General features: G+C 43.8%; 1 protein-coding gene across 5 annotated transcripts; it reads left to right on the forward strand.

Annotated features, from left to right (window-relative positions):
* The first annotated feature begins 283 nt into the window (after positions 1–283).
* ebf1a (EBF transcription factor 1a) lies at positions 284–75,018 on the forward strand. 5 transcript variants are annotated; one of them, XM_055034254.1, is made up of 17 exons: positions 284–2,019; positions 3,014–3,170; positions 4,445–4,508; positions 5,191–5,246; positions 8,099–8,172; positions 9,518–9,586; positions 43,173–43,254; positions 44,455–44,596; positions 47,847–47,977; positions 49,641–49,767; positions 59,322–59,410; positions 64,049–64,114; positions 65,886–66,048; positions 67,238–67,417; positions 70,638–70,835; positions 71,030–71,098; positions 72,309–75,018. In XM_055034254.1, the coding sequence occupies exons 1-16, from the start codon at positions 1,886–1,888 to the stop codon at positions 71,095–71,097; spliced, it is 1,800 nt and encodes a 599-aa protein (XP_054890229.1). In that variant the 5' UTR covers positions 284–1,885; the 3' UTR covers position 71,098; positions 72,309–75,018. The 5 variants fall into 5 exon arrangements, with proteins under 5 accessions (XP_054890229.1, XP_054890230.1, XP_054890231.1 ...); XM_055034255.1 differs by lacking the exon at positions 71,030–71,098; XM_055034256.1 differs by lacking the exon at positions 67,238–67,417.
* Positions 75,019–102,458: the final 27,440 nt, after the last annotated feature.

Genomic DNA, 102,458 nt, shown 5'->3' on the forward strand with positions numbered 1-102,458 from the left:
AAAGTTTCAACCATTATTCAGAATTACATTTACAAGCAAAATTTTTAATAATTAATTAAAATTTTAATAATAAGAAAAATCATTTTTACAGTGCAACAGCGAGAAATGACGACAGAGAACACACTCTGTCTGCAATCTGATTTTTACTGTGGAGGGAAAAAAAAGATGTCAACCACTAGTTTTACGCTTCTATGAGCATGCAAATATAGTTATTTTTTGGGGGGGTGGGGATTTTGTTCAGCACTTATTTTTTGAACACGGCCTAGCACAGTTTAGCGGGTAATCCTCGTATTTATTCTGGATTTATAGCATGCAGTCCCTCAAGAATTGAAGTGCATCTAGTAAGAGCTCATTTCAAACCAACCGAAGGGAGAAAACAACTAAACTGTGCGCAGCGTTTGGCACGACGGAAACTCTCTTAAGCTCCCTAATCTGCCAGAGTTGACAACTTGGACTGCTCAGCACAGCTTGCTGAAGCTCTAGTGGCAAAATCCAACACTGAGTTTGAAATGTTTCTGGTTTTTTCGCAAAGAACAAGCATGCATGATGTCAGCTTCTCGTCCTGCTCTGATCTGGTGTAACCCGCCACTGAATCTGGGCGCAAGTCTCTCGTTAACGCATGCGCTTCCCTCTCCGTAGAAAACAACGAGAGAGGGGACTTTTTTTTAATTACTTTTTTTTTCTAATACTCAGTTAAACATCTGTCCAATTATTATTATCTTTTGTCTATCCCTATGTGAGCTGAAGTGAAATCGCGGCAGAAAAAAGATGTTCCAACAAGCTCCCCGGGTCTTCTCCTTGCTTCAGACTCAGCGTGGGAGCTGCAGGGAGTAAATTGATGTCCTCCCCGCGAGTTGGCGTTTGATTTTTGTCGTGAACAGCCACATTAATTGCAAAGCGCAGAGGTGCACTCAAAAACACCGCATGCATGCGCACCCGCCAAGGCGCACGCACTAGCCGCGGGAGGGGCGTGCGCGGACGGCGTCGAGATTTAAGTGGCTGGGGCGGGACGTCGCGCCGGAGCGAGGCGGGGACAGGGCGCGCTCCGGTCGGGTTGGTGGACAGCTGATTGTCCGTGTCATTTGCTGGAGCTCGGGAGGGAGAGAGGCGTTCCCAGAGACCACGCCTCCTTCGCCTTACTATAGTTTCTCCTGTCTGGCATCCCAGAGATGGTCCGAAGTGATTCCTCAGGGGAAGCGAAAAGAGCGCAAAAATCACCCCGGCAGGAGCGGGCGCAGCCGAGCGGCGGATATACCCAGGACTGCCTCCTTAATTGCACTAATCTTCCGTTTTATCCATCTGAGCCGGAAGGAGGACTTTTGCTTTGAAAGCGACGGAGCAAAGAGAGAGAAACCTTGTTTCATCGTTCATCTTTGGCCTGTCTGTTGCAAAAACTGACACTTTTTGCTTGTTTCTTCCTCCTTTTTTTTTGTTTGCTTTGTTTTTGTTTTTATCAGCTGTACCTTGATCCGAGGAGGAGAGGCGGCTGGGAGGGGGGGACCGTCGCCGGCTCAGCGCGCACTCTCATCCTGCGCTTCCCCCCTTTCATCGCTCTCACGTCGCTCCTCTTCACAGCTGCTGCCTCCCGTTCTTCCCCGACATGAGGAGCAGCTAACCCTGGATGCTGACAGCTCCCCTTTTTTCTTCCCCACATGTCGCGTCTTTTGTTTACTTTGAGTGGAACGCGCGCCTCTAAACACCGAGTGGAACAGACCCACGCCACTTTGCTCCTGTGACAGCGCTATCAAAGGGAGACGCCGAGAGGCGAGGAGGGGAGGCAGAGAAGAGAGGGAAAAGGAGGATAGAGACAGAGGGGAGAGAGAGAGCGACAAAGAGAGAGAGAGAGAGCGCGAGAAAGAGAGAGAGAGCGAGAAGGTGCGTTTTGATGTTTGGCATCCACGAGAGCATCCAGAGGAGTGGGAGTAGTATGAAAGAGGAGCCCATGGTGGCCGGGATGAACGCGGTTCGGACATGGATGCAGGGCGCCGGAGTGCTGGACGCCAACACAGCCGCCCAGAGGTGAGCCCGAGGCGGACGAGGCGCCGCGCCGCGTTCCGTCGCGCTGGCACCACGGCGGGTGGAGAGAAAAGCGCGTTGTGATACGCGGCGTTTAAAGACGGAGCGGCGGATTCACTTGGGGGCAGAACGCGTCCCCAGAGGACGCAGTGGTGGGATACCCTCAGGTCCCGCTGGCATCTCAAGTTTTTTTTTTTTTTTTTTTTTTTTTTTTGTTGTTTTTTTGTTTATTTTTTTTCTACCTCGGATCCAACTTGTTTCAGACGCATTTCAGAACTGTTTGACAGACTTTCCGACGCGAGGCGTTTAAATGCGGCTTTGGTCCCAAAGTTTTTAGTGTAATCAAAAAAGGAAGAAAGTAAGAAAGAAAGAAAGAAAGAAAGAAAGTAAGAAAGAAAGAAAGAAAGAAAGAAAGAAAGAAAGAAAGAAAGAAAGAAAGAAAGAAAGAAAGAAAGAAAGAAAGAAGAAGTCAGCTGTGGCTTCTCAGTTCGCAGTGATTTACTTATTTACTTATTTATTTTTGCGTTGAGATGCAGCAGCTTTCCTCGCGGGTTTTTCTAAGTTTGCACGCATCGCGAGAATACTATATTTTTGTTTGTTCTCAATCAAAGCCTCGAAGTTTCTCGCGCTTATTTGCAACAGGCCCACATCTGTCTTGTCCAAATTAAGACAATCATAGCACTCGGTGTATTTAACAATTTTTTTCCTCTCTCTTTTTTTTTTTTTTTTTTGCTTGCATTCAAATTTAACATCTCAATTGAATTGTTCGATTTTAATGAACTGATTAAACTAAATTGTGCACTCGTCACCTAATAACTGGAAGTTTGGATACAGACACGGGGGCAAGCAAGTGAATCAGTTAGCGTGATGATTTTCTTTTGAATGTTTTTTTGTTGTTGTTGTTGTTGTTGTACTTTTATTGGACGCATTACTTTTCTCTCTCGTCCGTGTAGCTTTGTGTTATTTTTATTTTTGCTTATTTTGCTTGTGTCCGCAGCGGAGTGGGTCTCGCTCGGGCGCACTTCGAGAAGCAGCCGCCCTCCAACCTCCGCAAGTCCAACTTCTTCCACTTCGTCCTGGCTCTGTACGACAGACAGGGTCAGCCGGTGGAAATAGAGCGGACCACATTTGTCGACTTCGTGGAGAAAGAAAAGGTGAGTTCAGATTTTTTTTTAAATTCTCCCACTCATTAAAAAAAAAAGAGCTTGATTGAAACATAATTGATAACGGACGGAGCGCTGAGGAAATGAACCGAGCGGAACAAGGAAGGACGCGCGCGCGTCTGAGCCACGGATTCCTGACACGCTGTAAATAAAGCTGTTTAGTCAAAGTGATAAATTACCAGACGTGCGTGAACAAAGTCACACAGCAGGGGTCATTTCTCCATTGAAGGTTTCCCTGTTGGGATTTTTAAGTTGTGGCTCACGAGAGCGCCACAGATCTGTTATTGCAGCTGATTGTGGTTTGATAAAATTTGAAGCAATTCATCGTTGTATTTATTTATTTATTTATTTATTTATTTATTTATTTATTGTCCAGGTTGGTGCTCAGTTTCCGCTTCTTGTGGATTCATTTTTTTGTTTGTTTGTTTTCCTCTTACAGCCTGAAGCGTTTTCCAAACTTCAGTGTTTAATCAGTAAATCATCACAATTAGTTTTTAATTGGTGCGTCTGCTACGGGTTTCACCCCGATCACACAATATGTTATTATTATTATTATTATTATTATTATTATTATTATTATTATTATTATTATTATTATTATTATTATTAATTAGCAGGTATTATTAGTGTATTTATGTTATTAATAAGGTCCAAATCTCCTGCTCGTTTAGAGTGACTTTACGGTTACGCCGCGGCCCATGGAGAATAGAGAATAATGTAAATTCTGATTCAAGCACATTTTGAAAAGGAAGAAGGAAAGAAAAAGAAAGAAAGAAAGAAAGAAAGAAAGAAAGAAAGAAAGAAAGAAAGAAAAAAGAAAAAGAAAGAAAGACAGATCACACTTTGGAGCTTTTATAAAAGTTATATCTAAATATATTTTTTCTTTTATTCAAAACACAAAACAACAAAAGAATCGAGCTGTTTTATTTTTTATGTTATATAAACAAACAAATCTGCATGCATTATTAACTTTCCGCCAAAAATCCTATGCTAAACCCGTTTATTTATTTAATTATATGTTTAGTTTTGTTGTTGTTGTTGTTTTTCCAAATCTTGTCAGTGTTTGTTTTTTGGGGAAACGAACTGATTTGATTCTGATCAGAATTTGAGCCTCGCCATTTTTTTTTAAATCTAAAAATAATATCAGGCGGTGCTCCTGCTGTAAGGGTCCCAGGAGGAAGAGGAGGAGGAGGAGGAGGAAGAGGAGGAGGAGGAGAGGGTTTTGCTCTGACCGCCTCTCTCTGTGTTCGCTTCTGTTTTTATAGGAAACGACGGGGGAAAAGACCAACAATGGCATTCATTATAGGCTTCAGCTCCTCTACAGTAACGGTGAGGGTTTTTTTTTTTTTTGTTTGTTGTATCTATATATATATATATATATATATATATATATATATATATATTATATATATATATATATATATATATATATATATAGATATATATATATATATATATATATATATATATATATATATATATATATATATATATATAGATATAGATATAGATATTGAAAGACAGAGAGAGAGAGAGAAGTAAGAAAATCAAAACACAAACTCGTGAAACATTGACAATAAATGTTTTATTTACATTTGTATGTTTTGTGTGGTAAGACTTTTATTTATTTACCTTCATTAATAAATATATTGCTTCCTAATTGTTCATCTATTTAACTCAAATAAAAACGTGCTCTCTATTAATTATGTTGTGTTGCTGTAATAAAATAACAAGCAGGGGTAAAGAAATTATTTAAAAAATAGACAACCCCAAATAATTTTGATTATAACTTTTCTGCTACGGTTATTTTGTATTGTATTTAGAAAATTAACCGTTTGGCTTCAGCCAAACTCGCTGTTCTGAAACTCGAACTGAAAGTTATGAACATCAGTTGGGAGTGTTTTTTTGTTTTGTTTTGTTTTTTTGAAAGAGCAAAGGAAACAGAATGACTATGTCTGAATGGGTCTAACTTTTCCCCATTTAAATCTTTTCTCTCTCTTTCTCTCTGAAGGAATCCGGACAGAGCAGGACTTATATGTTCGGCTCATTGACTCCATGACGAAACAGGTAGGAAGGAAATCCTGCGTCAGGCTTTAGGAAAGAAAGATAAAAAAAAAAAGAAAAAAGCAAAAAAAAAAAAAAAACAACAACAATATAAACAAAATCTATTCTATATGTCCTGCTGATCTGGATGTTTACCTCCCCCTGCCCACACACACACACGCACACACCCACACACACAAACACACACACACACACAAACACACACACACACACACACGCAAACACACACACTTGCCCTGCCTTGCTGCAAAACCTGTGTCTGAGACCCTTAACTTCAGTACAGCCCAGCCGGCTTGATAAACGACCTGTCTTACCTGTGGAACACATTTACAGAGGCCCAGAAAAAGTAGAGGACATGTGTCCTCACACTCCTCTCCACAACAGCCTGCAGGCGAGGATGGTGTGCATGTGCTTATTTTTTAGGAGGTGGTTTATGTATATAAATGTGTGTGCATGCGCGTGTGCGTGCGTGAATATCTGTGCGAGGCGCAGGCATGGTTGTGTGTCAGTGTTGGAGAGAGACAGTGATGCATGCCAGCTCACTCTTTGAGGACCTTGACCCTCATTTCCTCAATGTGAAACAGAACAAACTATCCTGGAGTGTGTTGTTGCGGCCAATGCAATCACACACACACACACACAAAACAAAAAAAAACCAGAATGGTTCACATGTTAGCTGGCGCACTCTGAGGGAATTCTTCGTGGGGCTGAATTAGACGGCGAGGAGTAAAGTAAAGCCCCCTCAACACTGTTTTCATATCAGGTCTTTTGTTTTGCCAATTCCGCCTCTAGTGCCATTAGGCTCGAAGAGAGTTTGTCTTAGAATGAAAAGAGTAGGAGGAGATGATGTGTGTGCATGCATGTTTATCAGCCCTGGTGTGTGTGTGTGTGTGTGTGCATTGGTGGGTGTGGGGGGGGGGTAGTCGTAGGGGTGATCAAGCCCTAGAGAGCATGTTGAGTGGGGTTGGTGGGGTAACCAGACTAGATTTTTGGACGGCGTTCTGCATGGACCAGATGGTGCACTATACTCCAGTCTGGCAGTCCAACTGCTCACTGTACACTGCAAACACACATACGTGCAAGTACCAACACATCGGCAGCACACACACAAGCACACGCGCACACACACACACGCGTACGTGTGCATACAAACAATTTTCCCTCTTACCGTCTCTGTCGGAACACAGCGTTCCTGTTCGGGAGGACTGGATTCCCACGACACATGCGTTTGCCAGATAGACAAACATTTCTACCAAAATGAAAGACACACACATCCCTCTGTTTTTTATTTGGCTTGAAGTCCTGGTTGACTTTTCATCAGCATGCAAAAAAAAAAAAACTCATGAATTCACAATGATCGTTTCTTTTTTTTTTATCACATTCTGTCTTTGCTGTTTAGACAAAGATTATGGTTGGTCCGGTCGCCTTACAGTGTGAATGACCTATTTGCTCTACAAAGAGGAAGAGAAAGGGATATTTTCTTCCATAGTTGCTTTATTAAATTAAAGCTGAGATGGAATGCATCTGGTTCAAGAAAGGAGGCAGACAAGATGTGAAACTTTCAAAGAAAAAGAGATAACATGGGAGGAAATGGAAACGCATGGAGGGAAGCAGGGAACCGACACTGATAGAATAACAATAATACATTAATAAAGGGAAAACTATTCAATCGCACATTTGGCTTCCAATATAAATATACCTACATGGCCATTGGAAACCCTCGTAAAGACAAAATGTATATTAATATTCTACTACAGTAACATAATCTCACACTTAAAATAGAAAAATTAGCATCTTAACCTGAAACAATAATCGTGTCATTAGTGGTGCATCTGCTCATGACGCTTTTCTGAACACAGTTTTCCCAGTAGGACAGTCCCAAATTTCCTCCTCTCACACATGCAGAGAGAGAAGATCTTTGACTTGTTCTCTCTTCACAAATTTTCTAGATCATGTAGGTCTGGGTTCTGAGACGGTCATGAAAGACGTCTGATTTTGTGTCTGGTGAAGCATTTCTGTGTTGATCTGGCCGAATGTCCTGGATCATTCAACTTGCCGAAATAATCAATAATGACCCATTTTCAGTTTTTTTTTTTTTGGGTCTTTTTGACACAAGTCAACAGATTCTTACTTAAAATGCACTCGTATTTTAAATGTTTCATAATCGAATGCCCTCTAAAAAGGCTAACAAGAAACACATCCACCACATTACAGTATAATCGCTTGTAACAGTGCGCATTTGGGGCTTTTCTACTTGCTTATCCTTCTTTTAATGCCAAACTCTCCAAGACGAAACGTCTTTGACCAAATCACACATTTCCAGTTACATTTGCAGCTTCCATTTATATTTGTGATGGTAGGACTAAGGATTGCTCTTGTATAGTTGTCGACATACCAAGTCATCCCATTTTCACAGGCTCGTGGTTCTGAGTGACGTCAGGTCAGACGTGGCAAAACTGAAAGATTATTTAATATTTCAATTTCAATGTATCATTGGGATGTACAAATAACCATTTATAAATATTGTAAATTTATTTCAAAGGAATTGTTTAATTGCCACTGATAATTCTGCTAAGATCATGATTTGTTATCTTATTTAATAAACACGTCCAATTCAAAGGCTGGATTTCTCAAAATCTTTCAGTGTGAGATTGTGCTACTGCAATAAAAAGAATAATTCATTTTAGGGGTTTTTACGCATCTCGGCAAAGATGCCCTTAGATTTGTCCACAGATATTAATCAATGCAACTGATTGATAAACAAATAATGAGCTATGCGGATCTTGCATCCAATATCCACAAAAGTAGGAACTGCAATTTTTTTATTTTGTAATTGTTCCTCTTCTCTCCTTTAGGCGATTGTCTACGAGGGTCAGGATAAAAATCCAGAAATGTGCCGGGTCCTGTTAACCCACGAGATCATGTGCAGGTAAGCCAAACTGAAACCGAGCTCTTTACTGGCATCGCCTCACAACTGAGAGAGAAAAAAAAAAAAGATGACACAAAGCACATGGCTAAATTATGATAGAAATCTTATCATTTGCCTCAAAGTGGGTTGGAGAGAGCTGGGCCCTGGCCTATTTCTGTTTTGCGCGTGCATGCATGTGTGTGGATCCCTCTCATGTTCAGCTAATTAGGACAAGGAAAAGCTCATTACTCAAACCCATCCTCCTCGGGCCCCCGCGTAACACTCGGCAGTTTGCCTCGTCCTGACACCGAGATATGTGCAGACTCAGATTCTGCCGCTGTGCATTCACGCTCGAAAAGTGGTGAGCGCCGCCGATTGAAAAGCGTCACGCAAAAAGCCCCAAAACGAGCGTCCGGCCCGGAAGAGGGAGCGTCTGGTGGCGGAGCGTGTAGCGGCTTCCACGAGGCAATTTGGACCACTTGTTTTCATATGCTGCAGGAAACAGTGGAGATCAGAAATCTGATCTGGCTCTCCAAGCCTGTGGTCCTGAGGGACTGGAGAAAGCATGGAAGGGGGAGCGAGGTGTGGAGGGGGGGGAGGGTCAGCCTCTCAGTTGTCTTCCTCCATCTCCTCCCACACACTCCTCCGAGTGGAAGCACACATGTAGTTAGGCGCAGGTAGACACAGACATGCAGACACTCAGACACAGAGGAATAAAGGTAGACGTGGTGATACTTTTTCTTTCAGGGATGGGGTGGGGGGTTTGACGTTACACTGTTACACTGTGCTGCAGTCAAATGATTCTGAGAGGACTCGTCACATCAGTATGCAGCCCCCTTTTTACCCAGCATGCACTGCTCCCCAGGTCCAGTGGGACCACTCTGTGACCCACTTCTGAGGGAGAGAGAAAGAGCACAAAATGAGAGAGAGAAAGAGAGGGGCGGGATAGAGGGAGGGCGACGAGAGCCGAGGAAAAATAGAGAACATAAGATGCCTGGTTGTGTGATGTCTGACAGAAATGGAGCTAACCTGAGCCCTGGAGGCTAATTCAAGTTTGTATCTAGCCCAACTGCAGCTCACTCCCCCTAAACTTCGCCAAAAATCACTCCGCTGATCCACACAACGAGCCCTGGTCTTACCGCGAAATCCACATCTCATCTCCTTTTTTGAACTCCCCCAAAAGCAGTCTCACGCCCTCTTACTCCCCATTTTCTCTTTCCTGTGCCCACAAATGTCTTCCCATCTCCCCTTAGAGTTGTGTCTATTATTATTTTTTTTGTTCTCTCTGTTGTTTATATCTTACTGACTAACTCCCCCCCTCTCCCTGATCTGCCCTCTCTGTTGTTCTGTTGCCCCTCACCTGCAGTCGGTGCTGTGATAAGAAGAGTTGCGGCAACAGGAACGAAACCCCATCAGACCCCGTCATCATCGACAGGTAAGCAAACCTGGTGACACAACACTGCGGCCCGCGACGGCAAAAGAGCCATGGGAGGAAAAATCCACAGGCTGGAGAACATGTTCCAAAAAGAGCACAGGAATCGAGATTCGAGCAGCTTTTGATGTGTGTTTTCTTCTGTGAGAACGTAAACCTCGCAAGCCTCATAAAGCGGAGGCCACAGGTTGTTGTTTGTTTTTGTGCAGGCGAAAAAAAAAAAAAAGTGTGAAGCAGCTGTAAATTATATTCCAGGGCTCCGAGTGGATGAAGTGCAGGAGCTATCACGCAGCAGTGGAGCTCGGCTTCAAGCGTGGTCAAACAGTGTTTGTGTGGTTGTGCTGGTGACTTAAGTGATGAGCAGTTTGGGTTACAGCTCCAGTCTGGGGGTGAATGCGAGAGCGCGTCTGTTGGCCGGAAATCTTCAGCTGCGTTTTGACAATCAGACACACACACACACACACACAAACTAGCCTTAAGTGTGTGCCTTTCTCCTTCTGCCATAAACTAGCTCTGAGCGATGCTGCGGCTTGTGTGATTTAAAGCCAGTCAGGAAAAAGAAAAGCCCTGCAGATTTACTGTCCAGCCTCTGCTGGAAGTGTGTGTGTGTGTGCAGAGAACTTGTGTGCTTTCAATGTAAGGTGTTTATTTGGAGTTCATGCATGAAGATTAGAAGGGATAGCTCAGGTCTTATGAAATTAGATTGCGTAAGAAAGTTACAGGCAGTCAATATGTTACCTTCAGTAAACAACTCTTGGCATCTACAGATTAGCTTGAGGCTAAGGCTAACAGCAATCACAGCAATGTCAAAAACATCGCAGCACTCGTAAACTTTTAAGCTTTAGTGATGCTTGCATCAGACTGTTATTTGCACAGAAGCTGATACTCATTTACACAGGAACTAGAAGTTGGAGGCAGAGTGAGCGGTGGAAAGAACAAAACATGTAAAAGCACTTCCAGTTAGATGAACTGCCTTATATAAAAGTAAGTCAGTGTTTAAATCCATAAAATGTGTTCTCTGAAACAGTTATAATACTTTTGTCTTTACACAGTTTATGTTTTATATCACACAGTTAATGGACACACACTGGGAGAACTTCAGACTCACTATTGGGGGCATTTAATACGAGTTTGAATTCTTTTCAAACATTCAAAGAGATTTTTTTTTCTTTTTCTTATCTCTGTGCTCTAAAGTATTTCGACTCCTGACACATTCTTTCAGTAGTTATTTTCCTAAACTGTCGAAAACATAAGTCAAATATAGAGAGTGGAAAAATTAATCTCGGCCACCGTAAATGTAGAGGTTAACTTGAGCGTCAAAGCTGAAGATGACAGCTGTTTCATAGTTATCTTTAAGACAATGAAACAACCTTAAACATTTCTAAAACATCACAGTGGTGCATTCGGATGTGTTTTCATTGAATATTTAGAGACGAGCTGCTCATTTTTTGTTGTAGGAGATGGAAGGAGGCAGCGCAACTTCCTATGTGAAACTCTTAATAAGACCAGAATATAACTGTTTTTACCTAAAAGTCTGTGTCAAAGTCTGTGAATTAGCATTCACACATTTGCTATGATTATTTTCCGTGCTGCTTTATGTCTATCATAAATTCACTCTGACCAGAATTACAGTCTGGGTCACAAATTATCTTCCTGAATGAAACAATCCACCTTTTCCCCCATGTATAGTAATAGTATGTGAAGCACATAGAGAGAAAGTTCTTCCAGTAAATGGAGCCATTTCATAGAAGTGTAAATATTTTTGCTTTTCTTTTAAATCTGTCTTTACTTGTTTTGTCATTGAAGAGAAAGTCGGATCAAGAGCATCATAGCATGTCAAATTAATGAGCCTGTTGACGCCGCAGGAAACACTTATTCTGTTCTCCTTACATTTATGATTACAGGCCTCCGAGCTCCATTTGAAGAGTAAATAACCGTCCAGTGATCAAGTCACAACAGTTAGCAGTTTTATACCTCACCAAAAACAAACAAACAACAAAAAAACGCTCCTGTGAACTGCGTCGATGTCCTGGAGTTTGGAGTAGATTTAACTTTATTTTCATCTTAAGCGGTTCATGTGAGCTGCTCTGGCGTTAGCCTCCATGCAGAACAAATATGGATGTGTTAAATAAAGATAGCAGGAAAGATATGTATAATAGAGGTCTGAGTCCCTTCAGGACTGATCTGAAATCACTCCAAAAAGAATCACGGTACGGCGTCCCTGTCCTGTGAGCTGCAACAAGTCTGAGTGTCTACTTTCTGTCTGATTTGAATTTGTCACGTTTGAGTGTGTTTGTCTTTTTCTTTTTTTTGCGAGTGTTAATGAGGCAGTGACCTGTGCTATCTGATGAGCGCAGCTGTCTTGTTCTCGCTGCCGCTCCGTCAGAAGCTACTCTTTACCTGCGTGAGCATATGTGTTTGTGCACAAGTTTCGCACGTTGTTTGCGTGTGTACACGCGTGTGTTTGCGTGTGCGTGTGAACGCCACCCTCGTTCTGCTCCGTTGAAGCGGAAGGCCTCACCTCAGCGCTCCCTGAGACAGCTGCACCCCGCCACGTGGCCCCAGACATACACGCCTCGCCCATCACTCTCTTGTCATTTATTTTTGTATTTCTTTTTTTTGTTTGTTTGTTTTTCACTTTTCTCCGTGAGAATACTTTTTGATTTTTTCCTCGCTTCACTCTCTGTGTTTTCCTCTCCCTTCACGTTGTCGTTTTTTCCGTTCACCCCGACTCAACTTCTGAGCGGCAAGCCGAGAAACGGCTTAGCCACACCGAGCATGTGTTGTGGCGGTATTCCCCTGGCGCCCGATGGCTCAGGTGTGAGGGCAGCGTTAACGAACAACAAATTAGAACAAGGGGAGGCAAAACAACAGCAATATCTCAGCTTTCCTCTCCAGCGAGCACTCTTCTTTCTGGACAGGAAAAATAGGTCAGGTGAGTGCAGAGCTCTTGGAGAGGGCGCCAGTTTTTAATTTATTTATTTTTTAATAATAATTTTTTTAAAAAAGCAGAGACTGAAGGGGATTAAGCGTGAAGGAACGGGGGTTCGGGGAATGATTCGTTTGCTCATTTAGCACCAATACATTCTTGGCAATTGTAATAATCAAGGATTCATAAACAAACAAACAACTGCGAGGCTGAAACTACTGACTCAATTACCATGAGCTCCCCTCCTTCAAATTCATAAAGAAATACCATCAGCAGCCCTTCTCCACCCTTGAAGTTATTTAGTTCGTTAAATAAGGGCTCGTTAGCCCTCTGCTGTTTCGCAGAGATGATTAGATTTTACAGCCCTAATTAGCTGGGCTAGCTCTAACTCTTCTGGAAGAGTAATGGGTGTGATTGCCTAATTAGCTCCCTCTCGTTAAGTCGGGAGAAACAGGCCACTGCAGCAAAACCGCGGGAACGAGGAAAAATAAAGTCAGCTAATGAGAAACTTATTTGATTGTTAGGAGAACAAATGTGGTGCTGTGTGGAATCCACGTCGCTCTGGGTACTGTACATGCTCGCCAGGAGAATCTCTCCTCCTGATGAAAAAGACAGTTTTGTTTGGGCTTTAAGCTTTCATAGGAAAAGTGTATCTGTTTACTGTGTGCTTTGCGGGAAACACTTGTGCGTTTGTAGTGTTTTGCTGGAACTGCGAGCAGCAGGCACATCTGTTCGAAAAGATGAGCGAAACACCTTGAAAAAAAATGTTTAATGGATCCCACATTGAAAAGCTTTCAAAAATCTAATCTTTTGCTTGAGTCTGCCAAGTTATGAAATAGCTTTTTTTTTTTTTTTTAATCACCGGTTACTAGAATCCCTTAGAAAACCTTTAGAAAAATGTAACAGACGTTTCCAGGAACCTCTAATCAGTAATATAGGTTGGTGTTTCTGTGTGGTATCAATATGATGTGACACCGTCCTGAACAGGGACTCAAATTTATATTTTCAGCGCAGACAATAAGGAGGATATAGTAAAGGCTCATTTTTGGAGTACTTTGGAAAAACAGGCATCTTTGCATCTCCATAGTTATGTAGCAACCGGTAACTTTTGGAGGAATTATATACCTTTTATATCAAAAGATATAAAAGTAGATTTTGAAACACTTTACCTGGACATCAGTTTGATTTGTTTTCGTCAGAATGAAGACTGTGCGCGCTTGGTGTGAAACAATGATCAGGGATAGTGGAGGAGGTGTGATGCTGTGGGCCTGTTTTTTTGTCCCGCAAAGGGCCTGGGAACCTTGTTGTGAGAGAGCATAGCGTAAACTCTTTGAAATTCCAGGACATTTTCAATAAAAAATCTGCCCTTGGCAAAAAACTGTAAATGAATCAGACACAGTTCACCAAACGCAATCAATTTTCTCTTTCTTGTCCCCAGATCAAAAATCCTATGAAAAACCAGTCAAAGTGAGCATAAGAGAAGAGCCAGGACTCTGGTCAATATAAGAAAAATAGAGCTCCATCTATTCGCATGCTGCAATGTTGTGAAATATTGTAGAAAACACCATACAATCATACTGGGAATAGTTTTGTTCAGCAGGGTTGTCAATAACATGACTGGTGATTATATCAAAAACAAATGTTTCTTAAGATAAGATTGCTTTCTTTGAAATATAAAGTAAACCACAAATCTTTACCAAATGTGCTGTTACACTTGTGTGCCTTCAGTGAACTTCAGAGACAAGCAGTTCTGGTTGACCTTTCTGAAGTTTTCTTGAACCATACGTCTATAATCAGCACCGTAAAAAAAAAAGAAGACGAAGAAGACAACTCGCGCCATCCCTTATAAATCCAACCAGAGAGGTGGCAAGCTCTTGGAAATTCAGGTAGACTTCCAGCTGACACACCGTGTCCGCTCTTGACACCGGTCAAGGGAAGCAGCTGAAAGGTGAGATGCTGCCGTGCGTCTCGTCCCCCAGGGATGCATGTGTGGTCGGCTGCAGCCTCTAACGGTGGCAGGATATTATGAGGGGAGTCCTTAACCCCTCAAACCTCCGTTTCCTCTCCTCTCCATCACTCCTGGTTAGTGTGGGGGCTAATCATATGCAGGCACTTGCTATGATCAGTCCATCATGTGCCTGGATGGGCCTCAAATCGCAAACACATTTCCCTGCCAGCTCATGCACAACCGGCTCCGTCTCTCTGCAAAGCGTGTGCTAAATGTGCGCTGCCGTTTCATGATCCTGCCTTGAGATTTAATTTTACATCAGTGCAAAGATCAGATGCATTCATTTAAGTTTGTGGTGCTCAACGCAAACTCACAAAGCTTATCTTTGTCAACAGTTTCAGTCACCATCGGTCATTTTTCATCATTAAATGTTTTCAACTGAGCAGTTTAGCATTGCATTGAACGTATATTTGAAGATTGCCCCTTTAAAGTCTAAAGGATTTGTTGATTGACTCCAGGTTACGATAGCATTATCCTGTGTGCAGCACAATCCCATCCCCTGGAAACAGCCGCTTCCACGGAATAAAATCAAGTTAATACATATAGAACATTTCAGCAAACAAAATGCTTTACACCGTAAAACCATGATACAGTCACCAGTTATAAAACAGTACGACTACTAATCAAAGGCAGCTCTAAGGAGCTGGGATTTTAGCGTTTCAGCTGTTTTGCTGTCCTCTGGAAGTTTGATCCAGATTAGAGGAGAACAGAAGCTGAATGCTGCTTCTCGGTGTTTGGTTCTAAATCTGGGTGTTAAGAGTAGACCAGAACCAGAAGACTGAGTGAAACATATGAGGAACGTGGACTCAGATAATACCAGAAATACATGTTTGACAAAATACAGTTTTTAATCAGTGGGTGAATTGCACAGCCTTATTAAAATTTTGAATACACACTTAAAAAAAACAGCACAGATCTCAAAGTGGGAACGACAAGCCACTGTCTGTAAGCTAATGAAAAGCTTCTCAAATCTGTCGAACATCCTCTCTTTGAGGTTATTTCTCTCCCTCCAGCACCATGTGTCCTCTCCTGGCTCCCACCACCTGTGTCCTGTGGCCCTTTCCTGCTCACCCAGCACCCACTGGCCTTCTGCAGGGTGTCCCCCAGGCAGAGGCAAGGGGGTGTGGACAAACTCTGTGACCAAAGATAAGGATTCACTGATTAGCCCAGTGGGCTGCCCGTCTCCGGCGAAAAGGGGTCAACCCAGACAGCGTTTATTGCTGTTTCTGAGCGTGTATGTGTTTGGGTTCAGCACACTCCCCCGGCCCGTCTGTTAATGTTGCCCATTTCCTCACATGCGTGTGTCTGCACTTGGATATCCATATTTGTGTGCTGACAGAGGCCATTTCCCGATGAGTGTGTGTGCTCGCGGTCGTCTTGAGTGAAGAATGTCGGGCAGGAAGTGCTCCTCCCGTGGAGGATGATGTCATGGCCGACTGTTTCCTGTTCTCCGAGCCTGCGAGGCAGGCTTGCTCTCAGCTTCGCGGTGGGAAGTTTTGCACTCGCGACCCGGGTTTTGGCTCGCCTTTCAGATCAGCACCCGACGTGTCTCGAAATTTTGCTGAGTTTCGAACATTTTCCACAGCACCGTGCTCCCAATTTGTCCCAGAATCTCTCCTTTGGGGAACCCGCTTTTTATTGTTTTGGTTGTTTTGTTTGGATGCACTTCCTGGGGTGAGAGGTCATGTGTTGCCTTAGCTGGCTAACGCGCAGTAGTGAATAATGTATGTCATTGACTTTATGTCAGCACTTCTAGCCCCCCAAGCAGAGCCCACCCATGTTTAATTCATCCATCTTGTCTGCGTGCGTGCGTGTGTGTGTGCACACGCAAGAGTCTGTAAGCATGTGTGTATGCACATAAGTCCGCAAACGCATGTGTGTGTGTCATTTAGAGGCCCAGTCTGCACCTGTCCAGCCATTAGCCCCCTTCTCATTTGCATTTGATGCTAATGCGGTTTACTGGCAGCACCATCCGTCCCTTTAGTTTAGTTTCATTTTCAGGACTGTAATACCGAGAAGGTGAGCACACACTGTGAGAGGAGCCGTCCTACATTCTTCGGACCGCAGCTGGCGACATGTGAATACCAGAGTCTTCGTTATTTTCTGTCCCGTTCCTGTTTTGTTTCATGCTCTGCTCCACTTTTCTTCTTTTTTTTGACATGCTGTCTCTGACCACCTATCAGAAGCTTTGACATTTCCCACCAGGACGAAAGGACGCTTGAAACAGTGACATGACTATCCCGGGTTGACACCACGTTGTTGCAGTCTGTTTCCTTTTTTTAACTTGTTTTATTTTCTTTTATCTGGGTTTCCTTCGAAAGCGCCATAAGCCTTCGCCTCTCTTAGGAAGATGTTTGCATCGCTGTTGGTGTGCTAAATTTTTTTCCATATTTTTCTTCATGCAAGAGGTTGTGGGAAGTCGGGGGGCGCGGATGCATTAGATGTTATGGGAGGCTTTGAAAAGGACTGGCCCTGAGCTGGTTGTGATGTTTGTGCAGGGCTCAGGGGCAAGGAGGGAGAGCTGCTGGCTCATCGATATGCAGGCAGAACTCCCCTCCCTCAGGTGCTATAGTTGCCTCGCAAATTTGCCTCTCTCTCTCTCGCTCTCTCTCTCTCACACGCACACTAACACACACACAAGAGCAGCAAAAAATATAGCACATGTCGTGCAAAAATGTTGTGCGCGAACACACACAAACACACGTGCAGATGCACATTGACCCGCAGCTTTCTGCATCTGTTTGGTTGTGTTCTTCTTTTTTTCCTCCCCTTGCGATGGTTCCCTTACCCACCCGGCTGCCCCCACCCCCAAACAGCGCTGGAGGAAAGCGGGTCCCAGGGGGATGGACGGCTGTGCTGATTGACAGCAGTGAGTTTGGAGGTCGAGGAGCCTCCAAAACAGCACAGCTTTTTTTTTTCCTTTTTTTTTTTACCCCCTTCTTCTCATCTGGACCTTCAGCCTTCTCACCCCAAGCATCTAGTTTTCTTTTATTTGCTAAACACGCCACAAAGAATAACCTATAATTTCCAGAGCATGTACCTGGGTTGTGTTTTATTGTTTCTTTTCTATTCCAGTACATTAAATTAACCGAAACAGTCTGTGCTCTGTGGCAAGCTAGGTTCTGGAAATATTTTTTTTTTTCTTTTTAAATTAATGCTTAAGTTTTTGTTGACCCAATAAAGTAAGCAGAGTTAGTTCATACTTTATAGGTGGTTAAGTTAATTCTTTCCAGCTGAATACAGGGAAATGGCAGTTTATTAGGGCATATAAAACATAATTTACAAATGTGGTAGCAGTGAAAACTTCTTCGTTTTTCTGGGTTTTTTTTTGACAAGTGGACATTTTCTTTATTAACCGTAAATGCCAACATCTTAGCTGCATTTGCTCCGCAAAACTGCTTTGTCTTGCAAAGCAGTTTGATTTGAGAGAAGGAATTATTTTCCCATTCCTCTTTAAACCACAGCTCCATTCGAGTCGGAGCATCTATAAACATTAACTTCAGCTCTTGCCACAGTTTCTCAACCATGCAGTGGACCTTTCACACACATGGATATGTTTAGATTCTGATCATTACACGTTAGGATTGTTGTTCTGGTGGAAAGCAAACCTCAGCCCCGGTTTCAAATATTTTGTTGCCTGTATTAGGTTTTTTTCTTCAGGGATTTGCTCCGTATTTAGCTCTGTCCATATTCCCATCAATTCTGAACAGCTTCCCTGTCCCGACTGAAGAAAAGCATCCCCACTGTAGGACGCAGGTGAGCTCAGGGTGATGTGCAGCGATGGCTTCCAGCCACACATAGCAATCCACATGTTTACCGTGTCTCCAAAAATGCCTTGGTGAGATTCTAAACAGGATTGGTGTGGCAAAGTAAAAATGCATTTCTATAGCATTGTACATCACAAAATGCTCCACGAAGGCAGAGCAATAAAACGAGGTACAGATTAAGCCTAAGCCTGTGTGAATAAAACAATTTTTAGTTGTTTCTTGAAAACATTTTCGAGTCTGTGCAGCCTAGAGTTGGAGAGGGTCCCAAATCCTCGGAGCCAATGCCTGGAAAGCATGGCCCTCAAGGGTTTTTAGGAGAGAGGTTCAATCGACAACATCTGGCTCAAAGCCCTCAGAGTAGAAGATGAAGAGAAGATTCAAAAAGGTCCAGAATGTATTTAGGATCCTGGTTGTGGATTGTCTTAAAGGAAGTTCACAGGAGGTCAGTGGAAGGAGGCTAGAAGAAGAGTTGTGTCCGCTCTTCTGTTAGATTTCTTTTCAACATCTTTGCTGATTCGTTCTTCACAGACCGAAGGCGAGGCAAGGAGGTTTTATTCAGACAGGTAAAACAGGTGGGAGTAATTTGTTAACAAATTCTCCCATCTGAGCCGTTGTTCTCCTCAACTCCTCCAGGGCTGTCGTGAGTTTTTTGCTTCTCAGACTGTAGTCGATCCTCACCTTCTTGTGGTTCAGCATCCTCAGATTTTTGGGTTGAACAGAAATCCAAATTATTTCAAATGCTATTTGACATTCTGTTGGCTAGGATCTGTAAAGCACCCAATCCATGAGCTCCATTCAATCAATCTTAGCGCTGATTGATCGTTCCCCCAGAAGGGAAGATAAGGAAGACTGTAGATATAAGCTTCTGTGGTAGTGCTAAGATAGTTCCTCTGCGAGTTTAATGCATGTTAAGGTGTAGGCAGCGTTTTTGGAGGAGTACTCTCAGATTTTAGCTATTGCCTGGTGGCTGATTCCTCACCACTGTAAAAACCAGATGTACATTGTAATGCACTCCTTGATCTGTTACGAGCTGATGGACTGAAGAGTTCTTAAATGGTTCAAAACCTATTTGTAAGCTTCTTCAATACTTTATGTCTTACCTGTCGGATCGTAGAAAAGCCGTGTTTACACTGAAGTGAAACTACACACAAGTAGACTATGGTTCAACTGAATTTTCATTTAAGGGTACCAGAGGGGTAGACAAAGATTTATAATGGTCTACCTTGCTGAAAACACCTGGGCAGATGTCAACGATTGTTGCTATGAGTTTATATAACCAAAGAAGGAAGACATTAGCAAAGCAATATTATTAATGTCTTGAGTTTCATCGCAAATGTTGACCTCAAATAGTGAGTAGTCTGAGCTGGTAGTGTAAAAAAAATCTAATTAATTCTTCCCATTGCAGCAACATGGTTTTATTGAAAATGTTCTGGATGAAGCTGCTGTTTTGGCAATTAAACTGTTTCGTTGCAGTTTTTTTTATAACACATAGAGAGATTGAACGCATTATATTTACACAAATACCAAACAATTCTTTGTGATGTCATGTAGTTTGGGAAAACAATGAATGTGCTACATATTGCACAGATCTAATGTGTTGGATTTTTGCCAGTAAATGCCAACAAAAGACATTAAAGTCTGTGGTTGTAAAGTGACAACAAGTGAAAAACTTTCAAGCTGTCTGCGTTGCACTACAGTGACCCGGCTTCTCGCCTTTGCTCTTCCCGCTGCCTTTGTGTTGGTGTTTGTCCCCCCCCCCAGAATGACGGGGTTAGGCTTGCCAGAGCTGACCAAAATGACTAGTGTTCTACCTCTCAGAGAGCTATTTAGGACTTTTTTTTTAGTGTTGGAGATTACAGGCTTGGGACATAGATGAACAATGGGAGCTTGGAACAAAATGGAGATATATTTACTGTGTGAAAAGGCCTCGTGTGCGACGGCATGTGGTACGGCGAGCGAGGAGAGCGTAACGTTTTCCAGGATTTAGTCCGTGGCTCGCCCCAGAAGATGTGCTCAATTTGCTTTTTAAATGAGGCGTGAAGGGAGTGAGCGTGCCGTGTGATGGTATACATTCAGACGTGCAGGACTGCTTGCGTGAATGTGCGTGTGCGAAAGCACAGGATGCAAGGCTTTGTTGTCTAAGTGCTCGGATGTGTGTGGACAGTCTAGCACACGGCCCACTAAGTGCTCTCTCACAGCCAATGTGCTACATGACTGCTTGTGTTGCTGCTCTTAATTGAATAGACACCCCAGCCCCTCTCGGAGAAGGATACTCAGGCCCTTTCCCTTCATAGCAGGCTGAGACTGTGTGACACCGAGCTGCGTCCCGATGTCAGCCCTCAGCGATGATTCATTGTTTACTGATTATTTCTGCTAAGTGAGAACACAGACCGTATGCTTTATGCCAGCTCCCCTCCTCCCTTCCCCAGCCTGCTGCGTCTCACTTCCTCACCAGCCAGTTTCCAGGACTGCCCCGTTTTTTCTGTCCCGCCGCCTCAGCTTTGTGGCCCAGGATGTGAGTCCAGGTGTCCAGGATGAGCGCTTGTGACCCGCTGGGTTTGAGCGAGATGCACGCTCTGTTGATTGTTTTCCATAAATCTGTCCAGGAAGAATGGATCGCTCGGGCCAGGCACTGTGAGCGGCGCTCTCAGTTTCACATGTCACAATGAAAGGAAAGCCTGGAGGAGCCAGGGAGGGAGAGATGTGTGCTGTGATAGTGGCGGAGGGATTGTGCAACAAAGTTCTGGTGTTTACACGGCCTTGCAAAAGTGTTCACACCACAAGCATTCAGGCACCTCTCAATGGCTGCCGCAGAAGAATCAGGGATTTATCAAACATGAGTCAAAGCAGCACTCCAAGCATAGTTTTGTTTAGAGGATAACATAATATAAAACTCAAACTTTGTGGAGAATGTCCTCTGACATTCTTCACTCAGTCTCACTGGAATTTAGCAATTTTTCAAACAGTGAACAAGCTGGTGAAGGCATTCCCAAAAAGACTCAAAGGTGTTGCAACAAAAGTTGTATCTCAGATGCTGCTGAACACAGAACACTCATTATTTTATGCATTACTTTGATCAGAGCAACACAGAGACACACAGAATAAACAACCATGATCACACACACACACACACACACACACACACCCACACACCACACACACCCACACACACACAAACACACACACACACACACACACACACACACACACACACACCCCACACACGCAAACACACACACACACACACACGTACACACACACACACACACACACCCCTTACCTAAGAACAATTTGGAGAGATCATGTTTTGGGGAGCTGGATAACCTTGGAGAGAACCAGTGCATGCACAGGGAGAAACTCTGTGCAGAGGGAGACCCCAGGCAGGGATTCGAACCCAGGACATTTTTGCTGAAAGGCAACAAAGCAACTTGCTGCCCAACATCTAAACCATCCCTTTATGTGTACCTTTTTTTTAAATGTTTTTCAGGATGATTTACCTTTTTATTTGAAAACATGAAAAGAATACGCTTATGAGCTATTCTGAAAACCATCAACGTCTCAAAGTCCCATCTCATATCTGCTCTCATGTGTGAGTTTTCTGGCATTGAGCTCGACTAATTTGAGCCGTCCTGTTAGGGAGACAAAAAGACTTCTTCAAGGCTGCATCTGTGCGTTAATTAAATGTAAAGCGGACACGTCGGCGCGCAGACAATTATGGTCAACAGCATTGTCTGATCAAAGGAATGACACATCCTTCCATTGCTGCTATATTATTTTTTTTATTCCCATTACTTTTCATTCAGCATGTACAAATGAGACCCAGGCACATGTCACTGTTACACTTCAAAAAGTCAGCGTTGAATTTAAAGGCCCTTTGTTTGTGTTTATGTAACTCATGAGGGGAGACAAAGTAAGGCGTAGGCAATCGACTGAGACACTTTGTTGTTCTGCACAGCTTCACCCCCTGTATGTGTGCGCCGCGAACATTGTTGGTTTGTTTACCGAGTGGCTTGACCTCGCTGGGAGGAATGTTCACTCGTTTCCCTGTCTTTTGTCTCTGATTTTCTTCCTCATCCATGTGTCTCTTTCTTCCTCTTCTTCTTCTGCTTCTTCTTGTCTCCTTCTCTGTCTGCCCTTCTGTCTGTGTCTAGTTTTCTCTTTGGTCCTCCCACTCGAAACTCCAGATTTAACTCTGGAGGTTCTTCTGGTTAATCACACTTGGAATCTTCCCCAGTGTTTGAACGCTACCTCCTCTGCAGCGAGCTCTTCCTCGACAGAGGGAGTCGCGCTAATGATCCCGGTTATTGGCGTCTTCCAGCGGCGGAGCCGCGATTTACATGAGGTGACATTCAGTTCAAACGAGCAGACCTTTGCAACCTTATTTTCTTTCTCTGGAAAACAATTAACCCTGCTGCTAGCTCTCCCTGCAACTTCTTTTTACACCCCCCCTGCTTCGCTGCACCTCTCCCCCCTCTTCTTCTGGTTATTGTCTTTGCACAAACAGGGAAGATTTACTGCCAAAAGAATGAAGGGTGTGTGAAGTTGTTCTGTAGAAAACGAGCCTCTAAGTTCTTCTTTCAGTCAGAGGAGCGTGGGGACGCTTTGTGTGTGGATCCAGCATGGGCGGCTTTCCTAAACTGTGTCAAATTTGTACAAAAATCCAAGAACCCATGCGTATGCATCTCTGCGCTGACCTTGGTAAATTTAGTGTACGCTCTCTTCTGCACACCCCCGCGAATAGACATATAGCCCACCAAGGCACGTTCAGACGCAAAGACAAACTTTACAAGCGGGCCGCTAATGAAGCGCATCTCTCTTCTGTCATGGCGCCCATGTTAGCATGACAAGATGTTTACACACGCAATCACGGCGCCGCCTCTGATGTGGGCCCACGATGAAAGGGAAGACGGAGAGAAGAGGGAGGCGTGACGGCAGGCGTCAGGTGCGGACCGCTTTTCTCTGCTTGACAGTTCTGATGGTATCCCACTGAGAGTCAGAGATAGAGAGGTACCAGGAGAAATACATCCTGGGAGGGAAACACTTTTCTTTTTCCCCCCATCTATGGAGAAATTCTCTTGGCTCAGCCTCAGGGACATTGCTTAGACGAATTATTAAAAGTAAGGCAAGTTTCTGAAGTGGAAGGGAACGAAAACTGGTCCAATTACCTTTAGAAATTCAAAAAAAGTTGGAAATGGAGTCCTTATGTGTGTAATTTGATCTGAGTTATTCTGGAAGGACCAAAATGATGAGAAATTAGCAGACTTGCATACGTGTACAACGCCTTGTGGCAGAACGCTAACGGCTACCTACATTTTTATAATGCCTTGAAAAAGGCATTATAAACATGGTGTTACCAGTAATATGCTGCCAGGATGTTTTTCCTCATCAGGAATACAAAATCTGGTTAAAGTTGAAGGAAAGACAGATGTAACCAAAAATATTTCAAATCTAAAACAAAATCTGTAAAAAAAAAAAAAAAAAAAAAAGCAAAAATATGATACCGAGGCTGAAGCTGGAGATGCACTGAAAGTTCGTCTCATATAGTGTTGTTTTAGATTCCAATAAATTCCAAGTCAAGTTTATTTGGATGGTGCATGTCAGCATAATACAGTAAGGTATTATGAAACAAGCAATACACATAATGTTTTGTTAATATTAACAAAATAATGCCATCACCTAAAACAAATCATCAAGCAAATAGATGTAAAACATATCAATTTAATATGAATCAACTCTAAACAGGTGGAGATTTGGGGCAACTAAACAAACTCAGCGTTTCAGCATCTTTGCAGTTTTCTGGAAGTCTGTTCCAGATTCACAGTCGTGTCCCAACAAAACATTGCCAAGTCAGAGGGCCAGGGCTGCTTTTGCGCGAGGCTGTGCATCCTTGAATCCGGAGGAAAACAATTAGACCTAAACCGCTTCCCCTTGTCCCGCAGTGTAGATTACAAATGAGCAAACCTGGCATTTATCACATTACTACAAACATTTATTAAAGCCGGTTCCCCTCTAAAGCTGCAGAGATAACAGTGGGTAATTGCAGAGACTGGCTCTATTAGTTAAGTATGCCTAATGTCACTGCCTCAGAGCATTAATGGACGCCGTTGTATTATGTTCCTGCGCTCATTACCACCCCACTCCCCTTCAAACGGATACACACAAAATCTCCCACACACCCTCTCCCCACCCTCCTCCTCCATTGACCCTGCAGCAGGAGTCTGTGCCACTCTAATGAGAAATGGAAAACACTACTCGGAGAGCTCCAAGACACACACACACACGCATACAGGAGCATTCATACTCAACGGGAGACATTACAAGGGGACAGAGGGGTACAACACCATAATCACACACGCCCAGGGAAACAATTGTGCCGTTATCCGAGTGATCACATTATAAAAGTTTAATAAACAACAAACGGCCTAATGGTGAATTAGCCCCGCATCTGCCCCGCGTTGTGCCGGGCTATAATTAGTGATTTAACAGAGACAAACAAATGTTTTTCAGCCTGAGCTTTTTCACAGGCAACAGATTTTTTATTTTTTTTTGTCAGAGGTAATTATCTTGTTTGTCCAGAGATTAAAGGAAAGCAATATTTTTTCAATTTATTTATATACATATATTTTTTGTTCACTGACCTGGAGATGTCGAGGAGTCGCACGTCGGACAGTCAGAGCTCTCAAACTCTGTTGGGGGGAGAGGAGTTTGGCTCGAGCGCCGCGTCTGTTTCTCTAAGTGGCTACTTGAGAGGCACATGAAGAGAAGCGGATGGGTGCTTGAGATTGTTGAGGAGGAGGAGAGAGAATATGAAGGAGGGTACAAGTGTCGGGAGACCGGAGGAGGTGATGGGGGAGAAGACGGAGAAGAAGAAGAGATGCAGGGAGAGACGCCGGTGAATGATGTAGGAAAAGATGAGAGGACGGAAGAAGCACTTCCTCTTACTGAGGGACGGCGGCTTTCAAAGTTTTCATAACTTTGAACGTTTTAATGTTTCCACAGCATGATGCTCCCAGCGCCATATTTTGCTCAATGGCTTTCTTCCAACAACATTCAATTTCTTCCTAATATTTCATAAAGGCCAGATTATTAGGGTACATAACTAAACAATGCTGGTTCAGGAGATTCTTCCACCTGAGCTTCGGGTCTCTGTTGCTCTCCAAAGTTGCCAGGGGCCTCTTCACTACTCCTCTGATTAGGGTTCTGATTGCTAGCTGCTTTTCTTTTTAAGAGATTGCAAAATGCTCCTTGAGATGTTCAAAGCTTAGGATACTGTTTTATAACATCGTTCCGTTCACTAATCTTCTCGAACAAATTCCTGAGGCCTTCATAGAATCGCCGCATCAACATTAACCAAAATGTATCAAGATGATAAATCACATTTTTTATGATAAAAAATGTTTTCATGATAACTGATAAACGACACGGTGAGTTTCCAACACTAGCCACAACTACACCGAAACTAAGCTGCACACAGGTGGGGTCCAGCTGACTTCCATACGTATTTAGTTGCACTACATAGACGTGTCAGAGTAAAAACGGGCTGCATAGAAATGCACTCCACACTGTTCAGATTTCATACTTTTAAAAAATTGTAACACGATATTCCGTTCACCCTCCACTTTGCAGCTCTTTTGTGTCGTCTGTCACGTGTCGTTCGAATACATTCCACCAGAGTGACAAAAGCAAACACTTTCCTGTGACACTGCATCGAGAAGTCATGTGTGTTCTTTGTGTGTGTATTTACATGAACGCCTGCGTGGACGGGTTATGTAGAATCGATGGCACTTTATAATTTACAATCACAAGGTCCAGTCGCTTTGTGCAAGGGCCTTCTTCCTCATTCATCAAAATGAAATCAGGACTCTTCTGTGTGAGGTGGCAGGAGGGCAAGAAAACGGCTGGTTGTGTGAGAGAATATGGCTTTGGTCCAGCGTGTGCGTGCGTATGCGTGAGTGCGTGTGTGTGTGTGTGTGTGTGTGTGCATGAGTGGGTGGGGTGAGTGTCAGACGAGGGGGAGGAAGAGGGCATCTGCTGAGGTTGTAGAAAACATCGCTTCCAGCATACACAAATGTGCAAACGCATACCCACCTACCATGTGTGCGTGTGTGTGTGTATTGGTGCATGTCTGCATCTGCGCCAATGTTTTTTGTGTGTGCCCGCATTACACGGGTGTGTGTGTGTGTGTGTGTGTGCCTGAATGTGCATGCTTGCCAGCTGAGTGACAGCTTAGTATTGATCTGTGGGAGGCCCCGGTGTCATTAGACCCAGTATGGACCAGCAGGCACACGTGGAGGTCAGGGCACCGAGTTTGTGTGCGTACGCGTGTGTGTGCGTGTGTGTATGTGTGTAGGACTGAGAAACCAAGTGTTCAGTAGTGACAGGCTCAAGCCTCTGAAGGAAAATCAATGGTGTCATAAGAGGAAGGTTTCCTCCAGCCTTCTTTTCCCTCTTTCTTCCCTCCTCCTCTTTCTCCTCTTCTCATCTTCCTTACGCTCTTCTTCCCTTTTTTTTCCTCCATTTTCCTCATCTGGGAGGTCATCCACAGACCCTCATTTATACGTTTAACACTCCCTTTCTTTTTTTTCTCTCTTTTACACACACTTATGTGGTCACAAATGCAGCTCTCCTGGGTCAGGATAGGGGCGTTGCGCCATGTGAGATGCTTGGATCAATTTGAGGGGTTATCCTGGCCAAAAAACTGAGCCATTAGTGACAGAACTGATCCCGGATCAGCCCTCATTAACTAAAAGGGCACGGGGACTGTTTGTCCAGATGAAAGAAATGACCTCAAACCAGGACCAATTAACTGAGAGGGCAGATACTAGCTGTGCACCGGCGGTGTGCATTGTTTTCTAAAACAAGAAGTTGGACTTGAAACAAATCTGATAAGACTTTGTTTTGTTGCTAGTTTGAGTTATCCTTCAGGTATTTATTGTCAGGGATGAGCACTCTATTCCACACACACTCTCTTACTCTCTCTCTCTCTCACACACACACCCACACACACACACACACACACAGGGCAAGCATCCACCTGTTCTTCTCTCTCCTCTTTCGCCTGAGGGGACGAGTATGGTAGATAACAGTTTGAGTGGGCCTGCTGCAAAACACTAATCAGACCTAACACTGCCTAATTAGCACAGAGTCCACTGATTGGCTTACAGCAATAATTAACACAGGTGAGAATAATTAGCTCCCCATAGACCTGTTTGTGGCTGCGTGTGTTTGGGTATGGGTGTGCGCGTGTGTGTGTGTGAAGGATGTTATTATGCAGTCCTGGTCCCCAGTGAGGCTGAGGAGGCAGAGAGAAGAATCAAACTCATTACTGAAACCAGGCCAACCTGTGTAAGGTGCTCTGCTTTCCCACACCCAAAGAATTAGCCACAGAGTGATGCCCCTCCAGTTTCCCCTTCAACCCCCCAACCCTTTCAGTGTCTTTACTCTTACTCTGTTTTTTTTTTCTCTTCTTCTTCTTCCTCCCCACTCTCACTTTTCACTGTCCTGATGACTGAATGCACAGTTTGTAGTTTGAGGAATAAAAACCGCCTGATGAACCTGGAAAGATAAGATGAGACACGGCGCTTCTCTCCGTCCTCACTCTTTCTCTCTGGTGGTCTCCTTTTCACTTTCATCGCTCACTGCTTCCCCGCCCTCCTCTTAAAATAGCATGGGCAGAATGAATACTATATGCAGTCCTCCTCACATAAAAAAAAATGTAATCTCACTTCTTTCGTGCCATAAAATGGTAAGGGGCATGCAAAAGTATTGGCAGCTGTTGAGCTTCTTCGCATTTTGTCACCGTAATGTGTTGGTTTACCAAAGTGTATTCTGCCCCCTACACTCTGATACCCCTAAATAGGATGTCCAGTGCAACCAGTCGCCCGTTTGTCAGAGTCCACCAATGCGCAATGTAATGCTCTCTCAACAAATCGAATCTTTATAGAAAAGTGGCAAGAAGTATTTACAGGGTAGATGAGTGGCCCTGCATGCTACAAATACTCTGGAATGTCAGAAGACTTTACAACAGGTAGAAGTTCACCTTACAGCAACACAACGACCCTAAACATGTGGTTAGAGCTGCAGCAGAATGGTTAAGACCAATGCATCGTTGTGTGTTAAAATGGAGAATGCAGAAAACTGCTGCAAAACCAAAAGTTATTTTGCAAAGAAAAATAGACACACATTTTGTTTGTTTGAAGGTGGGAAGCTGTTACGGACAAATAAAAAAAAACAATAGCTGTAACTGGAGCAAAAGGAGAAAGCATCAACAGAGCGTCGGCTTTTCCAAGATGTTCCAAACTTTCTAAACTCTGTCCTATTTTCCTCACTTTTCACCATTATCTTCTACTTTGTGTTGGCCTATTGCATAAATGCGCTGAAGTTAACACTTTAGCAAAGTACTGTAGGGTATGTACGCCACAAACTAAAACTTTAGGCTCAGCAGTCAGCGCCGCGCTTTGCCGATTGAAGACGAGGAAAGAGGAAAGCAACGAGACAGACTGAAAGAGAGCGACAAAAGACAACTCAGACATTGTTTTTGCTGAAAGGCTGGCCGTCGTTCTTCAGCCTGCGAGCAGCATGGTGTCCTCCATCTCGTTGCCTTTGGTTATTTTTACCAAAGTGCCGCTTCTTTGATCACTCTGACATCACAGAGACGAAGACGAGCTCGCAGTTATTGAGAAGGGGGTTAATACTGGAACACAATTGACGGCTTGTCACTTTTTAGCTCCGAGGCAGCAACATTGCGGAGTAGTTAGAAGATGGAGATGGAGGTAACGCGCACACACACACACACGCCCGCATGCATGCACATATATCTCTAGAGCTTTTTGTGTGCTAAATAAATAACAAGCGATGATGTAAATTGGTGTTTTCCTGGAGTGTGCGGCTGCTCCCGGGATGTATTTTTCATGTTACGGCATTTTTGAGTGGTTTAGGAGTGCAGGATGTACAGATAATGAATTTAACCCCAAAAGTGTTTGCAAACATGCACGTGTCTCGCCCTCATATATACACACACGCGCACGCACGCACACACGGGAGTGGATTCGACTGTTTACCTGACCACAGGTGCACCGCAGCAATAATTCCCGCCCCCATGTCCCTCTCTACGGCAATTGCTCTCCGCCCACTAGAATCCAGGGAGGCGCCGGGGGCAACATCAGCCCATAAGCAGAAAGTGGCACAGACACAGTGGGAGAGGGGAAAGCTCATTGTTGGCTGACTGATCTCCAGTCTCTCTGGCTGACAAGCCTCCCCGTGTTCGCCGGGTTTGTGTTTTTGTTCTGTTCACGCGTGGTAAACACTCGCCTCTCATAACCGCCAGCGACTCCCTCTGTCACACCGAGGCTGTCAACACGACGCTGCACTGTGCGACACACACCGTGTATGTATAAATGTAATGGACGTACTCAACGGCAGCCTAAATGCGTGTAAGAGGTGTTTTTTTTTTTTTGTTTTTTTTTATGGGAGAAATCTGCATATTCCCATCACTGCCTCACTCGCCCAACCCAAACACTCTCACCACTCCTTCCTGACTTTAAAAGCAAAAAAAAAAAAAAAGAAGAAATGAAAGAAGGTTGACTGAGGCAAAACAAGCAAGGCTGTTTTCTTCCTTTTCTTTCATATTTCCTGTTTCAATAATTAATATGCATGAGTTTTATGGCCGCTTAAGATGCGATCAATTATTCATTAACAGCATGTTAATTGCATCCACAGTCGTGAATATTTAACCAAACACTAAATCAATGGGGTCGAAATGAGCCGCAATATGGACATTTTATAAGCCTTGCCAAAAAAAAAAGAGAGAAAGAAAATGAGGAATGACTTTAATGAAAACAGCAATGGAAGGACTGAAATGGAAGCAGAGGAACAAAACAAAAGCTTGGAGACAATGTGAAAAAAATGTAAAGTTGTTGACTTGTAAGTGACTCTCAGCTTTTTCTTTTTTCTTCTTTTTTTTTCCAGCGTGATTCTTCTTTTGTATTTGGCATCTAAATGGGGAGGATGTAATCTCTTCATCTCTGCCCGCTGTAGCCAGCCTTTTTCACTCTAAAAGACTCCAGACTCCTTTGTCCTGTATCTTTGTGTGCGTGTGGTAATGCGTATGGGTGTGCGTGCGGCCCTTGTTTGCGTGTGCGCCGTGTCTGGACAGTGACATTTCTCTGTCTGGATAACCATCGCGCCCTCTGTCCCTCTGTCCCTCCAGCCATGACGCAGGGTAATGTCACCTGTCAGTCTCAAACTCCTACTTACAACGGCCAGCCGCCCGCCCTCCCCCTCTTCCTCCACCTCTTAAACTCCCCCAGCCCCCTGCCCCCAGTCCCAAATGGAGCGCCACCACCACCGCCCCTGGACCTCACCTGAGAGACAAAACCCCTCTCACCGTTCCTCCCTCTATCCTACAGCTTTTTGTCTTCCTCATAACGTGCCGTATCCCCTTTTGCTCTTTTACTTCCCTATATCCAAATGGCAACCACACCCTCTCACTCCCTTACATTTGCCCCCCTAAGACTTTGGAATAATAACAAGAGGAAGACAGCACACATATAGTAAATGGCAAAGTCAAGGGTGGGAAGCTGACTTTTTTGTTTTGCCTGGACCCAGTTTACTCTGCGCCTGTTTTCAATTACTCCAGCTGCACTGGCGGGGTCGAGGTTTATGCATTATATGGGAATGTAATTGACTATAACTGCCCTCTTAACATTAACCAGGTGTGCTGGCTGAGTGTGGGAGATTAAAGCCCCGGGCCCTGGGCTGTCATGATATGCGTGGACCCATCTCCGTGGCTTGTCTTCTCGTTGATGTATTTATATCCTCCACCTCCGAGGCGCCGCCCATTAGCACACCATGTTTAAATGTGCCATGCTTCCTTCCCGAATACCGTGGAAGTTTCATCACGCGTCTGCCAGAACAAGAATGAAGAGGGAAAGTAGAGGAAGAGGCAGGATGCAGATACGGCCACGGCTTCAAGAGAGGTGTGGGGAGGGGGTGGGGGGTGACTTTACAAGGACAAAGTCAAAATGGGCCCATTCACAAGGCTGACACACTGTGATTTGTATGTATAGTAGTGAGCAGCCCTTCAGGGCACAAGCCCTGAGGCGATCACAGACACCCCTGAACAGCGCACCAGCAGGAGGGAGACCAATGTGGAGTTTATGTGTGTAAAAGAAGCATCAACAGGCTGTCAATCAAGCAACCGAGCCACCGCTTGTCACTCGTCCGGAGCAGAGAATGGGGAGTCTCTTGGACATTGGGTGGAGAGGAGGAGGCGGAGGTGGGGTTTGGCGTTCTGGAGGGAAGGCACAGGTTGCGTAGTAGAGGCAATTGTCTGTCTGTCTCAGCGGCTCGAGCTTGATTTGATATTTGATACCGAGCATGTGGCATTTGAATGCAAATCTATTTTGATTGTCTCGGCGTCTGATAGGGTTAAGAGGAGTCTATGGGGGATATGCATGTATGAGTGTGTCGGAGGGGCCAGGATGGGGACGCGAAATAAGAAAGAGAATTATTCAGACGGATTATATTACTCACCAATTCACTTGCATCAGGGGTTTGTTCCTCTCAGAGTAATATAAAGATATTTAATCAGCCTAATATGAAAGGTAATGGGTCAAATGTGAAAATGTGTTATTCAGTTTGTCTGTCTAACAAAACCTCATCAAATGGGGATGGGCACTCCATGTTTGGCCCTCAAAACTCATTTTAAAACCCATTTGACAATTAAAAAAAATGAACTATAAGCTGCGAAGCTGTTCTTGCAAAAACAATTTCAGCCGAATGCCTTTTTCTCGTGTAATTGTTAATATATTTCTGTCTTTAATGGTGAAATCGGTGTAATAAAGTTAGCCTTCTGGCTGAATGAAGGCGGTAATTGGAGGTAATTTCAGGAACTCATATTTATTCCGGCCTGTGAGAGAGGTAAAAGCAATTTAAAAAGACCCAAACTGAAGTCTCTGAGACGACAAAACGCCATATCAGCACATATTTACTCACCCACACTTTCACCAGAGACAGTTGTAAAGTTTGTGGCTGTTTTCTTTGCCAGGCAACAAACACACAACAATGTAACGCTAAATTTGCAACAGTCTGCTTTATCAGCTGCGTATTTTCCAAAGATTTATGATTTCCGAAATGATAAAGAAGTGTGTCTTCCACGACTGCCCGACGCAAAATCCAAAAGTTTGCTCCATTGTTGGAGCAGAATGGCCAATCGTAGCCGGCAGCGTCAATGAGCCTAACTTCTCGTAGAGAGACAGATGTTGTTTGACAGAGAAAACGGGCAACAATCAAACCAAGAGAAATTGAATTTATATTCCTGAAATCTACTAAAACATGGACACCCATTTAGCCAACTTGGTTTTTTGCCATTCTGAGTCGCTTTTTACAAATTCACTGTGATATGACGTCTGTGTCGAAAGGCAAACTATCTCTGTTAAACTTACAGGACCTCAGGCTAAAATATCCAAGCCATCTCTTTAAGTGCAGAAAGCTGACACTGCCTGTATGTGGAAAAAAAATAATAAAAATGTATGCGGGCTAATTATTTCACTTGCATAAACATAAAACCTGTTTAAAAGGTAGACAGACCAAAAAACAGACGGAACAAGCTAGTTTTGCTACAGCATTGAAATCAACCCCCCCTCAAACCCTAACCAATTAGAGTGGTGACTTCTGAAATGCCATAATACCCATTAATTAGCAGCCTGCTATTTTCTCAGTGATTTGGCTAATTAGTCTGCAAGGCTCTACACTGTGTGGACCATTATTACTGGGTTGAAGCCATGCAAACACTCTCAGACACACAATGGAGCTGCTGAGCAAATTCATACCTGCACTGCACAACGCAATAATTTCACACAGCTGAGTGACCCTAATTTAGGTGACACTGCTGTAAGCTTTCATAGCAGGAGAGCAGCAAGCTGAAAGCAGGGAGAGGAGTCCATGAAGAGTTGTATTCACATGCTTCCCTCTCTGACTGACAGATTTATAGTCGCACATCGTACAGAAATGTCATTGTAGTTTTAACGTATGCAATGCTGCTTGGAGGCAATATTGGGTGTGTTAAACTATTCCAGTTGTCGTACATTCACACTCTGGCTCCCAAATATATATTTATATATTTTACATCGGATTGATTTTGATTTACTTCTATGGTCTCAAATAATCTCAATTGTTGTCTTTGCAATATGGAGCAGCAATGAGACTAGTTTGTGTATTCCTAACATCCCTGCATCTCTTTTTTCTAGTGAATAATTGTTGTAGGTGTTTAATATCTTACTGGCAGAAAATAACTTTCCTTTCGGCTTCACTACAATAAATACCGTTCTGTTTGCCAGCAACTAAAGCTATCTGCAAGTCTAAACAGTCTTCTCTTGCCTTAAAGCAATTTCAGTCTCCAAAACATTGTAGCGTTTAACACAAATGGCATTTTACAAACTTTAACTGTCCTCAGTTTTACATTGGGTGGTTATTTATACAGGTGCACCACCTGCTTCCCTTTCCCGTGTAAATAATGATCGATTTCTGTGCAAATAACCTTCCAAAGCAAATGTGACAGCTTAAAGATCATAAAATGACATTTGCATAAAATGCTGTGATATTTTTGAAATTGAAGTTACCTTAAGGGTGGTTTTCACACCTGATAGTCCTCAACACTCCGTTCAATTGGGGACCAACAGTTGTTACATTTTCAGCTGGTATAGTTCACTTTCACACTGTGTCAAATGATCCAAACCAATTGAAAGACCTGTTCACCTCCTCGCCTGTGGTGGCGCTGCACCAAGAACAACTGAAGGAAACCTCAGAAGAAGACATGAGCACAACTTCCTTCTTCACAACATGCAAACAGAAATGGAGTCGCATCAGATTTTAATGGTTGTACAATTTTGTCTTTTGTTGTTGGTACATTTCTCCCACTGCTACTAGACTCTCGTATTTGCTTACCCAGAATGCACCGCACTATTTCACTTCCTGCTTTTGGAGCGGTCTCCGGTCTGCTTGTCATTCACATATGCATTCAAACTGAGTCACAGTTCACTTCGACCGAACCGAGACGTGGGTTTTCAGGCGGACCAGAGTCTGTTTTTTGTGGTCCGTACCAGAGTTTGGTTGCACAGTCGCACCTCCCTAAATGGACTGGACTTTCTTGGCAAACAGACCAGAGGTTGATTAAAGCAGACTTAGCAGGGCCGGTGTGAATAGTCGAAGTCCATTTGATCCTGGCCCCTCTCAGACTAGCTTCAGCCTCCGAGACAAAGTGATAAATACTAAATGAGGCTGATAGGAGTTTTCTGCTGCATGTAAGATAACTGCTCATACCCTTTCAGCAGACTTTTTAAAAGTGTGAACTATTATCTGTTGACAAGATGGACAACAAAAGGCCTCCTCCTTGCCCTGGGTTCTGGTGAAAAACAGCATTTCAGCTCCTTGTAATGGCCTGGCATGTGCGAGTGCAGCTCTCTCCCCACTTTGACAGTCCATCAGTGTCTCCAGCCGGACAGACGGGCCACTGACACAGCAGCACAAGGCCGGGAAACCTCTTCAATCACTTCCTCACTTTTCTCTGTCTGTCAAGCGGCAGAAAGGCGTGATTGATTTGTTGTTTCTACCACAGCGGTAAGAGAGCGAAGTTGTATTGGAGTAAAAACAAGAACGTCTGGTTTGTGTGACAACCACTTTCAGAAGCTTTATTAATCATCGTCATCAATAACGCCGCCGTGCCGTTGGTCGTCTTGCGGCTCGCGCGCATCCACCAGGAGTGCACTCCCCCGCTTCTCGCGGCGCGATGAACTTCATAAGTGTCCCATCACCACTTTAATCAAATTACTTATGAACCAAAATTGACAGTTTTCATTAATTATAAAGGATTATTCTAATTGCGATTCAAATTTATTCATTTAGAACAGAAGGCATTCAGTAATGTTTCAGGAAATTTGCATATTAAATGGAGAGAGGAGGCCATTAGCTATGCTAATGTATGCATGATTCCTTATTTTGTGATTGGTGGGCCATATGTAGCAGGCTGGGGGTGTGCAGGTGAGGAATCTAGAAGGAGCTGTAATATGTTTGATAAACACAGAGGGACGCAGGGCCAAAACATGCACATGAGCTAGTATACACACACACACACACACTTTGTAGGAAGCCATTCGCCTGCGCTCAAAATCCGTCTTCCTGTGACAAACGCGCGCTTCCTGTCACACATTTTTCTCCTCTCTTTGCTTCCATATTTGTCCCTCAAGACCCCTTTAGGTGGCGAGCAACTTTTCAGCCAAGAACAAACACGGCACACTAATTAAGTTTCTGATTTCTGATCCCGCTGCATTTAGAAACATAACCTTGAGCCGGCGCGTAGTCGCAGTCACATTTATGATTTAATGTGGTGCTTAAATGGAACAAAAAGAAAGAACTTTTGCAAGCGGCACATTCATCCCCACAATGTATGGTGCTGGTCTCGGCGTGACACGCTGCTCTTTATCAAGCTATATATAGTCGATGCATTATGCATTAAGCTTAACGTGCTTAAATCAACACTATTCAATAAAAGTGCATCAGTCTTCAGATAAAGCAGAGAGGAGAGTGGTTAGGGTAAAAGACTGCGCAGGGATGGAACACAACTAGCGGTCACACACACCCTTCGGCTGTGCAGCGTTGTCTACCTGGCTGGTGACAGGGCCATTATTCACCGTCATTCCCATGAGGGCAGAGTTTGGGGCTGGACAGGGGTAGCACAGCGTCGCAGCATGGCAGGACAGAGCCAGGGTGAGAGGGACCAGGACCCTTCATTACTCCTGTGATCTGGGGGCCTGGAGCCTCTCTCCTTCCTTCTCTTTGTCTCTGTCTCCATCAGATTAATGGGCTAGGCCCGACAGAGGAAGTGTTTCAATCAGCACCGCCTGCCAAGACTGTCCATCATTGAGACAAGGTCTTATACATCATGGCTTTGATACACGGGCACACACACACACACACACACACGCATACACATGCACAGATGTTTATTTAGTTGCACATTTCCCCTCCGTCCCCGATGTTGACGTGGTGCACAATCACCGCACAGGGAGGCACGTTTTCAGGCCACAAGTTGCTAAACAAAGGTCTCCTCTTCTCAAGCCAGCGAGATCTCTCCGCCGGTCTTCCCGCGCTTCCCTCAAAGATGCCTCGGCTGAATTTTGAATGATCCTTTTTGGATCAAATGGATGAAACACAATTGGTTAAGTGTCTCTGGGACTTCTGTCCCCAAGCTGAGACTGGAGCTCCAGCAGCAAGGAGAGCGAGGGGACAATCGCTTTCCCCGAGCAAGGCCTCTCTCCCCGAGCTCCGAAGATGCACCGTGGATCCCTCCCGCCCCTTGACCCACGGTCTCCCTTCCTCCAGGGTCCATTTGTTCTGAGAAATATTTAACGATGGGGACAAATTCAGCTGACAAGACGTGCACACACATCAAGGAGATAAAGAGGAGGATGGGACGGCGCGCCGAGCGAGCTGCGAATGAATTTTTCAGCACATTGAGATGTTCTATTTGAATAAATCATGACACTTAAGATAGACATGAGGGCAATATAGAGGTGCCCACCACTACTTTGAGGAGGAGCACTCCAAAGGAATGAAGTGAAGTGTGCGAGCATGTTTCACTTTGTCCTTACACTTCGCTGTTTGTGATCATCCTTTTCTTTTCCCTGTTGTTGAGATATTTATTCATTTCTCAGTGTCTATCTGGTAAAATGAGATATACAAATGAATGTTTCTTTTCCAGTCTATAGATGTGGAAATATGAATAGGGTTGGGTTCATTTGAGTTGATACTTTGGTGAGGATGTGTAAAAAAGCCTTAAATTGAAATGAGCTGCTCTTGCAGTAATCGCCTGTCGTGACAAACTAAACGTGTAAAGTTAGCTGAACTCTGCAGATGAGTTTGACATGAAACCCAAAAGAAATTGGTAAAGCACCTCATGTCCGCCGTTGAGTGAGTTGGAGAACCAGGTTGTTGTTGCAAATGGCAGAATGTTTGCTGTGAAAAAAAAATTAAGTTAAAATCTGCTCGCCAGAAAATTACGCAAAGAAATTTGTTGTCCAACATGTCCATTTGAGTCTTTTGCCATAAATGAGCAGGCGAGTAATTTAAGGAAAATAAGTGGGCTGTGCTGAAAAAGAGGTCTTTGGATGATCTGTTGTAGGAGACGTGATACAAGAAGATGTTGTTCTTGACATTGTTTGTTTTCCAGCATGAGATAATGTCGCTTCTATGAAAAATGATTCTTTTTTTTTTTTTTCCTTTGTCGTGGTACAACCAAATTTGTCTGCTTTCACATCGAAAGTGGGCCACTGCAGACTGCTCCACAGCCTGGTGTCCAAGGCTGAGGACCAGACCCAGAGACAGACCTGGTTCTGGATTATTAATGTCCCCCCACTGTGGAGCCAGGTCCCCCCACCCCCTATCAGTGCCCCACTGCACCCCTGGGGTCAGCCTGCATGGCTCCTGGTGCAAGGCCCCGCTCATAAATCTCCCTAAATTAGTGTGCGTGTGTGTGTGTGTGTGTATGCGTGTGCAGGTCACGAGTGTGTGCTTCTATGCTTAAACATATACTTCTGGCTGGGAGACAGGTCACCACAAAAACAAGCCAGTCAGGCTCTCGGTTGAAGTGTCAGTGATGCATGGCGGAAAGAGCGAAAGAAAGAGTAGCCCGGAACAGCAAGAAAATGAGAAATGAAACACAGGGAGGGAGCTGGGTGGCACGGGGAGGGGGGCAAAGAAAATACTCCAAGCAAGAGTTTTGAGGAAGAGATTTCATTCTGCTAGAATGTCACACTTCACTATGCTGTCGCTTTACACATGCTGACAGATATTTCCCCTTAATGTACCCTAATGCTTAATTGCCAAAGTGCAGGAGCGTCTCTCCTTCTACCTGCCTGGATTGGTTCAACATGTCCCGCGGTGCTAACAGGCACGGGGAAGTGCTGTTGTGTCACTTAGTTAACCCTCGAGACAAATGGCTCCCCTCCGGAGCACAGTGAATTACACACCTCATGAAGCATATTAGGAGCCAGACACAGAGCGTATCTCGTGGAGATGATCTGTACAGCTGAAATGGATGGCAGGAGAAAAGAGGGCTGAGTTACAACATCAGCTGTGCTGGGGCTTTTTTTTCTTTTTTTTTTTGTTCTTCTCCTTTTTATTCTTACGGCGCATCAGAACAAAATTAACAGAGCGCAGGGAGGAGGGTGGGAAATAAATAAGGACTCAAAGGCGGTTTTCTCGAAGTCATCCATGTAGAATTTGACAAGGAAAACAACTCCTTCCCTCATTTGTGGCTAATGTAGGAAAATTATTAGAAAATATAACAGAATTGTCCCTCGGAGGCTTCCGTGCTGTTAGCTAATCGCTTAGACGATCTTTATCACTGCAGTAATATTATTTAGATGCTACGGGGATTACTTAAAAGTTGTGTTATAATTGCTTTCCTTGTTTTGTTGTGCATGGGCAGGGGGTGATTTTGTGTTTAATTGCTCCAAAGTGACAAATAATGCCGGTTGTGATATGATGGAAGTGTGAGATCATTAAATTACCATGGCGACTGGCTGCGTTTGCTTTTTTTTTTTTTTTTTAATATAATTTTTTTAAATTTAATTTTATTTTTTCTTTCTTTTTTTTTTTTTTTTTTTTTTTTTTGTTGCTGCTGCAAATTTACGCCACGAGGCTCGAAAAGGCCAAGCAGTTATTTACACAAATTCACTTCCACAGCCATTTCTGGATTTGGGGGGGTAATTACGAGAGAGCGAAATGGTTTTATTTCATTTAATCCAGCCGGCGCAGCAATTTGCACCAGTAATATCTGCCTGCGCGGGTTTAACACGTCGAAAGCAGCGAGACTTTCAAATGCAGAGAAGAAGTGGGAATAATTGAAGCAAGGATCTGGAAATACGCCGGCGTAAAGAGCAAAGTGGAAGAAAAAAAAAAACAGAGAAAAAAAAACTTTAAGCCTTAATACGTGGAAGCATATTCTGAAGAAAATCAGAACAGAAAAGAGTTGAAAAAATATTTTCTTTATTCGTTACTTATCAACCAAATTCTGTGTCTGTGTGGTTGTTGTAATTGTGCGAAACTATTTTTGCCTGCTTGAGAAAGTGTTCAAACTGACTCCCTTTGTTTTATATCACAACTTCCCAATAAAAACGCAACTTCAGAGCATTTTTATTGGGAACGTATTTGATAGACAAGCAGCACATAATAGAGAAGTAGAATAAAAAGGATACATGGTTATTAAAATACCTACATTTCATTGCATTGCAGCTGCAGCTCTTTTCAGATATGTCTCCACCGGCTTTGCCCAATAACGAGTGGTTGTAAACATCGATTTTCTAAATCCTCAATCGGAATTTTGCTGCGGACTTTGATTGAGCCTTTCAGAGTCATGAATTTGCTCTGATCTGATCAATTCCTTGTCTTTCCGCTGAGGGTTTTGAACCTTCGATCTTTTGCCGTGTTTTGAGCTCTGTCAATCACCTCATCAACTCTGACCAGCTTCTCTGTCTTTGCTGAAGAAAAACCTTCCCACGGAGAGTGTGTTCAGGAATGGTGTGCAGTGGTATCAAGCCCAAGAATTTCAGTGTGGGTCTCATCTGAGCAGAACATCTTCACCTAGAATCACCAAGGCCCTACCAATTACTAAATATAGAATTTTTATAGCTTTAAGATCAATGTTTGAATACAAATGGATGAAACTCCACAGATGTTTTTTTTTCTTCAGTACTTTTTGAGTTGGTGAAGTGAGACAGGGCGAACGAAAGTAAAGTGGGATGGAGGCTTTCACAAGGGAGAGCAAATTAAGCATATTAGGTGAGTGCAATGACAAAATGAGAATGAAAAAGAAACATTGGCTTTGCACAGCATTCAGCACTCTGTCACATGTCTCAGTGGTTTAGCTGCTCATAAGCTCATAGGGGATTTGGTAACAACAAAAACTGGGCCTATTTGTTATCACCACTTCTTCATCTGGCTCTGAAATCGAGTCATTTTGTGTAAACAGGTGATTCCTACTCGTGCACCACAGGGGAGGTTCTTGTACACTTTTGTGAGACTAATTGCCCATTTTGCCTTGTTCAGTTAATTAACAAAAAGCAGCAAAAATAAAACAATTACTGTGCACTGAACCGAGCACCAGATACAATCCCGGGCTTTTGTCGGCTATCTGCACATATTTACTCGTCAGCTGTCAATCAGATTATCCATAAATCCGGATGGTAATCTCTTTGCTGTTACATATTAGCGCACATTGCGCCTTTATCCCCACTTCATCACACAGAAGCTCTCAAAAGTGTAAAGTTAAAAATGAAAGTCGTGATTTCGGTGGTTTGATTTGAACCGCTCATCCAAAATAAACACAAGAATGGGTTCCCTTTTTTTTTTTCTTTTAGAGATGGCCTATCCAAAGTCCAGGACTAAATCTGACAGAAAATCCGTGAACGCAACTATAAATGGTTGTGAACAAGTGACGTTCTCTCTGAAGGCAGGAAAGCATGGATAACTATTTTCAGGTGGCGATGCCAAAGACTCCATGTTGAAATTAAATAAAACAAATCAGTTAACTGAGCTAGCTAAAGTAGCTATTTAATATGTTTTCTCCCTGGTTTGTTTTCAGTTGAGTTGTGCAGGATAAATGTCAAATTAAATGTGCAAACAATGACCTGAAATGATTAACCACGACCTCAATCTTTTTATACCAGAACATTAGGGCATGTACACATAAGGGGATGTAAAAATTACAAAAATATCAGACGGACCTGGTGTGTTTCCTTCATACTTATCCTCTCATGGGTCTCATCCCAACTCCTCTTCCAAATTTAACCCTCTGATTCCATCACCTCTGACTGTGGTGACCCTAACTTTCTTCCCTCCACTTATCCATCTTTCCATCCATCATGGATGCCTGGGCAAAGGAGCAGGAGGGCCGTTGAGGGAAAAAAGCGGAATCAATGAATTAAACAGGAGGTGCAGCGAGGAAGGTGGAGTATGTCGGACAAGTGGATGTGGTCCACAGCTGTCTGTTGGGCTGCTCTCTGACCTTGAGGAGATAAGAAAGTTGGGAGACCCTCGGTCCGTGGGGTCTAACAGCATGCTGGAGGAAAGGAAAAAAAAAAAAAAAAAAACATCTCTCCACTTCATGAATTATTGAGATATTGGCCCACAGCTTCTAAAATATACAGGAGGGTGGTCTGTCTCTCCTTTCGGATTTTACGTACTGTCTGCTTCGTCCTTCTGTCTATCTTTCAATCGGTTTCTCCTTTCACTTTCTGCGCCGTTTCTTTCCCTCTCCCCTAACGCTCCCACCCTTCCCTGTCTCATTCAGTTTTGGCCTCTTGTGCAAGTACGATTATAAATCACAACAGAAATAATAATACAAAAAAAGGGCCAAAGGAAAGAAAAAAGAAAAGGGAGGGGGAAACACAAAGCATTAGAGTAAAGAGTTTGTTATTGAGATCATAGCATGCTTTTTCTTCTCCAGTCAAGGAGGAGCATCCACCACCAGCCAGCTGTCATGCATTTAAAACTTGTCAGGGAATAACCGCGAGTTCTTGTGTTACATCAGATGCTTGTAATGCACACAGCAGTAGGCCTGCCTCTCCAAATGAGACATAACTCTGCTTCGTCCATTTATCTTCTTTTTTTGTTAGTGTTTTTTTTTTCTTTTTTTCCTAAGACTAGATGAAGCAATTGTCCAGGGTGCTGTGTTTCTCCTGACATGTCTGCATGCGTGCGTGTGTGTGTGTGCGCGCGCGCTCGATTATATCCGAGTAGCTTGGCTCCAAACGCGCTGCCCAGTGCAGAATCGTAGCCATAACAAATGAACAGAGGGGAGAAAATAAGACATATGAAAGAAAAGCTGAGCAAAGGAGTGATTCTCTCTCTGGCTGCTGGAGATCTGTATTGTAAGCAGTTTCAGCTGTCAGCACTTCTTTGAGCTACCTCAAAGGGGGGGAGAAGGAGGAGGAAGAGGAAGGGGGAGTCAGGGGTGGGAAATGTAGTTTTATGCCCTCCTCTAGTTCCCCTTCTCCCCCTGTTTTAGGGTTCCTGTTTATTTGTACACAGCGCTGTTTATTTTTGCGGTTCATTTGATTTTCTTTTTTTTTTTTTTTTTTTCTTGGAGCCAAACAGGCAGCGCAGGAGGCTGAATGGGGAGATGTACAATACTGCAGTCTCACTTACAGAAGAAGTTGTCGGGTCTCAAGCCTCGGGGTGGGGCGAGGGAATAAATTGTCAGACATCCCCCCACCCCCACCCACTGCCCCCACTTCTCTTTTTCTGCTTTTCCAGACCAGACCCCCCCATTCCCCTCCGCATCCCACCTTCCACCCCATCTACAACCCCAACTCTCCCCTGTACTCCTCCCCTCCCTCATTAAGTATTGATGTGGGTAGCCATACTTGCCATCTCAGCCTATTAATAATGCATGGCAGGTGCTGTTGATGTGGTCTCTCACACTGAGATTGAGAGAGGCAGGAGCAGCAACACTGTGTGCTGCAGAGTAGCTACAGCTCAACCTCCGTCACAAGGCTGTGCAGAGCCTGAGGACCGGTGGGGGTGATGGGGCGCGGGGTGGTGGGGGGTACATGTGCCCCAGTGAGTTTACGGCGAGCCGTGACAGACGCTCGACGATTGATACACAAGGTTGTGTCTAAGTCATTGCCTCTGCGAAGGTTTTACTGAGGAATAACTGCGCTTGTCACCAGCAGCTGACGGAGGAGTGTCAGATGGAGCGAGAGCCCCGTCTGCCTCTAGTTTTTTCTGTGTTTTGTCATTTATCAGTGGCATCTCTTTTAAGGACTCGCAGGTAGTCTTTCGACGGCTCGTCTGATCTTTCCCCCCTCTCTCTGTCTCTCTCCTCAGGTTCTTTCTCAAGTTCTTCCTGAAGTGCAACCAGAACTGCCTGAAGAACGCAGGGAACCCTCGAGACATGAGGCGTTTTCAGGTGACCGACCACTTTCTGCACGCACTCTCGATGCGATGGGCTTCACAGTGACTGCGTGGCAGACACAAGAACCATGTGATGTCCTGTTGTAGAACACCGTAACACACTATCCTCCAACAGCATACTGCAAGCGAGGCATGCAGGGTGTCTCTTCCGAGGAAAGTTCAAAATGCACAATGAACAAGTTCATTAGATTATTTTCAAGCTCATTTTTTCATACGCCTTGAAAGTTTCTACATCTTTTTTTTTTCTCCCTTCATAATGAGAAACATTGGTGCATTTTAGTGTGATCGGTTCAAATTTGGACATTATAGAATGGTGGAAGAAAAACTGTACTTTAAATTTTAAATATCTGGCATGAATATTTATCCAGATACCCACCATGTGAAATTCTGAGCACAGATCGCCAATAAGTCCAGGTTCAAATCAAAGTGTAAAGTCAAAGTAAGACTTGAAGACTGATGCTCACAAAGTCTTTCAATCCAGTCTGGCTGATTTTAAGCTATTTTGCAAATCAAATGGGCAAACCCCGATCTCTCTGTGTGGAAACTTGTCATGCGTGACAAACATGCAGCTTTAATTGCAGCAAAAGTTGGACCCACAAAGTAACTACAAGCTCATGGCACTCTTTTCAGAGCTTCTGTTGTAAAAATGTTAAAAACTGTGTTTGATAAGTCCACTAGTTTGTGTTTGTCCATCTCATGAAAACCTCGTAAAAGTGGAAGTGGTTGTAATGTGAAAACGTCAATGTGTATCAATCGTTTTCCCAAGCATTGTAATAGAATTGAGCCGATAAACATTTAGGTGTTTTTTTTTTTTTTTTTTTGTAAATAGGTGGAAAGAAAAAACATGTGAAACTTGAGGGAAACCATGCCAGAACATTTGAACACCAAGAAAACAATTAGCAACATCATTGGTTTTCTTTTGTTTTAACTTAGATATGTACACAGAAAGATACATTTGAGCTTTTAATGAAATACCAGTAAGATACAAATATGAACCGTAAATGCACTATCTGATAGCTCAAAGTGGTCGCATCCTTTCGGTGTTATTAAATGGTTCTTAACACTGCTTGCTTGAAAACCTACATTTTTAGGATCTTCATGCAGTCTGCAATTGATCCTAATTTTAAAGTTGTATTGAGCTACTTTCAAAGGTTTTCAGCGGCTCTCTTGTTTTCCTCGGCCTCCCTTGTCCCAGGTGGTTGTGTCTACTACGGTGAGCGTCGAGGGCCACGTCCTGGCCGTGTCTGACAATATGTTTGTGCACAACAACTCCAAACACGGTCGGCGGGCTCGACGTTTGGACCCCTCGGAAGGAACTCCGTCCTACCTGGAACACGGTATTTCAAAAAAATTAAAAAAAATCAAAGACTCCTTTGCCTTTCCCTTCTTTCTTTCCTTCTCCTCCTCTCTCATCCTCTTCCTCCCATTTTAAAAAGAAATCTAGCTCCACTTTCAGCCCCCCTCTTTCCCTTTCTCCCCTCTCGTCTCCTCAACGCCTTAAACATGTGCCTTCTTTCTTATCTTCATCCTGTTTCCTCCTGGATTTCACTTTCCTCTCTTCTAACTTGAGCTAAGGAGCGAGTGGAAACACGCAAGAGTCTCTTGTCTCTCCCATGTGGCCTGCTCCCCTCAGGTCTGCGCCTCTGGGCCTTCTACTCTGCCTCAGATAAGCACTATGTGTCTTATGAGGTCTGTTCTGCTTAAAGCCAACACTAGCTTTATTTCCTTGGAGACCTGCTTTTATCCTCTGGCCCTCCATCACTCTCCATCCCTCAGGTTTTCAAGCAAGCACACCCATAACAAAAAAAAGAGAGGAAAAAAAAAGCCAGCACACACACACACACACACACGCACACACACACACACGCCTGCACTCACAGTCAAACCCAAACCTTTAATACTTCATAATGACATGTGTGTATGATTTAGGAGGCTGCACTGATTCCCAAGTCCCTAATCCAGTTATTTTCTCATTTCGATTTCCCAGACATTAAATAAGAGAAACATATTTTTTTTTATTTCTTCTTTGAGGAAAGTCAACCTCAGGGATGATAATGACGACAAAACTAAGAAGGGATTTAAATGACCGCCCGGAGTAGATTGAGTTAAGATTGAATGCCACGGTTAAGTCTTTCTGATGACTGTCCTCCAGAGACAAAGTGGACCACTTGGCCCCCCTCCCATGCCCGGTCTCCCAGTTGATTAGAAAAGTTCACGAAGAAGCGACGTATTGGAGGCGTCGGATCTCGCACCGAAAGCAGAATGCGCACCGTAACAGATGTCGCCTCTGTTAGGAGAGATTTGTTTGGGAATTTCCTCACCTCTGATTTTTTTCTTCTTCTTTTTTCGCCTGTTCTTCCCGTTGAGAGGAGTCTGAAGAAAGACAAAAAGGAGCGAAAGTACAGAACAGAGAGGTGTAGGAAAGGTGGCTCACAGTTTCCATGAAAGGACGAGGCAGGAGTGTATCAGAAAGACGAGATGAAAAGATACAAAGCGGCGCGATCCCAGTGCCGCATATGTGTGGCGGATCAGTGACTTTGGGGCCCATTTCGAGCGGTAATAGATGAGCAGCCCATAGAGTCGAACAGATGGCACAGAGGAACACCCCAAAGTATAATCCTATCACATGGATTCACGTTCCACCATCTGGTTAATCCACGCACACACACACACACGCGCACACACGTAAAAAGGAATCGCACACGCATGCACACCGAGGGCACATAATATCAGCGGCTGTGAAAGGGGAGGCATCTCAGGGCCGTGATTATGGCCACAGATTGCTGCTCGGCGAACGCTGATCTCTGCGGGCGTATCAGGGGGCTAAATATCACTCCAGCTTGTTGGGGAGGATCAACAGAACAGGGAGTCAGGCAAAGAGCAAAGGCAGGGCTGTGAGGGGGGAAAGGAAAAAAAAAAAAAAAGTCAGCCTAGCCTAAAGTGGATTATGCCGCTTTGCAGAATTACAACATGTCTGACAAGCTGCATATCTGTTAAGGAGAGGAGATTTAGATTATATAAACATTTTTTTTGTTTTCCCCCCCCTCCTCTCAGTGCTGTTCTTTTCTTCAATCACACTCAGTAAAAACCAAGTCCACAACGCGGACAGACAAGGTCCGAAAGCAAATAGAGGAGCAGTTAGTGAAACTATTGCGACGGCACAGTTCTTTGGAGATGTAACATTTTGTAATGTCACAACCACAAACTTTTTTGGGGGCGGCATACTTGATGGAAGAGAAATGTTTTCAGAAGTATAAAAGAGCGGCGTGCTTTTGGTTACAGTCAGTTCGTTTCGCAGCTGTTACATCTGTGAGAGGTCTGGACTTTGACTGGGCCATTCCATTGCATAACTTTGGCTCCTGTTTTGAGTTGTTCTCTTTCTGGATGGTGAATCTTTTCCCACAGTGTCAAGACGTCTGCATTCTCTAAAAGGTTTTATTAAAGCTTTGCCTTGTGTTTTGCTCCGGCCACTTTTCCACCAACCCCGGCTTTCCCGTCACCGCTGAAGAAAAGCGTCCGCACAGCGTGATGCTGTCGCCACATGAAGACATCTGGTCTACCTTAACCAGAGTACCTTCTAAGATGTGTTTGTTTTGTCCCCTGCATGGAGTTCTTCCAACAATAGCCTTCTTCATGCCATTCGCCCATAAAGGATGTGTTATTCTGTCAACAAATTCTCCCTCCGGTGCTGTTGGTCTTTGAATCTCCTTCAGGGTTACCGTGGGCTTCTTAGTTGCTTCACTGAGTGTTGCTCTCCTTGCTAAGCCTGTTAGCTTAGCTGAACGACCAGGTCTTAGTAGGCTTGCTTTGTTCCTTTAAACCTCAAAGGTCTTCACAGACTCATAGTTCGACTTATATTCAAATGAAACTTTTTCTTTTTTTCTCTCCACTGAAAAGGTGAAACGATGTATCATTTTCCTTCCAGTCTACAATTATGCATAACTTTGTGCAGGGGTCACTGGCCTAAAATAACCATAAGATACATTTGTTTTTCATTACAACTAAATGTGACACATTTCAAGCAGTCTGAATACTTTTGCGCCACCCTTACGAATCAGCAACATTTATGCCCACATCGGCGCGTGTTCAGAGAGGCTCCACGGTCCAGGAGATGGAAACTGACACGCAGTCATGTTGCACAGACAGCTGAGCGAGAGCTAAGTGTTTGGTTAATGAAGGCTGAGGTACTCAGGGGGCACAGCTACTGTTGGCTCTGCTCTGCTCCCCGGTCGCGTGCCCTTTGATCAGACACTGAGCACACCTGACATTTACACGCCTGCACGCTTTGCCACGTGTCATAAAACAAGCGCACCGCCGCTGCCCTCGCACGCAGGGCAGAGGTGATGTTTAATAACGGGGTGCGTATAATCACTCTGATTAGAATTCCACGTCCACGCCCCGACCCCTGGGAGAGGGCCGGGGGGTGATCTGTGCGCGTCTGAGAGTGTGTGAAAGACGGGGAGGGAGAGAAGGACAACGCGTGGCGGAAACCTTTCCGATCTTTAATTTTCGGTCGGTTAGAATCTAATCTGTGATGTGGGATTCTTTTTTTATTTTATTTTATTTTATTTTATTTTATTATTCCAGCAACCCCAAGCATCAAAGCCATCAGTCCCAGTGAAGGCTGGACAACAGGGGGCGCAACGGTCATCATCATCGGAGACAACTTCTTCGACGGCCTCCAAGTCATTTTTGGAACAATGCTTGTCTGGAGTGAGGTGAGTCACCTGTTTCACCTGTGATTATAAAAATATATTGCACTTGAATAATATCACACTCTGACAATTTTGTTGTTATTTGAGAATATTTATGTGGCAGATTTGCGTTAAGATTAATCTTGAAGCAAATATGAGATTTATCCATCACTGTTTAAGTTGACAAACATTTACATATTAACTAAAGACTTCCTCCTTAAAATGAGAAAAGAAGGTTTTCTATCATTTCATTTATTAGTTTGTTACTCATGGATTTTTATTTCTGAACCAGACAATTTTCTTTTTTCTCTTTCTAATTAGAGATTAACTAATTTAAGAGAAAAATAATAAGCAGATAGGCAAATATGGAATCATCTCCAAACATATTCAAATCTGTTTTACCTTAATCCCAAGAGATTATCAAAATCTGACTTGAAGCAGTAGAAAGAAATCAAGTAATTTGAAATATTGTCTTCATGCAGAAAACATTTTTTAAATGAGCACTTGAATTTGCAAGCCAGTAATTTTAGCTGTGTCAAAGTTCTTCATTTGCTATTAATGATAATTTTACATGCAGTCGTTCTGCTAACTCAGAACAGATAAAAATAGCCCTTCGTTTGGTTGCTGTCTTTGACTATGTGGGAGAAAAACAAACACAGGCAACTTGAAAATTGAAGGAATCGATCAAGAAACACGAACAAAAATGATTAATAAGTTATTAAAAGCAATAAGTAACTTCAGACTGTAAGTACTTTTCACATCCACTTGAAAATCTGCAATCTGTGCCGCTTCCTTCCTTACCTGCCATCTATTAGGCCGCGTTTGAAGGAACACTTTCTTGAAATACGTGCACACGCCGTGCAGGACGCATCCCTTTGTAGGGAGCATCTGCCACATGACTAAAATGTAAATGCAGTGTGTGTGTAAAAACCGGAGGTCAGCAAGGCAGTGCAGCTAAACAGCTTTCTCTTTAGTAAAGGAATAATTCTATAAAAAGCTCCTATATTGTCTCGCTGAGGGGGTGCAGACAATGGTGGAATGAAAGCCTGGCTAAGTGAGGAATGAAAGGGACAGTTAAGAGCGACGCACACATGCATCCACACACTTAAAGTGCTGGCAGCGGCACTGATAGCTTTTGAGCGCTCCTAGCGTTTGAGTGCTAGCTCGCTGCCGAGAGCTAGCTCTCAATGAGGTCTCATCCGCGCTTTGTCATGATACCGTTTCCTTCAAAGACCCTTCAGAGTGCACACGCACACGCCGCACTAAGTGGGCCTTTTTGTGCTTTCATGTGGCTAACGGCGGCTAGATGGCTTCGGCTGACAGACACAGAGACGGGGCCAGTGGGGACAAGCATATACTTGCTTATGCTGTTCAATAGGTGCGAGCAGAGGAGAAGTGTGTTTTATTCATAAACAGATAACAGCTTTTGAATCCTTATTACATAGCCCATGTCAGTGCTGATAACCATCCTAAGCCTCACAGTGACATTGCCTTGGGCTATGAGGCCACCTGAGGGCTTTGGCGCTAACACATCATTTTCAGGCTTATTATACCGGAAAAAAAAAAAAAAAACTGTCAAAGCTGCAAAACAAAAGGGGCTCAGACAATCCAAGAGTACTCCCAGGAGCGGCTGGTAAGATATGAAGTTTCATTTCATTAACCCGCCTCCCTTCTGCCCTCTCTGTAGTTGATCACTCCCCACGCCATCCGTGTGCAGACCCCGCCCAGGCACATCCCAGGGGTGGTGGAAGTCACACTGTCCTACAAATCCAAACAGTTCTGCAAAGGCACACCTGGACGCTTCATCTACACAGGTACCACTGAAGCACTGACGTCAACGACACCAAGCTGCAGAGCAATAACGCCACATCCCGCACCCATGATTTAAACTCGAGGCGGAACGACGAGGCGTAATCAGATAAACCGTGTTCCCACGCCGGCTTATTTTAGACACACTTCTTTCGGCCGTATTCGCTGAAACTGTCGAGGTTGTGCATTTTATGTGCTTTCGCCGCACTGAGAGAAAAAACATGCTCGCTAGACAATTCAAAGTTCAATAACGCGACTCGATAATTCAGTGAAAAGAAAAAAAGCCCTGCTGATCTGACGAGAAAGGGAATTTTGCCTCTTTTATGAAGCAGGTGAAGGTCAGGGGGGAGGTTTAACCTTTTGATTAGTGGGATTATCAAGAATTAACCCCCGTCGAAGGCGGAATTCAGTAAAAGCGGAAGCGTTTCACGCCGCCAGGGGTGCAAAAAGCTCTGGCGTTGCGTTGAAAAATGTAGCAGTGTGGTGAGCGAACGGCGGAAAGGAGCGAATGTGAAGCAGTGATTAACCAGTGCGAGGCCGCAGGTCCTCTGGGGAGCCCGCGAATCACATAAATCTGTCTGTAATCTCAACCACTGATAGACTTAGGCACTAAGCCCCAACTGGAATTGCCAACATCTGACAAAATCATAACCGAGCGAGAAGCGTGCGAGTCGCCACGCATTTCTCTACATCTTGTGTCCTAATTACAGAGCAAAAACACTATCTATCCACAACCATCAGTCACAGCGACGTGGATTTATGGTAAAGGCTGCAATCGAATGCTCTGCTGTCTTTGCACATATGTACTCGAGGCACACGCGTGCCGAAAAGTAACTGCATCACTAAGAAGGTGGGGCAGATGGGTGTGCAGCCTGTACCGTGCCAGGACTGTCCAACACCTCACAGGCTGCCAAACACACAGAGCTGTGTGGGTATACAGGAAGTGCATACGGGAGTGTCTGTGTGCCTTTTCACCAGTCATGTGGGACTCATAAATGCCAGAGTTTATCCAATCACAATTTTGTGACCAATTTCCGATCTCTTGTTTCTTTTCAAAGCTTTGACCCTTCTCTGCAGTTTTTCCTTTTTCCAGATACTTGCCTTTAAGAATTACAATATAGGCATTTAAAATAGCTTTTTTTTTTTTTTAGCTCTCCTCCCATAAATCTAGTGTGGAGGCGACAACGTGTGTGAAAGAGCCGCCATTGTAAAAAAAAAAAAAAAAAAAATAGGGGGGGGGGGTGGGGATTTACTATTGTTTTAAAACAAAGGCAAATGATTTATGGCGTTGACATTTTAAACTGTCTTTATCGTCTCAGATTAGGGGTTACTACAGTTAGCATTTGCACCATTAGTAAAAAAGGATTCTCAATGTTTATATCCTAGAAAATGGAGACTGTTGTAATGCATTTACAAATCTATAGACTTGTGTCTATATGCCATAGAAGATTCGGTTTCCTTTTTCAGTTCTTCGACTGGCTTCTTTTTAAAGAGCTCAATGACAGTGGAAATACTGTTAAACCTCAGCTTTCACATTAGAGAGTGTGCTTAGAAGTGCAACCTGGCCCATATGCTCTATTTACCCACCGAATCAAAGACATCAGATTTTTGGGCATTGACCAGCCGGTCACCGGTTTTTGATCAACAGCCAGTTCCTTGGTCCATCTCCAAACGGATAAATCCTGCATTGCTTCCTGCCATCTTCAGTCCAATCACAATGTCACGTTCAGTTTTTCGGAAAACGAGTCATTGAGCGAATTCACCTTTCTCCCGCATTTTGTGCCCTCTTGGCCTCCGCACAGAGGACTCTCAACAGGTGAGAGGCTGCAAGGTTATCCGCCCGGAGCCGAGCGCGGACGCCACAGAGCTGCTTGCCAAGCAACAACAACATCTTCACAAGGGCACAGTCAACCATGGCGAGGCAGAGATCCCAGTCTGACTTTTTTTTTCCTCACACTTCCTTTTTAGCCACCGCTGTGCATCCTCAGCGGGTATTTGGACCTTTCTCTCTCCCGACCTTCTGTATTGTTCCACTTCCCGCGAGGGGAGAAGGAGCCTGCTCTCGTTTAGCGTCGCGAGCGAGAGCCAGAAATGGTCGGCAGGGTGAGAGAAAAAAAAAAAAAAAAAGAATTGATGTGAGAGATGGAGGAGAGGAGAAGCGGACGAGAGCGAGAGAGAGAGGAGGATTACCGTGGGCTACGTTACCCTCCTGGGTCTGTTTGGCACCAGTTTGAGCCCAGTTGCCAGTGGGTACTAATCATAGAGGATTGGCAGCGCCGTGTGGCAGCTGGCAGCCACGGCGCACACATAAACACACATCAACGCAGCCCAGCAGCGTCAGACTTGCATGCACTCGTATATTCCATGTGCACGCGCGCGCGTGCGCGCTCTGAATTACATTGGGGACAGCTGGCATTGCTAATCAACTTCTGCTGAGGAGAGGAAAGCGAGCAGCTCACAGACCTAATTAAGTCAACACATACCCAATACTGCTGCTACTGCTGCTTTGCAAACATGCTACCCTCATAACCCTTTCTTTGTGTTTTCTCTTTGCCGCACACCTTTGCCTGCATGATTATCGATACTCCCGCACGCAGCCAGAGCCACCAGTTGGACAAAAATTGGACTTTCGCTCTCGCTCTGGATAGACGGGACAACTGAGGGAACTTTGGGTGCAGAGGAGAATCGCTGAGAAGCTATTACAGTAATATGTTTCCTGTCGTCTCTGAGGACTCCTCTGTCATTAGACTTCCAAAAGCTTCAATTAGAATCATCAAAGGCAATTAAGCTATCCACTGATAAGAATAGAAGAATCTTGTTGTTTTATTTTTTTTTCCAATCCTTGCTCTTCCTCTGTCGTTTTATCCCTTTATCCCTCTTCTGTTCCACTCTCTGCCCTCTGCCATACCCACCTCTGGGGCTGAGAGCTCTCCCTAATCCCCCTCTCTTATTATCAGGTCATTGCTTACCCCCGCCCGCACCCCCCAGCCCCGCCTCCCTCTACATCCTCCTCTGGGTACGGATGCATCTCCACGTTGACTTGTGTATCACCTCTTCACTGGGTTGTCGCAACATTCATCAAGGAAGCTCTCCCTTTTCTTTTCTCCATGCAATATAAGGCGATAATGCTCCACCAGCAGGACCCACGTGTCCACGCGTTGTTGTGTGCGGGGCTGGAATGCCGGCCTCAGATTGGGAGAGTTGATGAAACGCCTGTGTCGTTGAAAAGGCAATCCCCCTCCCTCCTCAGTATGCAACCTTGTCTGTGTGCCGCTTCCACCTCGGCTTCTGCTGATATTAAAAGGCTCTGCTGGCTCACATTAAGGGCTGCCGGTGACGCACGGCGGCCCGCGCGCGCGCGCCGGCGCACAAACATTAGGGGTGGTTTTTCAGCAATGAGTGCAGATTAGGTGTGGTGGAAACATCAGTCAGCTTGCAGCCAGGAGGAGCGGGGACAGCGAGAGGAAAAAGACAAAAGTCAAGAAGAGAATTTAAACCAGCTGCCGCTGACATCCTTTCCCCGTCTCTGCGGAGCTTCTGCCTTCTGAGCTCTAAATTAGTTTTAGGAGTAGAGGAAGCTCAGGCAGTCAGTTGCCTGTCATTTTAGAACACTGCATGTTCTGTTGGGAAGCACAGATAATGCCAGGGGGTGTGATGCATGAAGATGCTCTTACAAGCCTGAAAAATAACGCTAGGTCTCAGTGTCTTGCGAAAGCATTCGTAGTCCTTGAACTTTTCTGCATTTTGTCTCCTCATAATAGCAGACATTTCTGTATTTTAGTGGAAATTTGCTTGAAAGGCCAACACAAAGTAGTGCCTATGCTTATAAAATGCATCCCCTTCACTGGATATTGAGACTGTGGCAAGATTTTCAAATCTTACCACAGACTCTGCTGAATTTAGCTTAAGGATTTGACTGGGCCACACCACCTCATGAAAATGCTTTGATCTGAAGCTTTCCATTGTAACTTGCGGTATATTTCTAGGGTGGCTTTCCTTGTAAAAAGTGAACCGCTGACTGAGTCTCAAGTTTCTTACAGCCTTTAAATGGGATTTCTTCATAATTGCCACGAGTTTAGGACCTTCATTTTTCTCATCACTTGACTGCTGAGGAAAAGTTTCATCTCAGTATGATGCTGCCATCGCCATGTTTACCTGCAGGCATGATGTACACACAGTTGACTTTAGTGACCAGGTGAATCCATGTGTGATTACCTATGTGGCTTTTGGAAAACAAGACTTTTTAAAGGCCACAATTGTGGGGTTCACATATAAAAGTCGTGCTTTCAACAGATGTTCCCACCTGACTTCTGAAGACAATTTGTTACAGTGGGTTTTATTTAGGGGCATCAGATTAAAGCGGGGTGAATGTAAATATGTGCCACATTTTCCCTTTTTATAAGTTTTAACAGTAAAATGTTTAGCTGAAGTCAATGTTTGGTGTCTGGAAAATGCACGATTATGAAGTCACAGTCAGCAGGCACCATCCCATCACTGAGAAACCGCAGACAAACCCAACTTTCTGTGTGCCGGTTACAATGGCTGCTGGAAAAGACAAGTTTTGTTGTTGACTTGCAATTCAGAAACAACTTGCTGATTGTTGTCCTGGAAGCTTCTCTTCATCTGCTCCTGGATCCGACTCAGGGTCAAAGATGCTATGAAGTGCAATGTTGAATGGGCGTGGCCACCAGCAGCTAGCTTGTATTTAAGGCCCCAGAACGGCTAATTCTGAAAGGCAGAATTAAAATGTATTATCTGAGAATGATTTTATAAAAACATTACAATGAAAATGTTCAGCATCACTCAGCAACCTGTTCTAATTAGTACAGGGAAGTATAATAAAACTTGTTGTGACAATGGAAAAGTCCTAGTGGCACGAATGCTTTTCCAAAGCACTGCCAATGCAAGGTTTCACTTTATAATCAAACCAAGGAAAGCTTGGCTTAATTCGATGCAACTTTTTCAGCAGAAAATATGCAGGATTTTATTTATTTATTTATTTATTTATTTTTTATGCATGACTAAAGATAACATCCCGCAGATAAATACATTCACATATAAACTCGCGATGCCCTCACAGACGCGTAGGAGCGCATTGACGACGCACATGTCATCTGGCAATAAAAGCCGGGTTCGACCGTGAGGTGGTCAATTACTTGCCCCGCTCCTATTTGTGAATGCTGCCTTTTATTGAGCTTGGGCGGATGCCTGCTGTTGATTAAACCGGCCCAGTCTTACAGCTGCTGGAAACCGGGCCAGCCGAGGGAGCCGCATACATTCCCGGTCCCTAACCGCAACAAAACTCACACCTCTATTGGAGATTGAGATTAATTTTCTGCACCATGTGGCTTGTCTTCCCTCTTTAGCATGCTGCCTTCTTATTATGGGAACATCTGCTCCATGATGATGATGATGTAAATGAATTTGGATGTAGATTATTTTATACCCTGCTGAAAATGAGCAGCCTTCACCAGAGGGAACGGTTTCTTACTTTTTTTTTTTTTTTATGTCTTAATTCAAGCGCACAGTTTCTATCTGGATTTTTTTTTTTTTTTTTTTTTTTACATTTGCATTCTCCCTGTGAGGCTCCTAGCTGTCAGGTATTGTTAACTGTCGACATGCACGTTTTGCAACAGATAATTAGGGCTTACGTTCTAGCAGCGTCCTCACCTCCATTGATTTGTAGAATCTCCATCTTTTCCCACCTCCCCACCCAACCCCTCTTTCTCTCTCTTTCTCTCTCTCTCTCTCTCTTCGTTGGGCTCAGCCTCTCCCTTCCTTTAGGAGCGAAAAGCTCCACTCATCTGTTTTCTCTGTATGAATTTCCAGCCACGCATTAGTCTCCCTGACATGTTCAAGCGATGCTTTATTTAGCTTGTCGGATTCTGCAAATAAACGCAATCTCAGGGTTTATGGAAAAATGGATAAAAATTAGATTGTAAGGTATTGATCTGGATTGTGAGTAGTTGGTGGGGGGGTGTTTCTTATGTGTGTGTCTGTGTGTGAGTGAGAAGGAAGGCAAAGGGGGAGGTGGGATGGGGTCTTAGTGGGCAGCTCTCATCTGTGTGAGGAGGAGGAAAGGAAGGGAGGGAGGGAGGGGATAGGGGCAGAAATGAAGCCGTAATTCAGGGCTATTGAACCCCCTGCCACTGGCGGCATCGATCGCCAAGCAGCGCTTATGAGATCACACCTGAGCACGGGAGACTGCAGAGGGGAGGGAAGGACAGGGAGCGAAGAGAGGGGGAGGGAGCGAGGGAGAAACAGAAGGTTGTGATATGATCAGCTCCTTACCCTGCCGTCTGAGGGCCTGTTAAGGTGTTAACATCAAGCCTCAGAGCCAATTACCTAACCCTGCAACTACCCTACCCACTCACCTCCCGGCACACACAGCGCTGTGACACAAGCCGCGGAGACAGGGCAACCGGGCGCTGACTTTTCAGCTTCCAGGACAACTGGACTGTTCTGATTTCTCAATTATCCTCCCACTTTCTCCTTACGCACCCAACATTCACCCTCGATGCCTCCCTTTCCAGTCCCCCCAACCCCCTCTTCGACACCCTAGCTTGATTTCCTTCCCTTCCTCCCCTCCTTTCCACCCTCACCTCTTCGTACGCACTCCCCCTGCGGCTCTGTGGGTTATTATAGTGAAATATGAAGCGATGTGGATTCTAGGCTTCATGAAATTTCCATGAGCATTGATCTGATCTGATGTGGGTGATTGCTAGGTGAATCCCTCCAGTCCAGGGCTGTTGCTCATCTATTCATTTATTTATGGCAGTTATGTTTTACTGGCTTTGATTTGCTCTTCTGGAGAGCGACAGCTAAGGATTATAAATATACCTGTATGAGAGAGTGGGAGCTTTGAATCCGGGAGTGCAGAAGCCCACCACTCCTTTATTTTTTTATTTTTTTTCTTCCCTCTAGCACTAACTTCTGCTGTAAAATGTGAGATATTGAACATAGACCTTACATTCACCTTTGCAAGATTATAACTGAAAAGTTAATTTATTTGATTGTCCAAAAAAAAACAAAAAAGAAATCTTTCACCTATCCAACCGGATCGATTTAGAACCAAATCTCAATAACATTAAAGAGCTGGAAAAGAGGCATGAAAGCAATATTACACCATACTATACAGCAAAAGAGAGAACAATTTTACACTATTAACACCAGAAAAGACTAAAGTAAACAGCAAACATCATAAAATCAAGCGGCAGAACAAAAAGTGCAGATTTGTTGAGTGATTTTTATTAAAGCATGTTTCAGAGGGGGACGTGAAGAAGAGAGACCAAATGCGGTACAGGGTTTGAGAAGCAAAAACCTGAACCTTAATACCAATAACAAGGAGCTGGTTTAACTCATAACTGTACATTTGAAGGAGTTTTCTCAGTGAGTGTTTCATGGGATGAGGAGTGCTTACACTCCTCATCCCATGAGGAGTGTAAGCACTGGACAATGGTCAGGTCAGCTGGACAATGGTCAGGTCAGCAGTGTCATAAGTATTGAAACTAATTTGTATTTACCTTATGTAATCTTCAAATATGTTGAGGAATTCAACTTTTGGCCATCAAAATGAACAGAAATAGTAACTTCATTTATATCACTTTCTGTGCAACAAATTAATAAAAGGCTACCACTCTATGAACTGAATTCCTAAGAAAAATGAACTTTTCAAAGATATTCTAATTCATGCAGATGCACCTGTTAGGGCACAAAAACAAGGCAACAAATAATCCCTAAAGAGATGAAGCAAAAGTAGTTAGCGAAGTGCGTCGTCACCCCGCCCCCACACACACCAGCACTTCCTCTGGTTTATGGCCCTTGAAAACGAGCAGAGACAATATCGTTTCCTCTCTCAATTACCAAAATTGTGTCTTTATTTGTAATAGGGGTATCCTGTATGTCCTAGGGTTTTTTATGCTATTGTTCACTCGAGGCTCATTTGGCACATTGAGCAGAACTGATAAAAAATTCATCATAAAAACAAAAGCCTTTGAGACGAAACAGAGGATTTTGCCGGAACAACCCCCCTTCTTCTCCCCCCACTCTTTTCTCCTCTGACTCTGGTGGGTCCTAATCCAGGGAAAATCCTTCTTTAGGCTTTGCGGGGATCAGACAATGGGGGGAGTAATGTCAAATATTTGTCCCCAGAAATAATTCACGCCGCATTTGTTGCATGCGATCGTGTCATTGTGTTTTGTTTCATCCGTTGGATCATCCAGCCTCTAATGTCCGTCCTTCTTGGGAAGTTGAGCCTGCCCCTGGCACCGGGACTTTTATTCCTTCTTCCCTCTGGTGTCTTTGCTTCTAGCTATTCACCTTTCCTTTCATTCACTCTTATGGATTACTGGGAGCAGTCCACAGGGAGAGCTGTCCAAATATGTTTGTGTTGCCAAAGGAGAGCATCACCTACTCTTGCTCCTGTCTGTGGTTCAAGAGTGTGTTTGTGTGTGTGTGTACAGGAGTGAAGCAATGGTGAAATCACTGGAGGTCCAGCAGGACAGCTTGTACTCATACCCTCTGGGGGCCCTTTTTTTTTTTGTTTTTTCTTGGGGCCGCCTAGTCAGCCTGGCTGCTCAGATGTGAGGCATCAGCCCTCAGGAAACATCCAAGCTGCGACCCACAGGGAAAACAGACGGATGGGACAAAACGCACCAAGGCAATTCCCAGCGAATGGCAGTAGCTTTTCTTTGTCTTCTGGCACAAAATCCGAGTCCAAGCGCACTCAGGCGACTGGGCGCTCGAAGGGAGGGACGCTCCCCTGAAAAGCAGTCAAGGCCTCACGTTGACTTCCAAGGCGGCTCAGGAGCGAGCGACGACGGTTCAGAAGCACAACGAGATGGGGAGAAAGGCAGAGACAGTACATTAGGAATGAATTATGTGGATAGAGCACTTATCCAGCAGTCCTCCTCTGAAGTGTTTGTACTGTACGCCTCAGATCTTCATTGTATTTATTCTAATGTTTAAATATTCATGGTAAATCTTCTCATATTCAATTACCGTTGCACGACCACAGCATGCAGAGAGAGTGCTTTCTCCCTGCCGCCAGGATGAGCTCACTCTGTGTGTGCGTGTGTGTGTGTGTGTGTGTGTGTGTGTGTGTGCGTGTGTGGTTGTGTGTGCGTGTGTGTGTAGGTGTGTGTGTGTGTGTTTAGCTTGTTCCCTGGAGCTATCAAGCCTTTGTTATATTGGAACCAAGCTCTGTAATTGCTTATATTAGTCGCTGATCAACGCAAGACCACAAGATTCACACACACACAGTCACGCACACAAACGTATTCACCCCCGCATGATTCCTGACAGTCTTTTTATTAACCACCAAAGCAGGAGACAGAGAGAGATTCATTACATCACAGGCTAACAAAGACACACACCAGAGCCTACGGAAAATACCGACGTTTCTGCCACGTTCGGTTTCACGCTCGATTAAGTCAGGTGTCCGGGACGCGTCCTGTCATGTTTCTCGGCTGAACCTTGTGTGTTTTTTCTTATCAAGAATCATAGATTTAAAGCGTTATTTCTGTATTGTCGTCATGTTGTCCTTTTTTTTTTATTTCAGCACTAAACGAGCCAACAATAGACTACGGCTTCCAGAGATTACAGAAGGTCATCCCCAGACACCCTGGAGACCAGGAGCGATTACCCAAGGTACGGCGCCTCTCCACTCTTCTCGTGTTAACATCCTTCTACTGCTTGCCCAGTGAAATGATTCCACAGGAGCTTGACGTGAGATGTATTGAAAACATCTTGAGTTTCATAGAAATAGCAAAGGGCGCTGTGTCCTCGCACGAAGTTAGTTCTTCGGAGACAGTCAAACGTGTATGACAGACTACAGAATGCATATGATGTCATGGAGCAATTCCTTTCGTTACTATTCTTACCCCTTAAAGTTTTTTCATAAATTGTGATGTATTTTATTGGAATTTTCTGTGATAGAGCAACACAGAGTAGTGCATGACAAGTTATGGTTGCACAGAAATCTAAAATGTAAAAAGTATGCCATGCATTTTTGTTCGACCCACTTCACCCTCGCACTCTTTAATGAAACTCCTTTTGGAACATCTGAATGTTTAAAGTCCCACCAATTTGTAATTTATTCTCAGTTTAAATAAATTTAAATCTCCATGAATTAACATGGAGATTGTTCACTAGTTTGTTGTTAGTGAACAAACTCTTCCCACAGTTCAAAATGTTACTGCTGGGTCAATTGGTCTTTATGAATTCCCCTTCGTGTGTGTGCTTAGTTGTTTGTCCTGTATTTCTCAGTGTTGTCCTGTGATGAACTGGTCACTTATTTGAGGCTTACATCACCTCTCGCTTGTTGACCACTTGAGATCGGAGTCAGCAACCCCACAATAAAAAAGTGGGATTGGATGGATGGATGGATGTGTTAGAATGGTCTAATCAAAGTACAGACTTAAGTCAAATGGCGACCAATCTGACTGAGTTTAAAGAGTGAGCAAAAATGTCTTTGTTGACATTTTTCAGAGAAAGGTGTTTTCGTCGAGGTCATATCATATGCCATATTTTTAAAGGTTTTGATTGTATGTTGTTAAAAAAAAAACTATGGTACATAGTTATTTTTTAAACTATGTACCATTCAACTTCACACCTTTGAACCGTTTAGTGTTAGTCTGTCATATAAAATGGAAATAATATACTTCTAACAGGACAAAATGCAAAAAGTTGTGAAATGCTTTCGCCGGGCAATGTTTATGGAGATTTTCCGCAAAAGGAGATAATTAACAGGAACAACAAATAAAAAGCAGCTCCATTTATTCTTCCACTGAGTGTAAGGTCATTTAAACTGGCAAAGAGGGGTAGATGCAGGGAGGAAAAGAGGAATAGAGGGAGGAAGGGAGGCTGAGGCAGAAGCAGGTTAGGTGATCCATCATAGCTGTCCAGTCCTACCTCCTGCCGGGTCAGTGGATCGAAGTCAACCCCGGGTGGACTTTATTACTTTCAGCACACATCCACAAGAGCAGCGCGCACTAAAAGAAGTCCACACGTGCACGTGTGCACCGGGTGGAGAGAAGTGGCCACGAGGTAGAGATGCAGAGGGAAGATAAAGAACTTGCCGATCCTGGCGGAGTGTCTGGTGGATGCGCGACTTGTCCCGTTGAGTTCTGGTCTTTAGCCTATCAACCCCCCATATCTCTCTAAATGTCTTCGTATCCATCCATCCGTCTCCTCTTCCCACTCTGGCTCGTTCTCCCTCACTCGGTGGTGTCTCTTTCCTTTCTAAATGAACAGCGGTAGCTGGCAGGCCCGCTTGTTCATTTCAGAGCTATTGATTTGCGCCTTTATTGAGGTAATAACACTTTGTTGACCACACTTCTCCCAATTGTTGGCCTCAATCATCTCAGTTGGGCAGGACAGAGGAACATGCAGGTAACTTCTGGATCTACATACAGTCACATTGTCTCGACAACGTATTCACCGAAGTTAAAAATGTGATCCTTTGTCTGATTAAAACTATTAAGAGGTTTGTTCAATAGTTCGCAATCAATCTGATTGAAAAGAAGGCGTCTTAAAAGATCAGCTTTCAAGTCTTTTCACAAATTCTCAAGTGCATTTAGGTTTGGACTTAAATTGAGTCATTTATAAACTTTGATCTAAACTGTCCCATTGTTTAACGCTCTCATTGACTAGAGCTGGACGACGTGTTAAAATCTGCAGATATTGTTTTATAACCTGACCCCGCTGTCTCTGGCCTGTTGGCTGTGTTCCTCTGTCCTCTGATTGCTCTCTGACAACTCTGAGTCCTTCATAGAACAGCTGGGTTTCCTTTGAGATAAAATCACAATCAGGTGATTTCTTGGAAGCAATTTTTGCAATAAATTTGATTTAGGAGTGTGACTTTTACTTTGAAAAACCAGGATGTATTATTTCCCGTATCAGGTGTGAGTCATTTTTCAAAGCATGGTTTGTAAATGGATGAAGAATCTTACTCTGAACATGTTCAAAGGAGAGCAAGCAACCAGACACCTCACACACACACACACACACACACACACACACACATGCACACACACGTATACATGCAATGGTGTTTTCATATCTTGTGGGGACTTTATGTTGGCTCCAGTCATTTTCTACAGCCTAACTTTTGCCCTAACTCCCCAAAAAAGTCAATTCACACCTCAGCTCTAAACCTAACCCAAAAATAGCATTTCCCCTCATGGGGACCAAGAAAATGTCCCCACATTGTAGACAGAAATAGGTCCCCACAAGTATATAAAAACCAGGTTCATACACACACACTCTGCTGTAGGTAATAGACAGACGGTGAGAGTGACTAGGTAGCTGGACTGCAAGGAGTTCAGCAGAAGCTGTGGGCGTCTGGGTGTTGCTAATGAGTGACCAGCCCTCCAGACAGGGGCCAGGCTCTGCTCTGGATCAGGTTCCCCTTCCTGTTGATGTCTCTGTGGGCCTGACTTTACGGGAAGAGACCCTTGCGCCCAGGAAATGGTCTCCCCTTACAGCGGCAGAGCTAACCACATTTATCTGTTTATCAGAACGACTCTGGAGCTCGGCCTAATCGCGTTTAGTTACTGGACAGATCCCCGGCTAACGAGAGGCTGATAGGCACAGACGGGGCGCAGGACCACGAGAGAGTGATTAATAGAAGAGGGAGACGAAAGAAAGTAGTTTGGAGACACAGGTGGGGAAGGGAGGGTGCGGCGGGGGGGGGGGTGGAGGGGGGGGGGTTTAAGTGACCGAGCGCTCACGTGTCCTCCCGGAACATTGTTAACACTCCAGCTGCAGATCTGGTTGGGTCCTAATGCCTCACACTTCCCTCATTTCCCCCTCTTCTTCTCCTCTGCCTCATCCCTCTCTTTCCCCTCCATCCGTCCATCTACCGATCTAGCAGTCCCTGGGAGGCGTGTGGCGTGGAGGAGAAGCAGAGAGAAAGGAAAGGCGGAGAGCGGCACATACATACTAAAGAACCACTTACCTTCCTAGGGCCTCTACATCTCTCAATCACCTGAAGCAGGCCTCCTCTCTGGTCTCCACCTCCTCCCCCGCCCCGCCGCCTCCCCCCAAGATAGTGCTAGTAATGGGAGGTTAACACAGAGGCAGCGCTCCCATTATTGAGTGAATTTAGCACCTCGGACAGCGCTCTACAATCTTTATTGCTTTGCTGACCCTCTCGTCATGTCTCGGCCGTGCTCGACAGCTTCCACATGTGTGCGGCTGTGTGTGTGTGTGTGTGTGTGTGTGTGTGTGTGTGTGTGTGTGTGTGTGTGTGTGTGTGTGTGTGTGTGGGAGTGGTGGGCGGAGGGGAGGGGGAGTTTGATATGAGGTCTGATTGAAAGGCGGTGTGTCACGGAACAGAGAGCACACATGCTTCGGGGCTTGTTCACAGCGAGGGATACACTCAGGAGAGTATAACGCACAGCGTGTGTGTGGAAAAGAAAGAGGGAGAGAAAGAAACTAGAGGGAGGGGGTGGGAGGAGGGGCGGGGGCTGCAATTTTCTGGTTGTCGCACCTCCAGCATATATCCTGGCCCCGGCACATTAACTTTTAAAAAGGGTTTTGTAGGGCTGTAGGTGTCTCCATCACATGCACACACATATATAACGACTGCCTGGAGTCACCCACTCATCCACTCAGGGAGGGGAAAGGAACAGAGACGGAGAGAGGAAAGAGGGGTTGCTGGGGGGTGGGGCGGGGTGGGGGTGGCGGCGGTAACACTGCGTTAGGATAAATGTTTGATGTGGGAAATTCCGCTCGGCGGTTTTCACCTGAGCAATGATGTTCTACATTTATCACACAAAGTGGATGTGGGGGCCATTCACTCGGATCATTACCGGGGTTAATACGGGCCAGGAGACGAGAGTGTTGCCACTGACTGGGGGTGGTTGTGTAGCCGTCAACCTGATGATATGTTGTGTTAAATGAAATTGATGCGTGATCATGCGCACCGGAGTCGCGATCCATCAGTGACAAAAAAAAAAAAAAAGAAGGGGAGTAGATGCAGAAGATGGTTGACTGATAGAGAGATATAGGCTCATGTTTTATTCACTGATAACAGTATCTTCCCTCTCCTCTCCCAAACTGCCCCGGCTGGTAACAAAGTGCTGGGAAAGGCCCATTTCTCTTCCTCACCCTGCCTCTGTCTGCTTCTCCCCCCGCCCCCCTCTCTTTGCCACTCTCTGTTCTGCATTCACAGCATAATGTAAGAAGTGAAACGTAATAAAAGTGACTGAACTCTTTGAGCCGTCATGCTCCTGATCAATCCCTTTCTTCTCTCTCTCTCTCTCTCTGTTTCTTTGCATGTAGGAGGTGATTTTAAAGAGAGCCGCCGACCTGGTGGAAGCCTTGTATGGGATGCCTCACAATAACCAGGTGATGACACTTACACAGAAACACCATAATCCATACAATGATCTGAGGTTCTCATGGTAACCTGAATGAAATGTGTCGGGGTTTCACGGCATTCTTGTATTTACACATACAATTGAAATACAATATGATCTAATTACTTTTAGCATAAAAGTGGATGATGCTCGTTCAGCTTCCTGGACAACACTTCCCATCTTTTTCGCAGCTGTAAATATTTCCTGATAGGATAATTTGTTTGTCTTGGAAGCATGGAAAGATTTGGTTGCCATCTGCAGCCAGCTCAGTGAAAGTGGGGGAAAAGGGAGCGCAGCGTTACTCTTAACTCCATGCAGCCAAAGAAAACACCGGTCTCTTCCTTAGTTTTATGGTTCATTAAAAGAACCTTAAACGGCAGGAATGTTGATTTTTCACACAGTTTCTCTTGTTTAATTTCCTGTGAATCAGATGCCAAAGATGTTTTGGAAGAGGTTTAGGGTTAGCAGAGAGAAATGCTTACGCTCCCCTCCCCCACCTGTTTCTTGGGAAGTCGTGGCCTGGACTATTAAGAGTGGACGGCTTGCTGCTCCAATGCTGTAAAACAGACAAGTGCAGACTGGTCAGCTACACACATATCCTGACTAAACTACCAACTACCGTTTGCTATACAGCCAGAAGGCAGATTGTTCACCACAGCAAGCACTTCAGTGGAAAATATACACTGATTTATTTTTGCTCAAGCCAGTGCATAGAAAACAAAGTAACAGTGAACAAATATTATAGGTATCGCCATTAGAACTGTAATAATTCACATGTCACACTCTACCAGAAATAGAAATTGTTGTTGCTTTTCAATGGAAGTCATTAGAACATGTTAGACTTTTTTAAAGCTTTTGCGTTATTGGTGTGATTTAGTGAGGCTATTGTACTGTGATAACAAGCCTGGTGTCTCACGCTATATGTGGTGCAAATGGGAATATTTAATCTCTTTTATCACAGACTAGGAGAAAAGCTGAAGAAGTACAGTGATCATTACGAGGCTCTAATTGTTTGCTGACTTAAACATGCATGCACAGAAACACACAGCAGATTCCACACTGTCATAAAGAACCGGTAAATATGAACAAGAATCAAGCTAAAGTATAAAAGCACGTGGCAAAAACGAGATATGATGTTGCAGCTTCAAGCATTGGATTTGTGGGAAAACATTTACAACGGATGCCAGGTTTTCCGGAAAATTCATCCTAAACTCATAACGCTCGCGGAAATTGCTCAAAGCTTAAGAGCTACATCTCAAACTCTAAATGTCTCACTTGTCAAAGTTAACGACAGTAAAATCAGAATGAGCCAAAACAAATTACATTGAATATTAATGAACAAAAGACTTCCAGAAGAATGTCCATTGGTAAAAAGAAAAAAAAAGAAAAACAATGTTGACGTATGACTGACATTCTGGGATTCTGGGATTATAGAAATAGAAACTCAACATGCAACACAAATATCCCTTATTCGCCTTTAAGCAATGTGACGAACGTGTGATGGATTGGGTTTATTTTCCTCTTTACCAAAGTATTTTGAAGTCAAAAGTCAAGTTTGTGAGGTTTTTTTTTCTTTTTACATTTGAGGCTGGATTAAAAACATTTTATATACTGGCTAAAACTGATTCATTTCCATTACGTGTTGAGATTTAAGATTCTATAATTAAAAGAGGGCGCACTTTCTAATTACCACTGTAATAATTGTCTAATTCCTTTTCTATTAGTAACCAGAGCTGGGTTTTTTTCTTCCTGCTGGTTAGGAGATGATTCTGAAACGAGCGGCGGACATCGCAGAGGCTCTCTACACCACAGTGCCGCGGGGGCACAACCAGCTCGCCAGTCTGGGCAGCAGCTCCGTTCACGCCGGCATGATGGCTGTAAACTCCTTCACCGGGTCGGAGGTGGCACAAACGGCCAATCAGGGTGAGCAGAGCGCAGCGAGAAATGGTTAAAGTCCAACACGGAGGGAAAAGTGACAGGAGTCTAATTTATTTTCCTCTTTCTGAGACGGATAGTAAAAATGAGTAGTGCAATGGAAATTTTATTTTTCATGTGGGAAATATAGCGGGGGTTGATTTAAGAGCGTCGAGCGTCGAAGAAAACCTTTAAAATGCAGGACAGGGGAAAGGAGAGCGGAGCTGGCGGGTGGCAGCGGGAACGAGGGGGGAAAACTCGAAAGGAGCAAAGAATGGCTGTGAAAGAGTGAGGAATGGAGAAAAAGAGAGCCATGGATGGAGTACGATAGAGAAAAATGAGTGGGCCCTTAGGGTGTGTATATCAGACTGGGGTCGGTCCTCGTCTGACAGAGAGAGATGTGGGTGCAGTCAGTGGTGATTCATCACATGTATCAGGGGAGCGAGAGGAGAGCGGATGGACCTGCCTCTGGAATGTGTCTCAATAATTCCAAAGAGCTTCTTCTTGCCCTTCGTCTTCATCTGGAAACATCTGCAGGCATGAGGCAAACAAGGGAGGTCAGCTGCTCATCCCGTAGACCGTAGCTTGTATCATGTGAGGTGAGAATGGGGAGAATGGATGCTAATTATGGAAGAGTGGTGCGCTGGAGAAGAAGAAGAGAAAAAAAAGACCACGGTATTAAAAAAGAAAAAAAAAATACTTTCACTTCCAGCTGTTTTTCCTCCGGCGTCAGCATGTTCAACCTGAGAAGTCTATTTATCGTCTTCCTTACTACACTGTCCACCTTGTACTCACTCTTTCAAGTGAAGGAGCTCTCCAACCTATCAGAAATGCAGGCTTCATTCTTTATAAATTACAGCAAGGCTGTGGGAGCACTTTGGTGTTAATTGCCTTGTCAATGCATCTAAAACTGGAGGGGAGCCAGCGGGGTTAAAGGCCTCTTGTTTCACTTGTCAGATCTCTCATATCATTCTTCTTGCACTCTGTTCATTGCTTTCGCGCTTTGCCATATGTGTAAGAGTTTTTTTTTTTTAAGAAATCTTGTTGGCTCATATTGCTGCATCCATCAGACTTGTACGGAGTTGAGTACTTGGCAGGCTTGCATGGAATATTTCTCTATTTTCCCTCCATCTGCTTTACCTTCTAACACAAATCTTTCTGTCTTTCCTTTTTTCTCTCTCTCTCTCCCTGTCCATAGGTTTCAGTAGAAGTACAAGCAGTGTGTCTCCTCATGGTTACGTCCCCAGCTCCACTCCTCAGCAGGGCAGCTACAGCTCTGTCTCCACTAGCATGAATGGCTACGCTAATTCTGGCATGGCAACCCTGGGCACTTCACCCAACTTCCTCAATGGATCGGCAGGCAACTCGCCCTATGCTAGTGAGTAAATACATCACATCTTTCAGGCTAGAGAGGTGGGAAAAGACTGACCTCCCCCCATCCTCCTGCCTCACTGCTCCCCCAAATGATTGTTGAGGCATTCAGTAATTATTTTAGAAAAGAAAAATAAACCATCCTGGTCATGATGAGACTGCTAACTAGTTAAGTCTAGGTAAGACTGGCATAGGTAAAAATCCCGGATGAGCCCCCAAATCTGTTGTAAAAAATAAAGAAAATAAAAAACTGGAGCATAGAAAACTGTGTTGAGTTTTAATATTCAATATAAAATGATTGTCTGGTTCAAATCCAAACCCGACTCTCAAAAGTGGCCAGTTTATGACTCCCAAAATTGTCGTAATCAAACAAGTCTCTGTCAGTAATCAAATAGACAGACAAACTTGCCCGATTTTGAGTATTTACTAAGTGAAGCAGTGAAGAGAAAAACATAATTTCCATGTCCAGCATGACCTTCTACCCCCTTTAAATTATCAATCATTCCCACTTCTTATTATTAGAAACTAAGAATGTATTATTATTATTATTATTATTATTATTATTATTATTATTATTATTATTATTATTATTATTATTATTATTATTATTATTGTGGTTTCTCCCCAATCAGTCATTTCCAACATAACAGAACACGTTTTTGAGACAGACTGAGGAACAAAAGTGAGATCAAGAGTTGACTCTGAAGTATTACAGTTCAGCTGGGTCATCTGTTTCTTTAAGAGCAGAGCCAAACACAAATCCCTGCTTTATTGGCCAGGAGAGCATATCACCTAGCACCCCCCTTCGAAATACACACACACACACACATATCCGGCCCACTTCTGTGCACACACTTTCACCCCCTACATTAAAGACCCTTGATTAAATCAATAAACTAATTGCTAGAGAAGCAATTCCATTTCAGCTCTTTGATTCCTGAGTGTTAACAAGTATTTTAACAGGCTCATCGGCCCCACACAGACACTTTCAATCAATGGCCCCTCGGCCTGCCTTTGTAGGTCCAATTTTCATTAATTGATTAGTTAGGCCCCTTCATAAATGGATTATGACTTTATTGCAAAGGATTTGTCAGGAAGAGCCATAAAAACTAAGTGTTGGATAATAACAACAATAAAAGCAGACGCAGGTATCAGAGGGCAGGTGAAATACGACTCAGTTGATTGTAAAATCACTGGGGGGAGGGGATGCTATTAGTGTATTAGCAGGCAAAAGACAAACATGGCAGAAATGAATGGATGGGCAGGTAAAGGCGGTATTTTTATTTGTTGCTGATTTTTGGGGTATTGTTGTCAATACAATTGAAGGCTTTTCACAAAAGTTTTTGAAGCTTTGTTCAAAACTACTCTACTGTTTAATATCATTTTTTTAAAATATAGCTTTTTTTAAAAATATCTTCTGACCATTAAAGCTCCATGACTACATGAAGCCCTGAGATATTCCAGATCCTACTGGCTCCTGTCCTGTTGATCAGAAGTTTAGATTTAAGCCTTACATGGGTGACTTTTTTTAGAGTCAGTGTTTAAGTTTAAAGAGGGCTGAATGATTGGTTTAGACCAGCTGCAGAGAAGGTATCGCTGCTGATTTTGGCTAACTTGCAGCAAATAAAGTGCACTCTGATCAATAAAAAAAGCAGTTTATTTCCATTGAAGACCTATATTCAGAAACAGATCATTCATTTGTATAACAAACTATATGATCTCTAAAGTGATTTTCTTACTTTATTCACCCATTAATGACTTTCTTGCTCAATGAAACGTTTGCTATTGCTAATTATTTAAGAACTTCATAGCAGCATTGCTGTCTTAGGCACTTTGATGTGATTATTAAAACCCTTGAAGCAACACATTTTCTGAACAACAATAAGTGACAAACCCAGTAATCTTTTCTGACATAAAAGCACCCGTCGTTTTTCTTTCTCTGCTCATTGAACAGCAGATGCCGAAGCGCTCACAGGCGGTCCAGTCTTCACGCAGCAGTCCCTCCGAGCTGCAGTCAGAGCAGTGGTTTCTTATACCTCCACAGTCAAGCTTTAAATGAACCACTCATACATGACGCCTCTACTGGTTGATCAGTCAGAAAAGAAAAAAAAAATTCTAAGAATAAAAACTAAGCAGCTCACCAAATCTTTTTGGTCATATTTACAAACCACTGAAGGCGCAAAGTCTGGATTGTGAAATTAAAAATGAAATCAAATGCACAGATGGTGGCTTAAATATGTGTCTAAATATACTTAGGATGGTTTATGCATTGTTTGGCCTCACCACAATGTTATTCCACTCTCCCATTGTTTTCATTACAATTATGTAATACTGCAAGTGATGACGTCAACTTGTGTTTTTTATGATCTCCGTTCATTTTTCTTAAGAAATTGCAAGATGCTTTATAATAGACAATGAAAATAGCCAGTAAGCAGATTAGAAATGTTCTTTTAAAATGTGGCTACATTAGCAAAACCAACCACTACCTCATTAAAGTTAATGTTGGCACAAACTCTAAGACATTCAACAAATGGGGATGTTGGGGGAAAAACAAGCAAACAACATATGGGTTTAGATGTGTTCTCCTTATGCAAATCCCAACATTTGATTCAAACTTTTCAACCAGAAATGTTGCGAGGGCCACCGGGGCAGAATTTAACCCAAACAAAGCTCTGCTTCAACTGCAGTAAACACACCAAAAGCCTCAATAGATCTATTTTTCCAGTGAGCTGAAGCCACTTTCTTTTATTTTGTCATTGCTGAAACCAAACCGACTCTTGGATTTGGGTGGAAATCTCACAGATTTTCTGGATTAAACATGATATTACAGTGAATAGCTCCAAAAACATTTCGGAGAAGTTAAGGCGATGCCAACCTTTGAGCTCCGGATGAGTCATCAAAACATTAGAAGAGAGGGAAAGGAGCTCTCGGTGGTTTCCTTTCACGTTTAACACAAACATCCCGTCACCCACGTAACTGCACGGTAAAATAAAAGGCTGGTAACAACAATCTGAGTCAGTTGATCTGAGTTCAAAACGTTATCCCTCCTGCCATCATCCATTGACCAGTCCCTTTCTGTTCATCCCGTTTGCCTGTCCTCTGCCCTCGGCCTTCTCTCTAACCCCCGTTTCTGTCTTCAACGCTCCATCCTGTCTGCTCTTCCCTACCCTTCCCCCCCTCTGCGGTCCCACATAAACACGCCTTCCTGCCCGTTTCTCCCCTCTCAGTCGTCCCATCCAGCCCGACCATGGCGTCGTCAACCAGCCTGGCGTCCAACTGCAGCAGCTCCTCCGGCATTTTCTCTTTCTCTCCGGCCAACATGGTCTCCGCCGCCGTCAAGCAGAAGAGCGCCTTCGCCCCCGTCGTTCGGCCCCAGAACTCGCCTCCTCCTACCTGCACCAGCGCTAACGCTAACAGCCTGCAAGGTGAGCTGACGAACAAAGCCACTTGCAAGAGAGGAACAGCCTTTTTACTTTTACTGTGCACTGTCTCTAACAGCACTTTCTCACTTTTACTTGTACACTTCTTCATCTTATCCTCTCTTTCTTTCTCCTCTTTACCCCTTGTTCTCCCTTTCTTTGCCTTTCTTGCAACCTCCTGCTATTCCTCCCCTCTTTAGATCAGACTTTTGTGGATTCTAGCAAGTACTCATCAGCCAGCTCTCTGCAGGGCCTGGCCTTCTCCTGAAGTATGTTATTCTTCTACTTCATTTCCTCCTCTCCATATGTTTTGAATTCTACATTCTTACATTTCTGGTCAGAAGCTTACATTTTCTCATTTCGTGAACTTGGGGCTTTTAATGATGACGTATGACATTTATGCAGATGATGAGTGCGTGTAAATTTCTGACCGGAGCTGTTTCAACTGGTCATTTGCAACACGTCACACAGCCTTTATTTCTTTGTTCTTTTTTTTCCCCCTGCTTTTTTGGTCAGTCTTGATTTGTCAGTGTGATTGTGCCACACCATATGTGTTGCATTTCCTGTTTTCGCTTCCTGCTTCCTGCCTGTGCCCCCATTGGATGTCTCTCAAGGAAGGGGCCGGGGAGAGTGGTGAGGTTGCAATGCCACTGCAGGTCATTCTGTTCTCCCATTTCCATTGAATGCAGCACACTGTCTACACGTCTGGGCAGGATGTTGTACAATGTGGAGATCCAGAAAGAGAGAGAGAGGTAGAGATGATGGATGGGAATCTTTATCAGAGCCCCGAGCTAAGCACTTCCTCGCTTCCTCTGGCGGCGTTGATGAGCGCTGACCACAGTGACCCGAGACCCAATGGCCACCACGCGCTCATCACACACACGCACACACAGTTCTGTTAATCCCAACGAGCCCAAGACTGTTATGGAAGAACCAGGGAATTAGTGGATTGAAGACAGAATCAATACGAAGCCTCTGATGGCTTCTGTATGGGAAAAAAAAAAGTGAGGAAGGTGTCAGAATCAGACCGATAAGCTCAAATGTTGCTTTTCCTTGAAGCTTAATTTTATCACCTCTGTGGTCACAGTCATGTTTATGTTGCCCTCCGAAACACAAACTTCTCTTACACGATTGAACTGCTAACGATCAGCTGCTAACAGCTCCGTAGGGCCCGCGAATAGCCGGACCGCGTTGTCGACGTACGCCAAGTTAGCGGCTCGGCGGAGAAAGAAATGTTTTCATTCCTTGGCCTGGAAATGAAGAGATAATGAGGCAAAAAAAAAAAAAGAGTCTTGTTCGCCAGATGCCAGAGCGACTTTCTGTTATGTGACTGTTTTGATGACAGATGAAACCCAGCAATCATGGGACTGACCCCTTTCTTCCTCCCTTTACCCCACTTTTCTCCTACTTTTTCTTTTTTTTCTTCTCTCTCTCTCTCTCTCTCTCTCTCTCTCTCTCTCTCTCTCTCTCGCCAAACAGCAATCCCTGGGATGATTGTTCCACCCATGTAGAGGATGTGGGAAGCTGGGGAGAGCGTTGAGAGGAAAAGGCGCAGTAGCGGAGCCTGGTGAGCCCCTGCTGCTCTCCAGAGCTTCAGTGGAGGAAGCAAAGATAAGACGCTGGACTATAAAACTCAGGCCTTTCCAGTGGGATTTCATCGGAATGGGATATGGAGGAAGATAAAGGGGACATATGGAGCCTTTGTGATGTTTCTTTTTTTTTGTTCTTGTTTTGTTGTTTTTACCCCTTATTTTTGGTCGAATTAGTGTAGCATCTCTGACACCATGTCGGACGGAGTGTAAAGAGACTGATCGCTTGCCCACAGTGTGACACTGACCTCATGAAAAGAGCATTTATTTATCTTGATGTTTATGGCTGGAATCTTTGGGTTTGATCATGGAGACCACACCTCCCATCCCCCCCACCACCACCCCGCCCACCCATCACCGTTTTGCGGCCTGCGCGGTCCATGAAGTTCTCAGTTTGACTCGCACGCGTCTACAACACAAAACGCAACGAAAATTGTAGAAGAGAACCAGTTCCACCCTCAATATTTGCTGCTAATTCTCTCACAAATCTAAAGAGTCGTCCTTTAAAATCACCCCAACCTGCCTTTTGTGTTTTATGTTCCCTTCCACGTTTTGTTTGTATGAATTTTTGAAAAAACTGTGAGGATTGAGCTGTTTGCAATATGCTTTTCTCTGCTTTATCATGCGAAGAAAAAGGTGAAGATTTTGTCTTTTGTTTGTTTGTTTGTTTGTTTGTTTCTTTTCGGTTGGAGATGTCGGTAAAGACTTGAAAAGCCGGAGGATGTACGCGTCCAGCCAGCACTGTTACTGAAGGAGCCTAGCAATTATCAAATTTTACAAAAAAAAAAACAAAGTAAAAAAGTGTGATATATGTGATATATTTTTGTACATATTAAATAAAAAGTTGACTTTTGTTCCTTTTTTTTAAAAAAAGAAAAAAAAGAGAAAGAAATCTGGCATCTCGTTTCCTTTCGCGATAGCTATAGTTTGGGATGTGAGCATTAAAACGTCTTATGGCAGCTTCTCAGTGCAGACAATAGATTTTTTTTTTTTTTGTGTTGTCAATATCTCATCTGCAAAACACAGATTTGGATTCAGATAAAAAATAAAGGGGGGGGGAGTCCTGTAAAATATTCTATAAATAATGTATTTATCCTGTGTATGTACATTGACTTTCACCATCGTTTAGTTGTGTTGTGTACGTTTAATGCAAGTAATGGAACATGTCACAGTCTTTTGCTTTGTTACTGTTGTCTCCCACTATTTAAATGTGACTGTTTCAATTGATTTTTTGACTGTTTTTTTTTTCTTTTTTTTTGCATTGATAAACTTTTTTTTTCTCTCATTCAAAACATGCCATTGTCTATTTTTGTATTATTTGTAAGTTAATAAAAGAAAAATCTGTTCTTTTTTTTTTATTTCCCGATAAAAATGTTTATTGTACGGCAAAAAAGTAGCATCTTTACAGAGTATTTGGTTGAGGTAGATTTTTTTAAGAATATAAACACACATTAATATATACTGTAAATCTATATCTTTTTGTTTGAACCTTCGAGGCTTTTAGATGGATACTGTTCTTGATCTGATAATATGCATGGGTTCATCTCTTGAGTGACTGCCTTGTGTGTGTGTGTGTGTGTGTGTGTGTGTGTGTGTGTGTGTGTGTGTGTGTTGGTATGCGCGCATGTGAAAACCGAGAGACTTAAGGAAACGTTTGGTTTATTCTTTTGTTGTGTTCTCTTTCTTCCTCCCTTTGTTCCTTCTTTTATGTTATTTATGCCTGCTTACATCTACTATCTATATGCTCTTTCTTTTTTTTTTCTTTTTTTTTTTTTTTCTGCCACTGTAATCCTTACCAGCAGTCTAGATGCCTTAACAATGCAAACCCTTTTTCTTCGTTCAATCACATGTACAGTTTTCTACCCTTCACCACAATTGTGTGTTGCCACAGAGGAATTCACGAGAACTTTGGGGACAAAGCACAAACCCGCTCTGTTCGGTGCTGAAGCCAGACTAGAATACAAAGAGCCATAACTCAACGATCTCACACACCCCGATGTACTATAATGCTACGGCGATGGCGTGCTTTGAAAAAGGCAGTCTGAGCAGACTGACTCCTCCATGCTTGCTGCACGTTAGCGTTGAAAAAAAAATGTGGTTCTTTTTTTTTCCAATTGGGAAGCGATTTCAACAGCAAGTCGGTGATTTTTTTTTTCTTTTCTTCTTCTTCACAACACAAAGTAGTACTTTTTGAATCTTTAGACGAGCACTGTCACAGCACAATGTTAATATCTGACCTGCGCCGGCCTCATGGCTAAGTCAAAAACAACGACAGCACACGCAGCCCCCCCACCACCCCAACCCCCCACACACACACACACACACACACACACACCCCTGTCAGCCATTTCTGTCATTTCCTCTTTGTCTCTGCCGTGTGTCTTCAAGCTGTTGCTGGACGGGCGGGAGGGGGTTGTAGGGGGCGAATGGGGGCTTTTCTCTCTTCGCTTTTCTTTTCTTGGGCCCTGGTTTTGTTAAAGTGACTAGAGAGGATCGTTTTAGCGGCGGCGCCTGCTGACAGACAAGTGTTTTTCAGGCACTTCAGTTCCTGCTCCCGCCCGGGCCGGGGCAAGTAGAGGAGGCTGAAGGGGAGGCCTTGCGGTGGGGGGGGAGAGGGAGGGCGGGTGTTGGGGTGGTGGCTGGTCTGTTTCAGATAATCTACAGAGGTCTGTTGTCATACAATGGCATCTTTGTAAGCAAAGTTCCCTCCTGGACATGAATATCAGTAGTGGGTGACAAAGTTTTGTATTTAGGTAACAAACAAGAACAAAAAAACAAAAAAATGATGCAAACCAAATAGCTGGTGTCTATTTTTTTCCTCTGTTTGTCTTTGACTGCAAATACACTGAACAGCTCTATAATATAAGGGAATTTAAAAAAATCTACTGTATAGATTGTTAATGTTTTTGATGAAAATTGAGCTGTAAGATAACTTTTGGACTCTCACGATGTTAATTAAAGTTACCTCTTGTCTGTGACTCTTGTCAGGTGTCTTCCTTTTTGTTTTTTAGTTTATTTACTGAAATGACGAGCACTGAGATGTGAGCATCCTAAATGGCCATTTAACAATAACGACTGCTTTAAAGTTGAACTCTTGTTCATTATTTACCTGCATGCAGCAAAATCTCTGAGCCCTTTGCGAGAACATCGGCTCACGGGATTTCAGACGCTTCAGAACCAAAGAGAAGATGCACTAAAGTGGTTTTGAAGAGAACCGGGCTGGACTGTAATGGCCCGATTTGATTTTCAGTTACCATTTATGTAACTTAAAACGGCTGCATCACTCACCACAAATGCACGTACTGCACATCTCTAAGTATCCCAGTCAGACCAGCATCACAGTCTACACACCATATTTCCAGTCAGCACATTGAGAGCAGTTTCTGTGTCGTACGTTTGTTTATTTGTAATGTGTTTGGTCTTGGCTGCCTTGGTGAAGGTGGGACAGGTTCCTGTGCTGTGTCAGTGGCAGATTTGCTCTTCAAGCAGCAGAAAATGCAACATTCCTCTTGACTTTGTTGAATTCACGGCCCATGGAGCCGCAGCCACTCCAGCAACTCAAAATTGACAACAGAGCAGAAGAACAGAGAGGAATAAAGCAAAACGAGCAGCTTGGAACCAGGGAGGAAACAATGGTGATAGTAAAGCCGTTTAATTAAATAAATGGTAATACATGATAACAACAAGAAGAATCAAAGAGAATGAATGTCTAGTGGGTTCACAGCCACACTGGAAGCAAATGTGATATATTTAGTTGGTATATGCATTAAGAATGCAACCATATAAATGTGTGACTATGGCAGACATGGACAAAAACAACAACAATCTAAAACACATTTCTTTATGCAAAGTCACAGAGTTTATTCCTCTGTTCTGTTCTTCCACTTTCGCCACATTGGCTTCCATAATAGCTGTTCAGCCGTGTGATCGGCGATTATGATCTGCCTGCCCGGTCTCTGTTGTTGTTTTGACTGGAATAGATGAAATACTTCAGGATCCATGTTTAGATTTGCTCAAAGTGGTCCCCGTCAGCGTAGCGTTCGCTAAACCCAACAAATGGCTTTGAAATGCGCTTCATTTTCTCAATCCCAGCTGCGTGTGCTCAGCCTCTACTGTCAGTCAACCCAACCCTGTGTGAAATCAAACATCAGCCACATGTTTGCGATTTGAAAGTGACAGTTTGTTTCTGGTGCGGCTGTTATATATCCTGTTGGGATCTTTGAGTGTAACTTTGCAGTTGTTGAGATGAAATAAACGTCCCTATGTCTGCTTTAAAGACGTATGAAAGTTTAAGTTCACTAAAGCCAAAATGCGCTCCGAAAATAAAACACAGATGAGTCAAGACATATGGCGTTTCACTGCAAGAATCTATAAAAGGCTAAGCTTTGGAAAAAAGGTGCGCTGAAGAATAAACTGATAATTCTGCTTGGTGTGCATGTAGCTTGATGACATCACACAAGAATTAGCCAACTCTGTGGAGGATGAGCAACTCGACCGGTTGTGACGAATTTACGACAAAATAGCGAAACAAATGGACAAAAAAAATGATTTATGGGCAACTTACTACATCTGAAGTCGCCTGAATGGATTTCACAGAAAGATCCGGGAGGTAGACTTTTGGGGGTTTTTTTGTTTGTTTTTTTTTTGAAGCTCTGAGGTGAACCCTTTTCATTTGAAGTGAAACTGTCTTGTGCAAACAGCTGACAGGCAGCCAGAGAGGATGAGAGTTGGGGAAACGGGTCATTCCACAGGTCAGGAGCAGGGCCCGGCCCTCCTCTCTCTAATGAATCTAATTCATTAATGCATTACCGATGGCATGGTGAACATGGTTAGCCTGACAAGTTCCCTCCGAAACATATTAGTTAATGATGATTCCAAGGTTATTAATTGCAGAGGCACCAGCCCACCATAATCCCAGTCATCATTTGCATACCCGGTCATCAGCAGAAAATTAATTTCTTTTTTATTTATTTATTTTTATCCCCCCCACTCTCCTCGCATATCTAATTTAGGAGGCCGCGAATTGGATTAGGTCGCGAAAATTGCGGCGACCGGGATTCTGCTGACCTCAAGAGTATTCCAGGGTCTTCACGGTAACCGGAGATTTCCGTAATGCCGAAAGTGAGTGAAGGAGAGAGAGAGAGAGAGAGAGAGAGAGAGAGAGAGAGAGAGAGAGAGAGAGAGAGAGAGAGAGAGAGAGAACCAGGAAGTACTGATGAAGTCAAAGATTCGCGTAAACACACAAGGAGGGATTATTTGTGTTCGCCTACTTAATTGCCCAAAGGTTTATAGCTGCAGAGCCCCTCCTCCCCCCACTACATCTAATAACGGAGTTAATAGTTTGCTGACAAACTGTAAAGTGGTAGGTCGAGTGCATGTTTTTTTTTTTTTTTTTTTTTTTCCAGCGGCGAGAGGAAGATTATTGAATTATGGAGTTTGCACACTTAGTCCTCGGGAAAGTGAGTTCTATGGGCCTAATGTTTCTGATTAGCCGAGCCGAGCATCGACGCGCAGTTGCACCGAGGAGCAGCTCCAGGGACTCAGCTTCAACCCCCCCAAACGCTGAGCAGCACACGCACATTCAAACTCCCGCTCATAAATCATAAATGCACCCTGACAAAAGGTGAAGTCATTTTTTTTTCTTTTTTGCTCTTTATTTCCAGCTGGTTTTCAGGCTCGGGATAGACTGGTCAGTGTGGGAGGAGGACAATGGGAGTGGGAGGCCGAGGGCAGCCGCGGAGCCGGCAGACCTCGGCACTCCGGGGACCCAGCATTAAAAGGCCCCATTCCTGCAGAGAGAGAGAGAGAGAGAGAGGGGGGGGGGGGGGGACATCAAGAGGGGCGCTGTTCGGGGAGCCGGGAGAGTGCTACTAGTATCCTAATGAAATATATTAATGCATATATTCCTCATGCTCCCACTCCGCCTCCTTTCCTCCTTCTCATTCTCTTCTCCGCGTGGACACACGAGGGGAGGAAGAGCGGAGAAGCGCGTTTGAAAGAAAAACAGGAGTCCCCATGGGGCCCCGCACACAGGAAAGAAAGGAAAGGAACGGAAAGGAGAGAGGAGTGGGTGTGTGGGGTGGAGGGGATGGAGGAGGGGGGTGCAGAAAAGAGGGAGACCTAGACAGTGAGCAAAACACAAGGACCGCTGGAATGAATATTAATAGCGCTCTGAGTTGGAAAAGAGTCACATTGGACATTATGGATCGACTGGAGGCTGGCAATGAGAAGCGGGTTGCATTCCTGGCCCCCCGGTTTGCCGCGTCTGTTCGCATTAGACGAGCATGTGCAGCTCCTTTGCGCATGTCCTCGGAAGAGAAGAGAGCCCAACGCCGCAAGATGAAGGATGTGCGGAGCGCAGGCAACGCCGGGGACGAGCGTGAACTCACATTGGGGACCCCCCCCCCCCCCCCCTCGCCTCCCCTCCACTCGCGCGGTCGTTTCCCACAATAATTATTCCCGGCGACTGTGGGTGTCGGTCTATGATCTGTGTGGTACCTGTCAGAGGGAGCCCCGGCAGAGCCGCCGCTTTATATTCCCTGTAATTGCTGCTGCTAATTTACCGTGCGTCGGCCTAATGAGGAGGGAGGTGAGGGGCTGGGGTATGTAATGGATGTTAGAGAGATGGAGACAGCGCGACGCATTTCAACAGAGCCTGCAGAGAGGGAGAGAGAGAGTGAGAGAGAGAGAGAGAGAGAGAGAGAGGGGAGGCCGGCGAACTGTGTGTGTTAAGCAAGCATGTAGAACACTTATCTTTATTGTTTTACTGAAATGAAAAAAGATAAGCTGTTTGCCCTCCCCTCTTCCTTCTTGTCTCTCCACTTCCGTCCTTCAATCTGCTGATGATACGGCGGTGACCGCGCCATTAGTCCTGCTTCTTGTTTGGTAGTTTTATGATAAAATATATAGATTTTATTTTTTAAAGGGCGCTTGGTGCCTTGAACCCTTACACATTTGATTATGTTAATTGTGCCAACTTACCTTCAGTGGTTTTAATATATACAAAAATGACTTAAAAGAAATTTGACTTTGCAATTTGAGGCTTTGACATTGTGTCTTACTACTCTTTCCGACAAGTCATGGCTCCCTGGCGCAGTTCCGCCAGGTATGTGCTGATTGCTGCTGCCGCTAGTCTGGAGGAGCTGAGTGGGGAAGGGGCTCTCCGTGAGGTGGAGGTTGCAGCTCCATTGAGGAGCTTTGTGAAAACAGCCAGTGTTTGTGTGAGAGCAAGAGGTCGAGCATCTCCTAATGGTTGGCACGGGAGACTTAAGATTTCCTCAAAAAGGCATGAAGAGTCAAAGCGGCACTCCAGGTACGTTTATGATGAGGAAATGACATCCTTACATTGTCAGTATTACGTAATACAGCCATTCCTTGTTTAAAAAGTGCAAACCTCAGTTTGTTTCACTTGGTTTTCATGTTATAAATCAACATAAAGTAATGTAGAACTGTTAATGTGAAGTAAAAGAAACAGTTTGATTACTCTTTTTTTGTGTTTTCAGCAACCTTTCGTTGTAATTTCAGCAGCAAGTCATTTGGAGTATGACCAAAGAGTTTAGCACTAAGAGAAACTGATGTCTTTGTCCAATTCGTCTTACCTTAAACTCAGATTTGGAGAAGAATATCAACTGGACAGTCTTTCCACGGATTCTGTGTTCAATTTAGGTCTGAACTTTGACTGGACCGATGGTTAGTTATGCTTAAATCTAAGCTCCAAGGTTGCTCTTTCATCTGTGACCATTTCCCGTGCTATTTTTTCAGCCTCTCCTGCTGCCACCACCGTGTTACACAGCAGAGATGGCGTGTTCAGGGCTTCTCTGATTTACGTTCCTCTTGCCCTTTCTGTCAGTTTTTTTTTTTTGTCTTGTTGAGTTTTTCCTTGGTTTTCATGCTGTTGCTTTGTCCCCTAATATCCTCTAACAAACGTCTCAAACCTACACAAAGCGTCTGAACTCATACTTTGAATAACACAAAGCAGGACTCTTTACTAATTAGACGGCTAAGTACATCTGTACGACACACTTTTCTCATTTTTTACACGTAGAAATATTAAAAACCCAGACTACGATGACAGGAAATTATTCTTCTCTCTCCATAATCCCGCCTCATTTTACAGATTACATAAAAAGAATCGCAACAACGTCAAAAGCTCAAAGGGCTGCGGATACCTCTAAAGCCACCGCGGATTATTTATTTAATTTATTCCGCTATTAATTAGAGGAAGAAGCAGGTAGCGCGGAGAAATGGCCCCTTTCCTACTTCTCCACAGTCACAACTGACATTAAACCCGGCGGTAGAGACAGTGCCACATTAATGTCATTCACACTTTGAAGCACCGGCGCTATCTTGTGATGGCGACACGTCCACCCTTCATTTCTCCCTAATGAGGTCACGACAGAGGCCAGCGGTTTCAGCAGGCGCACACACCTCTGTTTGTCATATGCGCTCACACACACACACACACACACACACACACCCCCACCCGATCTCCTGACAAGTGCTGGATTGACGGGGTCGCTGTTGATTGATGCGCCGCAGTTCCTCCACATGTTCTACAGCTCAGTCATTTAATTATGTTTCCCAAGCATCATTAAGTACCATTATATTCTATCATATTCTAATGAGAGAGGTTGCCCGTCACAGGACAAGCTAATTGGTGATTAATGTTGTGTATCAGTGAGAGACAAACGCAAGATTGGCCATTTAATGACACAGCTCTGTATTTAAGTGCTGAATATGGGGGGGAAAAAAACACAAACAGACTGAGAGGGAAATTACAGAGCCTGGACGAAATCAAAACAGATATTACCTCCTGAAGGACTAATCTCACACACACACACACAAACACACATGTGTCCTGCATTATTTCCTGGATTGTTAGATACATTACACACACTTACACAGAAAATGCTTGAACCCCTCTCTGGAAACATAACTCACCTGCTCCTCCAGATTAACCACTAACTCAGTATTGATGCACCACCTCACAGGTACACACACGCACACACACACACACACACGCCCACACACGCACACAAACATCCTCATCCCGTATTGACATGCCGCGCGGCTGTAGGTGTTTCCATTTAAGGTCAGTCAATTGCCTTAAGTATGTAATGTTAGGAGGGGGGTCCGTAAACATGTCAAATTAGCAGTAATGAATGAGCAGACACCGGCGACGGAGAGGGGGGGCCGCTGTCAGGGCGCGGCGCTCGGGACAATACATTACCCTGAGTTATCCTAGCCTGCCCTCTTTGTAACACACACATTGACTGAGCAGACACGGGGCGTAAACTAGTGGGACCCATTCAGTAGTCACACACACTGCTTTAATGGGCTGTGGGCCTGATTGGTGTCCAGGAGATGGAAAACAAGAGAGGTAAAAAAAGGAAACACTCCTGACAAAGAGTGGACATGGTGTTAAATGTAGGGAAGTTTAGAGTTTGAAAGTTAGCAGAATAGGTTGTTTACTTCCAAAGTTAAAAATCAGCTCTCAAGTTGCTGATGAAGGGAATCAACATTCTTGCATCAGACAGCTGCCAAGGCAGAATCACTGCAGGTTGTGAGTTCTGATCATCATCCTTATGCCCTGATCCCAGGATTGCATAACTGTCTTGCATTGCTGTGATGGAGGATGATACTCTATGCATGGTCCAATATAACATCAACTTACTCCAATATTGCATTGAAGACAAAATAGTACCATGCAACGCTATGTGGACCTCCTGCGTTGATGGCGATTTCCTCATTTCAGCATGCTGGAGGCTTGAAACAGAAAGTGAAACTGAGTTTCTGAATGAGTTGACTAAAAGTTACATCAAAAACACACAGTTTGACTCATGAGCATTTAACTTTTCGTTTTCAGGAACATTAAAGTTCTAAGAAAATGAAAATTCATATTTACCCCACTAAAACTTGAAATGCTCATTTATGTTCTTGTAAAATAATCACAATAAGGTGACAGTTGATAATGTTAAACTTGTAAATGCATCTGATTTCATTGCATTGTGTCTTTTTAAAGATGTTAACTGATAATAGATTGTGGAATTGATTTAGTCTTAAATTTACCCAAATGTTTTTATTATAGAGTGTAGCTTGAGAGGCAGCCATGTTGGTCAGTGTGCTATGGCTAATCTACCTGTGGCCAGTGCTGAATGGTTTGTGTAACCAAACATACCTTTAAGGGGAGAATATGTGCCTTTCATAAACAGGCAGACGTCATGAACAAACTGTTACATGCACTACAGCAACTCCAAGAGGACAAAGCTTATTCAGATGACTTACCCTTGCAGACTCACTTTCACCCCCTGATTACTTGACAAAAACTTTTTTCATGAGATTCGAGTCCCAGACCTCGAGTCCAAGTCAATTCTGAAGTTTTTTGGGGTTTTTTCTTACTTTGCAACTACAGCAGAGACCACAGTCCAAGTGGCAGACCTAAGCCATCTCTGTTGACAGACAGGGGAAGAAGAAGAAGAAGAAGAAATGCAGAAGAGAAATTATGAAAGCAGATAAAGAGATAAATCGAGGACTAAGCCAGAGGGAGAAAAAACAAACTGCGATATTTATTTTTTCTTCTCAGTGTTGAAACAGGAAAAGGACCTCTGGTTTAATAAGCCATGAATCCTTTCACAGAGGGTTTGTATGTTATTCTTCGGAGAAACAGATATGTGGGGAGAGACAGGGAAGCGGGGAGCAGCGGGGATGAAGAAAGAAAAAAAAAAGGAGAAGAAGAAATCCTCGGCAGCCATGTGAATCTCGCTCTCCCCTTTTCTCCCCCCTCAGCCCACTTTCTGGCTGTATGTTAGTTTTGGGTTAGAAGTGTGGGATAAGGGTGGGCTGAAGGGGGCAGAGGGAGGGGGCGGCGGCGGTGGTGTGGTTACACATCCTCCTCAGTCCAGCCTGAGAGAGAAGCAGGAGATATCGTTTCCATCTGTAAACAATTAAATTCTTCTATTCTTCCTTGAGGCATTTGACAGTTTGTGAAAACGGTCCTTGAACATATTTGCTCTGCGGAGAAAATCATCTCCTCACCACAACAAAGCTTGTTATTCAGTATGTGGTCTATACTGCGCTTAAGTGGGGAGAAAAACAAAAAAAAACAGCAAAACAAAAAGTCCACTTGAATTTCTATGCTGCACATTGTGGATATGGTGATAAATAAACATGTACACAAACATGAACCTAGTGTGTGTGTACGTTGTCTCCTTTGCCTCCCACTCTTCTCCAACCCTTCCTCCGTCGCCCGCCTCTCCTCCTTCCTGTAACAAAGGTTACATTGATCATGTTTCTAAAAAGGGCCTCTGTGTTTCCACGCGGGCCCTGCCTCTGATATGTTTTTCTTGGCGGGCCGGGACTCCCTCACTTTTGTCATTCGGCTCGGCATATTTCAACAAATTAGAAACATTAGAAAGCCGGGGATCGCTGCAATGTTTTGGTTTGGTTTCAAAACTCTTACAGTCCCCACAATTATATTTCAAAACATGGCTGAATTGTTTGACAGCCCGGCGGAATAAAAACCCTTAAAACAACTTTTTCATTAGAAACACATGTTCTCGCAATTAGAGCCGCGCGCGTTATGTTAATGTGTGTTTGCGCTGGTCCGCTTGTTGTTGTGCGAAAGGTTATGCATCGACAGTGTGCGTGCGCGTGCGTGCGTGTGTGTGTGTGTGTGTGTGTGTGTGTGTGTGGGTGTGTGTGTGTGTGTGTGTGTCGGTGTGTGTGTGTGTGTGTAACCCTGCATGGTCGTGTGTGCGTGCGCGTCCGTGTAAGGGACAAAGGGACACAGTGCTCCACATAACAGCATTACAGATGGCTCTTGTGAGTGGTTGTGACAGTGAAAGCGAGTGAGTTCCCACTCCATACAGATGTACTTTGAGTGACCTTACAAACACAGTGGAACTAAAACAGGCCCCCTACCTCTCGCTCTCACTCTGGCACACACTGTCAATTCTCACTCAGCCCTTGCGGGGCACTAAAAGTTGTTTCCTGCGCCAGGAATACATCAAGGGCCAGGAATATATAAGCGGCGAGCCGGGGAGATGCATCGCCACGGTCCAGGAAAGCATAACTTGGACTAAGTAAATATTGGACTGAAGGATTAGTAGCTTTTGCCACCTATAAAAGCAAGCCTGGCATGCCAGGCTGACTTAACGACCGCAGGCCCCGACTTTAGCGTAGATTGTTTTACCAAGAATCTGCAGTGGAACAAAGAGGACATTTCAACAAGACGGCTTTATGGAGGAAAAGGGGAAAAATTAGAAATTTGTTCAACAATTACCCCTTTCCGTTCAGTGATTTAAGGACTATTTAAAAGTGACTGGAGCCTGGAGTGGGGGGCAAATCTTTATGACATTTTATAGAAAACACAATCCCACCCTTATTGCTTCCTGTGTAGTTTTTGAACTATTACCATTATTGGATAATATGAATAAACATTATCCAATATTTATATATATATATGCACAGCTTGAATGAAGGACCACATCCTCCAGTACCGCTATGATTTACACTCGGAAATTGGAGATCAAATTCCAAAATTCTGAATTGCAAAAGTCAAAGGTTTCTCATATGTCTTTCTCTCAAGTAAAGTGGAAACCTGTGCCTTAGAGAGGGATTTCAGTTTTTTTTTGTTTGTTTGTTTTTCAACATGGGTAACCAACACAGGAGAGCAATATCTTTCTGGTAACCAAAGCTATAAAAATTGGTACGCAGATGAAACTTGGCTTTTAGGCACATTGTTCATCCACTTTGCAGTTCATATACATTATGACAAAAATCATGTAAAATCTGTGGTTCATCATGTAGAATGGAGAACATGAGCTTCATGTCTTTAATGATGGAAGCCCTCCTTGCCATCACCCTAATCTGTAGCTTTCTCCACATGTCCTCGATTTGTCAGGACTTTGGTTAGGCCATTCTAAACAAAACGTATAGACGAATTTAAACCTAAATTTGACAAAAGTGTAAATAATTACAGACTGTGTCTCTTGAATGTCGGAAATTTGCTATAGCTTCATTCACTACGCTTTGAGCAACATAAATGTCTTTCTTGTTTGTTTTTTGCCACTGTCAGTGTGGAGGAATGCGCCAGGATGAGTTGTTGCTAATGAGTGACCTGAGTGTAGCTTGATCCATCCATCTCTTTGCACATGTCACTGTTTCTCATGAAATTGGTCACACACAGTTATCAGCTTGTGCTGCTAATTGGAGTTTTCCTGGTAAGTGAGCAAAACAGTGTAGATCTCCCTCATCTGCTGCAGCTCGTTGGTTTGTTCTGATTTCCCAGATTCTTGTTGTGCCTTGGACTCATAATCAGCTGATCAGGTGTGTCAGACTGATGCTTTCTGCAGTCTTAACCAGCGTAACAAACTCAATAGCTGGCTCTTGTGAAAGTCTAAATAATGAATATCCACAAGCGAAGCGTTGCGTACCACGCTTATCGAGATTTCTGTTTTTAATTCAAAATGCTCTGTACACTTCTTAATTTTTCTAAAAATTCACTTCGATGTGACATCTGTCTACAACAGGCGGGAACTATTACTGATGATAACTTCATGCAACCCGCTTGAAAACTTTTCATCTTTGAACTTGCTTAAATGTCACAGTTATTCTTTTTTTTTCCCCATTGGCATCTTTGAGAGAGAAGTTGAGGTGAACAGAGCATTGGTGTGAACCATTTCCTCACAAGGAGTCATGTGGTTTATAATTAGGATTTAGTAACACCAATCCCAACGACTACTTTTAATTCTTCAACTTTTTCTTTCACGAACTAACATGAGTGATAAGCCGTCGGCGACGTGCTGTCGCCTCACAGCAAGAGGCTCTTTGGTTCAAATCTCAAGTGACTCTGTAAATGGAGTTTGTATGTTAACTGCACAAGATGTGCCAAGCCTCCAACTGACTGCATGCATGGTGGAAGAATAGCACTAAAATGCAAAAGACAGCGCTTGGTGAAAAAAAAAAGTAAAAACAAAACAAATCCACTTTGTGTGTTTTTCAAACCAATTTTTTTCTCACTTCTAGCTGAGAAACGTTGGTTTAAGGAAAACAAAATGCTACACATAACATGATTCATCATGCAAACTAAATATATTCACTTCAATTTGATGCTAGAATTATTTCAAAATGTATTGCTATTTGGTAAAAAGTAAAAAAGAAAACAAATTAAAAAAAAAGTATAGGCCAAGATTATTGCATCCTTTCCCAGTGATAGTGGACAGATTTTTTTTTTAAAAGTACATGTATTATTATTTTAACAGGGAAATTTGATAGCCTTTGTCCTTCACGGAGAAGACACAATATCTTCTGACCCCCACATGGTGAATTTGGAAACATTACCCCGTTATGGTCCTCTTCCTCCCTTACTAAATACAAAAGCATCTTCAAGGGCCCGTCTTGACGCATTCTTCGGCTCGCTGGTGATGTCGAAGCTGATTTTGATTTTTCTCTTGCCTCGCTCGTTTCTCCAACTCCTCCCCCCCTCCGAGCCGGCTCGTTTCTGGTGGTGGATTGTGAAACAACTGGAATGTTTTGTATTCCAGTGTGGTCTCGCCCGCAACATTTGCTTCCAATTTTAACAGATTTCGGAGCAGAGATTCTGAGCGAGAGGAACTGTCGATTGCGCGTTTGTTCGAAAAATAAGATCTTTCGCGAAACCGTCCACCTTCTTCTGAAATATTTCCACTCTCTCCCTTTTGCTCTTGGGCTCTACCTCTCCCCCCTTTGCTTCCTCCAGCCTTCCTTGTCTTTCCTCTGTTGGTTGCAGGCCAAACACAGTCACCTCATCTTGTATTGTGGGAGAGATTGTAAAGTTTTCATTGAGTGCATGTGGAAGTAATTTGGCTGTAATCTCCAGTAATTGTGGGTGCAACGTTGAAACAGGCTGGAACATTTGGCCTCATATATATATATATATATATATATATATATATATATATATATATAATATATATATATATATATATATATATATATATATATATATATAAATTTCCCCTCAGGGTCACAATGGGCTTATCTCAATATTTAGCGTGTTGAGTGATTGAGTTATTATATCACATTTGCTGTGAAAGAGTACAGGGATGTTAACAAATGTAACCAGAGAGCATGAAAAAGAAAAAAAAAGAATAATTGCGCTGCCTGAAATCCCAAAGACGAAGGCTTCCTGCTTGAGGAAGAGTCCACACGTCAATGTCAGCGTGACCCGCGGGGAGCCAGGCTTTTTAAAATGCATGACATTTAAGAGCTCCGTGTAGAGATGTGGAACAAAACTGCTGTTCAAAAAGCCACCATTACAGCATGTAACATCCCGGACCTGAACCCAGTTTTTCCGCAAAAACCATGTAAAGCGAGCACACACACACACACGCGTGCGCATGCCAGTATCTCACCCGCAAACATGCAAAGTCAAGAGCACTCTGCTCAGCTACTGCTGAGGTGCAAATGGTTTGCCTCTATGCATCACTGACCCGACGCTGTTCCCTCACCTCCTCTCTTCTCGACCCAGCCCTGTTTGACTCTGTCCATCAAAGCTGCACCTCTTGCGCCCTTCTCTCTTTTTGCACTTTGTCTCCGTGCCCTCTTCCTCCCGGCTCTTTTCCCATAATTTGTCTCCATGTCCTCTGCGTGCTGCACATTTGAGCTTTCCATTTGTTTTATCTGTGCTGCCTCAGCCTCTGGCTCCCACTTGGGCCTCTTCACGTCTTCTTTATTTTCATTCGGCCGCACACGATATATAAAAAATACTATGAGTCTCATAAAGTTGCATTAAAACGCAATTTCTGAGAAAGGACGAATCGGGACTCTCTCCTCTCGTCCTGCTCAAAAGAGCTAAAATAAATGTATCACATCATTACGTATGTAAGTGTTGAAGTGAGATGTGAACGCCTTGGTGAGATCCAAAGAGCTGTCTGAGGCCTTCAGGAAATAAAAAATATCTGGTAGGGGATTTCAAGAGACCGCAAAAGAATTTGAATCCAGTCATTTCACTGTTTGGAATATACTCCATGAATGGAGGACATTCAAATTGAACTGTGTACATGCCCAGTTTTGGCATTAGCAGCAAGTTGACGCAGAAAGCAGACAGCAAGGTGCTAAAGGAAGTCACTAAAAACTCAAACGTCATCATGGTAGATTCCCACTACTGTTCGTTTTAAAAAGAATGGCCGAGCAGTCAGAAAGAGTCTGCACAACTTTACCAGGCGTGTGTGGTTAGGAGGTGTGCAGGCAGGAAGCTTTTCTCTCCAGAAAACATAAAAACTAGGTTTGCCGTATAGAACGACGAGCTTGACGTCAGGAGAGTGCATGATGACAATGTGGCACCACCTAAAATATGAAATCGAATTAGGACCGGACTCTGCAACCTGACAGCGACCCAAAACATCAAGAACTGACTCTAAATGAAGTTATTTCAGCCAAAGGGGAAAACATATCATGCACTGTTGAACACTCTGATGTCTCTAGATGAAATCCACTGGGAACAATAGCTTACAGAAGACACCTAAGTGGTAAATACGGTCCACCTGTGTGAGATTATTCTCAGAATATTTATAGCTTTCCTGTGAAGGTCACATACACTTCTGTGAAGACCAAAGACGATACGAGACAGGTCAGATATAAAGCTGTGCAGTGGTTTACAGCAGGGTTAGACTATAAAGCATTATCTTAATCAGAGATGCAGCCAGGAGGCCATCGGTGTCAGCGCGGCAACCGGTGTGCATCCACACCACAAAATCTGGCTTTTATGGAAGAAAATCCCCACAAGTAACATTTGCCACAAGCAGGGCGCCAGCAACCAACTACGTGCAGAAGGTCTGCTTTGGTTAGATGACGTCCAAACAGAAATATGCCACCCTGAACCTAGAGTACCTCTCACTTGGTGTGGGCAGCATCAGCCTGTGGTGGCGTTCATCTTCAAAACAACTTGAGCCCGGGTGAGAGAGTCTCACCTTCGTAGCAGGGCGACCGCGCCAAACACACACACTTGGAGCCACGGTGGAGTGGTTCCAATTATTTCTATTTATGTGGGCAAGGTGTGGCGCTGAATTCCAGGGGTGTCAATACTTTTGCAAGGCCCTGGGCACGAATTCATGCACATGGGTAAATAAACCAGTACTGCTCAGATTGCATGTGTTCCACTCACTCACTCAGAGCTGATGAGGAATGTGTAATGTTGCATTGTACTCAGCCATCCTTGTCCTGTGTGCAACAGTGTCTCGCTTGATTCTCCCGCACGCCGTTGTTCGTTGGACGGCGGATACTGGGAGCTGTGAGGCGAGCGGTTATCACAAAGACTGCGTCAACTGTGGAGCTACAAAGCCTACAAGTGATTAAAACCCTTCGACTCGGGGTTACTTCATCACAGTCATTAGTCTTTTCTTCTTCCCCCCTCCACGCCCCAACCTCCTGGCTGTTAAAACCCACTGAGCCTCACCCGCCCTGTCCGTTAATAATATTCACTTTGCCTCTGATACATTAGCCGGTGAATGATAGGGCAGAGCCCCGGCCTAATTGCTTTTCTTCTTGTAAAGTCTCAATTCATTTCTGCTGAGGGAGACGCGGAGTTGTGTGCCCACAGCGCGCACATGTATGGGCAGACACACACCGGAGCCATGCTTTCACACACCACCCCACCTTCACACTGCTGGTTTATGATGGATGGGACTGAGGATGCTTGGGGAGGAGGAGGAGAGAGAGAGAGAAAGAGAGAGAGAGGGAAAGAGAGAGAGAAACAGAGAGAGAGAGACAGAGAGAGACTTACGCGGCTGCCTGTGGGTGTGTACGCGTCCATGTGTGTGAGTTGGTTGGAAGAGAGAGAGAGAAAGAAAGAAAGAAAAAGAGAAAAAGAAAAAGGGGGAGAGAAAGAGAAGCTGAGCTGAGGAGCTCTGATTAACGACACAGAGAAGGGGTCCCAGAGGAGCTGGGGGAAGAGCAAAACTATCTGGGGCCAGCTGAGAGAGAACCAAGCTGAGAGAGAACCAAGGTTTCTCTGTGTGTGTGTGTGGGGGGGGGGGGGGAAAGAGAGACAGAGAGAGAGGGTACAAAAAACAGGTAGAAAGCAGAGGTGGGGTGGAGGGAGGGCTGGTAGTGATGTTTTCTTTTCATGCCTTTCATTACAACAGCTTCCCAAACACAAGAAACTCTGCGTATCTATCATCATCCTCTGCAAACACGAGGATGAGCTTCATCCGTGTTTGCGATGCTCGTGCGTTCCCCCACAAAACCCCACCTCTCTCTCTCTCTCTTTCTCTCTCTCTCTCTCTCTCTCTCTCTCTCTCTCTCTCTCTCTCTCTCCCTCTCTCTCTCTTTCTCTCCTCTGCCTCCCGCCGATATGACACACGCCCTTCAGATTAAATCTTATCGCCTTTTGCTACCTAACCATCCCGGAGCTCGGCGCCTCGGGCTCCTGTCCACAGCGCTGTCAGCAGGGGAAACAGGCTGTGTGCAGCCAGAATGCAGGCCATCACCTCTCGCTGATTGCACATGAGAGTCGAGGTAATGGGAGTGTAATAGCACCTTAAGTACCCTGTTCTCACTGACACTGGCTGTATAGCATTACCTCACGTGAGCGAGGCGTGCGTGTGTGCGCGTGCAAGACTTTGGCATGAGCGTGTCGGTCTGCACTGGATGTGTGTGTGTGGGGGGGGCGGGAATGTGTCGGGATAAAAAAGAAAAGTAGAAGAAGGAAAAAAAATTTGACCGAGGTTTGAGCGCGCCGCGTTTTCCCCGAGGGTCGTCTGAGCTTTGGCGATCAAAGAGAGAGATGGAGGTTAACTGACCAGACCCGGGAACCGTCACAGGAGGACCTGAGGGACTCCTCTCTGTTAGCCCAGGTACCAATCATCACAAGCGCGAGAGCGCAGAGCGCACACACACAACCCGGCGGAGCGGCGAGTGCAGGAAGGGGGCTTTTTTTTGAGAGAGAGAGGGAGAGAGATCCGGGGGGATTTAAAGATCTGTAAGGCCCAAACTAACTTTGTCAGTTCGCTCATGCTGCTGTAACCCTTTCACACAGTATCCATTACCTCAGATGCGTTCCCCACAAAACATCAAATAGCTTTACCCCAACTCCTGCTTCAGTGATTTTCGCGGAGAGGTGCCTTCCACTGATATGGAAGTCCTGTAAAGTGAGTATAAGTTATATAGCGGCGGTCCCTGGAGGGTAAACTCAACGACTAGTCTCACACTAGAAAGTTTGACTGCTTTCCTCAAAGTAAATCTACTTGTGCTAAAGGACTGAGCGGGGTGCACTTCTGCAAGAAGTTAAGGTGGAAGTTGTATTAAAAAAAGAGAGAGAGAGAAAGGTTTTTTGTTTTTTTTAAAGGAACATGTGTGTGAACTGCAAATGGGGAAGTGCGCGACACACAGAGCTGGGTGAGCAAATGTGCTCAGGATTGGGAGAGTGTGTGTATTTGCGTGTGATTTTGAATCAGCGATAACCCATCAGAGAGGCAGCTGCTGTGGTGAGGAGAGACGACGATATCGCCGGACAGAAGTGACAAAACGTTTTCTCGAAAATACAAGTAGATTACTTGTTGATTCCACGGTTGCTCACACCCATCACATGCTTGATTAGTAGGACAAGTGTGCAGCTTCCAAGCCAAAAGATACTGTGAAAGAAAAATGAAGAAATTCTTCACGTCCCGTATTTAAACCTCTGCATAGCATAGAATGTCAAGTTTCTTGTGGTTTTAAAGTCATGGCAATGCTTATTGTTTTGTTTTTTTTTGTTTTTTTTCCAGAGGGTGGTGTTTCTGGTACAGAATCATAATAATCGCATTAGTAAGCAGCGCACAACATATCTGACAATGTTCTGTGTTTTAATTTTAACCGGCGATAAATTGCAGTAATAACCCCGGTTTGCCATCAGATACACACAAACAAGCAAGCCCCATTGCAGAGGGTGACTCTGTCCTTTGTTTTCATGAACATGGACAACATGGTTTATTTTGAGCCAGGTCCACTTACAGTACATCATCCTGAAGCCAGAAAATGAGGTCTGCAGGCAAAAGGAGAAGCATAGTGTGTACGAATTCCTTTTAAAACTCTTCTTCAAGGTTCAAAACACAACAAAACAAACCAAGTATGTTATTTTTTTCTCTCTTTTTCAGGCTTCCTGATTTGCAGCTTCGGAGGGAAAGAATCATTACAATTGCAGTGGAAGCTAGTGGTGAGCATATTTGCATCTGATTTAAAAAAAAAAAGTGTTTCCTACTGCCATCTGCAGAAATAGCTCCTCAGTCAGAAACAACCAATACGAGCCAAGGGGAGGGTCCAATCACGATCTAAATTTTCTGTTTCCTGTATTTCTCAAGGTCTGCTTTCACCATGATTCTCCCTGCCTTATTTCTGCATTTGGATCCACATCAATTACCAGTCATAAATAATCTGTCATATTTCATTACAGTCAACAGGCCCAACTGGCAGCCAGAACTAAAACAAATCAACATGGGATCTTTAGAAAACAAAGACAAAATGCGCATTTAAATGAAATATGAAAGGTTAGAATGTTTAACTCATCAAAACAACTAAAAGCTAAGAAAAGTACATGAATTAGCAAAAGGTGTCCTCTGGGGCCCAGTGTGCAAAGGCATGAACAGACCCACAGTTCATCTTTCCGTCCGTAAGTCCCCAAACTTTAGAAATGCAGTTATATAAACTCAAAAAACCAGGGGACAAGAATGGGGAAAAGCTATTTAAATGTAAGAAATTAGTAAACACACCCAGTTCAAATAAAACAATTTGAAGCAGAAGTGCTGAAACATTTTTGATTCGAGGTCAAAACCAACAGTAAAAAGTCCCGTCATAAAAATGTGTCCACAAAATCGGAATCGATTTCAGTTGCACCAGCAAATTGGCTTTGCTTTCAAGTAAAGGAATGAATGAATCGGATTCTTATTCGTCCATTTGAACATCCGTTTCAGCTCCTTTTTCTGGGCTCCAAGTGTCATGTTCTTTTTCCCCGAAATAAACAAACCGTAACCTCGTCTCTAAAGTTAAACGCAACCTGAACTGTGACGCCGAGAGGCAGGCTGTTTGAGTAAGTAATAGCAGAATGTGATTCTGTCTCTGCGTGTGTGTGTGTGCGTGCGTGTGTGTGTGTTTTTACGAAAGGGGGCTGGGCACAGGACCCCACTGCTGGGTAACATCTCTGTCAGGACGGCTTTGCTCCATCACCACCCCACTTACACACACACACACACACACGGATAAACTCCATCAGCACCCGCTCAGGGCTCATCAGTCGCAGTGGCGCACATGTGGCCGGAGTATTCTAAACAAAGCTTTATAAAGAGCTCAAGCAGACTGCTCGTTGTGGCAGTCAGGGTACTAATGACGCCTGGAGACCACTAAATACGCCACTGAAAGACCAGCAGCCTGCGTGACTCGCACACACACACACATACGTGTGCACACGCATTCACCCATTTTTTTTTTATTTCAACATGCACCAACAAACTCTCACAGTCACTATGGGACTGTGAGCATACACATGCTTGCAGGGCCAAACATACAGATGCACACCAACTGATGGGAAAACACACACACACCTTGTGCCCAAGGGCATCTGTCCACAGCCTAAGAGCTCCCAACTGTTGAGGAGAAACAGCTCAATTAGCTCTGTGGAGGAGCTAACGAAACACATCTATCCCCGCTCACATGCACACCACCCACACCCATACACACGCTTTGAGCGCTGCATTGATCCTTTCCCAGCCTCTGACTCTAATTGGTGTGTTGATGATGCTGCAAGCGAGTGGGATCCTTCAGGCAACCATAGCATGACTCCCAGCTCTTTATTTCTCATTTAAAGTTGAAAAACAACCCACATTTCCTTCCCAGCATCAAACTCCACTCCACCTGATGTTTCTTCTGGGAGACTTTTGCTTTTTTTTTTTCTTTCTTCTTTCTTTTTTTTTTTTTTACATTTTTCTTTTTTTTTTTAGGTTTAATCAAAATTTTCTGGGAGTTTTTCCCGTTGCAGCCCCTCAAAAATCCATTCCAGCTCCATAAATATCAAATGGCCTGATGACTTTGTTGCTCCCACTGGGTTGGGCCAGTCGTATAAAACCGTTCATTAAAAATGACGCACGCAAATGCTCAGTGAGCACCTTCGATTCAAACCTTCAAGACACACACACGCGCTCCCCGCCTCCCCACCTCCTTCTCTGCACATGCACATGCATGCAGAGTGTTGCAGCGACTTATCGAGACCAAATGGGATAGAGTTATTTCCATAAAGGGTCTCGGTGGGTCTCGGAGATCTTCCCCTGCGCCGACAGGGAGCGATTTAGCGTAGCACACTTTGGTATATTAGTAACTGAAGACGTCTGGGGACGATTCTGCTCTCTCTAAAACCCTATCCCTTACTCTGACCTCCAGAGCATTCACAACTGGGACCTGGAGGCACTCCTCATCTTCTAGATTTTGCTGACTCGTCTGCTCTCGCTGGATTATATATTTTTTTTTGTTTGAAACTATTTTACTTTTTCTTTTTTGCCTCAAACGGACTGCGTCGCCGCCTCCCCCCACCGTCGTCTTTCTCTCTTTGCATTCCGCTTCCAATCCTACATTTCTTCTCCTCACATCCATCCGCTGTCTCTTTCTCGCTCCCCATTTTTCTCCCCGACCCTCCTCCTCCCCCCCTGGCCCCCCGGCCCCTCTCTCGCCCTCCCCTCCTTGGCCCCAGGGACGGACTGCTGATAGACTGTGTACACCAGCTGCCCAGGGGCTATTTTTAAGGAGCATTTGTCCTTCTCTTTCCCTCTGGAGACTGACTCAACCCAACAACATCCCGTCCATGTGCGCTCACACATACACACATACACACACGCACAAAAATGTGTGCAGAAAAAACACACACAGGCATTAACACATGCACTCATTAGCCCATGAGCATGCAAGCCCCCTCACTTTCTCCCTCACTCACTCACACACACACACACACACACACACACACACACACACACACACACACACACACACACACACATCCTCCGTCCAAGGGCATTCTGTAACTGTAGGGGCAGCTTGTAGCGCCGTAGCCGGCTGCTTAACTGCACAGGAGCCCAGGCGCTGCCCGGCCAGCCTCAGAGGGCTCATAAAGCTACCCTCCTCCCAAGGCCTGGCTAATGCCTTCCCTTGTTCTATCCGTGCCTTACAATAGTTTGTAAAACAATACTGTAAAACACGGTTGCCGGGCGTTGCATCAGGCTGCTTTCATCGCTAAACTCACAGCGACCAATGGGGGCCCTTCAATAATGCATACAGGAAGTCAGAAGATTCTCTTTCCGTGGAACCCGGCGAGCTCAGCTCCTCTGTTGTCTGTCTTATTTGACCTGGCACCGCAATCATGTGGCGCTCAGTGAGGTATGAGCAGAAAGAGAGAGTGAAAGTCAACAGATGCGGCGCACTGATGCACAACTGTGCACCTTGAATGTTTTTCTCTCATTTTCCCATGTTAAAAACACAAATACGTCATTAGTTTTTCTGATTTTTGTTTGTTTATTTGTTTGTTTTTCAAATTTGATGTGAACAATACAGAACAATCTACTGATTTCAGAAGCAAACACTTAAATCTCCAAATGCAGTAGTTATATGAAGACATCAGTTGGTCTAAACTGTAATCTATCCTCAATTAATCTATGCTTTTATTTTGAAAAATAAAAGAGAGCTTAGCACAACTGCGTGCCTATTAAAACACGGCTAGTGGTCTATAACCTGTGGCTCCAGAGCAGCATGTGGCTCTTTGGCCCCTTTACAAATTCTCCTGGTAGTTCTGACAAAAGAAACAGAGAAACAAGGAGCATTTTAAAGAGGACTGGTGATTTCAGCAGTTCTGTTACTTATATTTATTTAATTTCTCAAAAAGAAAAATTAAAAGGAGTTTCACACTCTGATACAAATACTTTTCTTGCTCAGTGGTTTGTTTGTTTGTTGTTTGTCTCTATATCTTTCTTTTTTTAATAAGCTGCAAATTAGATTTTCACTGAGGTAGCTTTCATAGAGGTAGATTTTTTTTATTTGTTTTCCATAAATATGGAAGGACTCAGTTGGCTACAGTATGTCGAGGAAATGTATTTTTGGTCCCTGTAAAAGTTTGACACCGTGTTTCGGGCTAAACCCTAAAAATACATTGAAAATCTATAGTTTTTTTTTTTTTGTAGTTGTTGTTTTGTTTTGGGGGGGTCATGATAAAACAAATAAGTTTTATGCAGATACATTTTATTCAACGGAAGCCAGGGTAAAACATGCGCTGTTGGATTACAGTAATGCCGACCCCTGACTTAAACTGACTGGATAAGCAGAAACACGAGAAATGTGTAAGCTGTTGGTTCTGGAGGAGCTGCAGGAACCAACAGCTCAGGTGGAAGAATTTGTTGATAGGACAACTATTAAGCATGCACAACTTTAAGAAATTCTCTCAAAGAGAAAGCTATTTTGAGAAACAAGAATTATAATTTGTAGTTGAAGCCATTTAGGGACCTGCTCTGGGTAAATGACACCAAAATTTAGCTTGTTACCCTTCTATACGCTACATTTAGAGGAACACTAACACTGCACAACAGCCTGGACACACCATCTCCACACTGAAATACGCTCGAGGTATGGGGGATGCTTTCTTTCAGCAGTGACAGGAAAGCTTGTCACAGTTGATAGGAAGATGGATGGAGCTAAATGTGCGGAGGTCCTGGATGAAAACCTATTAGAGGTTACAAATGACTTGAGACTGAGGTGGAGTTTCTTTAACCAGCTGGAAAATGGCCCTTAACAAACGTTCAGCGCCACGTTGGAATGGCTCAGATCAAAGCATATTTATGTGAGGAACGGCACAGTCAAAGTCCAGGCTTTCGTCAACACAGAATCTGCAGCGGCAGGAGGGGGAAATTAATGTTCAGAGCTATTTTTGCAAAGAAGAATTTCCGTCTCTGGCTGCGCAAAACTGGTTGAGGGATATCCCACAAGGCCTTGCAGCTGCAATCACAATGAACGGTGATTCTATAATGGTAACTCGGAGGCCTAAATGCAATTGCATGTCACACTTTTCAGATTTATATCCGCAAAAACAAAATGATCAGACAGCATTTTCCTACCTCCTCATACTTATACACCACTTCATGCTGGTCTACCACATAAAATCCCAATAAAATGCATGGGAGATTTTGGAGTTGTCGACAAAATGTGTAAAACAGTTAGTGGGAGCACTTTAGCAAAGAACTAGAACATGGACCTCCAGAAAAAAAGGGGAAAAAATAAATATTAGTCTGCTCAGTAGTGACATAACTGTGGAATCGTCTCGATGCTCGGCCGTAACCTTGGTGGAAACTGTAAAGGAATTTGTTAACAAGCTCTTAAATTATGTTCAAAGTGTGAAGTCGAAGCAGCGAACATCGCTTTTGTGTTCCTATTCGACCACTGCGGCTCAAAGCAAAAGATAAAATGAATCCTCAAACAACTGTTCCAGCAACCTCGTTAAGGCATTATTTACCTTCATCCTTAGCCAAGGAAGAGGACACTAAAAATCTGTCGGCAGCCTGAATCGCCTGCTCGAGTGTCTGAGCACTGTTTAATTGTGCCATTTATCAGCCAAAAAAGCCTACACACTCATAAATAAACACAATGCCCATTGCGCAGGAATTATAAAACTGTCACGGCGAAGCCCACAAGTGAGGCCGATGCTGATGCATATTAAGTGATTTAGTCAGTGAAGGAGTGGAGCAAAAAAAAAAAAAAGGAAAAAAAAAATATGATGGTTAATTTAAGAGTCATTAAAATTGTATGAATGTGCATTGCACTTGCTTAGAGTGGGATTTTCTCTGATCGGTAACGAAGACGAGGGGGGAAAGAGCAATGCAGGCTGCCACACATTGTGGTCTATAAACTCACTGATTGATCAGGAGAGAGGCGAGCCAACCCAGAGAGAGAGAGAGAGAGGCCCAATCAATGTCTGAATCTGAAGAGATGCAGGTGAGAGCGTGTGCTTGTTTTGTGTGTGGGCAAGTGTGCACTTTTTTTTATTTTTTTTTTCTCGCTTCCTTCAGTCTGTTTATGTTTACAGCCTTGTGTGTGTTTCATGCATATTGCTGTGGCGTGCGTGTGTGTGTGTGTGTGTATTTGCGAGAGACTGCGCGCTTCCCTCAGTTGAGGAAAGACAATGTTCTACATTCCACAGGGGAACAGAGTCATTACCGAAGCAGGAACTCAAGCCTGGAGGCCACGGCTCTGCGTGTAGTGTGAATAGATCGGGCTGGTTTCTCGCTGAGACGTGCTGCGGAACACTCGCTCCGCCATTACCAGTGCCCCCGCAGTTCAAACACCACCTCCACCCTTGTTTCAGGTGGGAAACATGGAGAGAAGGGTTGGGGGGGGGGGAAGGAAGTTTCACAAACACAAACAACTGTCTCCCCGTGACACCATCTTACTTCACATGCAATCCACACCCACTTAAAGAAAGTTACATCAGACGCAAAAACTGGCGTGTTGCATCTTCAGCTTTGGGTTGATAATGCAGATTGAGTCAGTGTGAGTCCAAAAGCAGAGGTGCTTGGGTTGACCTCAGAGGAGTATGTTGAAGCTCTGAAGCTCTCTGCTGCCCTCTGTTGGCAGCACCACTCTTCACCGTGCAGGTATGGACATATGGCAGCTATATTGCCAAATAACAGGTGTGCAAATTATTCTTTCCTCTTGTTCTCCCCCCTTTTGTCAGATTTCCTTCTGGAGCAAAGCAGACTGGGTTAATTTCCCCTGTTGCTGTCACACACAGGTCGTTAGCATGGCCTGCAGGAAACTATTGTTCCACCATAATAGACCGCAATCAGAGGTGAGCTCTGATAACGCCGGCTGTCACCTGATGCGCCGTCTGTTTGCTTCTCTCATTCTGTGCTGCTGCTGCCCCTCTTTTTCCTTCTTTCAGCACAGTACCTCACAAAAGCATTCATTTCCTTTGACTGTGTTCATTTTGTAACATTGAAGCCACAAACTGAGATGTATTTTGTGACAGACCTCCCAAAAGAAGTAGCCCATAATTTAGAAATAGAAGGGAAAGGATAAATGGCTGTCATTTTTATTTATCTATTTATTTTTTTGTACAAAAAAAATCTGAAATTTGAAGCATGTGTTTGGTTTCAAACCTTCATAAGTCAATGCTTGACTTGATTACTTGCAGTCAGTCTTTTGAGGTATGTCTCTGCCAACTTTACATGACTATAGATGGAACGTTTTGCCCATTCTTTGTGAAATAGCTCAAGTTCAGTCATTGTGGGTATAAAGCATGCTAAAACATCCATTTTCTCGTTGATGTTGACTGGGCCGTTCTAAAACAAAAGCATGTCTCCATCTTTACCCTCCTGTAGTTATTGTTGTATTTGAGGGTTGGTTAAAGTCTTTCGCAGCCTCCAGCAGGTTTTCTTCCAGGATTGCCTCGTGTTTAGAAAACCTCCTTATTCCCATCAACTTTGATCAGTTGTTTTAAATACAGGTAGTCCACCTGTACAAAACTGCTGGTTCTTTTCAGCGAAGGAACTTGGAACACAAATGCACACCGCACTTTTTAGATTTTTGTTTGAACGAAAAGAAAAGAAACGTAAACCTTTTTCTTATATGTGTTCTTTTACTTCACACTCGTGCTACATTGTGAATGTAATGTGAAGAAAATATGGAACAATTCAAGGTTTATGCTGCCACAGGATATTTGATGTTTATCTTTGTTTCTTCCTTTCTCTTTTTTATACATATTAAATACATTTGTATTGTTTATACTTTTTGCATTTATACTCTTAGCCACTAAATTAAGTGTGACATATTTGGGTTGCGATCAGCCTCATGCAGTTGTTAACGTTTCTGTGCAGCACTTAGTCTTAAATGCATATGAAATGCACACAACCAACATCCTGTCTTGTCTTTTTTGTGGTTGTTGTTGATGTTTTATAGCTATGAGGACTACAATTTCTTTTTTTTTTCCTCCATACAAACTTCAAACTTATCTCACTGTGTTTGCTTTAAAAAGCAGTTTTACTTCACTGTCCACTGTTTTCTACAAAAACTCTATATTGGCCACCAAAGGGGGTTTCCAGGACCTGCGGTAATTAATGTTGTTAAAGGCCTTTCCATGCCAACCACAATACAGCGCTGTAATGTTGATTTTGATTGACAGCATAGGTGATGTGTAAAAAAAAAAAAAAAATTATATGAATATTTACAGTATCAGTATTAGTCATGGTGAAAATTCCAGTCACATCAACATACATACGCTAAAACCGCCCTTGATCTATAAACAGACTGCGAATGAGGGGCCTTGATTGGCTGAGGGAATGACTGACAGCTGAACGAGTGGAACCTTTGAATGTGAAACTCAAAGGAAAGATGGGAAGCGTGTTTGTGCTGGTCCCATGGGGGGAAAAGCCTAGGTTTTACACACACGCACGCACGCACTCACACGCATGCATACTCGACACGCACGTAGTGATCTTGCTCTACTTTGGGCTGTGCTCCACATGAAAGCAGCAATGCTTCCTGCAGTTGGAGATGAGCCGCATGTTGCAGAACGCACGGGTCTGCATATGCATGTAGATGGACAGGTCAGTACCGAGACCCGGAGATACAGCATCCATCCTCAACTGTTTTCTTTTTTTCTGCTATCTTTTTGAAAATATTTCTATTTTATTTTTACTCGTCTTTCTTCCTCTTCTTTTTGTTTTTTTGTTTTTGTTTCCAGAGACCAAACAAGTTGGATTTCATTCACATTTTCTAATAAAACTCAGGTGACTCAAAACACTTAAAGGTCCTTGGCAGCTTTGAAATCATTTAAGCTTACTTTAGGCATCATTTGTCACCTATATAAATTGTTTAGGTTTTTTCACTGTAAAGAAATATTTAATCAGGATACGAATAACGGTTTGAAAAACAACCTTCCCTGCTCACATGTCTCTTATGACATCACACAAGGCAGAAGGCGACTGATCTGAATTAATTTGAGTCTATCCATTTATGTGATTTTTTTTCTTTTTAATTGCGTGTTTTCAGTCACAAACCTCTTGCTAGAATGTTGTGTACAACATTTCTTAATACCAGCTGATCAGTTTTAAAATTAGCCAACATGCATAAAAAATCTTTTTTTTTCTTATTCATACAATGAAAGATTTAAAAAAGAAAAGGTTTTTTCAAAAGACCAAAATCCCCAGCTGCACTTTTTACTTCCTGTCACTGCACATTTTTTTGTGGGGAAAAAAAAAAAAAAAAAAAAAAGTGCACCACCGGATAGCACCATTAAAACACTCCCACCGCCGTTTTAAATCATTCAAACAGAAATGTTTTATATGCAAATCGGAATAAATGCAACAAAACTCAAAGTTTAATTAAACCAATACTTCTTCGTGTCAGCATGTTACTGAGTCATCACTCTGTCAAAATAATATTTATTATGGAACGCGAACGTATGGCCGTGTTCTGCAAATGAGACTCTACGAAATGTGGAGGCACTGTGCCCTTGCCTATCCCCCTGCTGAAAGTAAGTCTTAGCCAATTAACAACGCCTTCCACGAGGTCTTCGTGCTCGCACGCAGACACACACGTGCACGCACGCGTACGAACCTGAAACCTCGCAGCTCATGGGACTAAACCTCATTAACTGCTCTGAGACAGACACTCTCTCTTTAATCAATCCTTTTTCTGAGACCGTGTGGACTTGGACGAGCGTTGACAATCCAACGCCGACGCACACACACACACACACACACACACACACACACACACACACACACACACACACTTTTCAGCAGGAGGAGGAGAGAGTTTTCCATGCATACATACATACACCCAGTGGTCTCCCAGAGAGAAAAACATGGTCATTTGCCAGGGTTGATTCAACTCTAAAACACCCTAATTACATCGACAATGCTATTTTGTTTTGGTGCAGGGAGGGGGGGGGGGGGGGAAGTGAATGATTTTGCATATTATTATTATGCCTCTGAAATATTAACCAACCCCGAGGGAGTTTATCTGCTCTTTTAAATATATGCAAATTACTTTATTTTGGTTTGGT

This window comes from Poeciliopsis prolifica, unplaced genomic scaffold, assembly GCF_027474105.1.
Source record: "Poeciliopsis prolifica strain line A6 unplaced genomic scaffold, Auburn_PproV2 SCAFFOLD009, whole genome shotgun sequence".
In the NCBI taxonomy this organism is placed as follows: Eukaryota; Metazoa; Chordata; class Actinopteri; order Cyprinodontiformes; family Poeciliidae; genus Poeciliopsis; species Poeciliopsis prolifica.

What these genes read in the sequence shown, in the direction of transcription:
- ebf1a (XM_055034254.1), top strand. Translation starts at nt 1,886, where the DNA reads ATGTTTGGCATCCACGAGAGCATCCAGAGGAGTGGGAGTAGTATGAAA. An exon ending in GACCCCGTCATCATCGACAG is followed by an intron (nt 9,587 to 43,172) that starts GTAAGCAAACCT and finishes CTCTCTCCTCAG; the next exon opens with GTTCTTTCTCAAGTTCTTCC. An exon ending in TCCGTCCTACCTGGAACACG is followed by an intron (nt 44,597 to 47,846) that starts GTATTTCAAAAA and finishes TTATTATTCCAG; the next exon opens with CAACCCCAAGCATCAAAGCC.